Source organism: Thalia democratica, chromosome 2 (assembly GCF_965202585.1).
Source record: "Thalia democratica chromosome 2, ktThaDemo2.hap1.1, whole genome shotgun sequence".
Taxonomy (NCBI): domain Eukaryota; kingdom Metazoa; phylum Chordata; class Thaliacea; order Salpida; family Salpidae; genus Thalia; species Thalia democratica.
In genome coordinates, this window is record NC_139166.1 from 75,728,267 (window position 1) to 75,872,445 (window position 144,179).

The following is a 144,179-nucleotide window of genomic DNA, read 5'->3' on the forward strand; positions in this document are numbered from 1 at the left end:
TTTTGAACTTATTTTAATCAGTATCTTGTTAGCACTTACTAATACGACGATGTTTGTATTAAAAAAAATGTAATTTAGTAGTAACTGTTTGATTAAATTAGAAGTAAACGCTCCCTTACTTGGTTTAATTTTTTATAATTCTTTATGGATTTGAAAGCTGAATAAACTTTAAAGAAATTTTTTTTTATAAAAATAGATTTTCTTTTTAACTTATTTGAACTTAAGTACTTGTTTAATAACGAGTTATTTTATTGAAAGTTATTGTAAATCTATAAAAAAAAAACTTTAATGTGTTTAAACTATTTATAAGCTCGTTAAAATTTGTATGAGCCAATAATTTAATACAGACCGTATACTGAGTAAATTTACATAATGTATCTAAAATAGTTTAATTTTTTTTAGTACTATATACTTTTTAAATAAACATTTAGTATAATGTAACTTTATTCTGTTGAATAATGTTTTTTAGCCGATTATTTATTGTTTTTAAATCGATATTATAAAATCTACATAACATTATCTTACACAATAATATATTATGTAACAAATTGTTGTGTAAGACTAACGTTACATAACTATACCGTTTTTAGTAGTTTTATGTAGAACAATTTTTATATAATAGTATATTATATAATGTTATGTTTAAGTTATTTAACTTATTAAGCGTCTTCATTATAACATCAAAAGAAACTTGTTTAAACATTTGTGTCGTTTTGAGGATTTGTGTAAACTGCAGTTACAATTATTAATAACAAACTAACAGTGTTTGTTATTAAGAAATGTTTCACTGTTTACAGTAATATTTGAAGTATATAAAATGCATTAAGGTTAAAAATTAATATTCAAATTTTATAAACATTGAAGGCTGCCAGCAAATTAATGAAAAATGATGATAAATAAGATCTATTTAGTTTTGCTTTTACTGTTGTTCTGTCTAACTCTCATGTCTACTAGAAGATATACTCCAAGTTAGTATACGAATTTTATTTATTGTAGAAACTAACAAGCTTATTGTTTGGTGAAGTTAAAGTTTTTTGATTTTGAGTAACTTTAAATAGTACGTTTTAAGCTTAATAAACCAATTTTATGTAATAAAGCTATATTTAAATTTTTTGAGTATTAAAATTTCTTTGGTAATCCTTAATTTGAGCAAGACAGAGGTTGTGTATTGCTTGATTATTATCAAGTTACTCATAGTTATATTCCAACTAATTTAACTATTTTCTTGAAATATTATTTGCTTCTTTAAATAAATTAGAAACTACTGTTTCAGCAAATGAATCTGTTCTAAAACTGAACAATATAAATAAGAAAATAAAGCACTGTAATTTATAAATATAATTTACTTTTATAAGTTTTATAAATCACTTGACAAAGGTTCAAACAAAATAACAAAAAAAATTTTAGTGAGCAGTAAATTTTAAAACACTTAAAGAACTATCAGTTGATTAAATCTAACTAAAAATATTTAAAACAAACATTTATATTTGAACAGTTTTTATAAATAAACATAAAAATAACACAGCGTAAACAACTCTATCAGTAGCTACTTTACACAGCAACAACAACAACAACTAATAAGTCTGAATACTAATAAGTAAAAAGTAATTTAAAGTTATAGAGATTTTTTAAACCTAAAAACATTTTTACTTTATATTTACGACTGATGAAGTAACACAAACTTGTATGTTTTTTTTACATTTCACAGCGTTTGCTATTTTATCTATGTAAATAATTGACAACGATATTTTTCAGGAAGGAAAATAAAGTATTATGATTCATACAGATTAAAACGTAAATGTGGAATGTATTGTCATAAATACAATTCAAGGTACACATTTAGATGCAAAAAGTATTGGTATAGTAAAATAAATTTAACATGCAAAGATTGTCAGTTGAACTCTTGTCACCATTTGAACTGATATAAATAGTTAGACTTATAAACTTTTCTATAATCAAAAAAATAGACCTATAATTAAATTTTTAAAAAATGTTTATCCTTTTTTGCGAGATACTATATTAACAAAAAAATTTTGAAATGTGTTTTTTTTTCTTTAAAAGTATGCCGATGATATTAACTTTAAATTTTTTTTGCTGTTTTGTGCGTATTTTGACTTTTTTGTTTAAATCATTATCAAAACACAGATGTTTTCTGTTTTCGTACTGTAGTTTAAACAAGTTAGAAATAAATTGTTTAGAAGTTATGTAAATATTTATAGTGATAAATAAATAGTTTTTATATCATTTAATGAAGGATCTTTAAACTCTTGAACAACTTTACCTACTTTTTTTTGAAGTAAACTGGTATACACTCTGATGTTTTATATGTTAAATAACTAGTAAGCTAAAGAGTAATCAAGGGATGATGTACACTTAAGTAAGTTAATAACTCAAGAAATGCTATAAATTTTACTGAGTATAATGTAGTGTACTTTCATAATATAGTGTACTTTATTATTTGAATAATTAACATGTCTAGACTAAAAATAAATAGGTTATAAACTTAAAATAAGGTTACATTTGCTTAATTTTTGCTAAGTTCTTCTTAGTTATTTAAATCTCTAAATAATTTTAGTATATCTTAAAACTAAAACTAAAGCTAAATTTGTGAACAAAAAAATCTTTTATGTTGTTAAAGTTAAGTTCATAATTGAACTTATTGTTTAAGAATACTTATAATATATCAAAACCACATTCTTTTATCTTATACCAAGCTTTCTTAAGACACGTTAGTTAAACAGAGATAATTAGAAGTAATCTGTAATCTAAGAGACTTTTTTTAAGAAAACTCAATAATACAAATGCTAGACAAAAGTTTAAAAAGTAGATTCTAACCATATTAAAACAGCAGTTTTTGATATTTGCCTTTGAATTTAAGAACAACAAGTAGTAGTTGTAAAATAAAAAAACAAGTCTAATTATTAAAAAAAAAAAAAAAATATTTTATCAAAAGTTAATATGGTACTAAAAGTTGTTAGATACTAACTACTAAAAAATTCCAGAAAACTTTATGTTTTATAATTTCAACGTTTACTTTTTTATAAATACTGTTTTAATTTTAAGTTGAATACAATGAAAATTTCAGATGTTTAAAGAACTATTTTTACTATTCTATAACATTAAAAAGTTGTAACAACTTCCTAAAAAGTGGTTCATAAAAAAAAGTTATGGTAATATGATATCAATAATGTTATATACATGTAAAAAGTTATAAGCGTTACCTTTTCACGAACCTAATACTAACTTATGTTCGTGTGAAAAAATCTCATTTAGTAAAAACTAAAGTTCTAAAAGTTTAAGGAAACTCTTTATGATTTCAATGTAATTTAAACTTTTTCTATTTTGCATCTTTTAATTAGTAATCCATAACTACTAAGTGTTTTTTTGTCTGGGAATTTTTACTAAGTCGATATTGGTCTTACAATTTAGTAGCGGAGTCTTTCTTAATGTTAGTAGTTTTGTAAATCAGTTTTTTAATTCATAATTTTTATTTAGTTATTTGAAATATGAATCTAATTTTCTCGGTTAAATCACTTTTGAAGATTTTATATAATGGTTCATAATGGTTTATAATTTTTAGTTATTTTTACCATATGGAAAACACTAGTCTTTAAAAAATGTGTAAATAAATAATGATCACATAGTTATTAATAATATAACTAATGATATTCACTCTTAAAAAATATTCTATTGGATTGCATTGTAATAAGAATTCTTATAAAAAAATTACGTGTTAGAACACAAACATTTAGTTAGTTTAATTTTACACACATTAAGTTTTTAAGTGTAAACATATTATTATGTTATTTGATTGTATTGCCTAATAAATGATCATCGTCTTTAATTTCAGCTTTTCGAATTTAAATTCATTTTACCAATATTTTTAAGGAAAATAATTTTGTTTTTCTTTATTTAGATTGATTAAAATGTTTCGTATACTAAAATTTTTGTATTTAAATAAACTTCATAAAAAAAAGTGATAACATTTTTAAGTATTTTTACCTGTAAGCGGTAGAATATTTTTTTGAAGTACTTTAAAATATTGAATAGTTATCTTTGCAAATTATATTTCTTTTAAATCTCATTAGATTGTTATGCTTGAAATTTTATTTAAGAATAGTTTTAACTGTTTTAAACAGATATAGAAATAGCTAATTGAAATATAACTATCCAAAATATAAATTTAAGTGTTTGTTAACAAAAGATCCTAGTGAAACAAGTTCACTTGATATATAATAAAAGCAAATTATACAGTATCCTTTTTTTATTTTACCGACCTATGTTTCTGTGTGTTAATGGATTAACACACTACAACTGGGTTATGAACTTTCGTATTATTAACACACTATTAAATTTTCTAATTAAACAAGATAATTACTTAATTTTGTTGAATTTTAGTAATTAAGTATTTTCTGATGAAATCTAATTTTACTAACTCAACATTTATTTTAAACTAGTAGCTAACAAAAGTAGTTGATAAGAGTTAGCTAAATTATGTTTTACTTGTTTGCTCAATAAAAATATTTTTGAGTGAATCTTGTCTCAAATTTTCATTTAAAGTATGTATTATTAAAAAGTAATTGTTGTTTTATTCTTTATTGTTCTATTTTAGACTCAGGAATCAAAACCTGAGTCATTTAAAAATAACAAGCAAATGAAGCAAAATAAAATTAAAATAGATTTAAAATCAATAAAAAATAAACATAAACAAAAAATAAAATAAAGTTAAATATATAAAGAACATATTACTAAGCTATTTCTTTTAATATAAAAAGATACCTTAGATCATACAAAAAAGAAATGGTAAATGCAAATCCATAAGAAAGTAAAACCAAATAAATGACTTTCCAGAAGCGTTGTTTATAAGACATAACACATCTGTAGGAAATTAACAAAAGTAGATTGTTACTCTGGTTTTGGGGACGCGTAGGGAAATAAAATAATAAATTTTACAAGTAGAGAAATGAGAGAACTAGTAGTTAATTTAGATGAGATAAATATTATTCAAAAATTACTTTTTTGTTTTTTTACTATTTCTTTTAATGAAAAATAAATGAATTTTGCAGATATTTATATTATTTAAACTGAATCTTTTTAGTTTTAAGCGAAAATATTCCACCTTCTTACACGATACCATATTCTGAGTTATCTTGTTCCACATAGTCTTTGCTCTGTGAAAAAATGAACCTTGTCACTGACTTTTGTTAAAATTAGTGTTTATATTATTTTATATTTCCTCATAGCTGATATTTATTACGGGAAAAAAAAAAGACTGAAAAAAACTTTTTATTTGCCATTAATATTTTTTTAATGAGTAAATTAATAAAATTCCCATATTACAAAAAATAATAACTTTTTCATCTAAAATAAATTTAACAAACTAAAAGATTAATGAGAATTGTGTTTGAATATGATATTTTAAAACTTAATAGAGTGTAAGTAATTAAAATTCTAGTATAGAAAGCATATTTAACCTAACTTTTATCATTCTTTTCTTAACAAATGAAAATTTCCTTATAATAGTTTGTGAATAAAATGTAACAATACATATATCTCGTATCATATATTTTTTGTTCTTCATCAGCAACTCCAGAATATCTAGTGTAAGTTTCGAATTATGATCTTATGGCCCCCTTTGGCCTTAGTTGCTCATGGCGACCTAAATATCTGTTCTGCATATGTAGAAAATATAAGTTTAGTTAATTATTTTGTACACTTAGATTGGCTTATACCTTTAACATATTTTTTTAAACTTAACATATATTTTTATTTATTCATAAAATTTACATGATAAAATTTGTTTCAAATTTTTTTTTTAAATATTGTCGTTTCAACTTTTAATGAATTATAGACCTTGTCAAAAAAATACATACATATTTTTTTCTGTGTTATAATTTTCTAAAGTCTTTACCTTAAATCCATTTAATTACCTAAGAAGTACTAGCGGCAGGTTACTGTACATATTACATTGTTTATTTGAAGATAAAAAAGCGCTCAAAAAACTTGGTTTAAGGACCTGGTGTACGAAAAAATCTTGCGGTTATCGAGTCGTACGCCACATGCTTGGTATAATATTAATAAAATTAGTGATATTTAACTAACTTTGTACTGTTAAAAAGTTTAGCATGTCAAGTAAATATTAAAATTTGTTTCGAATTTTTTTTTCATTTCAACCAGCAATGATTTATAGACATTAATAAAAACTAGATGTGCATTTTTTTTCTAATTATTATTTTTTAATTTTACCTTTTAGATGAAATAAATTATAGTAATTTATAAAAGTTATAATATATAAATTATTAAGAGATATAAAATATTATAAAGTTTTGTTAGGAGTGCTTTCTACTTTTATTTTACAATTAGGTTCTTAAATCACTAAGGAGAAACACACTTTGGTAGCAACTCCTAAATGAATAAAACTGACTAATCCTCTCTGAGTTTAAATATTTGATAAATATTAAAAGTATTATAAGTAAGAGTTGTACCATTATGTTCTGTTATATAAAAATATTGTTTTAATGTAAAGTCAGAAAATAATACTTTAAATTTTTAAGAGTTTTAGATATTAGTTTTATGTTAATTTTAGAGTATCTCAAGTCAAATAATCTTAGAAGTGAACTAGTGTTTTACATTAGGTAATAAATTGCTTGAAACTTCTATTCTGGTTCATAAACTTTAAACATATTTTATTTATCTTAGTTATCCAAGAAATTTCTTATTTTTTTAGTAAACTTTCATTTATTTAAACGTTACCAGTACATTTTTATGTTAACTTTATAGTTTTCATAACATTTATAAGTTTTTCATGTAATAAATATAAAGTTAAATATTTAAAATGTAATTTTATTTCGATAATTTTAAGAGTTTAAAAAAAAAACCAAAAGGTTTTGATCGTAATCAAAAATTATCAAATATAACTGAAAACAAAATTTATTGCATTAATAATTATTTTCATTTTAATTTTTAGCTTTTTAGCGTTAGATGTAAAGCATTTTAATAAACATTGTTGTGAATTTAAAAATTAACTTAAAAACAAATAATCTCTACCATTTTATTTTTAGATTTATTGTATAAATGTTGCTTTTAGTCCTTTTTAATCAGTAAATCTTTTAAAGCTTAAAAGTCGAAAAAGACTGCTTGTATCATCTTGCCTATATATTATATTATGTAAAGCATCTTTAAATTGCATCTTGCCGCGTCGAAAAATTTAGCATAAAATAATTTAAGTATTGCAAAGTACTATAATAGGTACTCAAGAAGTTTGGTCTAAGAACCTGGTGTACGATAAAATCGTTCGGTTATCGTGTCGTACACCCCATGCTAGCTATAAAACTGATAAAAATATTAATACTTCACAAAATTTTTACTATTTTAAAGTTTAAGGTGTCAAGTTATTATTAAACTTTGTTTTGAAATTACTTTAAATTTTTTGTCATTTTAATTAGTAAAGATTTATATATGTTATAGAAAAAAAAAGTATTTATTTTCGTTAAACAAATGTTGTTACTTTTTTAAATTCTTTACTTTAAATAAAAAAATACATTAACTTATTGAAGTGATAACACAACATAAAGTTTATTGAGAGAAATTAAGAAGTTAATAATATTTTGTTAGGAGTTCTTCCTACTTTTAGGTTCTTAAATCACTAAAGAGAAACACACTTTGGTAGCAACTCCTAACTAATCCTCTCTGAATTTACATGTTTGATAAATATAAAAAGTATTATAAGTAACAGTTGTAACATTATGTTCTGTTATATGAAAGATAATGTTTTTTAGTAAAATTAAAAAATATTGATTTAACTTTATCAAGAGCTTTAGACATTAGTTTTATGTTAACTTTAAAGGGTCTCAAGTAAAATAAAATTAGAGATGAACTAGTAGTATACATTCAGAAATAAATTAACTAAAGCTTCTAATTAAATTTATTTGTTTTAAACATATTTTGATCTTAGTTTGCAAAATAATTTTTGATATTTTTAAAATGTTCAATTTTTCAAACCTTACTAGTACTTTTTTATGTTAATTAATTAGTTATCATAACATTACAAAGTTTTCTATGTAATAAAGTTAAAGTTATTCGATAACCCTAAGAGTTTTCATAAGTATAAGCTAAACGTTTTTTTATGGGTGCACTCTAATTGATTTCTTAATCAAAAATTATTAAATATAACTGAAAACAAAACTTCTTGCATAAATAACTATTTACACTTTTATTTATAGCTTTTGAACGTTAGATGTATTTGATAAACATTGTTGTAAATCAAAAATTTAACTTGAAATAAAATTCTTTAGTATATTGTTTTTAGAGTCATTCCATAAATGTACCTTAAAGTCATTTTCTAACAATAAAGTTTTTTTTTAAGTTAAATGTCGGAAAAGACTGCTTGTTTCCTTCCGCGTTAAAAAATTTAGCATAAAAACATTTAAATGTAGTATAGTTAAATTTTTGGGTAAGATTTTCGACAAGTAACTATTATAAACTTTTTTTCTACCTTTCTTTTAAGTGGGCTGTTTCGATTACTTTTATATTCTTACATATTTACAGTCAAACAGATATAATTTTATTTTAAAATAAAATATTTCTACCAAGAACAATAAAGAATATTAGTTTTTACAGATAGTTTTTATAAGTATTAAAAATTACAACAGAAACATGCAACGCTCTAATGGTTAGTTTCGGAACTCAATACTTATTTCAGCTCTTTTAACAATTTAAAAAATTAGATAGTTTGAAAAATATGTTTTTCTTAGTATTTTACTATAATTTTTTTTAGTAAATAAGTTCACATAAGAAACATATTTTTATAGGTGTTGTATATTTAGCAAGTATAAGTTGATATAAAAGTTATTTTTAAAGTTAGCACTAAAACTTAACTTAATAACTCGAGTAAACTTTTATAATTTTTAATTACAATTTTGAGTAGTATTTGCATATCTTATTAAAATATGTACTTTACAGATTGCAATGAAGAAACAAACCGTATTACATTCAACAGTAATGAAGTAAACGGTTCAGTTACTCGCAGAGACTTTCCTCATCTAAATGATGTTGACACATCAAGTTGTAATAGTCTGAATCAAAATCCAATTGTTGCTGATCGAGAAACACATAGTGATTTCGTTTCAGCCCAGAACAATGTTGATCCATCTATTTACAACAGTACTCAAAACCAAAATACTGCTTACATATATAAGTATAACAATCTCGTTCAAAACCAAAATGGTGCAGACCCATCCAGTTATATTTACTATTTTCAAAACAATTACAATGATGGTCATTACAACTACAACAGTTCAGTCACATACCAAGCTACTTCTTATCCAGCTCAATATAGTAATTATGTTCCAAACCAACATAATTCTGGTCCAGCGAATAATATTAATTTTGTTTCATACAAAACTCATCCACATATAAGTTATATGGTACAAAACCTGAATAATGCTGGTACATCTAATTACAGTAGTCAAGTTCCAAATCACAATGTCGTTGATTTTTCCGCGAACAATTACACTTCTCAAAATCTTAACGCTGCATATCGGTCAAACCACAAAAATTCTATTTCAAACCAAACTTTTGTTGATAGGCCTGGTGATTGTGCTTCAAAAGATGAATATAAAACCAATAGCTTTGTACAACAACAAGCAAAAGATAAGCATTCATTAATCAACGATGCAAACAGACTTCAAAACAAGACTTTACTGAAAAATGTTCCAAAAATTGATAACAGCTTATCACAAGAAGAATTGCCAGCTAAAGATTGTGGACCAGCAAATAAAAGTTTTGACGCAAGTGGAACAAGTGGATTCGTAACAGAGTTTAATACAGCTGTGCAGAACAATTATTTTACAACTGGTTTCGGAAGTTTACCCGACAACAATTTGTTGCATCAAGTTTTAAGAAGTTAGTTTTGTGACTTGTAGTTAATTATTTTTTATTAAAATGTAAACACATAATTTAAACAGCTGTATTAGTTATTTTTGTCATAGTTACTTTTAAGGTTAGGTAAGAAAAACTAAGTTAATATAATGATATACAGTAATTACGTAAAACAAATCTAATTACAATTTATACAATAGCTTATAAATACTTTGTATTTACATACTTTTGTATACTCTGATAATTGGTTATGATGAAATTTAAAACGTTTTTAGTTTTACTCTTAATAGTACCTATCAAAACAAAACAGGTAACTTTTCGAATGATAAAGCAAACAACCAAACAAACAACGACAACCCCGAAATTTTACACACACAAAACTCCACCAAATTCGTTCCGCCAAGGGAGAAAGTCAGTTACCTGGCAAGTCAGAGAGGTAACAAAATAGCAGTTTATCGCGGGAACCGTTACTACAATGTTAAACGTAAAACAAACAGCAGTGGTGTCGAACATTGGAACTGCAAGGAACTGTACTCGAAAAGTGGTCTGAAGTGCAAAGCGCAGGTTTATTTCTATAATTTATACTTTTCATATTCATAATAGTTCATTATCAACATATTCGTAATAGTTCATATTGAACAAAAACTGTTCATATTCATTAGTTGCTTAACAAAACCAAACACATAATGTTAAATGCTTACTATAGTTATTGTTTGAATTTAATTAAGTAAACGGCTTGTATTTAAAATATGTATTGATCATAACTATTTCTAGATTATTACACTGGGCAATGAAGTAATTAAAAGCACAAACGAGCACAATCATGATAGAAACCTGAATGCTACAACGACTAAAAACTACAATCGACCTGGAAAATTACAAAACTATAAAAAAAGGTATACTTATTTTTTTAATTTTTTCAATAAAAAGTAACTGGTAATAAAAACTTAAAATAAAATTTTAATGACTTATTAAACTTTTTAAAATAAACTAAAATATTTTTCATTTCTACACATTTAAAAAACAAACGCATATGTACCTAAAACAAATACCTTTAAAAGAATTACATATAGGTAAAAGTATAAACAATAAACTAAAATGAAATAGGTTGTTTAAAATAGTAGTAAAGTAAATCGAAAATTTAAATTTTTACAGTTTTAAATGTGGATTAAACAACAAAAGTCCTACTATTATTTTAAAGTATATTTTCTAAAGTAAAAAATGCATTAGTTTGAAAATTTGTTAAAGTGTTGCTTTTTTTCTAGTTTATATAGATTGTTAAAGTACTTGTAAAACAATTTTGATATGGGTAAGTATATCAAGTAACATAAAATCTGTACTAGTTTAAATGTAAAATAAAACTTGAAAAAAAAAACTATCATGTTTTTTTTATGTTTTATAAGTATGATGTGTAAACTTTCATTAAATTAATGCTTATCGATTACTAAAAAAAATTTCTATAGCAACACTGAACAGATAATCTCGTTTGGAAATTCAAGAAGATGAACTTAAAACGAAGAAAAAGTGCAGACACACAAGAAACTAGTATTTTTCATTGAGTTTTTATTTCGATAATAAATTAGATAAGTATATCAGAGTTGTGCTTTTATTTTATTTATTTATAAATTTAATATAAATTTATTAAGAATGTTATAAAGCATCAGAAGCTTTAATTTAGTCATTTGTTTATTGATTGTATAAATATTTACTATTCATTTTTTTTAAAGATTTGTATTACTTTACAATTTTTAAGTTTTTAAATGTTCAAATCAATATTTCCACCCTTTAAGTTTTTCTAAGCATAGAAATGTAATTGTTAATACGTATTTTTATTTCTAAAATATTTGTATTAAGAATCAAACTCACTAAAAAGATGATTTATTTTAAAAACGTTGTTTCTAAATCATTAGTTAAAATTTAGAACTTACGTTCTATCACTGTCTAAATAACTTTTTCCAATGTGCAAAAATATACTTTTAAACAAAAATTTGTCTGTTTTTTGTTTTAAACATAAAGTTGAAATGTGACATTAGATCTTTTCCTTGAAGTTGAAGTTCCTTGTGAAAACATATTATATAACTAAAAGTATTTTTTTATTATTACTAATAAGGCTATTTAAAAGTTTTGATGCAAGTTAAACATATAAAAGGACTTTGTTAATGGTAGTTTTAATTTAGATATCTATAAGTCGTATACAAATGAACTAATAAACAATTCAAATATTTATGAGAGGCATACTTATAAAAATAATTGGCGGGTGTCACTTTTGCACGAAGGGACACTTTTGCACGGTCGTCACTTTAGCACGAGGGGAAAACTTTTGCACGGCGTCACTTTTGCACGGTCGTTACTTTAGCACGAGGGGACACTTTTGCACGGCGACTCTTTTGCACGGAGTGTCACTTTTGCACGAGGGGACACTTTAGCACGGCGACACTTTTTCAAGATGACAATATTTTACGGCAGTATTGTTGCACAACGATACTTTTGCACGAGGAGACACTTTTGCACGGAGTTATTTTTGCACAATAATTAAAGGTTTAATATCTTAAACAGTAAAAGTTAATGTTAGAAACAAATTTACGAAAAGATAGAATTAATTCTTTATAAAAAAATTATACAACGGACAAAAATTTAATTTATTTCGAAATTAGGATAAAAAATTACTTTAAGTGTAAGTAAATTGTTTATTGTTTATGTTGAATTTTAATATACTAATCAACAACAATGCCTTTTTATTTATTTTACAATACGGTTACAAGTTTGTTGTCCTTGGCATCAAAACCTAGACCACTTAAACTAAAAGGCACATAAAAAATATAACAAAAATTGTTAACTTTTTGAAACAAAGATAAAAACATATATTGATATAAAATTTTTAGGTTTACTTAAAAAGCAAAATTTTAACCACAAACTTATACCTATTTACACTTTAATGTAGAACGATCAACATAAAATATTTAAATGCATTGACTAACAACAAAAATATAAACCTAATGATCCAAGAACATTAACAATAGACTGGCCAGATAAATATTCGTTAAATACATTGACAAATGACTCATCATTAATAGAGTTAAGTGCTGCTAATAAAATAAAACTATAAACCAAGCTAAATCTTAAAGTTAAATCAACGGTTGATAAAAATTACTCATTAATTTTACTAACAAAAATATAACTCAGATAAAACTTTTTTAATTTTAATCGAAATTCCTTAAAATTTTTGCAAGAAACTTATTCATTAGGAAGTTTGTTCCATATTTCAACTGACCAATAAAATAAAAAAAAATCTACCAAACCTCATTATTGAAATATTGCAGCGGTTGAAGACTAATATGGTATATTTTCTTTGAAGAGATTCTATATGGCTAATATCTTTTTCTTATTATGTAGAACAGATAATATTTTATATTTTAACTTAGGACGAATTTAAATGAGAAAAAACTTATAAAGGCTGTTTATATCTGAAGACTAAATGAATAAAATGTGGTAGTCTTTTAATGAAATTTTTGTAAAGTTTTTTTTTGAAGTTTTACGTAGAACAATATAATAACGTACCACAATTTATTAATTCATAATTATTATCTGAGTTTATATAAACTAAATGAATCAACATTTTTCTTATTTTTAATGAAAACAATTTTGAATACTTTAAATAAAAATAAGTTTTTCTCATTTAAACTCGTCCTAAGTTGAAATATAAAAAACTAATCTGTTCTACATCATTAAAAGTTCTAAATTAAATTTTATATCTAATTATGTTTTATCTTTGTTTTAATATAGTAACAGTTTGTGTTAATTTATTTATTTTCTTTATGTGCCTTTCAGTTTAAGTGGTCTAGGTTTTGATGCCTAATGTAACCTAGTAAACTTGTAACCGTATTGTAAAATTTATAAAAAGGCATAGTTGTTGATTAACATATTAAAATTCAAAGTAAACTATAAACAATTTACTTACACTTAAACTACTTTTTTATCCTAATTTCGAAATAAACATTTTTTTGTCTTCCTAGTATGAATCTTTTATAAATGATCTTATTTTATCTTTTCGTTAGTTTGTTTCTAACATTAACATTTACCGTTTAAGGTTTTAAACTTTTCATTTCTGCATTTAATATAGGTATGTTATAAAACTTTAGTTTTCAGTTTCTTTTTATGTTACAGACTTGGTACTCGCTAAAAAAACTTTTAGTTGGCCTGCATGCAAAATTAATGTTCCTTGCGAAATAGTCTTAGTGTCAAAATGTCGCTGTACAAAAATTTCATCGTAAAAATGTGATGTTGTGCAAAAGTATCGTTAAGCAACAATGCTGCCGTAAAAAATTATCATCGTGAAAAATGTCGCCATGAAAAAGTGTCTCCTCGTGCAAAAGTGACGCCGTGTAAAAATATCTCCTCGTGCAAAAGTGACCCTCCGTGCAAAAGTGACCCTCCGTGCAAAAGTGTCGCCGTGCAAAAGTGTCCCCTCGTGCAAAAGTGACCCTCCGTGCAAAAGAGTCGCCGTGCAAAAGTGTCACTTCGTGCAAAAGTGACCCTGCGTTCAAAAGTGACGCTCGTGCAAAAGTGACACGTTCCCAAAAATAATATTATAGTTCAAAATAGCAAAACACGAACGTTTTACAACAATCATTTGGTTTTTACATTATTCAAACAACTAAACTTTACTAAAAAATGTAACTATAGATACATTATTAAGTTAATGTTAATCTTCATTTTGAAAGTGTTATCTTTTTATTTTAAACACTGCTTAAGTTATTCACTTTATCTAAATCGATGTTTGTTTTTAAAGCCTACAAAACTTTGTGAGATAAAATAGAAATAGGAATCTAAGATACAGTTTAGTCAATTGATAATATAATCAAAATGTCAGCTTTTGCAATAAATACATTTCTTACTTTCTTTTTGTGTTTCGTTGTGGTTTAGTGTTTGAATTTTTTCTTAAACTTATGACAATGTGTATTATACTAGACCAGAAGTCTTAAGCGGCTTACGGGATAAACGCAGCCCTTAAAACCTGAATTTTTAAGTTTTTTAATTGAAAAAGTACGTTTTATAACGAAACACAAAAATTAAAATGTCCTCTCAATTTATCAAGTATTTTTCACTACTGCTCCTACACTGTTTGTATTATCTTGCTATGTTTGAAACATTTTATTAATATTGATTACTAAAATATGTTCAACATAATTGCAGCCCGCTTAGATTTTTTTATACAATGCTGCTCGTGAGCTATTTGGTCCAAGAAAAGTTGTCCTGCGACTTATAATATGCTGTCGACTCCTGTAATCGTTTCGTAAACTTCGAATAAATTCGAATTTTGTTGCTAAGTGCTAATGGTTGCTAACGTACTTGTATTTTAATTTTTTTAGAAAAAAGCTTTAATCCAGAACCAAGAGTTTTTTTAGTAGACTTTTTATTTAAAAAGCTTAAAGTATTATTTCAAGTAGTTTCAAATGCTGTCTCACGCTAATGCTTAAAAAGAAAACTATTTACAATGCTTACAAAAATAAAACTATATAAGTTTCATAAAATAGTAGGGTGATTGACATTGTAAAACATTAAATAAACATACTACGTTAGTTCGTATAAACCAAATTGAAATCACAAAATATAATATTTTGGTTTTTAAATTGTTTTAAAACTAAGTTCAAAGAAATAAAGCTTTAACTATAGGCAATGTCGATATAACTCAAAAGTATTGTCTTTTTTTCGCAAGTTATTTCATCACAGTTTCGTAAAAATTTGTTATAAAAATCATTTTTTTTTTATTTATATTTTTCAATTTGCTTAAAGTTTTTTTGATTTTTTTAAAATTAATTACTAACAGTTTCAAACCAAAACTTTTTTAGGGAAAGCTCTACATTTAAGGACTAAATATACTTATCCGGTCTAACATAATTACTTTAATACTCAAATTTGTTCTACTTTTGTTTATAGAGAAATGATTATGAGTATAAATAAGTTAAACACGTCACGTATTTCGTATAAGTTACAAAATTTTACAAAATCAACTTGAAAATATAATACGGAAATGATGATTAATGATTGTTTCTGTATAGCATTATAATTTTAGTTTATTGTGTTTTATTTCTTTTTAAGTATGTAGAATTTTTTTTTCAAAACTAATTTGTTTTTGTAAGAAGTAAAGTACTTGTTTAATTTATCTCAAAATTAAATAAATATCAGTAATGTTTTAAAGTTATTTTATTATAAAGAGTTTAGTTTTTAGTATAATTATATTTCCTTTTGAGCTATAAAGCTCTAAAAAAATTTAATCTCGTTATAATTTTATTTTAAGTAAAAAATTCGTTTAATATTGTGATTAAAGTTAACAGTCGTTTAGTATAAAAATGCTTTAACAAATTTTTATGTAGAAACTTTAACTTTGAACTATATTTCTTTTATGTTGCAAATAAATGGTTATTAAAAGCGTTTCTGAAATACATTATAAAAAGTTTAAACACTTATTTTTTATCTAAGTTTTAGATACCTTTACCTCAATTTTGAAAATTAAATGATTGCACAGCTAAACAAACTAAACACTTTATATAACTTAATTATAACTACATTTTTGTTATAGTTATGAAAATTTGTACTACTTGTATTAAACTAAACAGATATAATGAAGAAGTTTTTCTTATTAGTTTCATTCAGTTTCTTTGTTTTGGCAGAAACTATCCCAGGTATGTTATTACTTTTTTGTCTTAATAAAATATCAATACAAAAATTAAAATAGAGCTTAATAAAAAATATTCAACTTAAATCTGCAACTAAAAATTAATACTTTTTAGTTTGAAGTATTCAAATTTTCCTAAATAGAAAAATTAATAGAAAATAAAATCTTATAGTTATAAGTTTCAATAATTATAAAAAATATTTCAATAAATTTGTTTAATTTTTACTTTCATAATATTGACTATTTAATGACTATTAAAAGTTTATGAACTTTAAGCCTTTTTGTATTTGTTTTATGACTAACTTTAAAAAACTTTACAAGAAGTAGTTCAACTTCAGTATAAATTTTCATAAGTCTTTTGAGAAAAGTTTTTTATAAGGTTTAAAAAGTCTGTAAGTTTAAGTAGAGCAGAAAAAAAACAAAAACAGTTAAAACTTTTTATATTTAAAAAATTGAACTCTTTTTATATTTTAAAAACCGTTAAAAAACAAACTTTTGAAACTAAAGCAAATAAAAGAATTTAACGCCGTTTAATTTAAACTTTCAAATTCATAATTTTTATTCCAGACTGCCAAAAAGCGCCCAAGATAGAATACGGGTGGCACAAGTGCACTGATGGTAGCAGAATCAAAAGCGAGTGTGAAATTTACTGCCATCCCGGTTACCAAATAGAAGATTCGTGCGTGAAGATTAACACCTGCATTGAGGATGGGGTGGGAGGTTCGATGTGGAAGTTGATGACCCCCAAGTGTGTTGAAAGTGAGTTGTTTTTGTTATTAAAAAACTCACAATACAGTTTAGTATATTGGTATTTTTGGAACTATTGTTTGAAACATATGATAACTTTTGATTAAGATATTAAACATCTTAAAGTTTACTAAAGTTAAATCCGTTAGAAATGATTGCATTTGTTTTCTAAATTGTTTAAATCCGGAAATAAACTGTTTGAATGTAGAGTTAGACAAGTTCACTTAAAATATTTATTCCTCTTTTCATGTCAGAGTTCTGCTTAGATAAACTTTAAGAACAAAAAATTCAAAAAAGATGAAAACTTCAAACTTTTAGGTGTTAATTTTGTAACTACAGTAAACTCTTGCTTATTTACGCACATTGTGTCCACAAAAAAAATGCGTAAATATACTAGAGATCGTACCAAATATACATACTATTATTGCTGTTTTTTGATACTGCTTTTTTAACAACTTGTTAACTTTATTTAAAAATACGAAAACATAAGATAAAACTACACATATATTAAAAAAAAGGTTTTAAATTTACAAAAAAATATTTTGATCTTCCAAAACTGTAAGTGGTGCTGGTGAGCATTACGAAGAATTTAATGCAACGTGCAAAAATTTCAACGCACGCTGTGCAAAGCAAGTGTTACAGAGGAAGAACTTAAACTTAAAAACGTCAAATGAAAATTAGTGATATGTTTACTAAAAAAACGATTGAGATTTGTGTTAAGTGTAAGCTCTATATTTATCAAGTATCACTGGTACTTTTTGCTAGAAAATTTCAAAATATCTATTTTTTAGATGTTTATTCATATATAGGGCAAGCGTGCTATATTATTTATTTGTGTTTTAAACTCTCATTATTTCATTATACTTTCATTATTTAACATAGTCATATTTCTTTTTAAATTTTAATTTAGTCTCTTATTGTTAACAGAATTTATGATATATTGAGGTGTAACTAAATGTTTATTGATTAGTCAAGGAACATAAGTTTACAAATTCTAAAGATGTAAAGAGGTGATTTAGCATTTAAAAACATATTTTAAAGTAAAACTATACAATAAAACTGGTTTGTGCAATAATAAAAAAAATATATTTATATTTTTTAATTTTTTTAGCATTCTAAAATGCGTAACTAAATTAGAGTGCGTAACGTCACGAGTGCGTAAAGATGCAATAGTTTACTGCAATGTTATAAAAGTTTAATAAAATATAAAACTTTCAATTTTTGTCTATCAAACTATATTTGCACAGCTTATTAAACTGTTCATAATTTAAAAAAGATTTTTTTGATAATTTATGTAAAAGAAGTAGTTGTTGTTTAATTAGGCATTTATTTAATTTCATTTAATTCGATCAAGGGATTTATTGAGCTTTCCTTCACTTAATTATTTACAAACTAAGATTATTTGTGGTGAATTATTGTAGATTTCAATAAACTTTATAAGTGTGAATTGTGCTAAATTATTTTTTGTCCTGATTTTGTATAGCACAGATGTTTATCTTTTTATTTTTTTTCTGAATTTCCTTAACCAAATAAAAAACACTGTTGTTTAAAACTTATAACTATGTTTGAAACTATTAAACTATTATTTCCGCTTAACTATGTGATTAACAAATTTCTATTTTTTCATTTGTAAGTTTTTGTTACTACAACTTACAATAATACCAGATACATAGTCAACAACAATTGAAATCACACTAACAATACCACCAACAGTAGAATCGAAAAAACTAACTATAAAAGTTCTGACAACAAAACGATTGAAAATAACAACAACAATAATAGAACCGAAAGTAAGATCAAAAAATCAATTATAAAAGTTCTGACAACAAAAGTAAACTATGATAACCACACAAAAAAAGAAATAACAAAAGCAACAACAACAGTAGCAACTACAAACGATTAAAAAAAGTAACAAAACTTCCGATAACTCAAGTTTCAATAACATCAACAACAAAATAAAAATAAAAACAACAACTGTAAAAGTCTCCATATCGAGAGTTGCAAATAATATATAATTGAAAATTATTTTTATCGTTTATAAAGCTGTTTTTTAAGTATGGTATGTAGTATTTTCTCTTAAACATAACTTTGTATAGTAAAAGTTTTTTTTTTAGTAATGCATTTCAAAGTTAAAATTTTTTTTTGATTTTTTTATAAATTTATAGACTACCAAAAACACAATTTAAACAAAAGAAAGAACAAATAAAGTTTCAAGTCTCTGAAGTAAAACGAAAAACAAGCTTCTATGTAGCAAGAAAAAATGTTTTGTCATCTGTTTTAAAATGTTTAAACTGTTTTTCTACTTAAATTTACCTTTAAAAAAATTTGTTTGGCTGTAGTCTTGGCAGCATTTTACACATACTGCTTTTTTTCTATTATCATCTCAAAATACTTATTTTATGTGTTATTGTGTTAATTATTATTTTCAACTATCGAAAGTATCGATAGATGTATATTTTTTTAGAAATTTTTCTGATTCAAGTATTTAGTACATCCGAGTTTTTGAATAAGCATGTGTAATACTTATACAAGAAGTAGTTGTTTAACCGACTTGTTTAGAATTTTTTATGTTTTAAAGACTGTATTTGTTATTAGCTCTAATGAAAATATAATTCTAATCTAAGTTTAACTTTTTGTTTTATTTTACAGTCCTAGATGTTTTATATTATGCATGCTTAAAATTTTAGTTATTGTAGCTTAATTTTTTCCCGCTGTTATTTAACACTGAAGTTACTATGAAAATTGATGTATTTTTCGATAGAATCGAGTTATGTTTGCTATAGATAATATATAAAACATTGAAACATATAACTAACTTTAATCAGCATCAATCAATGTTTGTGTACAGAACCAAAAACAACAAAACAATCAACGACTTCTATTCCAACAACAACACCATCAACAACTGTTCCAACAACAAAACCATCAACAACTGTTCTAACAACAAAACCATCAACAACTGTTCCAACAACAAAACCATCAACAACTGTTCCAACAACAAAACCATCAACAACTGTTTCAACAACAAAACCATCAACAACTGTTCCAACAACAAAACCATCAACAGCTGTTCCAACAACAAAACCATCAACAAATGTTCCAACAACAAAACCATCAACAACTGTTCCAACAACAAAACCATCAACAACTGTTCCAACAACAAAACCATCAACAACTGTTCCAACAACAAAACCATCAACAACTGTTCCAACAACAAAACCATCAACAACTGTTCCAACAACAAAACCATCAACAACTGTTCCAACAACAAAACCATCAACAACTGTTCCAACAACAAAGCCATCAACAACTTTTCCAGCAACAAAACCATCAACAACTGTTCCAATAACAAAAGAAGCAACAACATCTATTCCTACAACAAAACAAGTCACAGCAGCTACAAGAACAAGTGTACTTACTACTACTACTACTACAACTCCTCAAATTGGTTTGTTAAAAAAAAAACTTTGTTTTATTTTGACAATAACTAGTTTTCAAATAAACTACGTTTAGTTACTAAAGTGGTTAATATGTATATAACTTTTTTAATAAAAAATAACTTTATTTCAGTTTATTTACAATACATAAAGAACTGTGACAATTGGTAATCAAAAAAACAGTTTCTAATACAAATTTGTGCTTTTATTCATCACAAACTATTTTTTTTAAAGATTAAATATATTGTAATTCTAGATTAGGCTTTGAACCTTTTTCAAAGTTTTAATTTGTAATGTAAGCTGTAATTTGCATTAAGCAATTAATCTTTCACTACAAACAAACAATGAAATACCTGAAGATGTACTTTTTCAGAACTAAGATTTAAATATAATAAATACTGAGAACTACATTTATTAAAGCTAATGAGCACAAAGTCTTATTTAACTTAAATAAACTCTAGTTAAAAACTCTAAATATTTACCAGTTTATAAACTTCCTGTAATTTAAAATGCATTATAGTAATGTTTGATATCAGTTTTGTTAAGTCAGTATTTTGTGGTCAAAAGCTAAGTTTTCTTTAAATGAGATACCTTAAATGATAAAACTTAAAAACTTATATATTTTTCGCATTTTAATTGACAATACTAAACAAATTTAAATTTAACTGTTAGAAATCAAGGCATTTAAAAACTATTGATTTAGAATTACTTTCAAAGTTTAAATACTTTTTATAAGTTTAAAACATGTTTATTTACATTAAAAAGCTAAGTATTAAATTTCCTCAGAATTCATTTTGGTGTCAGGGCTTTATCCAATGAGCTGGCCTGATGCACAAAGATTCTGCGAACGTAGACACGGTGGAAACCTAATCACTCATGGTGTTGAGACCACGGCACAAAGAGCGTTAGTTTTACACCAGGGTTTCTAAATTTGATGTTTTAAAACCCCTCTTGGCAAAATTTGAATAACAATTGCCTCCATTTATTAGATATTGCTTTTTTATAGATAACTACCGTTTTAATATTTGTTCAAAAAGCTTTAAGAAAATGATCAAATGTAAAAGTATAATTATAACATGTCAATTTATCATTTAACTTGAAAAATAAGTTTTTACTTGCAGTCAATACTAAAGACACTTTGGTTATACTTTCTACATTTTTTGAGCTTACTTTTGTATTCTCAATTATTTTTGACCTAACTTATTTTTCAAATCATTTATAAATGCGTAATACTAGGATACAATTAAATAGTTTGTTAATTTTACCAGAAAACTTAGAGATCAATACCAAATTTCAAATACATTCCTGGGTTACCGCAAAGTGTATAACACCTGGCAAAGCGTTACCACGTCATCATTCAGATTGGATTATGTATGGTTAGGGAATTACCCTCAAGTAAACAAAGATTTTATGGCCGTTGTGCTTTCCGACAACAGACAGTCAGGAAAACTTTACAATGTTGACGAGTCAGTTACTTTCAGTGATTTTATTTGTGAACAAGTTCATAACTACAGGGGCTGAGAAAAATAGTTTCTCAAGTTAATTTTTAAGTTAGATCAGTATACTTTCTCAAGTCTTACTTTACTAAAACGCTCTATTTTTTCAGTTATTTTTTACTATATGCTATTTTTTGCTTGAAATCTGAACACTATAAACTAAAAAAAAATTTTTTGATAATTTTTCTGTGATATAAACATTTTGCACCACTATCTTTTTGCTCATTTTAGATAACTTTGATAAGGCTTGTAGCTCGTACGAACAAAATCGTAATCGATTGCTTCCAGCGATCGGCTAAAAAGCTTTAATTTTCTTACCACAACTTAAAAAAAAACGAGAGTAATTTTTCGTAGTAAATATGTCTTTTGCAATTGTAATTCGTTTTGATGGGTTAAAAAGTAAACAGTATATTTCTTTTTTGCTTTCTATATGGTCAAAATTTAATATCAAATAGATATCAAACTTTTTTAAAAACTCTTTTTTTTTGTTTAAATAAGATGTTTACTTTAGCTGATAACGTATTTCATTTTTATGATATGCTCATGCATTTTTTTAGTTGTACTTCGCTTTATAATTTTAAACGGTTTCAAAGTATAAAGCTATAGTTCGTTTTTTGTGACAGTAAATATTTATTCCTAAGTTAAATGAAAAAATTCTCAACTATATTTGTAATTTTTGCTATTTTAAGTATTTACTAAAGTCGATATTTATTTTGCTACATACAAATAACGAAAATACAAGCTTTCGTAAACTCAGTTTGTAGGCAAATTAAAAATAAAAATAAACTAAGATCTTATGTATGTATTTTTAATTTTTTCTTTTTAGCAATACGTATATCTTTTTTGTATTAAAAGAAAGTGTTTAAAAGATCAAACAAATTTATACATACGTAATAAATACATTTCAATTTTTTTTACAATATTAATAATAGTATAATCGTGTAAAGTTGTTTTCTATTGACGTCACAAACAAGTTAAAAATTTTAGTATCTAAACTTGGATTCTAACTGACAAAAAATCTGAAACTAAGTTTTGATCACTAAAGCAAAAATTTTGTACATATCATACAAGTACTTCTGGTGTTACTTTATTTTATCTATTTAAATTTTTTATTACTTTTAAATTTTAAAATTGGTTTAGTTTTAAGTTAAAAGGAAAGAGAAAATCTCAAAATCGACTGTTACACTCAATCGTGAATGAAAATGATAGTACAACATATTCAATAATACTACTATACTAAAATACATCGAGTTGATTTACTCTTTTTTTTCAAAAAATCTATTTAATAAATACAACCTAAAAAGTGGTTAAATATGTTCAAAAAAAAAAGGTTATAGTTTTAATATTCGTCTGTTTACATAATATTATTTATAATTTAATGACGTTTTGACTAAGTCACGTCAAATTTTAAAGTTGTGTGTATTTTTCAGTTTAACTATAAAATTTGTTCATTTAGACAATACCTAAAGATTATACTTAGCATATAAAGTTACTAAAGTTATGCTAGACTTGAAAACTAAGACCATAAAAAAAACTAATATTTTTTATTAAAAGCTGTTAGTTTTTCAATGGAACCTCATCATACACATGGCAAAAAGTAGGAGCTTCTTGAACGTTTTTACAAAGAGTAGCGTCGGTATGTCTTGCTTCGAGGCTACGTTTCAAGGGCGTTGTTCGCGAATTTATTAGATTTTGTTCCGTTTGACGAAGTTTCATTGTCTATGTGATAGTGAGACGGAACAAAATAACTATTGTTTAACCGGAAATCGTCACATTTTGCATCCGCGGCAACAAAAGTTTTCGAATGTCGAACTTTAGTTTTACACTTCTTGATAGCTAAAAACACTGTAACTATTGAAGCGATAAAAATTATACCAACATAAGCGACTTTAGTTAACCTGGTTTTTTGTTCTATATCTACGTTAGCTCTTGTCGCTTGTTCTACTTCCAAGTCAACTTTTGTTGTTTGCTCTTGTTGCGCTGGAGCTTCGGTTGACTGTTCTCTTTTTGCAAAGTATTTACCTATTTTATGTGGGACTACGCTTAGTTTGTAGCCGCCGTAATAATATTTGTTTCTTTTAAAGTTTTTCACCACACAGGTAAAAATGCCCTCGTCTCTTTTTTGAACGTTTTTCAGCTCCAAATTTAATTTTTTCGCGTCAAACTCTTGGTTCAAGCACCAGTTTCGCATGTTGTTGCTCAGACCATTCGAAAAAAAGTTTTTTCCGTACCAGTCTTCATTTCGATCACCTGCAATGTGAAATCCGGGGTTCGTCTTTGTGTCTTGAGTTTCGTCCGGTTGGTAGTACCAGTCGATCGTGAGATGTGATATATTCGCCCCTGTCGCGTAACAACACAATGTCTTCTTTTCGTTTTCACGCGCCATAGCAGGTGTCCTTGGCACATTTTCAACTAAATCGTCTCCGTCTATTGTGTAAACAAATACTCTACCTTCGCAACAAGTTATAATGTATAATAGTAAATTAAAATTCGTAAGCATGGAATACTTTTTCATCTTTTTTATGTAGAAAATAAACAGTTAATCTGTAAGTTTTAATCGATTTACAAAAAGCTTTATTGTTTATAAGTAAGTAAATTGATATGTTTAATTTGCCTCGATTGAAAACTTTTACCACAATCAAAGTATGCATAAAATTTGCTAACCTAAGATATTTTAGCTTGGGAAACATTTCTAAGTCTTACTTATCAAATTACATTCATATAAAGTCAGTAAAAAATCAAACTTATGATGATTATTTTTGTTTTTTTTCAATTAGTGCGTTTTAAAACAATAAAACTAAATACTGTTTTTTTTTATCTTTAAATAAACGTTTTCATGCAAAAACCTAGTCTTTAGAAGTTTTAACATTTTTCAAACAAACTTTTATTTTGTCTTGGTCTATCATAAAACTATAAAAGTTAAAAATATATTATAAATTTGAAAATATTTCATTTTGATAAATAAATATAATGTTTTTTTTTTAATTTATACTAAAATTAAAAAAAAAAAACAATTTAATGTAGTTTTAAGTAGACTTTTTTGTTATTTTCCTAGTATTTTGAAACTCTAATCAAAGATAGGTTAATATTAAATTATTATATGTATCATAATTGATTGCTTTTGGACGTGCTTTATAAAAAGGATTATACATTTTTAAACTGACTATATAATAAATTCAAATATTAATAGTTTTTTTGTCTTAAAACTTTATTAAATTAAATCGAATAGACAACACTTTCAAATGAAGAAATTTATTTAATTTTTAAATTTTTGGCAGGTTTTAAACTTATAATAAGAAAAAAATGAAAATTTTATTACACACAAATTAGTAAATTTTTAACTAGCTTTTTTTAACAAAAATTGGTTGCTTACAATAACTAATTAACTTAGTTAGAAAACTAATTTTTTCAGAGGCCATAAAATTAAAATTACATACTTTCCATTTAGATTAAATGTTTAAATAAGTAAATCAAAAGTATAATTACTTTTTTATCAAGCTTTTACTTAGTATTTATAAACAAATTTAATTATTTATATCATTACTAAAATTTTTGAAGGTTCTTGTATCATAAATAAAAAATATGCGATAAAAAAAAATTCAAATTGAAAAAAATTCCTTAATCAATAAAGTCTAGCCTAATCAAATCAAATTGGATATTATTTATTTTTCTTCACTTAAACTTCACCCCGTATTGAGCTTGTAACTATAGCCAGGACTACCTTACTTTGACTTTTAGTATATTTTGCAAACTTAAATGCTGAATTTAATTTTTCTAAATAATTTTCATCCACCTAAAGATGTTAGAAAAACTGAAGGAAGTTTATGTAAAACGTATGTAATTTAGTGCTGATAGGTTTAAGGAAATACTTTTATAACGGCTCTTCTATGAAAACAAATTTAATTCGGGCTGAAATTTGGGCCTAAGTGGCAATTATTCGTTTACACAATTATCAGCTACTTTTTGTTTGTTGCTTATAAACAAAAAAAAAGAAAGATTACACTAGGAAATTAGTATAAATAGCATCGCATTTGTTTTTACAAAAACTAGTAGTTTTTGTTTGAAGCAATATTTTTAAACTAAAGTCGAAGTAAACTAAGAGGCATAAGATGTTCAGGCTTCTGCTCTGCTGGCTTTCGCCGATGTTTTTGTTGAACTAAGAGTTACTGATGTTTAATATCTTTTAGTTTTTTTTAAATTGTTTCACAACTGCTCAGAAACCGTAAACAAAGGGTAGGAGAGGGTATGCACGAATAGACACTTTTGCACGAAAACACATTTGCACGGCGTTAATTTTGCACTTTTGACTTTAATTATTTTTTTTATCATCACTATTACTTCTTATCCTTACCCTCAGTGGGTATATCTTTAAATACTTATAATTTCGTGTTTTTTTTATTAATAGTTTGTAAAAAGTTTTTTGTTTACTGTTTTTCCTAACCCTTATCCTCGGTAGGTAACTGTTTTATTTCTAAAGTTTTTTTGTTTTCTTTTTTATTATTTGTATTTAATAACTTCTTTTTGTTATTTATATTTATTATTACTGTTACCCCTAAACTTTACCCTCTGTCGATAACATTTTTTTAATTAGTTTATCTTTATATTTTCTTGTTGTTTTATTTAACTTTTTAATTTAATTTTTTTTAGTCTGATGCAAAAATGACCCTTCGTGCAAAAGTGACCATCTGAGCAAAAATATTTTCGTGCAAAAGTGTCTTCGTGCAAATATGTCGTAAAAATATGATAAAAAAGTATATATTGCATTTTTTATTGAAATTCTAGTTGATTTCAAGATTTTAAGTATTTTTCGCACACCGACTGCATATTTTAGATTATTTGTTTATACATAAACTAAAATAAATATATGCAGTCGGTGTTAGTAAAATTAGTTTAAATTATGAAATTCACTAGAATGTTAATAAAAAACATGATATATATAATTTATATATATATATATATATATATATATATAACATAGATTATAACAACAACAAAACATTGTGTTAGTATGCGATTTTTCAATAATACTATTATTGTTATTTAATTTCAGTAAACAAAATTAAAAAGTTAATAATTTCAATAAAACACTTAACAGTAATCGTTCTTTATTTTACTAACACGTGTTCTGTGTGTTAAGATGTTAACCTATTTTAACAGAGCTCTGTAAAAATAAGTATTTTATGGAAAGAATCGAAGCTAAATAGGCATATAAATATATATATATATATATATATATAATTTATTCAAATGGCGATTTTAAAAATTCTGGAACATATGTTTCACAAAGCTTTAATTTTTCATAAAGCTTTGATCATCAGCCAGTTAAATTCAAAATACAAAGCACTGTACTAAACAAAGATACAAAAGTTATGCAAAAAAACAAAAAACATTATGACGTAATATTGTACATTACAAATATTCAGTACAAAAATCGATCTACCTTCTAACTAATTAAAAATAAGATCTAAATAAGATCTACCTTCTAAGAATTTTTAAAATCGCCATTTGAATAAATTATTTAAAAGCCCTTCAAGTGGGCTCAGTTGAAAGTGTTTACGTTTAAACATTAACCTTATTTTATATATATATATATAAATTGAAACATATTAATGTGTTCATTATACTTAAGAATAAAACCTACTTTAGTTTCTATTCTTTCCTTACAGTGTTAATTTTTTACAGAAACACTTGTTAGTGTAAAAGAGTACTGTTAAATTTGTCATTATTATATATACCAGTGAACAGTTGAACTAGTTTCGCTCGGATCTCTTTATTAGCAAACGCTTTTTAAGAAATTATGTTAGTGAAAAATGAATAGTTTTGTTGTGCAAAAATATTTAAATCACTTGCTTAGAACTATATAAATTGTCAGTTAACCTACCAACTTCATTAAGAATTCTATCAAAAAAAATTTTATACAAAACAGCAAGACCAAAAGTTGTGCAACAGTAATTTATTGAAATATTAAAGAAGGTCACCAAAAAAAAGTTAACCTCCGTGAAGGGTCGAAACGAAAGTGATGACGTCACCTCGCTCTATGACGTAACAATCATTGTCGAGCAGATCCCAGTCGCAGTCGTTGACGAAAACCATGATGCCGGCTCTCAGCTCCGAGGATGTCTCCCTGAAGAACTTGTCCTCATTCTGCGCCAACATGTTGTCCTTTATGTAGGTTAACAGTGATCCGATCGTCCATTCCTCATCATTCAGGAGCAGCTCCTCTGTGAAGCTCTTCTCTTTGCCGAAGCATTGTTGTGCGCCACCGCTAAACTCGACGGTAATTTTAAAAACCATTTTATTTACTTTTACTCTCTGTGTTATGTAGGTATTAGTAGAGAAATTAAATGTAGGGTGATTGAGTGCGTGTTGAATGAAAGGTATTTACATAATTAGTTCTGGGCTAGCACAATAAAGCAATGTATTGTTTTTGTGTTTATCACATTATGTTAGAACATCTCTTAACAACAAATGTTGTAAAGAGTTACAAAGCAGTTATTGATGTATTATTGCTGGAAATTAGAATCGAATTACTGGAGAACTGAGGCTATTATAAATTGCAGTTCTCCAGTAATCTCCAGTAATCTGGAAAAAAAAATTAGTGTTCAGCAGTTATTAACTGATCTAGAAAAAGAGCTTACAAAAAAGTTTTTGTCACTTATGTTTTAGACTGCAATCTCATAGAATTATAAAAAAAAAAGATTGAATTGTCATTTAGTTTACATTCTTTTTAATTAGAGTATTTAAAACAATAAAAATATATTTCAAAAATCAATATTTTACCTTCGAAACCATTAAACAAAAAACCTCAGCAAACACTTAAGTCCGATAAAATTTCAACTTTAAAATCATTTTTAGTAATGAGAAAACCTGCTAGATTGAAAGTTTTGAATCCAGAAAGTAATTTGTTGTGTTGAATGTTAAGCAAAGCTAATTTTTGTTTTTAATGATATAAAGACATTGAAGGAATGACTTATAACACTCAAAAAAACGGTGCATGCTACTGCATAATCTAACAATAAAAAATGGAGGAACACTACACCTAACATAAAACAAACCTTTATACTAGATTTAAAATAATTATTATTTTCTGTTTTATGTTACTACAACATTAGTTTTTATGCCATCTGAACAGTTCTATAGTTATTTACTATTAAAATAGGTCATACCCTACAATAGTCAAAATGCATAGTTACATTACAAATTAAGATTTGATATCTTGAACTAGGAACTGTACAAATATCTAACTTTATAAAACACTATTCAAACTACGCTGAATGCAAATTTTATGAAACAATTATAAACCACTAAGGTTTATAATTTTTCACTCTTATGTATATTTAACAGTAAGAAGCTATTCAACATAAGGCTGATATGTTAAAATAACTTTTTTTTGTAACCGACAGTTGAAATTTTTTTTTTCTTATAATATATACATATATATAAAATATTTTATAATTACAATTGAAAATAACTCATTTATTATATTATAATAGTTCATGTTTTCAACAGAATAAAACAGCTTTTATTAAAACACATATCTACACAGTTAGCAGTGCAGTAACTTCATTATAAAGTACTTTCAGACTTTGTGGCCCTTTTAAATTTTATCTATAGATTGTCAATAGACACTGTAGTTTTAACTATTAGGTTGCCACGCGAAGTTTATTAATTTTTGCCTTACTTTTACCTCAGATACGAGTTTTAAGTACGTACTTTAAGTTAAATACACAACCAGCGTATGCATATTTTTTTAAGTATGTATTTCGAGTACGCATATCAGGGTTGTCACACGTATTATCAAAACTTTTTGAAGGTTTACAAAAATTCTTCCAGGTTTTCTGAATTTCTTCTAGGTTTTTTGTAGTAAGTTATTATTTTTTTTTAAAAACTTTCTGTTCTAAAAATATAAGTTACTTAAGAGTTACAGAAAGTATTGCAATTTATTTTGTCCTTTAACCTGAACTAAATTGGAAGGTGGATGATCAAAAGCCGTTGTGATGGTTTAAAACAAGTAGCTAAAAGTCTACTTAAATTTTTTATTAGTTCGAACGTGTTTCCTTTTACTAATTCTTGTTAAAATATATTATTAAATGACTATTTGATATTTAAAGTTGGACTTCTTGGACTTAGTTCTTGTTTAAAAAACAATAGTTTAACTAAGTCCTAGAAGTGAGTGCTACGATTGAAATAACATTTAACAAGTATGCAGAACTAAAATTAGTTTTAACTTACTATTTTTCTTTGATTTCTTCTTGCTTTAAATTGACTCTTTTCTTTTAAAAGAATTTTAAGTAAAACTTAAATTTTATCCCTAATAGATAATACAAGTACAAAGTAATGTTTTTATTTCTTTCCTAATGACTTACAGTCACTTACAATATCAACAAAAAGTTAATGTTAAAACATTATTGTTTCCATAACAATAAAGTTAGCTAAAACTACAAGTTTATAAGTCATAAAAACTACAAGTATTTTAATTTTATCTATTTTGTATAAATTGACAAAAAATCAAACTTAAAAAATTCCAGATTTTTCCAGGTTTTTTCAAGTTTTTTTTGCCTAAATTGTCAAATTCCAAGTTTTTCTAGGTTTTCAGGTAAAAAAGGCAACCCTGATATATTCTAAAAGTTATGCATTTCAGTACAAACTTCATATTCAGTACACATTTTTGAACTAAAAACAAAACTATATGAAATAAGGTATAATCATACATCTGTTGCATGTAACATTACCTTTTATTACTTCCTATGAAATTAATTTAGTAAGAATATTAAAATATATTCTCACTAATTTTACATACTTAAATAATTCAAAAAATGTACTGTAAGAATTAAATTTATTAGCATATCTTTTATATAAATTACTACCTATTACCATTTAATAAAAGAAAATTAGATTATGATTAGTTTTACAGAGTTAAGTAACTGTTAAATATTAGATAGAAAAAGAAAACTGTATATATGTTGTATAAAAAAATCCTTTTATCATCAAGTATAAAACTTTTGATTTTCAAAACTGATAACAAAGAAGTTTAATCCTGTTAATTTTAAAATCTTTAGTAGTTTTACAAAGTACTACAAATAAGTAAACTAACCATGTTCTGTCATATAAAATAAATATTTTCTCATATGATTAAAACTAAAATCTTTAAAGAAAATAAAATGCACTTTTCTACCTTTACTTACTTTACAAACTTAATAATAATTATAACAAAGTAAGCAACATATATATTTTATAAAATACTTCCTCTTGTCATTAGTTATGAAACCTGCAAATTGCAAAAAAAAAAAAGATTCTGCTTTTACTTTTTTTTAAATTAAATAAATGTAACAAATTATCTAAAAAGATAAACCATACACATAAACTTGTTACATCAAATACTAAACTAAAGTGCTTAGTTAAAATGATTTTAACAACTTATTTAAACAAAAGACAGTCTGATTTTAAAATGTCGCAAAATAGACTTTTGTGAATAAATTAAAGTTTCACTATTCAAGTGTGCTTGCCACAAGTCATTCATACTAAAAAGATTATACATACCAACTACTTATTCAAATAAGGTAATATTTTAACATGTTTCTAGGAAAATGTTGAAATTTTAGTCTGACTTTATAAAGGATTTTTTTAATTTAATTTTACCATTTGCAGGCTATGCAGTTTAACTATTTTGTAAGTAAGTTTCTTGCAAATTTTAGCAATCTTAGTCTGAATTAAAATGTTTTTTGTTAATTTTTTACCATTTTAAGGCTTTGAAAATTTAGGAATTTTGTAAATTAAAACTAACGAATTTTGCAATTTTCAACTAAAAAAACTCACTTTTTGAAATTAAAACAAAAATACTGACTTTTGGTAATTTAGACCCAAAAAAAAAAGACTTTTTCCAATTTTTCAAAAAACTGTCTTAGCTTGTTTCCCCTGGCAACCATTTTGTTTTTCTACTACTGAACACATTGTATTTTTTAAGACATTTTTCATTTTATTATCAATATTTATATAAATAAACTGTACTATTCATTAATAGCTAATGTTGTTCGAGTAAATAAAGTATTTACACTAAAAGAAATGAAAACTTACATTTTTCATAATATAACAAAAAAACTTCAATACCCAACTTTAGACTAAACTTTTATAAAATAAACTAATGTTGTTAAAACATACAAAAAACTTCTAAAACTTTTACATTAAATTTTTTTTGTACACTCACAATAATTATTTCAATTTATTTCTCATTTTTTAATTTACTTGAGCAGTATTTTGTATACATCAGTCTTACTTAAAATATTTGCCTTTATTTACACTTATTGAAAACCACTAAAATTTGATATTGTTTAATTTTAACTAAACACTAATATAAAATCTTCTATTACATAACCCATAAACACATTTAACGAATTATATTTGTACTGTATTTATATAAAAATGTCTAATATCATCAGTTTAATAAGGTGGTTATCAGACTAAAATAAATCAAATTATTTTAGTCTTTTAAAAGAGAAATACATCAAAAAATTTAATTAATCTTTTACACTAACAACAAAAATCAACGTTAATAAATGTCAAAAGTAAATTATGTTTCATGTTACATATAAAACTTATGATTTAAAATGTTTTTTGAAAATTTCTATTTCTATCACTTTCAATAATACACACTATATTATTCAAAAGTTTTGGAAGATTAGGGGTGGATTGAAAACTCGGTTTGTTTTTTGGTGATCACTTAAAACTAACTTTAAACTAACGTTTTTGAAAATAATTTTCATTATAATTTTAATACCAGGTATAAACATCTACATAAAAAGGGTGAAAGACTATTCTAATTCGGACAAATTATTATTTTTTTGATTGCCAAAACTATAGTTGTAATTTATAAGTTATAAAATGTATTAAATTTTTTAATATCTCAAAAATAGGGATCTGTTTTAAGATTTTTAATGTTACTTAATTAATGTACTTTTTTAACAAAAAAACTATTTTTCAAAATTTTTTTTTTTCCTTTTGACTACGAAATGTTGCTGAATTTGTGTTTTTAACTGTATGAGTGTTCAAAAAAAGATTTTTTTATAGTTAAAAACCATTGAAAATTAACCTTAAAAAAAATTTAACTCTTAAAAAATTCAATTTTTTCAAAATTAAGAAAAATCAAGTTCTTCAACAGAATTGGTTATAATATAATAAAATATTGTAATTAAATCAACTAAATCTCATTCAAAATCTAGCAAAAAATAAACTCTATAAAATCTGGCTGGCTCTTGTTGTTTACTCAATATATATTTTATACATATAAGTAACAATGTTATTTTTTGTAAAAAAAATGTTGACATAACATAAAAGTAAAAATATTACAGAAATAAACTTGAAGTATAGGTTACCTTGTTATTGTATTTAAATCAATTAAATACAAAAACAGAAGCAAAAAAAAAATTAGTTTGAAAAGATAGAAGCAGCTAAGGTTTGATTAAATTAGAGAAAAAAACGAGTTTTCAATTCACCCAAAAATAGACCAAAGTAGACTCGACAAAAATATGAATTTATTCTTTCAAGAATTTATTTTACAAACTGAGTTTCGGTCAAAGACCTCGTCAGTGCTTAAATAAATCTTATTCAAATAGTATAAGTTGATAAAGGTATTGTGCTCAGTAATAAAAAATCCCCGGCAGTAGAATTCATTTTTTTAATAAGAATATTTTAAATTCTACTGCTGGAGATTTTTTAGCTTTAATCACAGTGTTTTTTACCAAAACTGGACCATAGTTAAAATTAAAAATATGTAAACAACATTAAACATTTGTAAATAAGTATATATTAAACAGAATTTTAAACTAGACTTTTATGTTTAAATACTATTTTGCATTGTTAAAAAAAAATTAACTGTTCCTAAAACTTTAAAATTTTACTATGTCAGCTTAGCACTAAAAACTTAAGTTTTTTTTTTTAATCTTAATTTCATTTATGAGTGAGTAACTTAGGTCAATGATTGCTATTTGAAATGACATGGCTCCTTTTCCTTACAGTTGCTAAAATGTGTAGTGCATTATACAATTTAGTTTCTTAAATTATTTCCATTAACTTTTTTGTGAGTTGTTTTTGTTTTGTTTCTACACAAAGCTTTGAAAATTTTAACATTTATCTGCTTTTTTTAATCGAGAAGATTAATAAAATTTTTGTATTGAACATTTTTCTACTTAAAACAAAATGTTTACTAAACAAATATAAGTAATTATTTTACTAACATTATACCAGTACTCATTATACATGTACAACTTTTGAACAATTTTCATTAGACCAGTTAGCTTTCCTATAATAATACTATAATTGTTTTTATATCAAAACTACTCTTAATAAAAATCTGTAATGAAAAAAAGTTTAAAATCATAGTATGAAATCTTAATAATTTATCATTTGTCAAAAGTAATTTAGATGATTCAATAATGAGACTAGCACTAGCAAAATTTGTTAAATCTATTTAATGTCATAGATAAAACTTTTATGCTAACTGAAATCATCAAAACTACCTGATTTTTTCTAAAGAAAAAAAATTAATTAAAAAACAATATTGTTTATTTTCAGTAACTGTTATTATTACTCATATAGTCTGTAACACGAATCAACAGGGTTGCAAAAAAAACCTAAAAACCTTGAATTTAGGCTATAAGACCTTAAAAAACCTGGAATTTGAGATATTGTGAAACAACCCTGGAATTTTAAACAAAAATCACTAAAAAAGCTGGCATTCAGAACAAAGTTAAACTAAAAAATATGGCAAAACATGAAATTTGAAAATCTTTTCACATGTTAAGTAGTAAAGTATAAATTTTGCAAAAAAACATATATCATATAGATTAAACTTTTTTGTGATCATAATTTCTTTTTAACACTTTTAATAAAGGTTTAAGATATTTTTTTTCTTATTGTTATGTTATTGAAAACAGTTTGTTACCTTAAACTGATTTTTAAACTAAAAATAGACATAAAATGTGTCTTTTAAAGGAAGAAACTTTAAAAACCTTGAGAAAACTTTCCGAAAACATTTTGCCACCCTGTATCAACTACAATACTTAAATAATTTTTCATATAACAGTTTGATAATTTTTTACCAGTAGCTTATGTTGAGTAAAACATTTTTCAATTCCTCAAACAGAGGAAATAGAAGTGTTATGCCTGTAAAACATTTAACTAAATCAATATATAAAAGCTTTATTTTATTTGAACAATAAAAAAGTAAACTAAATGTATTTAATTAAAAGATGTTTTAAACCTTGTGCTTAAATGCAGTAAAAAGCTTCACTATTCCTAAACTATATACGCTCAAAATATTTGGTCCTAAGAGTTGGTGCACAAAAAACCTTTCGGTTATCGAGTCACACACCATGGATACCTTTTAACGTCTTGTTCAGGACTATATATCAAAAAAAAATTCTTATAAGATTAAAATAAATGTAATTAATTGTAATTAGGTGTATTTTTTATATACTTTAAAATTAAAAAAGTTAATTAAAGTCAATTGAATTTATAAAAAAATTAAGTTACTTAAAAAATCTCGTTACAGAAATATTTAATTTCAATAACTGATATAAGCTAAAACAACATCAAGTAGGCAGAACAAGTGTAAACAAGTATTGTTTAAAACAAAAATATCTCACTGACAAGTGAACTCCGAGTGACTTTGCGCAAAGTTTACAAAGTGTCTAGTTACTCATGTAAAACTTGGCTAAACGATTACAGGTTATTGAAGCATAAAAACAAGTTACACTCTCTCAATTTTTTACTACATAACTTTTTTTTGTTTTAAACTCACTATATATTCATAAAAATAAAAGTTACTGTTAACTTATAAAAATAACTGTTATTAAACTAAAAGGCATTAGTTCTAAAAATTAAAGAAAAAGAAATTAAAGATTTCATTAAGTTTAAAAACAAAGGAAAAATAGAAAGTAAAACTTTTTATTCATTGGTATCAACTTAAAAGTAGTTTTATTAACTAACATTTTAATTCTATATAATTTCGCATTCCCCAAACATTAAAAAGCGTCAAACTTAATTTCAATCAGTTAAAAGTTAAGAAGCTAAAAACTAATGATACTTAATTTAAATAGTTTAAAATCACTTACCATTAGTTATGCCTAATTTAAAAAAAATGTGAGAGATAACGAAAAAGTTTTATTTTATGTTTATCAAACATAAGTACTGCATAGTCGATTAATGTTACTCTTTAAAAAACTTTCATTCTAAATTTATATGTCTAAAAGACATTGAATTTTGTTTTGTTTTTATTTTTATATGTTGTAAAGTTTTAAACTTTAATCAATGAGATTTTTTGCTTTCGTTAAAAGTCATACTCAAACAGAATTAAGATCATAGGTAAACTATATTTAAAATTTTATAGTTCTTACTAAAAATTAACGAAAAAAATATCTATGTAGGCTCTAAAACATATTTATAAACATTATTTATCTAATTTGTTGTATAACTTAAATTATAGCTAGATAATATCAGCTACAACTTCAATGTTTAGAAACTATTACTTACACATAATGAAAACAACGAGTTTGACTAAAAACTTTTATTCTGATAAGATATTTTTTATGCAGTTTAACTACTAGTGGTTTTTTTAATAAAACTTAAAACCATGAAAAACATTTCTGTTACTTCAACCTTGGCTACCATAAGAAAAGCTGCGTTAGTAAATCAAACAGTGAATGATGTTGATAAAGCTGATGTTAAGAAAAAAGAAGTCCATCCAGTCCTAGCGCCTCTACTGATTTCTCTGTTCATTCTGCTTATTATTCTGGTTGTTGTCATTTTTTATAAGGGAATAAGAGAGAACTTGAAGCAGATCAAAAAGAATGAGAAAAAGCAACAAGCTTCAGAAATAAATGAGTCAAAAGTTTAATATTTAAACTTTGAAAATGTAATAGTAAAATTTAATTAATTTTACTTACAAGTAAGTTTTAAATTTAGTTTGATGTGTATGAACTTTGCAATGACTTAGCACAAAGTGTACTAATAAAAATTTTAATTTTTGATAATAAATAGATTGGCCTAAATGTGTCTTTAAAGATACAAACTAGTTCTAGTTTAAATACGTTAAATTTTTTTGCTGCTATTCTTTATTAAAAGCATTTGAAAATTTTATCCAATTGTTGAATTTTGTTTGATTTTTAGTCTTAAAAATTAATTTTAAATTAGTTTTTTATCTTTAGGTATGTAAATTAGCTTTTTCTTTTGAATGTTTGTTTTTCTAATCTTAGGTTGTTTATATTTATAATTGCAACTTCATGAAAACTTTAACATAGCAAATTGTTTTTAGACTTATGATAATGAAAAAGTAATGCTGGCTTAGATAATCTGTTTTTCTTGCAAAATGTTTAAGAACGATTCAAATTTGTTATAAATATAAATTGATAAAAGTTAAAATAAAATTTGGCTATTTTTTAAATAAAACAGTATCTGATATGTTTTAATTAAAGTTTTTTTTATATTGAATTACCTTTAAACTAAATTTTAAAAGTTACTCTGCTTTAAGTTTATTTCCCCATAATTAACTAATGAATAAAACAAGTTCAACAAGAGTGTGGTTTTTAAGATTTTGTTATATTCAATAAAGTTAGTTTAAATCAGAAGTCTCACAAAAGTATCCACTTTAAATTAAAAAAAAGATTATAAATTTATTGTCGTATAACAAAATATTTCTTTTTAAATTTTTGAAGAATATTAGATACTATTTAAGAAATTATATTTTTAAACTACAACGACTTTTACTAACCAATTGAGCAAAGTTTTAATAATTTTGATTTTACTTGTTTATGTTATACTGTAATTTTTTTACCTGTATATCTAGATTTTTTTAACCATAAAGCATACAAATATGAGCTCAAATTATCAGGGTTACCCGCAGCTAAAGTTACATACAAGAAATATTTTATGACTTTTCGAAATTAACGTTTGCTTTCAGAAATACAAAATCCTAAGATTTCCAAAAAAATACAATATACCCTACAACAAAAATTTATGCAAAGCAAAATACAGATTTGAAGAGTTATTGCATAAATTGTATCTTCATTTATCAAAAATTAACGGTTAAAAATTAAACCGTTAACGATTATCTATTAAGTAATACAATCGTTTCTTTTATTTGCAACTTACCACATTTTAGTACTTTTGTATCTAAACAGTTCTCTGATTCAGTAGATAACAATAAAACTAAACTAACACATAAAGGTCCCACATATAATATATGACTTTTTGTTTAGTTTTCCATTAACCGCCAATGCGGTGGCATTTATACCTTGCGTTAATTTTCTATTTACAAAATCAAATAACAGTAGTATTTTTTAAGAAAAAGTATTTTTACTTCCACTATCTAAATCCTTAAGTCTTTCCATAAACCAGAGATCGGTACACTGCGGCCTTCAGGCCACATACGGCCCATGAAGAGTGAAAAAGTGGCCTGTATAAGTATATTTTTATAACATTTTGAATACGCACTACAAATGGTAAAATGCAGTCCGCAAGTATGTAATTTTTTACTAACTTAAAAAACAATAAAAAAAGGTCTAAGGTAAAATTTACGAGATTTTTGAAAATTACTTTATATTTTTTTGTTTTTCATTTAAAGACAAACGGTCATAAATGTAGTTAACGGGGAAAATGAGATATTGTAGTTAAAACTACAAATGCGTCACTGGAAGAGTTTTATTTTCGAAAATTTGCCCTCAATACCTGCCGGTCCCTGCCATAAACGCATAGTTGTTATGTGAGATTAATTTGCTACTTTGTAGTTTTGTAGTTTTTTCTGTTTCATTTTTTACTCTTCTGGAAAACACATTAACTGTATCCGTAGTGTGTGACTCGATAACCGAAAGGTTTTTCTTACACCAAGCCCTTGGATTAAAGATTTCTGAGCGTATTTTTATCCTTAAACAAATAAAAATATCAAAAAAAAAGCTGTTTATGAAAATCTATAGTTCTTCTGTATAAAGTCTCATAAATTTTTCTAATATAACTTTTTTATTAATTTTGAAAGTTCAATAGATATTAATTAGTCTACAATAAATTTGAAGTAAAGAAGAATTAGCTATACTTCGGATCCACAAAATTTATATCTAACTGGTTCCAAATCTGGATCTATGTTTGAATTTAAGACCTGGCGGGGTCAGAATCCTCCTGTCACTTTCTTTTTTCTGGGATATCTAGTGCTTAATTGGAAAATTTACATAAGTTTTAGTATAAGTAAGAAAATTTTCCATAAAGTATTTAATACATTTCTTAATATAAATTCCAAGATATTCTTAATATAAATTCAAACAATTTCTTAATATTAATTCCAACAATTTTTTAATATAAATTCCAACAACTTCCTGGAACATTTATTGTAAGCTTCAAAACGTTTCGGAAATATCTAGTGTAATTTAAAAGTTCAAAAATAAAATGCCAAACTTCTTTTTTCTTCGCTCTTTATCATAAAATGCAGAATGACTTGTGTGATTTTTGTGATACATTAGTAAAAAAAAATTCACCTACCGTCTACGGAAGTTTTTCTTAGTGAAACATTGTAATGCTAATATAAATAAAAACTGATGTTAAATTCTCTTCCTGTAAGAATTAACGACTCTAGAAACTAGAGATGCACGACTACTCAGATTCAGACAATCAAACATTTTTTTTAAATAGCTTAAACTCAAACAATATTAGAACATCAGGACAAAATTACGGCAAGGTAATTTAACGACAATTTTTCTTTATACCGTTGTATGACGAATAACTGACGTTTATAACTAACTCAGGCGAAAAAGAAGAAGTTATTTAATTTAAGGTTTTTTTGATAAAAAGTGCGTACAATACTGGCAGTTCGTACCTATGAAGTACGTACCTAGTTGGCAGGTAACTGTACTAAGTTTCTATATACCTATTTAAGCAACTTCACAATAAAGAACAAAAATATGAAAAAAAACATTGCTACTTCTAATGTTTTTCATATTTTGATTTTATTTAAAAAATAATACTTACTAATAAAGTTTGTTTGTATCACTGCTCTAAACCTTTTGAATAAAAAAAAATGTTTTGAATGTTGAACTTTGCATTTTTACGCTTGAAAGACTTTGATTTAGCAACTTGTTTTTTTTTATGCAACTCAGATAACAATAAGTTTTAAATATCAATAAAAACACTAAACATATTACGACTTACTTGTTCATAGACAAATCAATTTAAGCCTATAATCCTCTAAGCCTTATAAACCTATAATCCTCTAAGCCTGTTAGAGAACAATGAAATTTAAATGTTAATAAAATAATTAAAACCAGTTAATAATACTTAGTTGGTATTGAGTGTTATTGTTTTAAATTAAAAAGTATTTTTTTAATTAAAAACTTAAATAGTGCAAATTTTATTAAACCACTCATCACTTATGATAATTTCTATTGAAAAAGAACTTCAAAATTTAATCATAATTATAAATTTTTTAAAAACTTACCTTATGTTTTAGCATTTTTATAGTTTTATATCATGTTATAACATACGAATCAAATAGTTAGAGAAAAAATTTTTGGATGCAAAAACTTAGAATAGTAACTAAAATGAATTATGTATAGTATAAATTAGAGAAAAAGTTTAAAAAAAAAAAATATCATATTTATTAGGTAAATGTTTATAATAAGTTATTTATTAAAAAGCTTAACTTGTATCATTTAAATATGTTTTAGTTGTAGCAGTAAAATCAAGATGATTTGTTTATTAATAGTTGTTTTCAGTTTTATATAGGTAGTTAGTGTTGCCATTTAACCTAAAAAAAGATATCTGAAAAACTTGAAAATAAAAAAAAGATTAAAATACCTGATGTATAAGAAATTTTTTTTTTGTGTATTCTAATGAAATTTGTATTAGACAAAACTAAACGATATATGTAACATACTTTATTGTTCAGATTTTTATTGATTTTAAAACACATTTAAAGTAGCAATAAACTTACCTTAAACTTATTTTCTAGATTTTACGATATTTTTATACTTCAACTCTACTTCTTTTTCTACCAAAAAGGAATAAAATACTGGTGACCAAGCTTGTTTGTTCTAAGCTGATTACTTAGTCGGCTTGCTAATAAATACTATGTGTATTACAGGGTAGATCTTCATAAAGGCTACTCAGAATAACTCAGGCTTGTTTGAAGCTCTTGATAAACCAAACTTTTTTTTTGGTTAAATCAGGCTATTTTTAAAACGTTTATTTTAAATTATGTATTTCTTATGCTTTTTTCTTTTTTTTGTAGTTTTGAGGTGTTTAAGCGTTGTTCTCAGTTTTTTAATACTTTTTGGCTCATACTGTTTGTATACTTTGATTTTTAATATATTCAAGTCCACTAAATTTAACTTGTGTGTATACGGCTGGTTTTGCCGCCTTCATAAGTATTGACCCTGTAAATTTGATACTTAATCTTTTTTAAAAAGAACAAAAAAGATTGGTCAAATGACTTAGTATATTGAAATACCTGTTTATCTGGTTTTTATATTTAAACCTCAATGTAAGTCGTTCCACATTTACTTTTAAAATAAACAAATAGTTACTTACCGCATACAGACTTACTTAAGTGTCTGTTTATAATCTCATAGCAGTAAAAATGATATAAAAACTATATTTTCAATATTTGCAATGATAAACAATTTTTTAAGTTTTATATAAGTTTGATATTAGTATATAGTGAAACAGATTGCAGTGATATTTAATTATTTAAATCATTCAGAAGGTCTAAGAATCTTATATTATTTAATTGAAGTACTATAATACTCCTTCTACAGTTACTTTGCTACTTTTTATATAAAACTTGATTTAAAAAAAGTATATATATAAACTAAAGCAAATGTTTTATAATTTGCAACTCTTTTTCGTCTTTCACTTACTTTCAATAAAATATTATTGTTATAAAATATAATACTTTTCTTTAACATACATTTTAATTTTATTTTTATAATTATTTGGTAAAAGTTTGCTTCAGTTTATAGTTATGTATAAATATATAGATTTTCAAATTAAACAGGTTTTATATAAACAGTGTTAAAATTTGTGCAGCATCATCATTAAAACAAGATAAGATTCATAAGCCTTCTGAGTCGCTTTAAAATATTTTATACTAATTTCAATTAATTAATATCACTACAATCTGTTTCACTACATACCAATATAAAACTACTAAAACACTGAAAAATTTATTTATCAATACAAAAGATTAAAAATAAAATATAATTTTCATGTTACTCTTTTTACTTTTGTGATATCAAACCAACACTTAAATATGTCTATCTAAGCTGTAGATGATAAGTAATTAGTTTTTTCTGATAAAAAAATGAACAGATTGTATTAAGAAATTTCTAGGCATTAATAGACTAATAAGTAAATACATTAGAAACATTTCTATTGTAACAGGACATCAAGCTGCACTTGATTACTGTTTAGATTTGGTTGGAAGTTTTGAGCTAAAAGTTCATTGAAGCGTTAAGAGAAAGCTCGCAAGGCCAAGTTTTATACTGATGCAAGTTTAATACAGTTGAGAAAAGGAGGAAATAAAGTGCAGACAAGAAATTACTGATGTAATGGTGCAAAAAGTTAGGAACGCTGCTATAAAAATCAGCTACAGAAAGCAGTGGTGGATTCTAGGCACAGCCTGCTGCAGTAAACATGATAATAAAGAATAGACATTTATATTGCTTTCTTGTGTTTTATAAAGTGTTTTTTTGTTAGTGTTATTTTTATAATTATTTCTTTTTTTAAATTCTAAGTAAATAAGTCTTATTTTGTTTTATATATTCTTAAAGTATATGCTTGCTATATTAAATCTTGTGTAAAGGTTTTGACCACATTTAAAGTGTTTTATAAATTTGATGTTCTTTATATATTTGTTAGTGTTTGCAATCGTTTTTTTTTTAAATATGTTGATTCATGTCATGCCTAGTTTTTAATGGAGTAGCCCTAAGTATTATTAAATATAAACATTTAATATAAGTTAAGTTTATGATCTAAAGGTACCTACATCCAGAGATTACACTATAACTTTATTTATATTAGTTGAAATACAGGTTGTAAATGTAACTAGTTAAAACAATTAAGATAGAATTAGATAAAATACTTATTTACTGAAAAATCCAATAAACTTAAAAACTTACTTGCAGATTGATAAATTATTTAAAATGTCAAGAAAACTATCCACATTTTTCTGTATTTTATTTTACTTTCTAGTTGTCAATGCTAGTGCTGGTAAGTGATCTTGGTATCAACAAAAGTTTTTTTTTATGTTTAATGTAAAATAAAATATACTTTAAAAACTTTTTAGATAAAACTAATTAAACAATTTTAATTCTTTAAAAATTTGTTTATAATTTTACACAGCCTTTTACTATTATTTTCAAATAATTATTAAAAACATGTTTTAGACGATACAGCTGATGCTAAGAAAGGTGACATTTTCCAATCTGGTACAAAGAGTTAGTTTATTTTGTTTTCAAAGTTTATTTGGTTTTACTTTCATGCACACATTTGCTTTATATTCTCAAAAGAAAATGTTTTAATTATAAATAAATGAAAATTAAATGATTTAAAAGTATAACTTAAAAGTAAAATAGCTATTTTACATGCTTAAAATGTTGTTTATTTTGTAATGCAATAAAGTGATTCAATATACTATAAGTTTTTTTTATTATACTTACAAATTTTTTGTAGCTTTAAAAATATAAGTTGCATCTATAATGTTTTACTAGTTCCTCGTAGTTTATAAAACAAAAAAATTTAAATAATTTAAACACAAAGATCATTAAATACACTTCTGTGATATAAAAACAACTTGAATACACAGTTATGTATGCAACAACTACTTCTAAAAATTGTTTAGAAAAAAAATTGAAAGTTTTAGTTGTTTAAAAAATAATTGTTAGTAGTGAGAACGCAACCCTTAAAATAAATTTTATTTGATATTAAACACAATATGAACTTGTTAGTCTGAGAGAAACGTTTTTGTTCTTTTGGTATTGAATATTATTTATTTAAACAGACTACAAAGCTTGTACACCCAACGAAGTTTACTCGCCCGAATATGACTGTATTCTTGTCAACCCTGTTCAAGCAAGTTAGTTGTGGAAAAATGAATTGTTAACTGTCTAGATTAAAATACTAGATATTTTTTTAGAATTAACTTTTTAAATAGCTAAATCGGTCACTACAGTTGTATCTAGTCTCACAGTATAACTAAAACACAAGTTTTATTAAATTGTTAAATCACACATAAATAATCTTGAATTTAAATACCCTGTTTTTTTTTATTAATTTAATAACTACTGATTATTTTTAAAATTAAAACTTCTATAATGCTAACTATATAAGGAAAAAACACGGAAACTTTCACTTGAAACTAGATTTATTTAAGGTTAACTGACCAAAAAGTGTACACTTTACATTTGTTTAAGGTTACTGTGACAACATCAAAGAAACAGAGTCTTGTGTGAATCTCCGCTACAAAATGCTCCACAATTACTACGCAGTGAACTACACCGCGGCTGGCACTGTGAACGGTATGTTAGCAGAAAATGTTGGAAACGAAGCTTGATTTAAATTATCAGATTTAAAAATTCAAGTCATATGTTTTTTATTGTATTAATACTTTCTAAACCAAAAATTTATGTAACTAAAACTTTTGATTACAAAATCACGACAGTTTTGAATTTTATTAAATTTCCAATTTAACGGAACTTGTATAAGCATGTAGCGTTTAGAACTAATTATGGCTATGAGTATACAGATAAATGCCATTTATTTCAAGTTTTATATTTTTTCAACGTAGCATTTTTTAGAAACCTTTACTCTTCAGACAAACTTAAACCTGACTATTAATACTCAGCTCTTTAGTTTTACAAAATAACGTATAAAAGCGAAATAAAATGTTCCAGTGCCAGAGTATTGCGGTTTTTACAAGTGTCCCGAAGACTTCAGGTGCGCAAACAACGAGGTCACGCACAATGACGTCACAATATCGTCGTTCTACTGGTGCGTCGTCGACCCGGTGCCAGCACCGAAGTGCCCGTGTGACACTATTTACAGTCAGTGCTTCACCGCGTCACAGCAGAACGAGGTGATACGCCAGGGCTGCACGTGCGCTGATTACTTGAAGACATGTTTCAATTGGATGAAAAATTAAATAGCTACTAGTATACATTTAGATGTTAATAAACTTTTTGTCATGTTTGTAGTTTTGTGTTACTCGCGTGGTTGTATTATAATTGACATAGATAATTAAAGCACCCTTAAGTTTTTGTCATTTTACCTTTATTGAATGTTCTTTTTAATTTCTTGTGTTTTTGAAATATGGTTAGGCAATCTATGGCCTCTGGATCGGTTTTTCAAGCATAAATATTTTCCATAAACCTTTTATAGTTTAACAATAACTTTAGAACAACAACTAAGTATAGTTTTTTTATAAACAATAACTCAATAAATTTAGGTTAGGTTTTTTGTAAAAAGATACTAAATTTCCAGAATGTATCATTATGCAGGTGTATATAAATGCAAGTTAAATATAAGTGGCTTTAAGCTGTTTCAAATCTGGAAGGTATGCTAGTAGATATTGTTGTAGCGACACGGGTTTAGCAAAAGTTAAAGACTTAAACATTAATTATTAAAACAGACAAAATTTATAAAGAATCCTTTCTCTGTTAAACTTAGTTAATTAGTATTTTCTAAATGAATATATTATGAATTATTTTACTAATTATTTCTGCAGTGTTTGTAACAAAATAACCCATGAAAAACTTAGGTTAACCATCAAGCATAAAAAGTTACCTGATAATTAAAGTTTCAAAATCTTTAAAACTAACTCAGAAAATGTTATTTATATAAAAAAAAAATTTTTTTGAAAGTTTATTTCATTAGTAGGACATACTTACAATTCCCATCAAATCTTTTTAAAATCCTCTTTATTTTGTTTTTGTAATTTATCTTTTTAAGTTTTTTTAATGTTTTTAATCTATCACTATAACCCAAATCCGTGGTCGGTTAGCGGTTCTCGGATATGGTCGGATGGGAATTGTGCGCGGGTGGGATATGATCGCAGGTTGGAACTTAGCGGTTGTCATTAATTAGATTATTAGGAGTAAATAAAAAACATAGTTAATAATAAAAAAACTTTAAAAACTTATTTTAGCCATACCTTATAAAATTGTTCAAATTAGTAAACTGCGCATGTAAATCTAAATGATAAAGTTATAATTAAATTAAATTTTGTTTTTTAATATTTATTAAATATTATATAAACAGGAACACATAATTAGTTGTTAAAAGGTATCCAAACGGTTTACGACTAGATAACCGAAAGGCAATTTTTTGAGCACTTATTTTCGTCGTTCAATAAACTAAACTATATAAGCTTGAAAATTAGTACACTCAAAACTGACTAAAAAGTATTCATTTTCTTAGTACGCATTTAAAACACAGTCAAAAAGCCCACATTAAACATAAAGTACATAACAAATAAGTATCAGTATACATAATAACAAACTTTTTAGAAAATTGTTCTTTCAACTTTAGACTAAATTCGATAACAATAAAAAATACTTAGTCTAACTATGAATCTAACCTTTTGCTTTCAATATAAACTAGCTAAATATCAGTCACAGTCATCAAACAAGATTTCGTTTGGAGAAAAAACCAATATGTTGCTTTTCATGTAGAAAAATTGTTAACATAATATATAAATTATATATGTTTGAAAGATTTTAACATATATAACTATAGTTCGATACTACTACGGGATTAATTTGTGCACAGTTTTTGATTGCTATTTTATTTCTAGTTATTTTTTATACTAATGTTTTATAACTATTATAAACCATAAACATAATAAACACTTACTACTTTATTCAAACAAAATGCTGTTTTTTATTATTAATATTATGAAAATAAAAACTGATAAATTTTTGACATTTAAAGTTATAGTTATTTATTGTTAGTTATAAATTTAATTTATCGCACAATAACACCATTTATCACCGTACAGCTAAAATATTAATAAAAAAAAATTTTAAGTTAAAAACTAAACTAAATTTAAACCTTAGTATTAAATGTTTTGATTTTTTGCAGTAAAAAATTAACTTCTTTACGTTTTATATATACTTCATTTTAGATTCAATTAAAAAGCTAGTTTAGATATAATTATAATTTTAGTTTCAATACAGTTTAAATTGTTTAATGTTTTGAATTCAATAACTATTTATTAAAAGTAAAAATGTATAATGTTATGGTGTATTATGTAATGTCTATACAAGTTTGCAAGGTAAAATTCGTGTTGAAAATAAGCTATAAAAAAATAGTTTTGTTATTTAAATATAACAATAAAAATTTAGTTGGACCAGTCGTTTATTTTTTTAACAATTAATTTTTGTTTAATGATCGTAACATAATAGTATACTTGACTTATAGAACAACAGATTTTGAACCTTAAAACATTCTGATTTTGTAAAAACATAGAAAACATCATTAAATTACAAATATTCACAAAAATAGTGCTTTATATTAGGTATTGTAGTTTAACTATTTTAGTTTTTTATCTAAAAAAGGCAAAGCTTAAAAATGTTATGTTCTTAAAAAATATAATAATTTTAATCTTTATTTGTTGTTAATAATTATTACTAATCAATTTTTTAACTTTTTTTTACAGAATAAAAGCATAAGTTTTACTTAGCACAGAATATAAAACGATGAAATGTTATATTTAAAGTTTGTTGTTCATTGTGATATTAAATAAATAGTAAAAGATTTAACATTATTTTCATCCAATTTTTTGACATAAAAATGTACTAGATAGCTGATGAATAGAATAATTAGTCTTTTTTTGGAACATATTTTTAAGTAGTATTTTAAAACAAAAGTAACACTAAATTTTATAAAAAAATACTTTATATTTTTTTTCCTATAGTTAATTCCTTCAGACTTAAAAAAAAAAAAATCTTTTTGGTTGATAATGGTGTTAGGTGATATGCGGTTTCGAAATGTCATCAAGTTTAACACAAATAAAAAAACGCTCTGTTTCAAAAGTCAAAATATGTTCACAAAGCTTTTTCACAAAGTCCATAACACTGTGCTCTATATCTTTCAAGACCGTTGTAGGCGAAAGAAGTTTGTGAGCAGATGTTGTCGTTCAACCGTGACGTTTTAGCGACTATAACTGCGCAGTTTTCAAAAACGTAGTTGGGCTCGCCCGGGTTCCAATCCAGAACCCAGCTTCGGCTGGTGGATCCGTCTGAAAATTTCCATCGTCGGTCAGTTTTGCTGCTTGTGATCCCAACCCAAAGATGCTTGTCGTTGTGTGCTTCGACAACCTTCATAATTTCACTGAAAAATTGCTTTTAGTATTACAGTCAGAATATTGAAAGCAATTAGAAAGTAAGGTTTTACGTAAAGAAATTATAAATTTAAAACTTTGAAAACTGAATTTGTTCAGGTGCGTAGTTTAGTGAGTATCAGTAACATAACTTGTAGTTTGTAAACCATAAGTTTATTCGAAAATTTCAAAAAAATTACTTGATTAAAAAAACTTTTTAATAAAATTTAAAATCGTTAACTAAAAACACAAGTACTAACTTTTTTAAACCCCATTTCGATTTTAAACTTTCTGAAATTAAACTTCCTCCATTCTGCTTGCACATTCTTTGAGCTTCGGTGAAGTTACTTGGATGAGACGTTATAAAGTATTTTTGTGAAGTTGAGTCTCCACTCGATTCTGCCTCACCAAAAAACGTTTCGTCATCTTTCGGTTGTAACTGATCTGTAATTGTTAAAATTTGTATATTTTTATTGAGTATCACAACTGTTTTAATTGAGAAAAACTAGGCTGAACAATTTCAAACAAATTTTAAGTAATAAATAAAATTACATAAAATTATATTACTAACTGATTCGTGAAAAACTTACTTGACAAGTGTAGTAATTAGACGCTAGTTATAATTTTAGTTTCATTATCATACAAAATACAGTACTAATGTTACGGACTAAATATAATTGAGAAAAAAATAAAATACTAAATCTAAAAAAAAACTATAATCCAGTTTGAAATTTATTAACAAGCTTGAAAGCTGCAAAAAACAACAAGCTATCAAAAACTTTTTCGAAAAAAATCACAAATCTAATAACTTTATTATTGGATTTTAACAGTAGTCTGCCACGTAGGTACGTTTTTTGAACATAGAGCAAAAGTGCGTACCATACCGGCAATGCTACCTTGAAATTCGGTCTTTAATAACCTACATTAAGCCTATTTTAAGCATGTTAAAAGCCATAAAAGTTTACAAATAACTATTACAGAATAAATGCCAAAAAAAAATGAACATAAAAACAAACATGTTTGTTGTAAGTATTTTTAAAGCAAGTATTTTCTATACATTCAAAATCTTAAAGTTTTAAATTTATTGTGTATTTCCTTGTAACTTCAAAATTAACATAGTACATATAATAATTATTAATTATAAATAAATATGGTTTTATGAAAAAATTGATTATGCATCTATTTAGTAGTGTTTGTTCAAAAAAGCTTGTTTAGGTTTAAAAATTGCAATGTCAGTTGTAATGTTTATTATTTTTGTTAATATCGCTTTTTTAACTTATGTTGCAATCATGGGTTATGTAAAGGTCAGTTGCACTGTTCATAATTTTCTTTATTATAATTTCTGTTTAGATTTTAGGACGGTTTACATTTATGATTTAATCATAGAACATGTAAATATTAATTGCACTATTCGTTATTTTTTTAATAAAATTTTCAATAACCTTATATTAATTTTTGATTTCTATGTATTAACTATGATATATAATCTAAACTCTTAGTTTCTATTCGTTAGATAAACTGTGATACGTTTGTTTAAAACATTAGATTCGATAAACAGTTTGAAAGTTTATAAGTTTGTTTGGTTTCTTTAGTTTTATATCATTTAAAGTTTACCTTATTTTAAAGTATAACACTTTGGAATTATTAATTTTGGTTTTATTTCAGAGTAAAAAATTGCAATTTGTACACAGGGTTTTTTGGCTAAAAATTACGTACCTAATAAGTTCGTACCAGGTGGCAAATTGCTGTATTATACTTAAACGTTGATATAAAACTACGTAATTGAGCTATGAATTATAAGTACGTTTTAGTTTTAACGAAATTATAAAAAGTTACGTAGGCTACATCTAACACAACAAGCTTAAGGGAATACAACAACAACAACAACAAAAATTTCATTCTAAATACAAATTGGTTTTATTTTAGATTTTACTAACTTTTAAGGTATGATCGAGGTGTTATGAAGTGATTCAAAAAATCTGACTTCATTTCCGCACCGCTTGTTTCTTCCTCATTTGTTTCATCGTCTTCTGGCTGCAATCGACCTGATTTTTTAAAGAATTAATAGTTAGTTTTTTGTTTTGTTTTTATAAATTTCAAAACTACATCTTTCTATAGATGTTATTAAAAAAAGTTTAAACTAAAAGTTTTTTTATAGAGAATTTCTTATTAATTTAGGTACTTTACAACTAAGAATGGTGATAAAACACTTTTTGTTAAAACTTTATTAAACTAAATAAAACTGTTTATTTCTTTTCTGTATAAATACTAACCTGCTAGTTTTTCTGTGTTCACAATTTGATTTAGGATAAGTTCAAGTTTTTGAAACTTTTCAATTTTTTTTTCAATGGCATGTACATCTTGTAACTTTTCATCAAATTCACTAAACTTTTCTTGAACTAAAACCCAAAAAGCAGCAATAAACAGCGAGAGTATAACAATTATTGAAACGAGCGTAAAAAGCAAATATTTAGTTTTCGTGTTTTTTTTATATTTTTGACTAGTTAAAGGAGCTTTATTATTGTTTTCAGCGATTCGATTGTACATCGATTCGTTCTTTTCCATCGTATTCTTACTCAAAGGCTGATAAATTAAGTTAAATATTTATGTATAACTTTTATAGTTGCTAGTTATTTTAATTTAATATACGAAAAACATAAAGTTTTGTACGAAAAACTAGTCTTTATAATGCACGTATAAAAATTTGAAATAACATAACATTAAAAGAATTATCAAAATAAGAAACTAATTTAAGTTTTACAATAAAATGCTTATAAAACAATTGAGATTTTTTTCTAACAGCAAATGTTTTTCTAACAGCAAGTTAAAATCATTAAAACTTTAACATACTAAACAAAATAAAATTAATCGTTAATAACTAAAGTTCAAGTAATTTTGTATCGCTAAAATGTTCTAGTATAGCATGTTTTTAATAAAATGCTCACTACCATTTACTGAAGTGACTTATATAAATACTGTTCGTTTAGAGAAAATCTTTATTAGTTTGTTTTGAAAAATTGAAAGAGAAGTTTGAATTTAAGTTGCTTGTTCGTACGTATTTGAGGTTTCCGGAAAAATTATAAGGTAATTTAGTATTTGAATATAACTAGAATTGAAAAAAATTATATCTATTTTGAGTATAAATTACACAATTAAAAAAAGATCACTTACACATGTTAAATATAGAGATATTTATTATTGATGCTTAACGACGTTATTTTTACATAAATAAACGTTTTTTATTAATTTTAAAAACATTTGTTTATAACAAATACGCGATAATATAGACTTAAAATTTTTTATAAACATATATCTGAGATAAAACTAATAATTGTACTTTTTAAGAACATTTATAAAAACAATACCGTTAAGACACAACTAATAGTTTTTGTACATTAATACAGTTTTAAATTCAGAAGCATAACTTTAAACTTACTTTAATAAAATAAGATAACTTGAATAAAACATTTTATAAATGTTACAATTAGAAAAGGTTTTAGTTCAAATAAAAACATTGTATTTTACAGAGTAAAATTATAATATAATTTTTTTGTTTATTTCAAGACTGTTTTTCCAATAAATTTTATAGACACAGCAATATATCACACTCATAAACAACCAAAAAAAAGTTTTAAAACTGAGAAAAACATAAAATAAACAAATTGTTTTTTTTATAAAGGCTAAAAAAGAGTTCAACGCACTAACAATACAGTTGCAGTTTTAAAATAATAAAGTGATAAATTACAAAGAATTGCTGTATTAAAAAAAGTATGTTAGTTTTTACAGTATTTAACAATAAGGCTTTAAAAAACTTACTTAAAAATCCTTTTGTAACAATAAGTTTATGTCATGCACTTATACTTGTAAAGCCTTAAAAAATCCTAGTATTTACACACAATACTTCAATAGTTGTATGTTTTAATAACATCATACTCTGAATGAAGGATTGTACAGACAATTATTAAGTGATAGAATACCTGCATTTTCCTTAAGTAAAAAAACAATAAAATTATTAAAAATTATTAGTTTGAAAAGTCTTCGTTGACAGTTTAAAAGTTTACTGACTTTAAACTTTTAACATGAAATTGCTTAATGTTTTTCAAGCTTATAGTTAAAATAAACTTGTGTATAAACAAAATAAAACACTGGATAAATTTTGCCATGTAAACTTTTATTTTTAAAGCATAGATTTTTATTCTTGATACAAACTTTACGGGTCAAGAACTGTCATTTAGCAAAAAAAAAAACAACAAGTATAAGTTTTACAGAAAAATATTCGCAACAAAGTGCTATGCGTGTAACTGGAACAACAATTCGAGTTTCACAAACAGACAAAAAAGGCAGGAGCTTTACGAACACCCGTTCAAGATTGGAAGGTTTCTTGTTCATGTTCTGCAAGAAACGAAATGGGCCGAATACGTGGTAGCTTGGCATTAGTTATTTTCATAAATAGTTAAATATCTCGGTTATAAAATTAATATAAACTCTTGAAAAATAAGTTACAAGTAGCTGAATGACACATTTATCATATGAATTGTGTTCTGTTTAAAGATATAAAAGTATAGTCTTTTTAATTAACTGAAAACTTTGCTTTTACAGGTCTGTGAAAACAACAATAAAAATTAAAAAACAACTTTGCATTGCTTTAAAATATGGCTAAGTTTGTGCATAAATTTAAAATAAACAATTGACAGCAAAATTTGATAAATGTTTCTTATTAAGTGAAATTGATAATAAGTGTAAAGAAACTTGCAATAAATAGTACAACACACTTTGGTATCTTGACCGAAAAAAATTATTTTTATACTTTTCTTATAACTTTTATTTTTACACTTTTCTTAGTCTCTAGTTTCAAATACAAACTTTACGTGATAGCTATGTTTTAGACTAGTAACAATGTGTATGTTCTTAGTAATAAAAAAATATTTAGTTTTATATTTTATTTGGTACATAAGCTTAACGAAGACCATAGACATCTCTTTTTTTTTTGTTACGAAAAGTATTTTTCTCAGTGTTATACATATTTCACAAGGTCTTATTTTTAAAAACTTTAAATATAATTTTTTTTTTCTTATGCTAAACAGAACGACCACTTTTTAATTTTCATACGTTTTATTATTCTCATCAGCAGAGCGTTACATCCCTTAAACTTTAAAAAACAATTACGCAGTACATTGCCAGCAGCAGCAGGTAAACTCCCACGCAAAAGGTCCTGACGCTCTGAGAAGCTGTGTCCAGTTCAAATGGCGAACCGGGCGGCTTCGGCGTCCTGTCGCCCAGGTTCTTGTCCGAGTCCTCCTTCCTGCGCCACTTCTCGTCTATACCGTTGCACCAGCTCTCGTCGCAGCACTTGGTCGACTCCTTGAGGACGCCCCCCTTCGCCGCGCCCTTCTCCTCGAAGAACTTCGCGGTGCAGCCCCTGCTGTACGAGTTGCACCCGCCCAAGTACCACCCGGTTATGGTCACTGCCGACCAGCATCTGCCCAATCCGCACCTCTCCGAGGAGTGGACGCCGTAGTCGAGGCTGTTGAACACGTGGCATTGCTTCCTTGAGTCCAGGCTCCAGCCACTGACTTGTAGGGAACGCAAAGCGATGATCAGCAGGAGTATTGTTGTTGTGAGACGCATCTTTGGATATTGACGAACGGAAATTTATTGAAAAATGAAGAATTTGTTAATACAAACATTTAAGTTGCATGACGTAATAAAGAGTTTTGTTTTTGTAGAAAAAATATGCTGATATAAATGTCTAATTTTACAATTAAAGTTTTCAATCACTGACAAACGCGCTAAAATGTTTTATCTTAAATTCTTTATAATGAGCACTTAAATAAAAGCACGTTAAATAAATTAAAAACTAATATATGTTTTGTTTGAAGTACTCTAAATACTCTAATATAATTAAACATTTATAGAGTGTTATAGTACTAAATACAATTTGTTTTTTAACGTGCATAAATTAAGTTTGTTTGTAGCATTTAAATATATTGGTACTTTCTTTAAAAATTAACCTAGAATAATTGTAAGTTCAAACTAAAAAAAAAACTCTGAGAGTTTTTGACTTTTTTGTTGTGATAATTTTGTTATTTTGAAATTAATAAGTAAGAGAAGGAATGATCTAGAAAATAGTTATCAACAAATGCTTTTTAACTATCTGATAATATACTTACAACTTTGCAAATTAAAATATACAGGTTTTAATTAGAACAAGAGAATTTCTTATTTTTTATAATTGTTCACTCATTTTTAACTTATGACTTTTTAAACATTTTCTAAAGGTTTGAACATTCAGAATTTGAACAGTCGTACACCTACACTTAAATACCTACTTTAGCAGTTTACCAATAAGATAAATGTTTGTACATAGATCAAACCGTAAAACAGGAAAACATTTTTCTTTCAATTATCACAACTATAAGTATAAATCAATCAAGTTGTCTTTCAGGTAACAAATAATTTTTTTTTTGCATAAGTTTAGATGGTAGATTATAGATGAGAAACAAAATAGCTCACTTAAAAACTCCATTTTTCATGAGATTTTAGGTATTTATGACTTTCTTTTAAAAAGTTAAGATTTAAAAAAAAAGTCGTTAACAATACTTACAAGAAATTATTTAAAACATGCAGTTAAATTTGTTAAGGTTGAAAATTTCAAAGAAGCCTAATTTAAAACGAAACCAGTAACTGATTGAAAATATTGTGATAAAAGAAGTTATTTTAATTTCTAGCTATTTTACACAATTTTTAAATTAAGAAAATTATTTAACGACTTCAATGAACAAACAAAGTTTATTTTGCATTTTTAACCCTGCTAAAGGTGCACCATCTGATTTACTACAACAAAAGATGAACCTCAAAACTAAAAAGCTAAAAGGTAAAAGATATTAAATAATAAAAAAACTTATATGTTTTTTTTAGTTAAGTAAAGTTATCCACTTTTTTTCTAATTTCCTCTTTAAAATTTTTGTGAACAGACTTAAATTAAAATACTTTTAAAATTTAAGTATGTTTTTAATAATAGTTACTATACGAAAACCTTGATCTAAAACATATAAAACTGCATGTCAATCAATTTAATTTGTTTTTAGATTACTGGTACATATAGTACATAACTAACAAAAAACAAATGTAATATTAGCATTTTTACATGGTTAAAATAAAAGTTAAATTTTTTATTTATTTTACTAGTTGTGAAAATGATTCAAAAAAGAAGTTTAACCAATACCGACTATTAGAAAACAAAAAAGAACGTTTATTGAATTTAATAAAACAAGTGATAGAAATAACAAAAAATACTTAAATAAAAATTAAATTTTTAGGTTTGAAAAATGATACAGCAAAATTAAAGTAATAATAAAGTTGTTAAAGCTATTTAGGTATTATAAGCTACTATACAGCATGATATTTTCATAAAAAAAGATTCTTATAATATTTATTTAACATATATCTTTAATAATCTGACAGATCAGAATTGTCTTTTGAAAAAGAATAGTTTTTGATTCCAGTTTTAAGTCTGTTGATTTTTCTTGATTTCTCACCAACAGAGATAGTAGCGTATTCACATTCGTGTTCGGAGTTCTCGTTTTTTTCCTGATTGTTGGTAGTTTCAACCAGTTGAAAAGCAGCAAGTTTATTTTTTCCACAACGAGCTGTGGTTTTTACCACTTTCAAATTAGAACTGTCTACTTGGTCCTGGATGTTTGCATCTTTTTCAACGTTGCCAGCAGACACCCAGCCGCCTGTCCGAGAGTTCGTTGCTTCACCACCTTTTAGGGACCCGTCAACAGTTTGAACCCCTCTGGGAAGCTCTTCTTTCCTGCCACCGTCCCCCGTGCGCCTTCCCAACGCGCCAACAACATTTTCTTCATCCGCTCTGCATCCTACACGGCATTTCGGATCGCATTGGCACCCGCTGTCGAGCATCGTGCTGGTGTCTTGGTTTTTGCACCACAAGTGAAATATACCAGTGACGATTATTATTACGGCAAGTATGGATGCTAAGATTATTCCGGCAACCGCTCCGGTGCTCAGTCCGCTTTTTCCTGTTGGCGTTTGAACTAAAAATGTGTTTTTGGTAAAGATGCCGGGTTTTAATCAGTTCATAAACGTATAAAGCATAAACGTAAAAAAGTAAAAATGTAGTTTGTTTGTGGTAGTTAATTATATAAATTATACTCTACCTGTTGTTACAAATGAATTATCGGTTGCAGTTGTGCCCAATTGACTCTCTGTATTTTTTGTGGGGAAATGCTGCTCTATTTTAGATTAAAATAATATGTTTTTTGGTTTCAATTTTGAGTTTTTTTGTGTAACTTTGAACATTTTAAGTCCGAAAAGAACTTAATTGTCTAACTTAGTAGGGCTATAGTTGATTTGTCCATTAAAATTATTCGAAAAAATAACTTAATCTAATTTGCTTGTTTTGATTGCGGACCAGTAAAAAATATGAAAATAAGTAAAAAGTGTTTCTTATTTATGCTAAAAAACATTAAAAATTATAAATTGTGTTAATTGATGTATCTAATTACAAATAACATAATAACATATAACAGATTTCAATTTAAATTTATATGTTGTTTAACTAAAAGAAATGACTTGTAACTTAGAAAGTTGTCCTTGTAAAATAAGCAACAATGTTTTAAGAAACTCTCATGATATAGAAAATTGTTTGAATTCTTATTTGCAATTATTTGTATGTGTTTTGTAAAATTTAAAGTCAGCAAAAACTGTTTTGTAAAGAAATAAGCAAATAGATACATCACAGGTACAGTTAGAAAAAACATATACATAATTGTACTATATTTAAAAGTTCTACAAAACGATGATTTGTGTTTCAAAACTCGTAAAGAAATAGAAAAATAGAACAGATGCACTTATTTAAAATAGTTTAATAACTAAAACATCTAAATTTTAAACCTTCAGACCATATAATCGATATGTAAAGTTAATGTCCAAAATTTCTAAAATACTTTATTAAACCATATTTTAATTTATTGTTAAAGAAATTCCTCAGGCATTATTTTATGTTAATCTAAATTTACTTTGTTAGTGTTGCACGTCCAAGTGTTTTTATTTTGTATATTCTATTAAAAATTTCATTAAGTTTAAATGTAACACGACTGAAAATACTTTTAGAATGTTTTAGTTTTATCAAACGAAATTTAAACAATTATTTTGTATCACTTGCAACCCAAAAGTATACTCATATAGTTTAAGTATAAAAACAATTCTTTTAAAAAAATATAGTCAAGCTCATTAAAAATTGTGAAAACAAGATTTAAAAGAACGTGTTTGAAAACATTGAATAAAATAAAATATTATATACTATAAATAAGTATATAAGATTATAAAAAGCATGACAAGCAGTTCTAATTTTTAGGCTATTTTAAGTTTTACTGTATATATATATTTACTGTATTACTTTATACAATTCTTTTAACAAGTTAAATCTAGCTGTGTTGCAATGAACGTGACATTATTTGAAAGATAAAAAAATATTGCATACTTTGTTCTACATGTTTCACTATAAGTTTGCAAAGACTGTAAACTACTAACCTTGATAATAAATTCTTGACAGTGAACAATTTTGTTTATCATAAAAAAACTTGACATCCACATATTTCGCTGTAAAATTTTCGTTAAAGTACAAATCGAAAACCACTTTGCCGTCATTTTGTCCTTTTGTGCCAACATAAACCGAAGAAGTTCCTGCGTGCCCGTTTACAATTGAACATTCATAACGTTCGCAATATACATCAAACTTGAAAACTTCTTCCTTTTCGCCTGAGTTACTGATAAACATCAGGTATTCGTCAGGGAACGGTATGAAGTGAGTTACTTGAGCGAATATGTCGCTAGGTCTACCGTAGAAATATAACTTGCTGTTTGAACCTTCGGCCACATTGAAAAGTTTGTATCTGCATGTTTCTGTAAAAGGTGATAATATGAAATATAAAAAGAAGCATGCGACTAAAAGAGATGAAAATAATTGTATTTAACCTGAACTTAGTGTTGAAAGTGCAGATAAGAGTAGTGTAAGAAGTTGAAGTGATTTATTTCCATTCATGTTTTTAAAATTTACAAAAAAATGCTATACAAATAATAACACTAAAAGTTAGAGTGTTAGTTTTATTATAGTGAAACTATATCTAAAAGTAACAAACTTATACCTATATATTTTACTTTTTACTATTAAAATGATCGTTATTCATTATTAACACAACCAAAAAATGTATAGTTTTTTTTTACAAAAACGCTAGTTTTTGAAATTTTAAATCACTTAAATAAAGTATACATGCTTCAAAATTTTTGAAATAATTTTTTAGTTAAAACTTAACTTTCTCCCATTTTGCTAAAAATTGAAACTTAAAATTTAGGCTATTATAAACTTATCACTTATATTACACAGAAATATCCTTGCAATTGCTTAAAGTTTACAACAAAAACTCCTAAATAGTTCAACTACAAGATCAACAATTTATATATTTTATACATTTAAGTAGTAATCACACTAGTATATTTAAAAATATGATCACCTTAAAATGTTTAAACAAAAAAAATAGTTTTTTTAGTTGCTCTCTCAAAATGTTTAAAGTTTTTTTGTCAGTGTTTTTGTTGCATTTTAAATATTTACTCTTTGTATAAAAAATATTATAGTTTTAACCTTTTAGTTATTACATAAATATAAACATTGTCTTACACATGTATTCAAAATATAATAGAACAGTTTTATTTTGTCATAAATCAGCATAAAGTTCAATATAAAGTTTAATTTGATTTTCAATTGGTAAAATATTGCTTTTGCAAAATGTTTTCGAAAAACATCATGTTTATAATATACAAAGCATAAAAAAATTTTAACTATCAATTTTATACTAAAAAAAACTTAGTATAACAATAACTTATATTACTGAAAATAACTATACATCTGCTAGCTCTTTAAAAATTTATACACACAAACTAAATAAGCACTATATGTATCTATAAGTTTTAATTATATGCACTAAACAATTATCTTAACTTTGTAATAGTTTTATGTACTTCAAGTTATAAACAACAACTAATTAGACAGAATTTAAATTTGTAACAATAGTTTTGTTGTTTAAAGATTAAGTTAATTACAACAAGTTAAACTAGCTAAAGAATCAATTATTACTATGAATTACTTAATTTTTTGCTGAATTACTGTAAAACGATACAAGCAAATTTAATTGCACAAGAAAAAACAAAAAACAAAAAATACAAGTAAATAATATGTAATAAAAATAACAATTGATAGTTTAAACAAGTATGGTAAACTAAAAAATTATAAAGCATTGTTAAAAGTTTTAATTTTATTGAAGACTATACATACATTATAGAACTAACATTTACTTGAGAAAAAATGTTGGTTTTTTCTTAGTCATACCATTGTATAAGTTTAAACTAATTTATAAAAAGATAAATTATGCTCGTAAAAATTGAAAAAAATAAAATTGTTGTTCAACCTTCCTTTTCCTTGACAAAAAAAAAAACAAATTAAAAACCGATATTTTACAGTTTTCATATCAAAAGTTTAAGTTTAATACTATTTAACATACTTATACTATATAACAAAACATTTAATAAACATATATATTAAATTAGATAACTACTTTGTAAGCGTTTAATAGCTTAAGTGTTTAAAAGCTTGAAAGCAGTTTGTGCGATAACAAAAGAAGTTTTTTTTTTACAAAAAAGCTTTGTAATTTCAATTAATCTGCTTTTCAGTACACAGTAGCGCGCATGCTAAGTTTGGTAAGAGGTCCTGAAAGTTCTTCATTGTCCAAAATCTCCCATTAGCTTAAAATAATCTAAATTTAAGAATTATTTTTAATACGAGAAATCACATGTGTTTGCTTAAAAGTAAATATATTAAAAAAGAAACCTGTAATACTAATTAATACTTAAACATCACCCTTTCAGAACAATCAAGACCATTTAAAATACAAAAACTACGTCAGTCAGCGATAGTTCGTCCCCAACTTCAAAACAAAGAAAGCTAACTGCAATGAAGTATAGAGAGTTATCGCCCTGTTTAACAATAGAAAACTAAACGATGAAAAGCAATCAAAATTCATAAAAAAAAATATGAACATGATTGCCAGCACAACCAACCATTTTCAATTACTGTCGATAAATGTTCCATAGACCTGTTAGCTGCTGTAGAGCCAGGTTATTTGATTCCGAGCATAAAGTACTGGTACAATGCTTACTTAGACTTATGAAAGTTTGAAGATAAAAATAGTTACCAGAAGCTTCGTTTTGTCATTTACAAGTGACATATTAGCAAACTTGAAGACAAAGACATCATACCTTTCTTTAACAGCGCATTTGTTAAATAAAAGCTTTGAGTACAAACACCGAGCTTTGCACTGAAGGAAGTAGAAGATTCTCAAACTGGCTTTAATATTTGTGAAAGCATAAAAGGGGTGCTTGAACTAGTGGGGTAAAATTATAAATCACATCCATATTTTCTGCGCGAATATGCATTTAGTAAGAATGTTGGTATGTTTACTTATATTTACTCACAACAGCAGTAAAATCTATTACGTTTCTAAACTTTTTCAAGAATTTACTATTAACGTTACTTATGGTTATTATTTTTGTTTTCGTTTTTGCTTGTAATGGTTTCTATAACTAACATTAGCAGACAAAAAGTGTTTTTTTAAAACATTTCATATAAATAAATTACTTACTACAAAGGGGTCTCCAGAGATTTCTCAAACAAAAGGTCGTAAGGCTACTAAACAAGTAAAAGATCATAGTTGTCGTGAGACTGGTCAAAGTGGTCAACTTCCTCTATACTGCCTAATAAACCTAAAGCTCAAAAACCTTTAAATAATATTACAAAAATAATTTTGTTGTTCTATTCTACATTTAAATCGGAAAGAAGTGCAAACATTTAAGAAAGTGAGCAACAAGATTCAGTTAAACAGGAGATTGAGATAGAAATTAAGGCTTTTTCGGCGGAAGAAGTAAAAGAAGTTTAAGTCTTGTCTTTGCAGAACTCAAACAATAAAATATACAAACACCTTGCAATGTCTGCAATACGTTATCTTTCGGCACCACCATCTTACGTATATTCTAAAAAGTTATTTTTAGAAGCTAGTAACTTGTACGAACAAAAGCGGAATCGATTGCTTCCTAAAACCGGCGAAAATATTTTATTTTTTTATCAAAACTTAAAAATAACAAGAATAGGTTTCTTTGTAGCTTAATGGCGTTGATATGAGTAATGTTATTTACTCAAATACTTAATGTTGTTTATGTATACAGTTGCTAATGAGTTATGGTAAGTAAAAGTCTAATGCAAAGCCTATCATTAAAAAAAATTCGTTGTTTTTTTAAAGCATTGTAACATTTAATTTAATTTTATTTTGCGTCATACAAGTACAAAAATCAAAATCACTCGTATAATTAGCTTGAAATTTAACATTTTAACTGAGATTTTCTATAGGTAGATTTTTGTTTTTTTATAATGTTCTTTTTCCTAGTGTTCAAACAAAACATTTAGGCAATATCATCGTTTTTGTTAACGAGATTTTTGTATCAAATAAATTTTACTGATTAATGGTATTATATTGATCAAATTTAATAGGTTTGTACTCTACTGACACTACATAAAACTTAAAACATTTAGGATCAGGAACCGCAAAGACCGGATCTTAAATTGAAAATAGATCCGGAACCTGATCCGACCTGATCTTAAATTTAAAAAAGGATCCGGAACCGGCCGGATCTTAAATAGTGGATCCTTTAGATCGTTAGTTCTAACATAGTTAAAAATAGGTTTAAAAAAAAATTAATTTTAAAGGTTTTATCACTTTAGACTTCAAAAAGTACATGGTAAGTCTAATTAAAAAACAAAACATAAAGTTTATTTTAAGTTATTGTTTTCTATGTATTATTTTTATAGTTAAGTGACTGTGAGTCATGTTTTTTTTAAATGAAATTATCAAGCAAAAAAAACAGTTAGTCCTTGTATAAAAAAATTAGTTTACCTAAAAAGTAAAAACATCTTTATTTAAGCTTTTTGAATAAATACAACATCTCACAGCAGCCCTGCAACAGGAAGTACAACATATATATGCTACATTGAAATCACATGTGCTCACAGTTGCAATTTACAATAAAAAATCAATTTACAACTACGATATCGCGAACTAGTTCATGCTTTATGCCAAAAATCTAATATTTTTTCATATACAATATTAACTCTGAAATTATCTAAAAAATGCTAAAATTGTTTTAAAAAATACAAAGTGAAACATAAAAGTTCAAAGAATTGTTAATTTTATTCGAACCTACTTCTGCCTACAATGACCATGGTAATCATAGTCTTATGGGTACTTCATAATTTCCTCACTTTTGTTTTGATTTTTACAATCATTTGCCGCAGGGTTGTTACTCGTTCAAGCAAAAAGGCCGGCCTAATTTTTCAGGAAACTTAAAAAAAACTATACAGGTCAAAACATAAATAAAAATTACTGTCAATCAATTTACCAACGGAAACCAAACTATAAATAAAAGTAAAGATAAAAAGAATATATTTATGGTTAAGTAAGATTTTAAATCATAGCAAACTTGCCTTAAATTCAGGAAAAAATCAAAACTAGCCTAGGTCGGCCTTGGTTAAAAAAAAAAAGTAAGTTAGCTTGAGTTGGCCTAAGTTTGCCTGTCACAAATTGAGTTTAGCACAAAGTCTAACCAGAGTATATCATCTATCCTGAGCATGTATCCTGAGCAGCCAGAGTATGTGGCAACCCTTTTGTTAGATCCAAATCCAAATGTATAAAATCTCTCCTAGGAAGTCAACTTAAAAGAGTTATCTTAAACTAAGATATCAGATGAAGAAATTAACAAAAAATATTGTTTTGGCATAAAACTCATACTTTTACATTTATGTACAAATACTATTTTCTTTTTTCTAGTTTTAATTCTGGATATTATTTTTTATAAGTGTTTCTTCATTTTGAAAATGTTTTAAGTTTTGCGGAATTTCACTTAGCTATTACGGATAAATCAACTGTTTTATTTAAACAAATGTAACGCTGTTTCTAAAAAAACCGTTATATGTTTATTAAGGTATTTAAATATCCGTTTTTAGGGTAATGGTATGCTTTTATTTTTACTTTTAATTGATTTTTTTTTCTTACATACATGTTAAAAAATACGTAACACTAAAGCTATGAAACACTACTCAATATTTCTAAATGTCTAATAAACATTAATAGTTGTCGTAAACAAAAAAGACTGAGTTTTAATTAAGATTGCTGCAATAACAAACTAAATCTTAAACTTAACTTTTTTTCATCAAAGTACATCATCCTCTGGTTTAATACAAAATATTTAAGTTTTTTATACCAAGTACTTAGATACTTGCCATCTATTTCAATTAATATATATATATATATATATATACATATTGGTTTAGCTCAATATGTAGCGCTTTGAAGTGAGAGATAGTTTAAATTGAAACACACCAGAGGTTAAAAGTAAGATTTTTCCTGAAACAAAAATTAAAAGTTTAAAAGAGTATAACTGTTTGTTATTAATTAAAGTAACTAATGTTATTTTAGAAGCAGGGTTGTAAATATTTTGACGATTTAAACGTTAAACTTACCGTAATGGAATATTTTCATAACAAGACTTAATGTAATAAGAACATAAAAATTTAAAAAAGACATCGACAAATAAATACATTCGAAAATCAAATATGTTTATTATTCAATAGTAAACAGACATAAAAACGAAACAAAATTCAAAAAAACTTGCTGAAACAGTATTAAATTTTTTATTATTAGCACAACATAATATATGTTGTAATTCATTTAATATAGTATAATAGAATTTAGTGTTGGTAAACATGCTTGTATTTATACTTGTCAAATCTTTTTTTTACGTAAATAAAGCAATTGTAAACGTTATACGTTTCTAGTTCAATCGTCAAACTTCTAGTCTTGATAAATCATGGTCAAAAAGTAGTAGTCTTACTACACCTAAAATATTTTTACATTGGCATTGCTTTCAAAAAAGGATTAAGGAAAAACACTAAAACGAATTAAATTAGTTTGTAGACGTTTTGGTTCAAAAACCGCTAGTCTTAAGCATACTTGCTAAACGAATAGCTTTAGATACCTGGGCGTAAAATTTTAATTTAAAACAGATACAAGTTTATACGCTTTAGTACTCAGTTAGCATAACAACCACTAACATTTTGACAATTAAGATCTAAAGGCAGAGAAAAAAAAAAAGATTATTTTTAAAATTACGAAATTACTAACATAAATATAAATATTTTAGGTATGTTTTGTTATTTTATGTAACAATTTAATAGAAAACTTTTATTAAATTAGAAAATAGTACAACCAATTACCTAGCTATTTTAGAAAAATACTGATTGAATTTTATAAATGAAATAAATGCAATTTTATCTAAAACAAAAAATACCTGATTCTTATTGTCTTACTGAATTTAAAAGTGACTGGGAAGGGTTTTCAGAAGCTAATGAGTTGCTATTCCAACTGTAAGTGCAATATGAGCAATAGTTTTATTAACATTTGAATGTCATGCACGATGTATTTTCGTTTGATTTAAGATGGTATTCCTGCTTAAATGTATTACTGTTAATAAATTATATACGTCTGTCTTTTTGCAAGCTAACCGATTCTACCGTACCGCACAATGTCACATATTTTTCATAAACACTGTTTTTTAAATATACTTGAATTAAATCGATTTTACTAATTTAGGACAATAATTATTAAAGGAGCGAAAGGAAGGGGGGGGGGGCAGTTTTATAATTAATAAATAACTAAATTATATTTCAATTTAAACATAACTAACACACAAATATTTCTTTTAGTAACTTTAATTATTAAAAAAAAAAACGGGTACGGGTATAAATTGCACGAAGACAAAATTGACGAGGGGACTAAATTGCACGAGTGCACAAAATCGCACGAAGCCGAATTTGCAAGAGGGCACAAATTTGCACGAGGGAAAAAAATTACACGATGACGATTTTGCACCAAGTATCAATTTTGTACGTGTTAAATTTTTGCACGAGAGTAAAACAATACAAAAAAAAATAAAAAATAAACTTAAAAACTAAAAAGAAATTTAATAAAAATAAAAAGCTACCGACCGAGGGTAAGGATTAGGGGTAACAGTGATAGTTAATAAAAAAATCTAAAGTAAAAAAATAAATTAGAATTAATACAGAAATTAAAAAAAAATCAAGCAAAAACGTATTCGTGCTAAATTGTCTGCTCGTGCAAAATTTTCTGCTAATGTAAAAGTGTCTTCGTGCAAAAGTGACCCTTTGTGCAAAAGTATCTTTCTGCAACTGTACCCTCGTGCAAATTATTCTTCGTAAAAAAGTTATCTTCGTGCAATTTTGTCCCCTCGGGCAATTTTTAACATTCGTGCAAATTAGACAACTACCTATAATTTTATCCTTTAATTTAAGACCTGTGTGAACACAAATCGTGGTTTAAAAAAAAATGGGACAATTAAGTTTCGACTAAAATAGTATTAATATTTTTTTTAGAACATAAACATAAGCTTTTTTTATTTGTCTTAAAATATTTACTAAAGAAAATTGGCATAGTTTATAACACAACTATTTAAACAACTATACACGTCATAGTTTCTACGTATCAATTCGGCTAAAATCGTACAGCGTTAATATACTTGTAGTATATCTAAAAGTTAAATAAATTTTTAAAATCAAAAAGAGTTTACTGGTTTATTTATAACTTTAAATCTTATAATCAGTGGTCGGAATGTATTATTTTAAATCCAACATTTAGAGTCTAAACTATGTACAGCAAGCAAAAAGACTGAAGATTTAATGGGGATTTTAATGTTGAGTATCTCTAACCCAGAATAAAAAATAACAGTATGAATTTGCGTCTTTTTTACATGTATACAGAGGTAGTTGCCGTTTATTTCTTAACTTTAAATTCTTTAAAATGTTTTAAAAATAGACAGATCTTGTAACAAAAGATTAGTGGTCAATTAAAAGTCATACTTTAATTTCAGATTAAAAGTGGTATACGTATATTATATTTGATTTTTATTTAAAATGATTAAACTGAGCTTAATTTTTAATAAAAAAAAAATAAATAAACTATTTGATTGAAATAGTCAGCAAAATTCAATTGAGGAAAATATTTTGCGATAATTGCAAATTCAAATGAGTTTAACTTATTTGTTCTACTTGATTGTTTTTTTAATTCAGTGTAGTACCATTATACATTTTCAGTTAAAAAAAAATTATTTGTTTGTGTACGTAAAAAGCAATTCAAAACCGTTCGTTTAATTATTTAAAAAGAATGATACAGTTTACATGAAACTATAAATGCAATTGTTAAAAATAAAACTGTGTTATACGTTTCTAAGAGAACTTATACTAAATTTTACAATGAGTATATTGAAACATTTCAAAAGGTTCTCGATGTTTAAAGTATGTATAACATTGGGTGAAAGGGTTTTCAATCATTTCACAATTAATTTTTTTTGTACTGGATAAAGCTTTTCAAGAAGTTTTATTCTTTACGATAAAAGTTAACAACTGTCCTTAACAAAACCTACACTTCATTCAAAAAACTTAACTAACCAATAAAATATGTTAGAAATAAGGTTAATCCAGTTATGAAAAATAATACAGAACACTCGTGTTAGATAGCACCTTACATACGTTTGTAACGAAGTTTAAGCTTGTAGGTGGCGTTTTGTCACGCGTTTTATTTTAGAAAAAACTTTTAAATCGATCTTCATAAACTTAATACTTGCAAACGTGTTTGTAAACTTTATATAGTATGTTTAAAAAAGAATTTTAAGCATTATATTTTATCAGATTGTTGTTTTTTGCTGCTTTGCGTTAGAAAGAAGTCACTGAAGCAAAACGAAACAATTCAAGAGGCAGTTGTTAGTACGATTTTAACAAATGCTTTTTTTTTGGAGTAGTTTAGTGTTTATGTAAGCTTAGAGTTTAAGCACTCAGAATAAAGCTCAGCTTTAATGCATACTGTTAAGCAACAAGTTAGCTACTTAATAATACATTAAACTTTTTTAGCTAAAATACTGATAATGAAAAAATTTTATTTATTTCAAGATATAAGGATTTTAAAAGATACTTTCAGGTCATATATACTTATAAGACAATAATAATATTGCCAACAAATTTAACTGAAACTAGTTAGTAGTGTATAGTTTTTAAAGGTTGAAGTAAATAAACATAAAGCCTTAATAACTTTTAATCATACAAACACTAATTTTGTATTAACAGCATTTATTTACTTTAAATCTATAAATCCTCTAGTTAATGCCTCAGTTTAAAGCTTTTAAACTTTATTAGTAGAAGTTTCAAATATTTATATCATATAGGCAATGTGTTTTTATTTTAATTCTACTAGAAACCTTATAGCAGCTTCAGATTTTTCTCACGATATATAAAATGTACAAGTTCAAAATTTCTTAAAGTTTGAACCTTTATTTTGTAAAAATACAACAAAATATCTTAGATTACAGAAAATTTTTACTAAAATTTAGAATCTAACTGACAGCGTAAGATACAATACGTTTTTTTGTTAGAACTTAAAAAAGTAGTGTTTAATAGAGACTGTTTTTTGATAAATTGAAAAGCGTTTAAGTTTCTCTTGATTATTTACTTATTATATTTAAACGCAAAGAAAATGAAGAACACTGATATTTTTTTAATTTATTAAAAGAACGAATTTTAAAACGTACATTGTCTAGTAATAATTATACAAGGTATTTGAATAAAATGATTAATTTCAAACTAGAGTTATTACGTAAGACACATTTTCTAAAGTGAAAAATATGGCAAAATGTTAAAAATGAAACTGAAACGCTCTAGTAAAAAATTTCATAAAACACTAAAACGTGTAAAAAAGTTTGATAAAGTTATACAGTGGAAACTAATAACGCATATAGCTTCATAATAAAACCAAAAAAAAGGAATAAAAGCACCAAACTTAAAATATACTTACACACTTTACGCTTGTAAAACGCAAATATGTTAGAAAAGAAAAAAGAACTAGCTCATGTATTTTTGGCTTTGAGTACACTGATAAAAATCTTTCGATTTTGGTAAGTTATAATTTTACTATTAATCTACATAGTGAAAATAAACACTGTACTAAGTACGGCTAGTATTTACTCCAAAATAACAAAAGGAAATGAAAATAGCTGTAATGGTATAATAAAAATTTTAGAGTTTTCATTTAAATTTAAGAACAGTTATACAAACGCTATTACAAAACTAATTTAGAAAAAAGCTACTGTAATTTTTTAAAGAAACGACGTTAGGCCTGAATAATAGAATAGATGATTTAGATTTTTAAAAGGAATCTAAATGCCTAGCATTTTTAATACGTATTTATAACTATAAATAACCTTTACCACATTCAAGCCCTTTGTATAAAGCACTTTGAAAGCCTTAAAGGCTGCTCAAGAACTCTTATTACAAAGCTTGATAATTCTTTTTCAACAAACCAGACTAAAACAATTAAAAAGCGTAAGCACAAGAAAAAAAAATCAATTCGTATAAAAAACTGTTAAAGGAAAACTGTTAATTGGAATTTTCGTTAAAGAAGTTGTCAATTTGACAAACCAATCCGAGCAGTCTGCGGGAGAAGCGTGAAAAAAAAAACGCTGGCTGACAACCTGCTCTCATACAGGCAGGCCAAACTGAACCTTTTAATGTGTCGGCTCGCATCAAGCGTAAGACCATATTTCGAACAAGCAGCCGGCGGAGTGCATCCTGAAGAAGATGCTCAGCGGCCGGCATATCATCAGTATAGTGGTCCACACCTGCGTTCCGAAGAACACCGACTGGTAGGTGTGCAGGGTGAAGGCGGTGCCCTCCAGCGACTGCACGATCCACAGGCACACGTTGGTCAGTATGAGGAACATCAGCACGTTTCGCAGCTGCAGGCGCGGCTCGTCGGGGGTGGCGACGGTGGCCTCGGACATTATGGAGGAGGTCTCGGTCGAGTTGCGCTTCCTGGCTTCCCGCTTGCTGTACGGGTACAGGTTGGTGGATATGTGCCTGATCCTGCGCAGGACTCTCGTGCCGATCTTCATCTTCTCCTTTCCCCCGCTGTTGACTTCCCCTTCGAACAAAACGTTGTCCGCTCCTCCAGCCCCTCCGGCGGCCACCGACGAGACCGAGTTCTTGGCGCTGTCAAAGTTTACATTTTTTATTTCGTTGGAAGTACCTTCTTCTACGGAGGTAATTTCTCCCTGTGCCGCCCCTCCCTCCGCTGAAGACTCCGACGAAAGCCGTTGCGACGTCACACTTCGTCGGATGGTCGAAGTTTGAGAGCGGCAGTATTGGATGCTGGTTGTTTATTTAAATTTTCATGAAAAAAGTCGTTTGTTTTACACTTGTTGGAAACGATTGTTAATCTTTTAAAACTAGCATGCTAAAATTTTAAATTAAGAAACAGCTGATAATTTTTAATTCAAAAAATAGGCAGTTTAGTAAATACGACGACATTACCTGCTCTCCCTTGAAATCTTTCTCCTCTTCTTAGGTTTGTAATGGGGATGATGACCCAGGTTTATAACTGGTTCACGTTCCAAACCAAATATTATCATGGCAAGCTAAAATATAAAGCTATTTAAAATTGAATTTATAAAACCACATAAAAAGAAAAGCTTTCAAAATTCCCTTTAGTCGTTTTACTTGACCTTTAGTCCACCAAGTTATTTATTAAAAAAATTTGAGAAGTAAAATCAACATGCTTTGCTGTAAATTAATGGTATTTATAAAACTTCATAGCCTTAGTTTTGCTTATTCTAATAACTTTAGATCTTGTACATACATTTGCTTTCTCTTAACTGAACAAAAGACACTTTATAGTTGCACAACTCAGTGTAGCAAAAACTTTTGAAACTGTTAAACAGACAATTTCAAAACGACAACCACCTGAATGCAGCACTGGATGATGTCAACCAGAGGCTGTATGACGGTGACCGGCCGCGCGTACCCCTGATCGTCGTTTCCCGCGAAAACCGCCAGCAGCGTGAAGCAGTTGAGTATGAAGGGGCCTATGATGCAGATGAACAGGAGGACCTGTTTTTTTAAGTTTTGAACAAACCCATGTTTTAAACCTTCAGTGTCTGAGCTCAACTATTTTACAAACTTATTAGAGAGTTTCAAAGTTAAGATAAAAACTTTGTTCGCCTATGTAAAACATAGACAAAACAACAAGTAAGCCAAATAACTAACCACGTCCAAAGCCAAAGGATCCTCTGTGGGTCTTCGGATCATGGCGAAGTAGTAGAAGGCCATCACGCAAGCCATTATCATCACCAGTTCCAATCCCACCTGATTGAAAATGTTATTTAAAATTCATACCAATGGTGAATAGTGGTGAGGAACAAGTTGATATTTTCTTAAGAAAAAAACTAAACATGTAAAACTAGCTATTCAAAAGTAAGAGTATAGCTTCGATAGATAGGTTTTACACAGGTAAAGTCCAATACAGTTTAGTTCGGCTTTTTAGAAAGCGTAATTATTTTAGGACGAAAATTGATACTTTGTGCTAACTTCCTTCTTTGTAATTAAGTTTTATTTTAACGTAAAAACATCACCTAAAGTCTTATCATGTACATAATACACAAACAACAACTAACAAAATAACCCTGATGAACAGATACGAAGTTCATGTTCATCTGATCAGTGTAATTCACATTATCCAAATTGTATTCGGTTGGGGGCGTCCCCAAAACAATTATCACAATTACTGTAGCAATCAGCGCGAAACCTCCGATGCCGGCTCCTGTGTTGATACACATAGTGTTAATTTTTTGTTTCTTATAATATAATAAGTTGTAAGTTAGTGGACTAAGGTTTTTAACGTTATAAATTTTATAGAACAGTAAATGTTTAGTAATCTATACAATTCATTTTATATTATTCTCAAATAGCACTTAATAAACAATCAACAGCTTTAAAAGATATGCAAAATATTTGTTTTAAAATTTATTTTTTGTGAAGGTTTATGTTTTGCATAATATGTAAATATCATAGACTTAAGTTTAAATAAATGGAAATAAACTGTCATATTTATTCCAAACCATACCCACACACAGCCTCAAAAACAAGCGCTTTAGCTCATCAATCACAGAACCAACCTGTGTAACTGTTATAAAACTTTTCACAAAACCAGCCTGTGTAGTTGTTGTAAAACTTTTCACAAAACCAACCCGTGTAGTTGTTGTAAAACTTTTCACAAAACCAACCCGTGTAGTTGTTGTAAAACTTGTAGCTGGGCTTCACCACGCTCTCGGCCGGCGGGGCCTTCTTGCCGGCGTTGTTCCACGTGATGAAGAGCAGTATGGAGGCCACCAGCGAGAACTCGATCATGAACGGGAAGAGGAACTTCTCGGCGACGTGAGTGGCCTTGCAGAACTCGGTTGAGCAGTAACAAGCGTCCTTCTTCGCTTCTGGGGTAAAATAGATTAATAAAATGTTTATTTGACTGTTTTGTTTTTTATCTTAAGCTTTTGACTCTTAAAATTTGTTAAGTGTTTTATTTTTTATTATGTTAAAAGAATTAACCAGTAAAATAAGTTATAGAAATGTTTGTTTATGTTATTTCTTCCATATCTGTTATTATTATTTGATAGCAAGTGTCCTTTTTAATATTTGTGAATTAATATAAAACAAAAGTTATGTCATAATGAAAGATAAAGGTGAGCATATACATAAAACTTAGTTGTAATAACAAAAAAAATCTATTTAAATATGAATATACTCTAATTTCATTTAAATAAAGTTTAGAAGTTTTTAAAATGGAAATTTTCAATAAACTATCTCATGCAAAATAAACCGTGCATCATTTCAACAAAATAATGATTTATGACAGCGCACGTGCAAATTTGTGTTTAAGTTTTAACTCATTAATTATAATGCTCATAGTAAGTCAAAAATGCAAAGTTTAATGTTTTTACTTGAAGGTGAAAGTGTTTAAATGAGGTTGTTTAACCTTATAGCTTTTGTTTGGAATTAAAAAAAATTCTAACTAAGTAAATTAACTAATTATTCTTAATAAAACTTTGTGTGGTTCTTGATGTATCAAATCAGATTAGACATTTGAAGCTTTTATAAAAAAATGCTTTTGTTAACAAAGAGTATTTTTTGAGTATTATTAAGCATGACCACGATTAAAATGATGCAATTTTCAACTTATCATGAAAATTTCATATGTAAAGCTTTTGTAATAAAACCTTTCATGCTGTTTTCGAAATCATCGTCATCATCAAAATCGCCATCTTCATCGTTTATTTGTGCTACTAAAAAGTGCATTTGAAAAAATAAAGTTAGTAACAGCAATCACATGTTGTTATTCACTACTGTGTAAAACTAAAAGAGGAACTAAAACAATGAAAAATTTAAAAAATAATAAAGCAAAGTCTGCTTAACAACCTGTTTTATAACGAGGTATTCCAGTTTCTTTAATAAAAAAACAAATGTTTATACAGTTAAAATTAGTTATGCAATAGTATAAAAAAAAATAAAAACTTAGTTTTAGCAATTACTATCGTTAGTTTCAGTTCTTTTTTGCAGCAAACGTACCAAAGCAATCAAAACAAGCTTTTATAGAAGTGAAGTTACTTTTGCTTTGTTTATAAGTCATTGTAACATAAAAATAAAGGCTGTTAAATTTTTATTTAATCTACAGCTTAAAATCTAAATTATATGTATTTAGTTAAAAATTTTATACCACAAAAACTGTAAATACACGGTAAGTACATTTCATTTTGTGTAACTTGGCTTTTTTAAACTGCTTTGAAGCTATTGTTCAAAAAAAACTTGACAATAAAACTAACTTCCGTGTGAATAGCTTCTTTCTTCTAACGCAATCAGAGTTTCGTCTACAATTGCAGCTAACCAGCTTGAAATGTTTGTTGCTATCACTATCATTAATCCCATCCTGAAACATTGTTACTATTAAAGTCAGTTAATGAGTTCACGCAATTTATGGTGGTTAAATGATTAACACAACCAAGCTGCAATTCTCAGAAATATTTAACGTTTACTGATTAGTTAAGTTCAAAATTTTTAGCTTCTTTTTTATTACCGGTACAACTTACAAACATGCAAGAAGTAGCTGCTTATCAAGTTTAAAAAACGACATATTTTGGTTGTTCGACAGCTTTTACCCAAAGAAAAGCTAACCCTTACTAACAATGTGTTGAAAGTACACAGAGTTCAGTTCCAACTTTGTAAAGATAAAAAAATATTTAATTTTATGTTTTGTTTCTACTCAGAATTTTGTATAAAACCTGTATAGTTGATTTTTCTCATCTTGAAGTGCGTTTGAGTCTTGTTAATGTACTTATTTTTAATGCACAACTTCGTATAAATGTTTCAAAAACCTGATAAAGCGATTGTCTTACAAGCAGTTTGTTTAATTTTTTATCATTTTTTTATTCGTTTATATTTTGTTACAGCTAATGTTTAAATTAAACTATTTTTACCTTAACTTACGTCATACGATTAATTCAAATAGTTAAGATTAAGGGAAGAGACAATTTTTCTAATCGGCTAGCCATATTCAAAAATTTTGAACTTAACTAATCAGTAAACGTTAAATATTTCTGAGAATTGCAGCCTGGATGTGAAGTTTACACAAAATTTCTATTTATATTTCACTTAAACGCATAATTTTTTTTCGAGTTAAAAATGCATCGCGAGTCAGAGATCTTTGTTGGCTGGTACTTTGCCCACCGCCCCTAATTAAGATGCTCCATAAACAAAAACAAAAAATATTTTTAAAGTGTTACAAACTAAAGTATAATTAAAACCGATCACTAACAATATTATTTAGTTAATTAGTAAAAGTTTATTTTTATAGTTATTGCTTTTTTTATACCGATATGATCATATACATGATACAACTAAATACACAAGCAAAATAAAATGTAATAGTTAAGCTGTGTATTAATTGAATAGTTTTAATTGATAAAAAAATTTAAACCAGTATACGTAATTAAAACTTTACTATAACATTCCCAATACTTAATACAACGTAATGTATCAAAGTACTTAAAAATTACATTTAACATATCAACAAAACAGGTTGAAGCTACAGGTTTGAGTTACAAAAAATGTACTCAAACGAATTCAAAATCTGAATTTTTTGAGTACAAACAGTAAATACCTGGTGCCCCCGGAGCAGTGGGTGATGAAAACTTTGGCGTACTTGAACAAGTACATGACCTGCAGCATGACGAAAGTGCCGTGGAAGAAGTACTTGGCCGCCTTGATCTGCTGCCCCCCACACTCGTCGAGGTCTATGTAGAACTGCGCGATGAACAATAACGTGTCCTTCAGCACTATCGCCATCGCGAACAACGCTATGAGCCCTGAAAGTAAGTAACAATGTGGTATGTTTTAAAATAAGGTTGGTATCACAATCGTAATTGTTAGGAATACAAATCTTAAACCATGTGTTTAGTTACTTCATCTTTGTAATCTAAACACAACTTATAAAAGGTTTTTTAAAACCAATACAACATACTTGAACTTTTTAAAAGTATTAATTTAAAATTAAAGGAAGTATGTAAAAAAACTGACTATACAAATCAAGTATTTTAAGTTATACATTTTTATCATTACTACTATTATGTTAGATCATTTAGTTTTTTTATCTCAAAATACTGGAGCACAACGATATTTCTAAATTTATACAATCTTACCTTTAATCCATCGGTTACTACTGCGAGTGGATCTGGAATGAGTGAGCATTTCTTTTTTGAAGTAATGCCCGTACAAGTAGCTACCAATAATGAACAGGTCGCTCACAACGTACAAGATCAATATGAACACGTCTTCTACCGTTTTGTTCAACTGTATTCAATTGTTTCAGTTAAAAGTTTTGTTTACTTTTTTATTGAAAATAAAACACACCAAAGCATTAAAATAGCTTTTTATAATCAACTGTGTATTTTTCAAAAGCGTAGGTAGAAATTTTAATTAGTACAAAGCTGCAAGTTTCATTAAATATTCAGTATCAGTAGTTGAGCTTTAGAAATTAGCTTAAATACTTTGTTGAAACAATTTATGACTGACTTTTTAAGGTACGATTTCAATTTTATAATATTCTGAAATAACACTTGTCGCATTTATGTATATCATAACTATGTTATTTCATCATTTAGCGATTAGTAGCTTACTGAAATAATATGTAGAATTGAAGCATAGTTTAAACATTTATGTCTGTTCAAGTACATTTTAAGCTATAAATTTGTTCTGATATATATTTTTATCTTTTTTTTTCAATACTTATTTTATAAACATATACAAGCTAATAAACTAATAAACAATAAATAGTGTTACTTTTTGTAAACATTTGCTTCATTAAATTAAAAAAAGTCATAGTAAACAAATTCTAAACGTATTAATTCATTTGAAAAGTTTTAAATCAACATATAGCAGATTTACGTAAGAAAACTTATTTTACAGTATTGAGAAAGGCAGTATTTACAATCAAGCTTTAATTTGAAACAATTTTCAACGTCAATTAAACAATTTTTATTCGTTATTGTCGTATGTGAAACAATGTGACCAAATAAACTTGTTTTTCTACTGTGGTTAATGAGCTTCTTAATCATGTGTTACATATTAAATACTAATTGAAATAACTTTAGCATGATTGTTTCTAGCAAAAAATTTACAATACTTTTTTAAATAAATGATTTAAACCATTTGCCTGGAAAAATTTAACTTAAAACAATACTTTATCAACAGAATTAAAAACTTTTAAGAGTATTTACTTTGTAAAATACAATTTTGAGTTATTTAATTAGCGTGAAGTATGTGAAGGCCTTAGGGGTTTTCAAAACCATTCTGTTCGTTTTACAATTTGAAGTTTTTTTTTTGTATTGTATGAGTCTTTGCAACATTTGCAAATGTTTAGTTTTGTTTAGCAAAATTATAACTTTTTGAAATTTTTTTTACACTAACTAACTTTTTTGTAGGATCACAAAACTTGCCCATTAAATGCAAATAAACACGAAAAGTTAATGAAGCTTTAGTAATTCCAGTTTAAACGCCCTCTACACGCCTCTGTGCTGTTTCTCATTTTTTATACGATGTTTTATTATTTCAAGTTGCAGGTGCATTTATTTTATTGCTCGAAATCGTCGCAATATTAATGTTATTTAAAACAAAACTTTCAAATACATATTTACAAGTAATCACGCGTACAATTAAACTAAGCTCTGACTTTTTACGTTTCAAACATTCACATGCAGTTTTTTTTTAGTTTAAGACTTATTGGTAACTTTTACTTGAAAATAAAAGTTTTAGCAAAATATTTAGAATAATTTTTGCCTCAAGTTTTTAAGATTTTTTGAAATGAAGTTTGGTAAAATATTTAAAATAAATTGAAAGTTTACGTTTTAATAATTTAACTAAATTAATGCTTAAATAGTGTTTTTACAATTAAACATTTACGAGGAAAATTATTTATGTTAGTTTACAAAGTACAAACACTTTGCAGTGTCTTACAACTTTACAATTTATTTCTTAACTTTAAGCTTTTAGTCCTTTGAAACAAGCCCGAATCATAACTAAACTTTAATTTAATTAGTTATATCAGTTACAATATAAAAACATCTCACCTTGTCACTGAGTGCGGATGACAGTTTGATGACGACCGTCATCACTATGACCACCATGGCAACGAGACCTGAGGACAGCCGAATGGCCCCGTGTATTTTGGTGGTGTGGACCAGTTGGTCAGACTTGTGTTTCGGTTTGTTTACGAGTGTCAGTATGTCCTCGTTTGCAGGCTGCTGATCTATTTTGCGCATAGAAACTTTATTTTTTAACTTTTAATAGTTTCATTTGATTTGGTATAAAAACCAAAGTTTTTTTAAAGATAAGTGCAACACACAAGGTTCTTTTGTTATATAAAACAGTAGTCTAAAATTTGAGTTTTAAACTTATAAACTACTATAACACCGACACTTTATCTAATGTGCCCTGTTCAGTGTTAAAAATCAAACAAGTGAATGTATCATGTTAAGTACATTTTGGTTAAGTTTTGAATTAATATTTATAAAACAGTTGTAACAGCACAACTGTGATTTATGATCACGTAAAAAAGCCTACGTCAGCTCACTTTGCAACATTAAGAATGTTAATAATCTTACGCGTGTATTTTGACGAAAATAAACTAGTTTTAAGTGTCAATGTTTAGTTATTTTAAATATACATCGGTTTTTAAGTTTTTTCGAAGCAAAACTTAAATGGCAATGTCTCGAAAATTTTAATTTCAAAATAATTCTAAAGTTCTGTAAAAAATTAATGATTTAAATCACTTGATAGCAGTTCTAAAATCGAGTTTAGCATAAAAATTTTAAACCTATGAATGAATATATGAAACAAGTCCTTTCTAATTTTAAACTTAGACATATTTAAATATGTTTGTACACTTATCGTACAATACTTTGTTCTTCATGTTAATTAATTTGAGTTTGTCAAAAATAAAGCCAGTGTTAAATTAATTCTAATCCTAATTTAAATAAACGCTTTGCTTGTTTTTATTTTTTGAGTATAATTTTTACAAACTTTTAAAACGGTATAACGTTTAGTATTTCGAAAAAATTAGGTAAGAAATAATAAAACGTATTTTGTTTCTAATTGGAATACAGTCTTTATTAAAACAAAGTATTATGCATTTCTGTCAAAAATTTTTTACGGGTATTATACAAACCATATCAACCATATAACATTTAGTACCTATCTCTGATTTCATGCTGACTAAAAATTGTCAGAAAAAGTCAGATGAGGTTTTGTAATCTTAAGTTTCACAATCAGACTTTTGACTTAAGTTTAGGTTTTATTAAACATAGTTTGCACCAGTCAACATAAAATCAAATGCTACGATTTGTGCTTTGGAATATTTTAGTGCTTATGTTGAACTAAATACATTTCTAAATATAATTAAAAAACTTGAAACTTAAAATACTTGAACTTTGAAATTAAAAATGTATTTTTGTTGTAGCAACCTAAATTGCAACAGAACTCTTTCATACGTTCTTTATTTTAGTTAAGAATCACTAATAAGTATAAATATTCTTGGTCGAAGTTTAAACACAATTAATTATATAAAAAAAAAAGACCAACCACTTTTAATTTTGCGGAGGTTGATGAGTTCAATTTCGGTGAAGGGGTTTTTACCTTCTTCCAAACTCACTGGAGTAGGGTCGATTCCAGGTGCTCCATTTCCTGCGATTGTCTCTGCACCGTCCATGTTAATGTACATTTATCTTGTGTTTGCTGTAAAGTGTATAATTTGTTGATTGTATGAAGGAAGTATAAAGAATTAACTCTGCGATTAGACCAGATATTTTAAACACACATTATCTCGGCTGTAAGTGTTTACACTGTACTGGTACACTACAGTTGTTTTTAGTTTTATTGTTATTTATCTAAGTTGATAATAAAATATGCATCTTTAGACTTTTGTTAAGTCTGTATGTGATCTTTAAAAATAAAAAATCAAGTTTTTTTAGTACAAAATAACTTTAATTAAATTTCGTTATACGATCAAAATTTGTAAATAGCTTCCGATAAAAGCTTTTCGATAACTATTAAAACAAATATTAAGTTATTTAAAATTTTATCTTCAGTTTTCTTAATTTTTTGTTTTTTGAGCTCGCTTAATATTTAAAATTTTTAAGACACATTACTTGATAGTTTAAAAAATGACAAATTTGAGCAATAATGAAGTAAGATGATAAAAAACAAAACAAAGAGCAAAAATAACTTTTGTTTTTATTGAAAAAGTTCCTTTAAGACAAATTATTAAAACTAACGTGTAAACTAAATATGTAAAAAAATTGAAGTAGGTTGGTTTATACTAAAGAAGAAGAAATGTTTAAGTGGAAAAAGTGTTTAATTTTTTTTATTCTATTACATTTATAGAAATTAGTTTGATTTTAATTGGATATTTGAAAATAATTAAACTACTTAATTTTTCAGACAACTTTGATATTTGTTGTTTAATTTGTTAGCTCACAAAAAATAACTAGACGAAAAACATTCAGACCAAAAGTTTAGTTGTTTTATTGTTTTAAGTTTTAAAAGTTCTATCATTATTAAAAAAAGTTTGTTTTAAATAATCAACAGTCTTTTCTAATTAATAACCGATATATCACATACTTGTCTACGAAATTATTTCAAAAACTTATATATATATTTTTATACATGACATATTTTTGATCATTTAATAAAACTAATAAACAAAATTAGTTATATAGAAGACATTGAAAACTACGTTTACAACTTTCATGTTTAATTGTACATTTGTTCATGAACTGTTTTAAATTATATCAAAATTATTACCATACTTTATTTTTAAAACATACCTTCGACCGAAAATCTAAAAGAACTTTTGCTAATCAGTATGTATTAAAGCTGAACTTTATTCTTAGTGTCTGAATTCAAAGCTTATATAAATACTAAGCTGCTCTCAACAAAAAAATAATAATAATGAACTTTTCTTTTTGCTAAAACGAGACATACATGTGCCTTTGGAATTTTCTCGTTTTGCTTCAGTGATTTTTTCCTCATGCAAAGCTACATATTCAACAAGCTATAAAAATAGCTTATACACTAATTAAAGTCTTCAAAATTTTTTTGTTGTTATAAAGCCTTATTGTTTATGTTCATTGCACATGAATACTGTAATATACATACAATAAAACAACGATTTATTTCTATTTTGTTAAAAAGTAACAATAGCAAGTTAAGCTAACCAGTTTAAGCGAAAAACAGTTGCATATTAACGGAAACATTTTTTAAGCAAAGACCTCAATTTTAAGCTACGAAAACACAACAATACAGTTTTTTTTCAACATCAAAAATCTGAAATACAATAATCTGTAAAAAAAACATCAACAAAACTTGTGAATAAATCTGAATGAAACACAATTTTTTTTATTTCTCAAGCACATGTCGACATAATGATGTAACTTCAAACTTTCTCGCTCAAACGTAACACCCTAAGGGCTTTTTTGAAAATTGTTTCTCTTACGCTTATCGGAAGTAGTGAAAGCTGCTGTTAAACTTTATATTAAATGATACAAGTCATACAAGTAAACGAGCTGAGTCTCGTATGACCTTTAACATCGATAAGTGTTTACGTTAACACCCTTTTTGTAATTCATACCACTGTAACGTATTTGTATAAGTAGATTGACATTTTGTCATATCGTTTGCAGTTGGCTGTTTTATTATGAAACTAAAACTTAAGCAAGATTATAATTACTTATAAGAGTATTGTAAAGTTTAATAACAGCCACCAGCTAACAGTTAAGCTTTGAAGTAAATTATGCAGTGTAAATATAAGAATTTAGACGAACAATACATGTAAAATAAATAAAAAATTAAACCTTATGGCCGTTAAAGTAATCTTTAAACTAGTCAAACGATTATAAACGATAGTTACAAAGTACAAAAACTTTTAGTGGTAATAAATGATAAACATAAATGTCTATGAAATTCTACAAGTTTCATATTTTCAATAAAATTTATTTAACAGTTACATTGGTTAAAACTTGAAACGTTTTTCTTGCTACTTGCAGGAAATACTAAGCAGCTGGGCGAAAATCATTAAATTTTTGTAACTCAAAGATGTGACGTCCGGTACAGTAGTAAAGTGAGGTTACGTAATAAAAAACTTATTACGTATTGCGTTACATTTAAAAGTCGTTATAGTGGTTAACAAAGAGTTAAAACAAGACCATGTTAATGAAAACTAAGCATTATTTATAGTTATAGTTAATATTTAAATTTTGTAATTCTTAAAAACAAAATACTATAATTAACTTTTTATTTTTTAAATTATACTGATAAAAAATTACATCAACAAAAGTATGTTTATACTACTTTGTTGTATTTTTTTATCGAAACCATGTTCAAACATGTTTTAAAATTATTTGTATTTTGCTTACTAAAAAAAATTAAATACTTTAAAATTTCATTATTGAACAAGTAAAATAAAACAAAAATTCAAGTTTAGTTAGACATTGATAATCAAGTTATATTCAAACCTTTAAAATCAAATGAATGACAAAATTATTTCAAGCAAGTAAATCTGTAGTACAAGTAACAACACGATTTTTTGAGAAATTTCGAAAGTTGCAATAAGCAAATGTACGTAACTGAACTTATGTCAACAAGTCAAAGTCAAAACACTTTCTCAAAACAATTTTAGTTCTGTTACTAAACATTGTTTCCGTATTGTTCTGAATACGCATCATCTTAATTTTTGTTTATGTTTTCATGCATGAATAAGTTTTTAGATGTTTTTATACAAACAACATTGTGTAAATACAGTGTTTTAATTTGCTAATTGTTCTATAATGTCATATTTTTTTACTGAAACTGGTCATAAATAAAATACTTAAAAATAATCTTATTATTATCTGTACATTGTTTTCAATACTTGGAAATTTTTAGTTTTTATTTGTTTTGAGGTTATAATATTCAAAACTAAAATTTTCAGATAGAATGTTCTCTAAAGTTTTGTAATAAAGTTTTTTAAAGTCAACTATATACAACTTTAGTGGCAAAGCTCGTACAATTTTGTTCAACCGACGACAAAATAAACATTTAAAAAATTGGTCTAACGACGAGTGGTTGTCGAGCCATGCATCATGGATACTAATGCCTTGTCCATGACAAAGTACAGGACAAGTGTACACTTGTACCTAAGAAATAAGATCTAATGTGAAATAAGAAATAAGATATCATTGCTAACTTTGCTTAATTTCGACAACAGTAACATTATCAGATGTATTTTAAATTTTTACTTGAATTATGAGATATGATTTTATTTTATTAGTCAGACTAACCAAAAATTTATATCATAGCAAACAAAGTTGTGGCGAAAATTTCATAGTAAGTAAAACTAATGTCTTACATGTAAAGAAAAAAAAAAGAACTTTTGAAAAGTAGATCAAATACAGACACTAAAAGCTTGCATGTTTATACAACAGTTCCAATCAGCACAGCGTTTGGCGAGTTAAAACTTTTTCGCTTAGTTAAAACAAAAAAGTTTAAAGCTTTCAGTTTTTTTTAGTTTAATGACCTGAATTAGTCCTGGCAAACTTTATACAAATTAAAGTACACACTCTTTAAACATTACATTAAACACCGAAGTTTACTGCAAAGAACATTTTTACAAAAAAATCCGCTAAACCATTTATTAACAAGATTGAAGAAAAGCTACAAATAGCAGGAAATGAAATAATTCCTGGTATTTCGGTTAAAATACATGTTTAATCAAGTTAGTTCCAAATAACCACTACAGACTTTGACCAAATTCAATACGCAAAAAAATGACTGACAGGATTATTTCTGCAACAATGAGTAATTAAATTCCGTAAAATTAAATTGCAGATATATCTAAAAACCGGTTTTGACAGGTTTCTGTCTATATTAAAGTTAGAGGTTGAGGGTAGGGCTAGGTTTTGTGGATTTTGAGAATGTGCTTTAAGCTTAGTTGTCAGTGGTCACCGTTAAAAAAGTAAGATTTTTGCAAGTGTGGTTCAAGTGCAAAACATGTTGTTGGTAAGGTTCAAAAGTGAAGCCTACAAGTACTGGGTAATAAAAATATAACAAAGTTAAAAACATTTAAAATTCCTTTTTTTTAGCTTGTTTTAATATTCGTGTACAATTTTCTTAAAAGATATAAATGAAAGTTTTATATAGAAAAAATTTGATAATTAGTAGCAATCGATAGCTATAACTATAATAAACGCCAACAAGTTTCAATAAAATTACAAGGTTCTCTGTTTTCCAAGTTGTTAGTTTAGTGATTATTTTTTTACAACTTATTTTTTAAATTTGACATCTAAGTTTTTTTTACATTTAGCGTCGATTTCATTTGTAGGACTGATTCATTAACGTTTGGTTTTATACTACGTTTGAGTGAGTTTTTGGTAAAAGATAGTTCATTGAACGACAAAAGACGCTCAAAATATTTGGTCCTAGGACCTGCTGCACGAAGAACCTTTAAGTTATCGAGTCGCACCCCACGGATACCTTAAGTTAGGGTAAAGGTTAGGGTTACAATAATCGTTTGGATAATAATTAAAATTGCAGCGTATAAAAAAGTTTAAAACAATTAAACAAACACACTTAAGCGTATTGGCACGTACATGAAGCAGTCCAACAAATTCGAGCAGACTAAATTTACGAAAATAAGACAGCATGCAACAAACAAGCTTCTGAGTTCACTCTCATGTTGTAAGTCGTACAAAATAACAGATAAGTTAAATGAAATAACCTAGCCTTCACTCAGTCCAAAGTTGTTTAAAAATAAACCTTCATAAAGCCAATAAACACTTCAAACTTCTTATTTATAGCATAGAGACGAAAAAAAAATACTTGTGTTCGAAAACTTTTATAGCTTTCAAAAGAATTTCTGCTACAATATATAAAGTATTTGATTTAAACTCAAGAGAGTATTGCAAAATACTTTAATTATAAATGAAATAATCCATTTCGTTCCGTTGGTTTCTTGATTGAAAAATAAGCTTAGCTTGGTTTAATCATGTTAATTACAAAATAAACACATTAAATGTTGGTAATTTCCAATCTTAAAACCAAAGTACAAGTTTTGACTGACAATTTACCTTCAGAAAAAACAACTATCTAAATTTAAAATGTTTCCTATTAATTCAAATGGATGCATAAAAATTCAATTTCCAAAAGTTATAATATTTTTTGATTGTTTTTAAGTTCATACCTTAATATATTCATTTTGAAGTAGAATAGTACTTATTAATAGTATTTTTCTATCATAATCTTACTAGTTAGACCTACAAAAGTATTTTTTTATGTATATATACTTTTTGAGTTAGGCCTATTACTATGTTTTTTAAAGAATTTTAATTGTCCGAATTGGAATTGTGCTACTATCATTTCAAATATATTTAGCAATCATCTTTACACTAAAAAGAAACTATCATACTAGTTAAAGAGTTTAAAATAAAAAGTTATAGTGCTAAAAGATTTTAAATCGGAACTAACCTTTGAAAATTGGCAACTTAAAAACTTTAACTTGGGTTCAAGAGAACGCAAAATATTATGAAATTTTAAGCAAATACATGTACAGTACACTATACATAGTCTAAAATTGATAAAAATTTAGCTTCGATAGAAATTTTCACAATTTGAAAAGAAAACAAAAAAAGTATTTCAATTAAAGTTTCAAAAGTAGCATTTAAAGTCAAACAAAAACTTAATAATTACTGCCTGATTTTAAAGTAATGTTAGTCTTAACTTTTTGTCGTCATGACAGTTTAAAACTAACTCATTATACTTTATAAAAAACTTTTATTCTATTAATAAAATAGTTCTTGAAATTTCAGTTTAGTGAAACTAAATTAGTACACCTTTTCAATATATTTGCATCTAGATAGTTTGTATCTTATAGAAATTAAAAAAAAAACATTATAAAATTAGCTAATTCTATAGTTCAGAGTGCACTTGTGTATCTTAAATAGTTCTGCACAAAACAAATATTTATTATTAAAATAGTCAAAAAGGGTTAGTCTTATAGCAATGAATTTTAATCTATAAAAGAACTGAACTAATAAATAACAAAAACTACTGTTTTATAATCAACGATCTTTCATGATAAATGTAAGGGAATGTTTAAAACATATATCGGTAAACTACAAAAATAAGCAAAATATACATTTTTGATTTTTTTATTCGAAAACGATTTGAAAAATAAACAAAAAAAGCTTCATTTGTTTTACCATTAACATTTATTACAAACTGTTTTGATAAGCCGATATTTGAACGTAAAGTCGGATTGTTTGGTGTCGAAATAAAAAATAAAGGTACGGCAGCCAGTAAAAATGTTACTCGAAAATTTCTCACCCTTGTTCACAGTATATAACTGTTTGGTAGACTGGGAAAAATGAATTTATATTGCAAGTTTTAAATTAGAACTACATCCACACTTTAAAAAAATAGAACTACTTGAAACCAAATTCAACTAAATTTTTGAAACAAGTTAACTTAAACTCGATTGAATTTTTAAAATTTTTCCAAAAAATCTTCAAATAGAATAGTGCACAACTTTTATGGCATTTTGTTCAAATAAAATGCCCGTTTTAATCATATTATTTTACAATACGCACGCAAACCTTTAACCACTTTAAACCTGAAAACCGAAATGTAAAATTGACTGAAAGCTTAGTTTTCGGAATTACAGACCTGCGTTATGAGTGTTCAAATTTTAAATCGGTTCGCCAAAAGCAAAAATAATTAAAGACCTATAGGCATTAAATAATTTCCTGTTAAGCAAAATACACATTTCTGATTTTTTTTTAAATTATTTGGAAAGTATACATAACAAGCTGGATCTTTTTTACAAATAACGGTTATGACTAACTGTTTTGTTAAGCAGATAATTAAACGTAAAACCAGATTTTTTTAGTCATGAAATGCAAAGTATGGTAGCCTGTAAAAATAATTATTAAGATTTTTCACTTTTGTTCAAAGAATAAAAATATATAATTTTATCCGGTAAAAATGAGTTTAAAAATTATAAAAACTTCAAATTAAAACAGCAAACAACAGTTTCCAAAAGAATCACCGTAAATTCAATAAAATTAAGTGTTGAAACAAGTTAAATAAAACTCAATTGAGGTTTTCTAAATTTTCCATAAGCCAAAAATTTTTGCAAACAAAATTTTGCACACTTTTTTATGGCATTTTGATTGAAAGACAGGCCTGTTTTAATCAAGTTAGAATACACACGGAGGAAGAAAACAAATTCGCACCTGCAAACTGAAGAAAACTTTTGACTGACAGTAAGGTCTCTGCAAATATCGATTTGCGTGTTCAGGTGATAAAAATGTTTCGCCAAAAATAAACTGCACACAAAGGTATGAAAATTTTTAAGAATAGCTTTTGTTTAGTAATCATTTGTACCTCCTTTTGGACCAAAAAGAATGTATGTAGTTAATAAAAATCAAACAAAAAAGTTAGAAAATATAAACTAAACTTCTAAAGTTGAACGTTCTATAACGTGTTGGCGTTATAAAAAAAAGTACAATATGTTTTTTAGGGACGAAAACTTTTTAAAAACCATTTTACTGAAAGATTTTCTGCTGCACAGCAATTTCATTTTCTTTATCAGTTAGTCTTTATAAACAGAAAGTAAAATATTTATCTTAAAAAAACGAATAAAAGTAAATACAAATTTTTAATATTACAACTACACGTTATATAAGTCATAACAAAACACACTGCTACAAAAAAGATAAACACTTTTCTCTTCATTGTGATTTATTTTTAATTTCAGAAACACTGTTTCATTTTAATTTTATTTCAACGACTTTTTTAGCAACAGTTTATGCACATATTACAGTCATTTCAAAGTTTAAAGAAAGCTTATCGACTAATAGAGAACGTTTTAAGTAACTTATGCAGCCATATTTTTAGAATTTCTTTTTATTAATTTAAAAAACTTTTATTCAATACAAACAAAACTATTCAGGTTACTATAGTAACCCGTGAAATAGATTGTGTAAGTACAATAAACGAGTATAAAACGTAATTGACACAACACAAAAATAATACGACTATAAAGGTTTTAATAGTTGCTATAAAATTTTTACTTATAGTTTAAATATGTAATAAAGCAATCTTTATCGTCAGTACTTCATACTGTTAAGTTTCTTCGCCAACTACAGGAAACATTGAACAGGTGCAAAAATATCAGATAATAAATCTTTGTAACAAACGTAAGCGTATAGTAAATTATTAAAGCAACGTTGCATCATAAAAAATACATCTAAATTGTGTTATGTTCATAATTTAAGCATCGAAAAATGTTTCATGTAAAGTTAAATTTACATGACTTTAATAAATGTATAATTATATATAATAGTTTTAAATTCTGATGAGTTGCATAAAAATTGAAACAAAAACTATAGATAACTATTACATATCTAAGCTTTAATACTTACGTAAAACATATAAATAAAAAAATGATAAATTGAATAAATTTAAGCCAATGTTTTTAACAAAATAACTTTCTTGTACTAAATGTTGTCAAAAACTATTACAAAAATGAAAAAGTTTTTACATACTTAAACAAATAAAATAATGTGTTGTTATTAATAATTTAAACATAAAAACTAACCAAGTGTAATTTGATAAAAACTTAGATTACAGTTATTAAAAAATATCAATTAACTATAACTCTGTTTTTAACAAACTATTTAAAAGAGTAAGTTTGTAATGCAAGTCAGAACACAAGTTTATGAGAAATTAATGGCTATCAAAGTTGTAATAAGCAAAAGCACCTAACTGATATTAAAAAAACAGGTCAAAGTCAAAATACTTTCTCAAAACAACAGTAGTTTTGTTCTGAAACAATGTTTCCGATGTTTTAACAATTTTATTTTCATTAGCTGTGAGGTCAAAAGATAAAAAAACTACTGTTTTCAAATAAACTTTAGATTAAAAGCTTGTAATAAAATTTCTACAAGTTAACAATATATGTATAAGTTGTAAAGCTCTTTTAGAAAAATTGAAGTGTTGAACTAGAATATATCTTTGATAATTCTTCCTTATTAGGATAAAAGATACAATAAAAAAAAAATGTTATACTTGTCAATTGCTAACAAGAATCAAAGTGATTTTTTGTCAGTCAAACCTAAAAACTGTACAATATAAACGCAATTATGACGAAAGTATTTTATTTATCAAACATTTTCTCTTTTATGTAAGAATTTTAAATTTCAACTTTGAAAATAAAGCAAGTACAGATACTAAAAATTGATATGTTAGTTTGATTTTAAACGAGCATAACATTAAGAATTTAACTTCTTCTTCGCTTAGTTATAACATTAAAACAAATAACCTTTTGAATTTTTCAAGACATTTTTTAACCTTGCATATTATATACAAAAAAATACATTGTTTAAAACATTACATCAAACAGCGAAGTTTACTGCAATCAAGGATGTTACAAAATTTACCATAAAATTAATATAACTAGGACTTAAAAAAAATTTCTCAAACTTAAATGAAAGTATAAAAAATATTTTAGACAGATAGAGAAATGTTTCTTGGTGTTTTTGAATATAATACAAGTTTCAATCTCAATTTAGTCAATTTACTTTAAAATAATCACTGTAGACCGAACTTAATGACCGAATTCAATACACACAAAATGTCTGAAAAGTTTTTTTTTGCAATAATGAATAATCAAACTCCACGAAACTAAACTTAAGTAACACATTTTTCTAAATGCACCAAGGAAAAAAAAACATATTTCTGTTCATAATAAAGTTGAAGGGAACGGATTTTTATTTTAGTTGTCAGTAATGACCGTTAAAACGTAACATTTTTGCAAGTGGGCTTCGAGTGCAAAACAAATTGTTGGTAAGAAACAAAAGTAAAACCTACAAACTTTTGGGTAGAAAAAATGTCGCAAAGTTTTAGAACATTTGGTGTACATTTTAAAATTATGGAAATTTTTCAAAAAAAATAACATTTTTTTAAACTAAGAACAACAAATGATTACAATAAGGATGTCTTAAAAAAAGATATAAACAACCTGTTGGCAATTTTGTTAGTTTAATGGCTATTTTATTACGTTTTTCGTCAAAGTTAACACATAACAACCTGTTTAACCTTAGGGGTGATTTTAATTTGTAGTGCTGCTTAGTTTATTTGCAGCTTTACATCGATACACTTAATTGAGTTTTTAGTAAACTGTTAGGGTTAACGATAAAAGCGCGGGTTCGACAAACTATGGCGAATGAGAAAATCCGGTATAGCATACGTTTCTGAATTTCTTTTTCATATGAAAATTACTTGCAAAGTAAACATAAAAACTTGATACATTGAAAAAAAACATTTATTACAAGCTGTTTTGATTAGCTGATATTTGAACGTAAAACTAGATTGTTTAGTTTATACTTATAAAACTAAAACTATGGCAGCCAGTGAAAATTCTAATAAAATATTTCTCACCCTAGTTCACAGTATGAAAATACTGATTTTAGCTGGTAAAAATTAATTGTAAGTTCTGTAAATATTGAATTAAAACTAAAATCCCCACCTTTTTAAAGAACTACCGTAAAATCAAATTAAACTAAGAGTTAAAATTAGTTAAGTCAAACTCAATTGAGGAATTTAATTTTTTTCCTTAAGCCGAAAATTCTTAAAATAAAGTACTGCACCATTTTTCGCGGCGTTTTGATAAGGAAACATGCCTGTTTTAATCAAGTTAGTTCAGAATGCACACGTAGGAATATGACCAACTTCCACCCGCAAACCGAAAAAAAACTTTCATCATTTTAAAACTAAAAAACAAAAAAAGTGTTTGACTGACAGCTTTGTTTCTGCAAATGCAGAAAAGTTCAATTGTTAACAACTCGCCAAAAAAATTGCAGACATGGGCGTAACAAGGTTTTGTGTTTTTGATTTAAAAGATTTTTTAAAGATTTTACAAGTTTGTTTTAAGTGCAAAATATTTCGTTGGTAGAGTGCAAAAAAGAAACCTACAAGCTCATGGTAGTAAAAATATAACAAAATTTTAGAACACTTGAAATAAATTTCACTTTATTAGTCTAAAGTAACTTTTCAAAATAATGTTTACAACAGTTATTAGACAAATATTTTCTTTTATTGCAAACTGTTTTTTATAAAACATAATAATCAACAACTACTGCTTAGTTAAACACTATTTAAAACAAATTAAGTTTTACAAGACTGTGTTTACAAAATATACCTTTTGTTTATTTTGAATAAGCAATGTTGCTAAAATTTACAAAGTAATTTTGTAAACATGCTTCTTAAACCTGGCCGGTTGTTTAGAAAATCAACATGGAACAACAGATAAGCTAATTATATAGTTAGTAAAATATTTCTAAGTCCTAAATTATGGCATAGAAAAAACATGTTAGTAATTTAAAACTTTAATAGTTTTTAGAACAATTATCGCTAAATAATATGAAATAATTAATTTAACCTCAATTAAAGCTGCAAAAAATTTAATGTTTAACGAGTTGAGACAGTTCGTTTCGTGGCTGTATTGATTGAAAAACGAGCTTAGTTTAGACGTGTTAATTACAAAATAAACATTTTAAATATTGACCGCTTTCAATCGTAAAACGAATACATTATTTTGACTGACAAAGCACCTTTTGTAAATTTTAAAGGTTTTTCCAAAAATTTAAAGCATGGAAATGATTAGCAAAAACCTCTGCGTGCAGCTAAATAAAAAAATAAAAAGTATGAAAAAATTATAACTGGTAAAAGAAGTTATAGATAAAATACATAGTATATAGTTTTTGGTCGGAGATAGATTTTAAATCAGGGTTTTCGAAACTAATTTTCATATTCGTCTGTAGGTCAGAAACTTAAAACGTAACCGCCTCAGTTTATTCGATAATTATTCTCTATTGGTTAATTGCATATTCACTGTTTCAAATTGCGATCAATAACTGACTGAACTTTCAAGCTAGTTATACAGCCTTGTTTTATATACAAGTTTCGAAAAAAAAAATCTTGTCATTCTTTCTTTTGAAAAAATTACTTTTTAGTTTGTTCTAAGCATGTCTAATAAAACAAACTAAATTTGTTAAACTATCTGTAAAGTATTACAAATAACAGCTAAAACTAAATTCTTTTAATAAGTTAGTGATTACTATAGTATAAGTAAGTATTCAAACATAAACTTAGATTATTTTATTTTGTAATACAAACTTAAAATTTCGGCCCGCAAAGTTTTACTCAAGAATTTCTGACCGTTGGCTACAGGACTGGAAATTAAAATTCAAGCTTGTAAAAGTAAACTGTAAAATGAAAGTGTTAAGCTCAAAATACAATCAACCTTTTTTTTAGAAGAGCAACCATAAAATCAATTAAAATAAAAAACTAAAAAGCATATTTGAACTCAATTGAAAGCTGTAAAAGTTTTCCAGAAGAGAAAAAAATTATTAAAAAAGTATTGCTCAATTTTTAATGGCTTTTTGAATGAATTAATTTAACTCAGTTAACTTCCAATAAACAAGTACTTTTTAGACCGTTTTAAACCTGCAAACTAAAACAAAAATGATTGACAATTTAATTTCTGTAATAATAGGCATGAGTACACAAGTGTTGAAAACAGTTCGCTTGAGTTAAGCTGTTAAAATAGACATTATCAATTTATTAGCTTCTAATATTTGTTAGATTAATAAAAAGGTACAACTGATATCAAGTAAAACTTTTAAACAAATGTGGAAATTTTTGTCTAGGCGGAGTTCTTAAGTTAAACGTATTATAATGTGATAGCTAGTGCAATAAAATATAATATTACTGTTAAATGTATAATATTACTGTTAAATTACTGTTAAATGTTAATAATGTTAAAAAATGCTTATTTAAAATAATATAACCATATTGCTACGTAAAAGGTAATTTTTTTTTAGTTTATGTGCCATTTTAAACTTTCAAAGACAACTTGTTTTTTTTATTGTCGTGTGAAACGTTATAAATAGTCTTTTTAAATTGTTATCCGATGCTTATTCGGTTAGAATTAGGTTAAATTAGGTTTGAACAATATTGAAAAATAACATCAAACAATCTTTTTCTTTATGTGTTATTTTATAATTATAATGACTAAACTTAATGCTGCGTGCATAAATGAACCTGAAGTAGTAAATATTTCCAAATGACTTAACTTGAGGTGTGAACTGATTAAAATGCTTTTCATTATTATTAATTATTAACTGCTTAAAAATGCTAATTAAAAGCATGTAACCACATATGGTTACATTTACATCATTTGTGGTTTGTAGTAGTGTATTCTGTATGCTTTTGTTAATTGAAGCTGCCTACATAATTCAATTGTGGAGCTTTTCTAAGCTTAATTAGATTAAAAGTGTATCAGACTTGATTAAGTTCTATTTGAGTTTAAATTTCTGACTACCGACATAACTGTAAAGTAAAAACTTGCAAATATTCTGTCAACTCAAAGGTTGCAAGATAAAGCATGTGATGCAGAAGTATTACAACGTTTTTTGCAAAATATTATTTGCTGAAAGTATTTTTGATTACAGATGTTTTCACATTTGCTAATGATTGTATTGGTTCTATAACTCTAAGTAATTTCACTACGGTTAATATTGTTCAAAGCTAGATGACAAAAAAAATAACAAAAAAATGTATGCAGGTCAATAGTACTTCTCAAATGTATAGAGTTTATAATGCTATAGAATCCAACAGATAAATTAAACATTGTAAAAACAAACACTATTAAAAAGTATAACGAGTTCTTTAAAAGCTTTTCTGCATTGTGGTTGCTTAGAAGAACCTCTAATAAAAATTTTTAACTTGATACTCAGTATTTATAAAAATATTTAAAAAAAAATTGTTATATTTTTTTACTAGCTTTATTCAAGAATAAAAAGTTACCTGTAAGCTTCGTCCTGTTAATAAAAATATAAAATCTAAATGCATACAGTACTAAAAACTAAAAACATGTTTGACAACCAAATTAATTAAATTAAAGCTCATTAAAATGAACAAAACAAAACACTTTGTTTTAACAGCTGCTCAAACTAGAATAATTTTCCCACTAAACTTGAAATCACGTGAATTTTGTCACGATTTCATATTTCCGCGTTCAATGCAGTTTTATGACATCATTTCATTAAATGACGTAGGTGGTTTTTTCAATGAGTTTCATTGCTTATTTAAAATGTTTGGTGTGTTATGCAGAAATTTTATTAAAAAATATATACAAAAAAGTATTTACACTAACTGAAAATTTTAAGTTGGTATGTAGTTACTAACGAATATAACATACTAAAAGTGTTGAGTCAAGTATTTCTATAAAACAAAAATCTCTCAATTAAGTTTTTGTTCTATTGAGCTGTTTAACTAGGTAGTCTAAACTAAGTATTCTTTACTAAAAAGTATAAGTATTACTTACCATTTCTGACAACTAGTTTAAAATTTTTTAAATGTCATATGTTAAAACTTAGAAAAATAGGCTCTTTTAAGGATAATACAATTTGGTCTTATAACTCAAAAGCAGAAATATTATAGAGTACTTTGTACAGTCGAAAATGGTTACTTTTTGAAAATAAAAATCACGTTTTTTTGCTCTTAAAAATGTTAAAAGTCTTTTTAAACTTTTCTGCAGAAGATTTTGTTTAAACCTACAAAACGTTCTGATTGTTTAACTGATTTGTGTTGCATGAAAAAGTATATGCTGCAGTCTCTAAACTATCAGTTTTCTACATTTAACTTTTTAAAGTTTAACGGTAGGCTTTTAAAAAACTCGATTGACAAGTTTTACTTAATTATCACAACTACGTTATTTAAATAAAGATGAATAACATTTTCTGTTTTATACTAATTTGCATATAGTTTTATCTATACTTTGTATTACTATGTCTTAAAAGGTATTGTGATTTATATAGAATAACAATTCTCTGTATAAATTATATCTGCATCATATAATTTTTTACTTTTAGACATATAAGTGGAGTATGAATAAAACTAGTTAAAGTAGTAAAATATATCTTCAAGTTAGAACCTAGTAAGTAATGCTTTGCCTTAAAAGCTTCATTTAGAATTTTGATGTAACTAGTGTTATTAGTTCTAGTATATAAGTATAACTTACAACACAATTTAAAAAATTAAATATAAAATAATTAAAGACAAGTTTATTAATTTTAAAGCAGTGAATTACTAATAGTTTTAGTTCTCTAAGTAGATACTAAAAACTAAAAAGTCAGTTGCAACTGACTGACGATTTAAGTAAGAAAAAAAATTGGTCTCCATTGAAACTTGTGGTTTGATGATCGAATCGGTATTTTCAAGCCTTCATGTCAACTTGAGCTTGTCATAAAGCATATGTAAGTCAAGGCCATGGCTTGATAAACTTTTACCGATGTTTTGTTTGAGTAAGTATTTTAACTTAAATAGCTTGCGAATTCTTTATTACTTTTATTAGTCTGTTGCTAATTAAACCTCATGTTTAATATCTTTTTACTGATTTAAATGCAAAAATAATATTTGATTAAGTCTTTAAATGTTAAAATCAACACTTTTAAAAAACATACTTTATAATTAACACTTTAAAGTTTTTTATTTGTAGCCGAAGAATAGCTGAAATTTTGTTCTTAACTTTTATTATGTAGTTGGTATAAATCTAAGTTAAAAACTTTTTCTGTCAAAATAGTAAGAGCTTTTGCTTGTTGAATTGAAGATCTTTGTTGCTTAAGGCGGCAGCCTAAAATTACAGAACTTTAAAGTATATTCATTTAGCTTAACATTATTGAGTTTGTAATTTATTTATGTTGAAATTAATGTTTTAAAATTTTCACCAATCTTAGCTATTTTTTCTTTATTTCAAATTGTTCTTCATATTTTTGCTTTTATTTAATTAAAAAACAATTTGCTTTAAGTTCTTATAAATTTTACTACAATGTCTTTCAAAATTGTAGGTATGATTGTCTAGATTTTTAAAAAGAGAACCTCTAATGTGAGACAACAATTTTTGTATCCTTTAATCACCAGTCCAAAAATAATGGTATTACAACAGGTTAAAAAATATCTACAAAATTTATAAATACTAACGGTTTTTTATAAAAAAAAAACTTTGCATGCCAAGAAGTTTATTTACAAAAACGAAGGAATGAAGAACACAAACTTTGTCATCTAAAGTATCTTCCGTAAACTATTAAGAACAGTTTAATAGACGTTAGTGGAGATGTTTATCGTATCAAAAAGTCTTTCGAATTGTGCGGCTAAAGAACCAAACATAGAACCCCAATCTAGACTGCAGTCTGTTCGAATCGTCGCGAAAATACGACGAAAAGTTCTTTGAAATATTCTATTAAAAAAGTTTACTTTAGTTATACATTTAAATAGTATACTTTTAGATTAAATATTATTTTTGACATAGGTTTTTGCTATTTTCGATTTTAAAATAGCATACTAAAAAATAAAAGTTTCTTTTCGTATCCAATTTTTTTACACACAAAAATAAATATTCGTTTTAATTTTTTTATAAAGTGTTAAAAATATAATCCTAAAAAAATCTAAAGACTCATCTCACAAGTGAGTCTCGTTTTGTTTTGGCGCCCAAACTTTCTTCCGGTATCCGTCGGCAAAACTCGCCAACACCACATCGTAAGTCGTATTCTTGCAGTATGACGTCATAATCCTTGCCGAATCGTAACCCATCATGGCGGGAAAGCGGAGGCCGAGTGGCGCGTGATGGCAGAAGACGTCGAGCTCCGTGTTTGTTCCGTTCCCGCTGAGACTGCCGATCCCGGGAAACGATTGAAATATGTCCTCCTTTATTTACGTTTATCTTCTTAAGTTATCACACATAAAGTTATAAGTTTGCTGAACGACATTAGAAGCGCTCAAAAGCTTCGATTTAAGGATCTGGTGCGCGAAAAAATTTTCAGGTATCGAGCTAAACACCAGGACAGTCAAATGTTTTTTTAATTTTACTGCATTACTACAAGCATTTATAAGTTTTAAAATAAATTATGGTAACTCACTGCGGTAATATTTTGTACATTAATTCTTATATTGTCCGGTAAAACAAAATTCATTTCTTTGTAACCACATTCAACCAACTTCTGAAAGTCAGATCTACAAATAATTAGTTTCGACTTCGGTAGTTAAACTAGAAATGCATTAAATAAACCAACGTAAGTAAAAACACGAATCTTCAAAATTGAAATAAAATTTAAATAAGTTGTGTATAAATCTACAGTTAAATAAATATATTTAATTAAAAAAATCAATAAAACTTCTACGAATTACATAAGCTAATATAAACATAATTACTAAAGCTACTATTAACAGACTTAAATTTTTCAGTTTGCAATACAAGTGAAGTTTTTAATAATATTAAAACAACTTATAACTATTAAGTTTGTACTTAATCTTCACATTCTATTAAAAAGTTTAAAAATAAGTTGCTGTTTTTACTTTTTAACAATATTAGTTGTTAGTACTAAACATTTATAACTTTTATAAAAAACATAAAACATAAGCTCTATTAAAAATATATAACTACTAGTATAAAAAGTTTACATGTCTGTTTTAATAAAAGTATTTAATTATATTACCATTCAGAGTTTAATTAAATGAAAAAATATATGTTTATTATCACATAAAATAATATTTTAGAATCGTTTTAACTCATAGTTATCATCAAATTTTCAAATATAGACTATAAATAATTCAATTTAATTTTATACTATTGCTAAACATACTTTGTTGTACAACTATTTTTTCTTTTAAAGTTTATTGAAATTATTCTTTTTTACCACAAATTGTCTTTGCAACTTAATTCCAATCCTTAATTCAAAACTTAAAAAAATAACTAACAGACATTGGTTCGCTCCTTCAAATTTTTTCAGTTTTAGAAACTCGTCAACCATGCATGTATTCCAAAACTTATCAACAAAGTTGCTCAAAATAGCTGTTTGATAATGGTTATCACCTTTGAAAGTGTTTTAGAATTTTTATTTTCATTAATACTTTTAATATTAGTTTATTTTAGAATTTTTATAAAATTTTAGACAAGTATTTTGTTTAACAAGTAGACCTAGGTAATAACACATTATTAATTATATAAAGTTTATATAGAGTTTATATAAAGTACATATTACTTCTTTTTTCATGTTATCTCCAATATTGTCTGTATGATTTTCTAAAATTTTATAAAATTTTAGTCAAGTATTTGTTTAACAACTTTTTCTGACATAGGTAATAAAACACTATTTCAAAGAAGAACTTACATAAAGTACACATTACATCTACTTCAGTGTTATCTCTATTATTTTCCGTTTGATTTTCTAAAAATTTGTATAACTAATATTACGAAAGAAAATAAAGTTAAAGTTAGTAACAAGTTCTTCGAGAACTAATTTTACTTTAAATATTAGTTTAGTATGCTTTAAAATAGAAGCTTGAAATAAACTTACAATAATAATATTTAAAAATGATAGTTCTAAATTGTATACCTATACTGATACTGAATATAATATTTCCTCTGCTAGTAGAAACATGATATAAATTCCAAGAATAAAAAATACTACATTTAGAAATCATATATTAAATTAGTGTAACATGAATGGAAAAATAGCTGCTGGTTTAAATATATATTAGATTTTATTAAATTTATAAATATTATTTTCCAGCTTCCGTTACTTTATTTAAAAGAATATTTTTTAATTAAAAAAAGGTAGTTATCGTGTCAATTTTTGAAATTTACATTGAAAATAAAATGCACTTATGTTAATAATTAAGGAATTTTTTTTTCTACAAACAAGGTTTGAAGTTTTAAAGTAATAAAGTTTTGTTTATGAACGAATAAAAGTTATGCTGAAAGTGCTTAAAATGCTTAAAAGAAGATCATATTCTAAGTTTTTTATTTTGATATATTGTCTTGTTAAAATACAAAACCCACTAAAAAATGCTGTTTGAGTAAAATATCCAAGAAAAACTTCTTGTTTAAAGCAAGTTATAAGTTTTCTTTGTTTTATTTGTTCGTCATCTAGCTTAATATGTAGCGATAGTGTGTTCACAAACACTTATGAACTTTTAAAATGATACGAACTATCGAAATGTTTAACTTCAAATTAAAACCACTTTACCTTCCATTGGTAACTTCTTAAATGTGAGTTCGTATCCCTTGTACGTATTAGAAAAATCAGAATGGAACTCAACTCTGATGGTGCTTCTGCTTACAAATTCTCTGAATGTGTATCTGTATTCCTCCCGGTCAAAATTTTTGTAACCAGAACTGAAATGTATCTGTTTTATGAAAAAGTTGGTTTAGTATGTTCTCTTTAAATGATTAAAAAAATCATAAAATGATTAAAAATTCTTGAATTAACACTTGTTGTTAATAACCCTTACTTTTTGAAATTATTGTTAAAAATAATCAGTTGTTTACAAAACAAAACTAATAAAACTATCTCTAAATAAACAAACAAACAAAAAACCCGAAAGTAGTCGAAGTTGGGTTCGGATCTGCCAGAAAGTTCGAACTCAATGTGAGCATCTTCTGTCACTTCTATGTACCAGTTGCAACGAGCGTTGTTCGGGTACTTTTCAGGAAAGTTTGGCGTGTAGATGCGTTGCTTTTCACTTGTGACTGTCGTGTTGTATCCGCAGCTTGTATCTGGTTTTTAGATAAATTAAAAGCTAAAGATCACTTTTGAAGAATGCGTTCACTGAATAACTAAAGTTAAAGTTTAATTATAAAGTAAAACTCATTATGATTTTTTTTTCCTTTTTTTTACTAGTTACATTAATATAAGCTCTATGTGATTCTGATAAACATATTCTAGTTTATAAAATCAAACTTGTGAAATTCGAAATTTGAATTGGTACATGAGTAGTTGCTTCTTGTTGCGCTGTTTGTTCAACAACTGAAAAATGTTACATTATCCACGACAACATACTAACTATAGTTTTTTAAATCATTATTAGATCATAAAATGTATCAAACCAAGGTTAAAATTTTGTAACATAGCAACAACTTATGCATATTACAATATGTATTTGATCGCGTTTTTATATTTAACCAAGTTTAGTTATCAATTGATACTAAGATTTTGTTGTCATGAAGTGAATATGTATTAAGTTAAAAATGTTCAACTAAACTATTTCAAGATTAACTTGTAAGCTGTATCGACAGCAGCCTAAACATCTATTATATATTTTACCTGCAGTTCTAAATGCAAATAAGTTTACAATCAGTTACAATGGATGTTTTATAAACACTTGTAATATATTACAACACAAAAATATTCATCAAAACATAAAATCAGAGCATAACTAATTAGAATATGTACTTATTATTTTAAAACTCTTAATCTACTAAAAACCTTTTGTTCGTTTAATGTAACAAATCAAGAGTTTTGTTTTTTTACAAACATATTATGAACATTCTACGTAAAACAATATTTTTGTAAGATTATAAAACTTATCAAGTCTTGCGAAAATTCTAGACATATTTTCAAACATTTACAAAACAAAAATTAAAACGCTTTATCATGTTTTTACTTTTTTATAGTTAAACAGTTTTTAATAAACTTAATCAAAAAATAGCTAATTAAGTATGCAGTGAAAACCCTTATGCTAATTTTTTAAAACTTATTATTGTATAAACTTAAACCTGTAGTATTCATATAGATTGGTCTGACTGTTCCACTCTGACTTGTTATATTTCTTGGTACTTGTGCTCCAATATTAGTTTCACCTCCTAAAAATGAAGTGTTTGCTAATCTTTTCAGGTCAAATTCATTTTCAGTGTCTAATTACTTCCAAAAAGGGTTGTTTTTTAATTAAAAAACAGATAAAGGTCTTGTTACCTTTTGAACGCTACATTGAAAATAAAATGCCATTATATTAATAATTAAGCAACTTTTTTCTCTACAAACAAGTTTTGAAGTTTAAAAGTAATAAAGTTTTGTTTATGAACGAACTAAAAGCTATGCTGAAAGTGCTTAAAATGCTGAAAAGAAGATCACAGTCTAAATTTTTCTTTTTTATAAATTGTCTTTTTAAAGTAAAATTTACACTGAAGAAATGTTGTTTAAGTAAAAAGTACTAATCAAAAAATTCTAATTTAAAGCAAATTATTAGTTTTCTATGTTTTATTTATTAATTATCTAGTTTAATAGGTAGTAGCGATAGTGTGCTTAAACACACTTATGAAATTTAATAATGATACGAACTATTAAAAGCTTTAGTTTTTTATTAACAATCATTTTACCTCTCCATGGTAATTTTCTAAATGTGAGTTCGTATCCTGTGAAACTTACAGAACGATCAGAGTAGAACTCAACTCTGATGGTGCTTTTGCTTACAAATTCCGTGAATGTGTGTCTATTTTTTTCCCGGTCAAAATGTTTGTAACCAGAATTGAAATGTATCTGTAATAAAAAAAAAATCGTTAAGTTTGTTCTTTTTAAATGATTGAAAAGGTCATAGAATGATTTAAAAATTCTTGAATTAACACTTGTTGTAAATAACCTCTTCTTTTTAAAATAAGTTTAAAAATAATCAGTGGTTTACAAAACAAAACTAATAAAACTACCTCTAAATGAAGAAACAAACAAAAAACCCGAAAGTAGTCGAAGTTGGGTTCGGATCTGCCAGAAAGTTCGAACTCAATGTGAGCATCTTCTGTCACTTCTATGTACCAGTTGCAACGAGCGTTGTTCGGGTACTTTTCAGGAAAGTTTGGCGTGTAGATGCGTTGCTTTTCACTTGTGACTGTCGTGTTGTATCCACAGCTTGTATCTGGTTTTTAGATAAATTAAAAGCTAAAGATCACTTTTGAAGCATGCGTTCACTGAATAACTAAAGTTAAAGTTTAGTTAAAAAGTAAAACTTATAATGATTTTTTTTTTAACTATTCAAAATAAAAAAAACATTATGTGATTCTGATAAGCATATTGTAATTTATGAAATCAAACTTGTGAAACTCGAGATTTGAATTGGTGAAGGAGAAGTTTCTACTTGTATCGCTGTTTGTTGAACCACTGAAAAATATTACATTAATCACTACAACATACTAAATATAGTATTTTGAATTATTATTAGGTAAGAAAGACTTTCAAACAAATGTTGGAGTTTTTAAAAGTAGATAAATTTTATGTTTGTTACAATCAGTGTCTAATTGAGTGTTTACATACAACCAAATTTGGTTTTATAAATTATACTAAGTTTTTGCCTACTGTTATAGAGGAAAACAGTTTTTTATATACACTGTTTCAAATGAACTATATAAAGTTTAACTGGTATTGACTAAAAATCAGTTGTATATTTTACCCGCAGTTTTTAACGTAAATAAGTTTGCGATTAATTACAATATTTAACCAAATTAGCACTTTTGGTACATAAAAAAATATTAAGTAGTACATAATTACAGCATAAATGAGAAAAAACTATTGCGATTTTGAGTATATTATACGTAATATTATAAAAGTATTTCACCAGCTAGATAAGATACTTTTTTTAAAACATTTTATTCACGAACTAATAAAAGCTTGTTGTTCGTTCAATAAATCGAGATTTTTTTTTACAAGTAAGTTATGAACACACTTCATAAAAAAATATTTTATTAGCATATAAAGTCTATATAAACTTGCAAAAGTTTATATAGACTTATAATATAGACTTTATGTCTAGCATTTACAATACAAAACTTTATCATATCTTTACTTCATTATAATTCAACAGTTTTTTCTTAAGCTAAACTCACGTAGCTGTCCTGAAATACCAAACTAAATACCGTTTGTAATCAACAATTTTTCCGTTTTTTTAACCATTTATGTTTTGAAAATTATACTTCAAAAATTGAATTAATAAAATTTAACGTGCTACAATTTAAATTTTTTTTAAACTTTAAAACATAAATGGTTAAAAAATCGAAAAAGTATTGTTTATTACAAACAACTTTTAGTTTGGTATTTCAAGATAGCCACGTGAGTTTAATAAATGGTGTTAAGATTATTTAAAGCAAATATTGTTTAAATAAAACTGCTTTAGTATTAACTTGCTTCAATTTTGTTTTATTAAATGTTTTTTTAGCTTTTTAAGTTTATCAACAGTCTTTTAGACATCAGCAAAGTTATTTGAATTTTTTTCTATTAATATAAAATCTTAGTCATGAAACATTCAAAAAAATTTTTTTCATAAAAACAGACGAAGATTTTTGAAATATAAAAAATAATTAAACGAATTAGCTAAAAAGTGCAAAATAGTTAAACTAAACTTTTAAAACGCAAACTAGTAAAAAATTATAGCGATTTCGATAAAAATACATAAAATTATAATGTTTAATTCACCTTTAAGGTGTGGTTTTTGTACATTATTTTTTTTGTTTGAAAAATGTATCAGTTTTAAATAAAATGGTTTCAATTATAAAAATTTAACCTAAGCTTTATAGCTAATATTTTGTTTCATTATAACTTAATAGTATTTTAATAATAATTAACTACTTTACTCAAGTTTTTATAAAAAAACGAACTCACAAATCTGGCTGTTTGATAAATGGAATGCAGCATTTTTATTGAAACATGTAAGGAATATTACAAAAAGAACTTGATTTGCAATAGCTCGTTTTTTATGTTTCATAACTGGAGTTTAAACTTATATTTCTACTTGAAATCTACAAAAAATGTTAGTTTAATTTAGCTTCACTACAAGTTTTTAAATAGTTTCAATAAGTTCTGAAGTAAACCGAAACAAATAAATATAACTCTCAGAAACTGCAAAAAGAAAACAATTTTATATTAGTACCGTCTTGTACCCGTTTTTTATAAACTGAACAGCATTGTAAGTATTTTTTATTTATGATTAATAAAAGTTTATTACATACAAAGCAATTTTTTTTTATTTTAAGTGGTCTTAGTTTTTAAATTTTGTGTAAATAAACTAAATTTTTATTTGTTAGTATAAAAAAGGTATAACAATAGCTATACTTATTGTTATCGAAAAAGATGCACATAAAATATCTGTAGTAATATTTTAATAATGTACATAAATCTATAAACATCAATTTTTTGATACTTTCTTTCTGATTTAAATTAAAACTAAACTCAATGTAAGGTTTATATTAATTTTAAATTTTATTAAGTGCAAAGAGGTAATTATATTTTAAAGATAATTTCTTATGACTTAAACTTTAACTTTTTATCGCTATTTTTGTATATTTTTCAAATGTATACTTACAGCATACCTTCTTAAAATTTTTTTACCTCTATAAAGATGACTGTTTAAATTTTTTATATTGTTTACCGGGTTAAAGTATCTATAAAAGCGTGAATTAAAGTAAATAGCCTAAATCTGTAAGTAAACGAAGTTCATCTAACTATATTTTAGAAGACAAAATGATATGTCTAATCAAACATTTTCTAATGTTTAAAAACGTATAAATCGACCGAATTAGTCTTTTGCATATTATTTACAAAATAACTTTGAAAACAGTTTTATACTGTAATTGATTACCTAATGTGCGAAAAACTAACTACAAACTAAATTTAAAATGATAAGGTTCATATAAATTTTAGTTTACAAAATTTAAAATATTACTTGAACATTTTAAAAGTACAGTAAAGTACAGCGCTTATTGTCGATAAAAATCGTAGTACAATACACTTTCTTAAAATAAAAAAGATATAAAAATAATTAAATAACTAAACATTACTGATAATTAAAAACGTTCGAAAAAATGAAATTTGAACTTTAAAATTCTACTTGCTTTGGTGAAAAATAGTTTTACTCCTAGCGTAAAACTTGTCGCTCTCTCAAAATTGATCTAACTCTTACAGAAAATAATTCATGATGATTTAAAACTTGAAAACTTATTTTGATTCTAAAAAAAAAACTTTTTTTTTTAGTTTAAAAAAATAAAAATGAAATTTTGTTATTATATGATAGATACTTTTTATTAAGAAAATTAGTACAACATATGAACTTTTCGCTGAACTTTATAATTATGCTTTCTGAATGGTTTCACTTGCAGCTTGAAGAAACTGACAGTTTAAAAATTAATTCATGTAAACATGTCTTTTAACAATAAAGTAAAAGTAAAATAAAAATATGAAAACGTTTTTTTTTCTCGTTCAACGTCTTAAAGCGCAATTTGCAAAGTAAAACAGATTTCAACACTGATACGACATTTTTAACATACATAATTTATGAAAAAAATTTGTTTTACTTTGTTTTCCGAACTTAAAAACTTTATCTTAAATACTGTTTTAAATAGAAGTGCGGCTGGTGCTACTTTTTTTTTAATTAAAGAAACAATTTGATTTTAGTAAACACAATTTTAATTATAACATATCTTTTTTATGTATATAAAATATTTTAATTAAAATTGTTTTACTTTTATTCGTAACGCTTACTGTTACTTTTAAACTAAAGTATCATTCTTATAAACGAAATATTATATAACTTATGTAAAGTTTATTCATAATCGAGCCATAATTTTTCGTTTAGAAAACTGATGTAGAAGTGTTATAATCATAAATTTTATGAGAAAACAACAAAAAATCTTACAGGTATTTAATTGTTTCAAGTAATCATTGACTAAGTTATTGATCTTGAGCAAAACTTTTTTCTTTGACTCAAGTTTTTTTAAGCGTTTAAGTTATTCACTTTACTATAAAAGCAAACCTTTTAAATATCTAATAAAGGTTATTGAACATGCTAATTCTAAAATCCTAGTAGATTCATTTATTTGTTTACATTTAAACACTGTGTTAATAACTAAACATTTAATTTCCTCTAGTTCTGCTACCAATCTTATATTTTTAGCAACGTAATTGTTTAAGAGTAGTGTACGACTATATAAAAGCTTTTATTTAAAGTTCATGTTAGTAATAAATTTCAGTCTCTCTTAACTAATTTTAGCTTAATAATGTTTTTATGACCATTAAAAAAAAAGAAAAATAGTAATTTATTTCAAAAGATACAGAAACTTATTGTTTTATTAAAAAATCTCATTTAGTATTGATTTTAATTTTTTAGTTAAACAATTGAAAAATGTAATTAGTGTTAGTTTACAATTATTAAAATTGCTTTAAAACAAAATATAATTTCAATTAAACCTAAAAGCAGTATGTATCTTTTATATAGATGTTTGTTGATTTATAATTTAAAACTGTTTTAATTCATTGTTTACAGTAAAACCTAAATGTCCTTTAAATCAACCAAGTTTTTATTTTAAACTAGCATTAAATCAATTAGTTTTTTTTAATATCCAGTAATTAATTTGCTGCTTTGAATGTTTCAAAACAGATATTGTGAGAATATTATAACAAAATAAGTGTTTATATGGTTTTTACTCAAGCTTGATAACAAAAAACTTTTTATAAAAGTAACTCACTAATAGAAATATTTTACACGTAATATAAATTGTATAACTGTGTGTACAATCAAAATATGCGAACTAAGCTGGAAAGCGCAAACTATAAACATAAAAATTTAAAATGTTAGCATTATCTAAGTTTCAAGAAATATTTTGAAACCGACAATAACAAAAAGAGTCTGCTAAACTTAAAAGATATCATACGTTATTAAAACCTTATTTTGTAAATGTCAACTAATTTGTTCATAATGTATGTTAGATTAAAACTAGCTCATAGAAAAAGAAGTTGTTCTGTTAAAATTTTTATTGAACAGTAGTAATAATTTTACAATGTTACTATAAAATATAATTTAATTCGTAATAATGTATGTTTTATAATAAAACTTAAAAATTACTCATATTTAAAACAGACTTTAGATTTACAAAAAAGTACTTTATACTTATTTAAAATTTTAATATAAGGTTGCAAAACAAAAGGATAAACTAAATTCGAATGCATTAACTATTAATTAATCGTATTTATAAAAATGAGTTTCAAGCTCCTTAAAATAATAAACGGTAATCAATATTCACTTGAAATTTAGCTTACAACTGCCAACAAAAATCAACCTGAAAAGTATAAACAAGAAAAAAGAAAGAAAATATCCATTTTTTTACATCACTTTAAAAGGCAAAAGCTTCAAAAATTTAATATACGTTTTTAGAAAGCAATACAATTTGTTTCTTTAATTTAATAAGAACAAAAAGTTCACAAATTAATTGGTATTAGGATCTGATGTACCAATAAACCATTCGGTTATCGAGTCTAACAAAACAAAGGATACACTTTAACATTTTGTAATGACCATTAATCTACAAGTCTACAAAAATAGTTTATAAGAAAAAATAAAACTTTCCCATTTTAAATTCGACTTATTGTTTAATATAAATATTATATATATCTTTCTCTTTTTAGTTATTTAGCTTTGCTCTTAGTCTTTATCAAATTAGTTTGCAACTTATAAACTTTAATAAGTACTGAATTATTTTAAAATAGACTAAAAATGGTAAATATAAATTTTAATATGTACTGGTTTCCAAAATTTTTATTTATCCAATTGTATATCATTTGAATATGACTGCTTTATTGAATTGAACAATCGATAACAATAATATAATTTTAACGTAAAACTATTAGCGCCCCAATTTGTGTAGTGTTTATGCATTCCAAAAACAAAAAATTGTTCGTTATGTATAATGAAGAACAACCGTAAAAAAAAATATCTAAAATGTAAAGTCACTTTGAATTTTAATTATTTCTAGTAAATTTCTTAAATTTTTTTTCTTGTTATCAGTACGGTTCGTATCCGCATATGTTTCTGAAAGTGCAGTTTCCATCAAATAGCTCGCAATTCACCAATTTTCTTTCTACTAGTCGGCGCCTTCCACTCGAATCAACGCATGCATTGCCTCCATTTTGTATTCTGTAAGTATTAAACACTAAAATTTTTTTTTAGAATTTTAGGAATTTATGATATCTTATTTTGTTGAATACACCTATAAAAATAAGGAGGTCAGTTTTTTCGGATAACTTAGCGATGAAAAATAAATAAATTAGTATATTTTGTTTTAATAAAAGATTTATAAATATAATTATAAACTCACATAAAACTCACAACACATAAGAACCTTTAGATTTCAAAACATAAGTTAAACCTTAAAATTTCAAAACATAAAGTTTATGGTGCCTCAAGTCATAAGTAAAAACTTACGCTTTTACAAAACAAAAACATATGACGTCACTAACACCGGGTTGGCGCAAACCCTCACGTAAGCCCTCTCGTAACTGAAGAAGTTGCGCTTCATGCACTTCAGCTTGCCGACCTCCAGGCTGCGGCACGTTTGTTCGAAGCAGTCCGAGACCGGCAGCCACTTCGTCCACCCTCCGTTGACCGCGTGGTTGGTGACGCGTTGCCTTGACAACGTTCTTGTTACGTGCCTCATCAGGTAGTAGTGCTCATCCGTTGTGACGTACCCGTAATCCTTTAATATTGAAAATATTATACATATATATTTGTGATAGCTATAAAGAGAAATAAATTAAGTATGTATAAAACTTGTTTAAATAGTAAAACAAATTTTTCAGTTAGAACCTAGTAAGTAATCTTTGATTTACAAGCTTCATTTAGATTTCTGATGTAACTAGTATCATTATTTGTTTGTTAGAAATTTATACTCCTATTATAATTTACTAACTCTGTAAAAAAAGAACCTTATTATTAAAACAAGTAGTAAATTTTGTTTTTGAATGTATAATAATTATTTTTTTTAAAGTTATTAAACACCATTCACCAGCTGTTTATTGAAAGCGTAGTTGATGAGCTCTTTCATGACGAAAATCGGCGATCTCCCGCCAGGGTACCTTCTAAGATGGGAAAGTCCCTTCGAGAATGTTTGCAGGAACCTGATGGCTTGCATGTCTCTATTAGTAATTGCCTGATTGAATGCGAAACAACCGAATATAAGCAGACAAAGTAACGATTTCATTGTTGAATTTTAATTACCTTTAACTGAACTGTTGTTGAAAAGTTAAATTTAAATTTAAACAAAATAGTAAACATTTTCTAATGTCTGTTTATGTTAAGAACTTTTTTACTGATTTTAAAGGTACAACTTACATTAAACTAAATAAAATTTTTGCTACAAATAAAAAACAGCCGTACCAAAATTTAAACACGTAATTTTTAAAAACTTTGTTAAAAAAAACGAAGTATGATTTATAATTACACTAAATCTAAATAAAATTAATGCAGAAGTTTTTTTTTCTCAAACATAAGCTTGTTTAAACTTTATGTTCTGTATGTTAGTTAGAATTAATTTTAATTTATACTTTTATCTTGTCTTTTTGAAAACTAAACTATAAGTTGTTAAAACCAAGAAAAAGCTCTTAAAACTTTAGAAATAGTTAAAACAAGCTTAAATATAGTCACTGTATAAGTATCTAAAACTAGTGTTTATAAAAGTGTATTAGTTTTTATATTATAACTAGCGATGTTCATAGTAGAAATTTTTAGTAAGTCACAAAAGAATACACTACTTAGAAAAAAGACTTTTAACACATTTATAAAAAGTATAGCCATGACGTATTTTTAACAAAACATCACGGACAGCACCGATGGTTAATTATTTTTTGTAGTTTTAATATAAACTTTACAAAATTTTTATAATGAAATCAATTAAACACTGATTAACGATCATATTAACGATTTATTGTATACTTTGTTCACATTGCAATTGTATTATCATAAGCATGACTTTATTCATAAAGAAAGGTAAATAAATAATTTAAATGCATTGAAGTTCGTTGTGAGCTAAATACATAGAGTGAAAGGCTGAAAGACAATAGTAAAAATTAAGCAAATAAATGTTATTATACTACATCTACATACAATAACTAATGAGTTTAACGCAAACTAAACAAAGCTGAAAGATTTTAAAATTTTATAAGTTATCCCAATAAAAATAATTTTATTGAAGACTTGATTGTGTTTATGTTTTTTTTCGGACTTTAGTATATTTAGCTTTAAAGTTTTTATTTTAATGTTTGATAATTTCATTGTTTGTCGTTTATTAAAAAAAAATGCTATAAAACCATATAAATAATACAAATAAATAAATATTTTAACAGCTGTTCTTGTTAAATAAAAAAAAAAATAACGATTAAATGTTTTGAATTTTTGATGCCATAGTGTTTTATAACTTTAAATTTACGTTTTAAAGTTATTTTGACTAACATTTATACTTATACTTATTGAAGAGTATATTTATTTTTTACTGTAGTTAGAATTTTACAACTGTTATAATATCTTTAAACAAGCTAATAAACATATCTTTTACAAAACCCGGGACTTTAACAAGTTCTCAAGTTTTAGTTATCGAGTTATCATATGACTTAAGTATGACAACTTTGTACTATTTTCATTAAAAGATGTATACTTATTAACGTATATGTATAAATTTTATACAATTCTGTAACATGTTGACTAAAATTCAAACACAATTTTGATTTTCTAGTCATAATAATTAGTCATTTTTAATTTTTAAATTGGTAAAACAATTAAATATAGGTATTTAAACTTTAAGTTTTTTATTAAAGCACAAAAAGTTACATCAATACTAATTATTTTATTATATATATATTAATTATACTAATTATTATATTTATACCATACTATATAAAATATTAGGGTCTCTAAACCTCTATTATTATTTTTTTAATTTAAAAAATTGAGATTTACTTTAGTTTGTAACAACAGTAAAGTTTTAAGCATTAAAGTTTTAATGCATCTAATTATCAATATTTTAGTAAAAAAAGTTAAATCAAGCCTTTTATACAAACTTCTAAATGATATGTTAAAATCAAGTTTTGCTTGTTTATATACAGTTTACTAACCACAAAACAAACCAATTGTTAAGAAAAGGATATTTTCAACACAAAAGTCTACAAAACAATTAAAACAAGGAAATCAATCCAACAAAAGCTACGGAGGAGAAATTACTGTTAAAAATCTATCATAGTAGACTTAAAACTTTTTTGCTATGAAAACTTATGTTTGAAAAAGGTATTAATTTACTTTTTTCTCCTTTGTAATAAAAATATCGAGCCGTAGTAAACATTAACTTCCTGTTCTTTTCTTCAGTTTTTTAAGTCGTAAAAATTGTAATTTATTTCCGTTAACATAAAAAGTGGCTCAAATAAAATTTTACCAAACAAAAAGTAATCGGAAAATATATGAGCTAGAATGTTTATTCGGAAATTTAATTTGATTTAATTAGACAATTTAGTTTTTTAAATCTTGTTCTTAAAATTTTAGTTTTTAATAAAAATAATAAAAATCAAATATTTTCTTTTCTATAACAAAAAATTACAACTAAAACTCTAAAACAACGACAAAAGCTATTGTAGAGTATAATATATTATTTTGTATAACTTCAGACAAATGTACTTGAATTTCTAAAATAAAAATGTTTTCTGAATGCTTTAAAAATAGTATAACTTAATTTAAAAATTAATAAGTTTAAATTTAATGCACAATATATAGTACAAAATAAAACCGTTTAAAAAAAAAATATAGTTTTAAGTATTTGTCTCCTTAAAAAACAAAAAACCTAAAACTTTTTTAAAGGAGAAAAAATTGGTATAAATATGCACCAAACTACTTTTTGTACATAAATGTTTTATTTGTATAACACAAAAAAGAAGTTTTTGTCGTATATTAATGTAACAATTTTGGCAAACTGTTTGTTTTATTCCTATTATTATTTAAGTTAACTCCAACTAAATGAGATCATATAAAAACTTGCTTTTAATTCTTTAATTATTGAGTAGTCCACCACTTATATACAAAACAAGTTTTAATAGTATTGAAAACTTTTGGTATAATAGTTATTTCAGATAATTTTTTTATAGCCTAATAGCTAAAAATTGAAAATAAACATTATTTGTATGTATTTAAAAAAAATAATTTTCCAAAAATTTACAGTTCCATTTAAAATATCAGATTAAATATACATTTAAGATAGTTTCGTTTAGTTGTTTTAAGTTTTGAAAGACATTTGACATAAATTCAAAACTTATAAAAAGACTTCTTAGATCTAAAATCAACAAAATTTTTATATCTATAAATCATTAATCTGCTACTTTTTGACTAAATAAAATAGAATCTTTTGAAAGCTCCTAAGCTTAATTATACTGGACTTATAAGTTTTTTTATACGGTGCAAACTTTTATAAATCACTAAAAACCCTTGTTTTGAAATCTAGAAATTATAAGCAAATTTTTTTAAAGTTTTCGTTATTTGTTTTATACTTACTGGGTTGTCGATAAATACTTGATGCAGAATAAATAGTATAATTTATCATTATCTATTATATTATTATCTATTATATTTTATTAAATGCCCTTAAATCTTTGATAAAACTTGATATTTCTATTCACTTTTAATTTAGATTTTATTATTGTTTTACTACTATAATAAAATTAGAAATTTTGATATTACAGTTTAATTTAAGTATTCGAGTTAATTAAAACAAAATATATTATAAAATATAAGTAAAAACAAAATATCTGCTTAAACTGTTTAGCTCTTAAACTTAATAGTCTAGCTAAAGTTTAAGAAAGCTATTAAGAAAAATCAACTGGTTTTTAAGATTCCACTTATCTTTTAATAGCTATAATCAATTAAAATAAAATTTGTTTTGTTATGACAAATTAATAAACTGATCAACATAAGAACTAAAAGCAATTTTTTAACGCTAGATACCACTGTAAAGCAATTTATATAATGGTAAACAATTGCAAACAATAAAGTTTTACATTACTTATATAAACAATTTATAAAAAAAATAAATAAAATATTGTACCACAAACTTAACTTAACCTTCAGAATAAGTTTAACTTTTTTTTTTGAGTGTTATTCATTTCAAATACAGATTTTAAATTTGAGAACTTAACCGTTTGGCGTTTTTCAAGATACACTTCTAAATTTATGCTTTCTTTATATTAAAAAAATGTTATTATTACGTAGAAACACCATCATATTTAGAATATTAAAACTTTATAATATATAGTACAATAACCTAAAAGTTTATACTTTTTTATTTAGTATCTTTAGTTTCTTATTATCTTAGGCAAAATACACTTTTTAACTCATATTGAGAAGCAAATGGAAGATTGAATATATTAAGCATTAGACTAGTTGTTTTTAAAATTAAACTCAGATAGTACTTAATTAAGTCTGATACACTTTTAATCTAATTATGCTTAAAAAAGCTCCACAATTGAATTATTTAGGCAGCTTCAATTAACAACAGCATACAGATATACTACTGCAAACCACAAATGATTTATGTGGTCACATGCTTTTAATTAGTATTCTTAATCAGTTAATAATTAAAAATACTAATGAAAAACTTTTTGGTCAGTTCATACCTCAATTTAAGTCATTGGGAAATATTTAATACTTCGAGTTCTGTTATGCACGCAGTAGTAAATTTATTCTCGCATTAAGCTTATAAATATAACACATAAAAAAAAAGATTGTTTGATATTATTTTTCAATATTTTTAAAACTCTATTTGAAAATTTAGTTATTTTCAATAAGCAACGGACAAGTCTTATACTGTTGCTTAAAGTGTATTAGAACAAAATAAAAATGAAACTGTGTCTCTGAAATAAAAATAAATCACAATAACATTTTTTTATTCTTTTTATTGTAGCAGTATGTTTTGTTATGACTTATAAACCGTGTAGTTGTATTCAGGGGCATCGCGTGGGGTGGAACGCTGGAGCTTAAGTTCAAACTAAAAAAATTAAAATTATACTTTTTTTTTTTTGATTTTAGAGTTTAAGCCTTTAAACACTGCTTTAAATGAGCCCCTGCTTCAGCTGTATAACCCCAAATTACGTCAAAGTAACTTAATCTTAAAGCTGAGGAGTTGAATTTGAAAAAAAAATTATATTAGCTAAAAAAATACAGCCTAATGTGTACATGAACGTCGATAAATTCCCTGCAACATTTGTTTTTTTCAAGTTTTTATGTTTGATGTTCCAAATGTTCACAAAAAGCTACAAGCTCAATCTATGTCTGCTACATCTTAAATTTAATGTTTATAAGTTTTTAATATAAAAAATGTTAAAAAGTTGAATTCTTGAGCTGCATGAACATTCAGCACCATGTGAATTAAGTCATAATCGTTGTTGAAAATGTACTACAACGCCAGAACAATAAGACAAGTTGAACTCGAGCAGAAAAAACTCGAGAAGGGAATTCTCAAGCAGAGGCAACTCGAGCAGGAGCAATTCAAGCAGAAAAAACTTGAGCAGGGGCAACTCGAGCAGGAAAAACTCGAGCAGGAGCGACTCAAACAGCAACAACTCGAGTAGAGAAAGCTTGAGAAGTATCAATTTAAGCAAAGAAAACTCGAGCATGAGCAGCTTTTTTTATTGCATTTTTTTTTTGTTTATTTTTTTACTTCTTAGACAATTCATAAAATTGTCTAAGAATTAACTTGTCTAGAAATTGTGCAATTTCGGAAACTTACTTGGACATAGGTAAAAATGAAAGTAGCTATAGTTGTTAAGAAAGGGTGATGATATACATGGGTACGAGTTGTAAGTCTTTTTATTATTTATATATATATATTATTACTTAATTAAATAAATATGTTCAGAACTTTCTTCTTTTGAAATATTTGCTATTTCTTCATATTACCTTTATGATTTTAATCTAAATTTTTAAGCTAGGGGATTTTTAAATTTAACCATGTCAATCTGCAGAATCCCCTAAAAAACGACCACGCGACGCCACTGGTTGTACTACTAAAAAGTTGTTTTTAAATTTATTTGTTTTTCCGAGATGAATGTTTCAATTACAGTTCATAAAGACTAACTGATAAAGAAAATGAAACTGTTATGTTAGTAAAATTGTTTTAAGTAAGGTGTTAAAAGTATTAGATTGGAAACTAGAAAAAGATTTTGAAATTCGTTCCAAAAAAATCCAACACGTGCTAATTTTATTAACCGCCAACACATTATAAAACTCTTAACTTTAGAAACTTAGTTTAACTTCTCAATATTTTTTTAATTTTTATTAATTACATACCTTTATTTATTCCAAAAGGAGGTACAAAAAATTACTAAACAAAAGCAACTCTTAAAAATTTTCATACATTTGTTTTCAATTTATTTTTGGCGAACCATTTTTATCACCTAAACACGCAAATCGATATTTGCAGAAACCTAACTGTCAGTAAAAATTTATCTTCAGCTTGCAGGTGCAAATTTGTTTTGTTCCTCCGTGTTTATTCTGATTTGATTAAAACAGGCATGTTTTTTGTTTTGTTTTGTGCAAAATTTTGTTTGCAAACTATTTGGCTAATGGAAAATTTAGAAAACCTCAATTGAGATTTAGTTAACTTGTTTCAACACTTAATTTTATTGAATTTACGGTGTTTCTTTTAAAAACTTTTGTTTGTCATTCAAATTTAAAACTTTTAGAACTTTAAAGATTATTTTGCGCATTATATATTTCACAAAGAATTATTTTTGAGTAAAAGAAAGTGAAATGTTATAAACAAAATAGATTGCTAGCTTATTTAATGTAAGTTAGCTATTAATGTTCAAAAATTAAATCTGAATTATAACAAAGTTACAGCAAGATGAACTTAGATTATTGCGTATTTTTAAATTTTAATTAGAAACAAACCAAAAGTTGTCAAAAAATAAACATATTAAATGACATATTTAAAACACACGAGACAATACATAGTGAAAAACTGTTTTAAGGCAAGTTTGAAACTTAATGAAAGTAAAACTAAATATCTTAAGAACAAGAAAAAGGCATAAAAAAATTCATTTTAATGATTTAATAAAATACAAAACTTTTATAATTAAAAAATTATTCTATTGCAAGTAACTTGAAAAACAATACCAAAGTTATTAATATTTGAAAGCGAACTTTTTTTTATATAAAGTAGCTAAATATTTTTAAATATAATAATAATATAAAAGTTAACTTTAGTCAGACAAAGCATAGAATTTTAAAACAAACTACAGGTGGTAGTATCTAATAACAAGAAATTTATATCTCAAACATGTCATATTTATCAAAAGCTAAAGTACTTACAAAGAAAAACCCAAGTTTGTCCTAAAAAAATTTAAAAACTTTATTTTTTACCATTGTAACGGAAACGCATCCTTCTCTCTTTTTTCTTTGTAAATGGATTTTAGTTCTTTCAGAAGTTTTTCATAAACTTTTAAAAACTAATTTCGCCTAAGCATTCTCACCTCCAAACAATATTCTAGGAAAAAAAAAGAGCTACAGTTACTTCGCATGAACACGGCTGCTTGTTCTTTGTGTAATATTCCTTGTTGAATTTGTCATGAATTTTTTACCTTTTTTAACTCTTTAACATTAAATAAATACTATAGAAACCATAGTAAGTAAAAAGCTGTAAGGTTTCTATTCCTTAAAACAAAACAAAAAAAAACTTAGCTGAGTGACCAAAAACAGCTTTGAGTCTTTCCTATTTATGTATTTACTCTTTGAAATATTTATTGCACTATAATAAATTATTCAAAATTAAGAAAAATTGTTATAAAACATTATAATCTTAAACTAGAACAACTGAATGTCATTCAAGATCTAGAAAAAAAAAACCAGCTTATGTCTAAAATAAAGTCTTAAAAATAGTTTAGTCTTATATAATATAACTAAACTGGTCTATGTCATTCTGAGTTAATTTAAAAGTTTTGAGCTAGCCTGATCCCTGAGATTTGCAAAAAATTCAAACTGTTCTGAGTTTTCCTGGGTGTGTGACAACCTTGATATACTATTAAAAATTACTTCTCACTTCAATTTCTGACAACTAAAAATCTTTTATAGTTTTTAAGGAGTTAAACTTCTAAAAACTCATTAAATTTAAAAATATACAAAACACTTATTTAAGTCTAAAAAGTTCATAATACAATGTTTTTTGTATTATGAAAATACCATATTCTGTTATATTGCATAGGTTGCTTAAAAATGAAGAAAACTGATTTTTAGTAACCTTTTTTATTTTCTGCGAAAACTAACAATTATATTTCTTTCAATAAAGTTATTTTTAAAATACACATTTTAAACAAATATGTCAACACCTATTTATGTTAAAGATAAAAAGTAAATAAAAGTCTTTATGACTCAAACAACACCTAGTTATATCTATAAAGTTTATGAAGTACAATTAACTCACAATTTTTTTAAATAAAAAGTATGTAAATTAAACTACAAATAAATAGTCAACTTAAGTATAACAATTGATACCTCTAAACATTTTTTTCTATGCAATTTTTAGATAATGTTAAATATCTATTTTATATCAATAAGAAAGTACTGTATTCAACCCAAAATAACTTATATTTTAGTATGTTGCAGCTTTTAATATACTATTTTTATCTTTTTTACAAAAATGTAAAATCCTAAGTATTAAAATTGAAAGTTTAATTTTTTTTAGAATAATTCTAAAAAGCTTTGTTTTTTTAAATTAAAAATTTCAGCTATATTCCAATATTAAACTGTAAAAATAAATTTTAACAAATAAAGAAAATCTGAAATATAAACAAAATTAAGAATAAAAATTTTATACCACTTGAAATGCATTCTTGAGTAATAGCAATATCCGGTGTTGGTCTGCTGTTTTTCAATTTCAGATAATTTTCTAATCTGAATTTTTTTGATTTGCAACGTTCCAAACAACATTAATTTGCATATGTGTTTTAGTAACAATCTAAAAGTTGATCAAAACATGATTTTACTTTTTTTTTTATCATTATAATACATATTTAGAAAAAAATCAACTAGCTTTGAAGATAACAGGATTGCCTTGTCACTCTTTCAAATTAAAAAAAAAAAACTTTTTTTAGTCATCTTCAGCTGTTTAAATTCCTTTAAAGTATTTGTTTTTAATTTTTTTAAACTAATAAAAGCTGAGCTCTTTTACAAAATTGTTTAGAAAACAACGTAAAATGCAACTAAATTGAGTAGATCTCATTTATAATCTATAAAAGAAATTCCTGAAAGCTTTTAAATACATTAAAACTATCGTGAAGTTAAAAAAAAAAGAAAGCTGAGTCAGCCTGAGTTAGTATTAACTTAAAATGTTCTGAGTTGTCCTAAAGTTTTTAAAAACTTTAAAAATCTGGAGTTATCGTGTGAGTGCAATAACTTTACTAAAAATTTCTGATACAAGATAAAATGTTTTGAAGATAAGTTTTAAAAAGTCAACCTTTTCCAAGTTTTCAAACATTAAGATAAAAGTATAACTTTTTCTATATCTTAATACAATTTATCTAAAATATTTAGGGGATGTACTTTTTAAATGTTACAAACAGTTTGTAGAAATCAGACTTTTAAGAATACCATATTTATATATAAAGTTAATTAATTTTGGGTTTTAGATTAAGAATAATTTGAAAAAGATCAATTTCTACAAGTTGTTTTAAACTTATTCATGATTGACAGAAATTTTTTTTAAATATTTTGTCAAAAAAAATATTAATTTTCTAACTCTATGGTTAACATAATAACAATCTTTGATATGTTAATTACCTAAGTAAAAGAGAAACTACTTATAGTAAAAAAAGTAATTTTACTGAAATTTAAATAAATCTTTTTGTTTAGTGAGATTAACACTGTAACCACAGTATGAATTGTTAATTATTTATTTTTTTGTTTTTAAAAATTTTGTTTGCGTTATATTATTTATTTTATTAAATTATGCTGTTAATATTATTTACTATTTTTTATTAGTAGTTATTTATTGCTATTTTTATTACAGTTGGTTTGTTTAATAATCATTATTACCATAAGATAGGTCTGACTTGATAATTTGTTTACAAAGTTTTAGCATTTTCCTTATAGAAAAATCAATCATAACTGACATACTACTGCGGTGCACTACAGTTGCTGTGTTCTATTTGAGTCTAGATATTTATGAAGTTTATCTATTTAAAATTATTTTTATGGACATTTTTATCAAAGCCGGTACACAATGATGTTTACGCACCAAATCAGTACTTTTGTTTCAAAACTTCATTTAACTTTTTAATATTGCAAAAATATAATTGAGAAAATAACAAATTAAGCAAAACAAATACTTAAGGATAAAGATAATACATTCAATCTTTTTACAAATCTTTTTTTTAGGTGGCACGCACCCGCCAGTATCCTTCCCCACGCTACGTCCCTGGTATGAAATATTACTAAAAGGGTTGTAAAGTCTGTTGCGTAAATACTTATCCGTGATAAAGTTCATACGTGATATAGTTCGTTTAGCATTTCAGAGTCTATTTTTGTTTTCTTTAAAACTGTTATTCGTTAACCAAAAGCATCTTTTATTATTACATTTTAGTACAAACCGCGCGTATGCCTAATATTATTTAATATAAAGGAAGCTTAACAGCAGCATTTAATACTTTCGATAAGCGTAAGAGGAAATTTTTTAAAAATAGGCCTTAGGGTGTTTCGTTCGAGCGAGAAAGTTTGAAGTTACATCATTATGTCGACATGTGGTTGAGAAACAAAAAAAAATGTGTTTCATTCAGATTTATTCACAAGTTTTGTTGATGATTTTTTACAAATTAATGTATTTCAGATTTTTGATGTCGAAAAAGAACTGTATTTTTGTTTTTTTATACTTTAAAATTGAGGTTTTTGCTTAAGAAAGTTTTCCGTTAATATGCAAGTGTAAAGTGCTTGAATTGGTTAGCTTTACTTGTTATTGTTTTTTTTTTAACAAAACAGAAATAAATCGTTGGTTTATTGAATCTACTTAAGAGTTTTTTTGCTCAATGAACATAAACAATAAGGCTTTATAACAACAAAAAAATGTTAAAGACTTTAATTAGTGTACAAGCTAGTTTTTTATCTTTTGAATATTGTAGCTTTGCATGAGGAACAAATCACTGAAGCAAAACGAGAAAATTCCAAAGACACACCTATGTCTCGTTTATACAAATAGAAAAGTTCTCTATTATGATTTTTTTGTTGAGAGCAGCTTAGAAATATAAGCTTTGATTTCAGACATTAATAATAAAGTTAAGCTTTAATGGATACTGATTAGCAAAAGTTCTTTTATATTTTCGGTCGAAGGTATGTTTTAAATATAAAGTATAGTAATAATTTTGACAAAATTTAAAATAGTTTATGAATAAATGTACAATTAAACATTAAAGTTGTAAATATAGTTTTTAACGTCTTCTATATAACTAATTTTGTTTATACAAACGATCAAAAGTATTATATGTACTAAAATATATCTAAACTTTTAAAAAATTTTTGTATATAAGTAGGTGATATAATGGTAACTAACTAAAGAATACTATTGATTACTAAAAGATTAAAACAATATCACAAAAATAAGTATAGAAAAATTTTTTTTGTTTAAAAGTAGGGTAGAACTTTTCGAACTTTAAACAGCAAAAAAGTAAAAATTTTGGTCGGATCGTTTTTTGCTTGTCAATTATTTTTTGTAAGTTTACTTCACTCAACAAATTAAACAAAAAATATCGAAGTTGTCTTTAAAAATTCTGTAGTTTAGTTTTTTTTTTAATTATCCAATTGAAATCAAGCTAATTTAAAAGAATGAAATAGAATTAAAACAAGTAAAAAAATCCTTTGCTTTGTTAGACTCAATAACCGAACAAATTATAAACAAAATAATTGCTATTTACAAAATTAGGTTCAATAATATATGATATCTTATATGTTTAGCAAACTCTTTTTGTTACTATCAGTTTTTAAGTTTTTGTTTGAAACATAAGTAATGCGAGTTTAAAATTTTACAATCTTTTCTTATAATTTGCAATTTCCAGCTTCGTTTGCATATTTTGATTGTGCAAACAGTTATTTAACATATATTACGTGTAAAATATTTCTATTAGTTAGTTACTTTAATACAAAGGTTTTTGTTATTAAGCTTGAGTAAAAACCATATAAACACTTATTTTGTTTTAATTATCTCATAATATTAGTATTTAAACATTCAAAGCAGCCAATTAATTACTGAACATAAAAAAAAAATTCCATTGATATAATGCTAGTTTAAAATCAAAACTTGACTGATGATAAAGGACATATAGGTTTTGCTATAAAAAATGGATTATAGTAGTTTTAAATCTTAAAATAACACAATCTATACAAGGATACATACTTCTTTTAGGTTAAAATGAAATTATATTTTATTTTAAAATAGTTTTAATAATTGTAATTAAAAACTAATTACATTTTTCAATTGTATAACTGCAAAATAATATTCAATTCTAAATGAGATTGTTTAATTAAAAAAAAAGATTTCTGTATATTACAAGATAAACTTTTTTTGTTTTATGGTCACTAAAACATTATAAAGCTGTAATTAGTTTAGAAAGACTGAAAGCTACTACTAATATAAAAGCTATAGATTATTAAAATAATACTTTAAGTTAAAAGTAACAGTAAGCGTTACAGATAAAAACAAAACAAGGCTAGATAAAGTTTAGTAAATACATGAAAAAGGCATGTTATAATTACAAATGTATTAACTATAATCAACTTGTTTTTTAAACTCTAAAAAAATTTGAGCACATGCCACACTTCTACTTAAAATAGTAATTAAAAATAACTTCTTTAGTTACAAACCAAAGTAAAACGAAATTTGTTCATAATATATGTAGGTTAAAAATTTTGTATCAGTTTTCAAACAATTGTACTAAAATTCACATTTAATATAAGAAGTAATATTAATTAGTTAATTATTTTTTATTTCTTTTTCATTTTAAGAAATTGTATTGTAATACGAACTAAATACACAAAAAGTGCTATACTTAATTTTGCTTTAAAACTATACAAGTAATATTTTTTTTGTAAACTAAAATTTACATAAAGCTCTTAGTTAATTTAAAGTTAGTTTGTAGTTTTTTGTAGATTAGTTTAAAAACACAAAAACAAAATTGAGTAAGTACTGCACAAAAGAATAGTTTAGTCGATTTATATGTTTTTAAGCAGTTGAGAGTTTTTGGTTATATTTACAACTTTATCTAAAAAGTATAGTTAGGTGCTCTTTGTTAACTAACACATTTAGACTGTTTAGTTTCAATTCACGGATACTTTAATCTGAATAAGGCAATTAAAAATTTAAACAGTAATCTTTTTAGAGGCAATAATTTAAAAAAAAAGGTTCAGTTTATATTTGAAAAATGAAATGAAAATAGCTGTAAAAAATTAAAGTTTTAGTTATACGAAATAATTTTTAAAACCTTATTCCTTTTGTGCATTAGAAAAAAAAATATTATATTTTTTTTAGCAAAGTTTTATTTAAAATCAGAGAATAACATACCCAAAATTTGATGTTTATAGATTTAGTTTTATTCTTTAAACACTACTGCTGACTTTTTTATACACTTTTTTAGATAGTGGTAAATATTAATTATTTTAATACCTTTTATATACAAACAAATGAATGTTTAGTTTATGCTTGAACGTTTGAAAAACTGAGGTAAATTAAAGTTAAAATTAAAACATGTATTATGTATATTAATGCAGCTGTTACACGCTTATTTAATTATTGAAATAAGTACTTTCGATACTGTTAGTTTATGAAATTAAAACGGATACAAGACAATAATATAATAAAAATGTTTTTTTTTGCAGTTTCTTTGAATTTATATATGTTTTCAATCATAAATAATATTTGTTTCTGTTTACTTTAAAGTTTCTTGATTTTTTCTTAAAACTTGTAGTTAAGCTAATTTAAAAAATAATTTTACGTAGATTTCAAGTAGCTGTTTGAAAATATAAGTTTAAACTCCAGTTATGAAGCACAAAAAACGAGCTATTGCAATTCAAGTTCTTTTTGTAATATTCCTTACATGCTTTAATCAAAATGCTGCATTCCACTTATCAAACAGTGAGCTTTGTGAGTTCGTTTTTTTATAAAAACTTGAGTAAATTAGTTAATTATTATTAAAACACTATTAAGTTATAATGAAACAAAATATTAGCTATAAAACTAAGGTTAAATTTTTATAATTAAAACCATGTTATTAAAAACTGATACATTTTTCAAACTAAAAAAATAATGTCCAAAAACAATACCTTAAAGGTGAATTCAACATTATAATTTCATGTATTTCAATCGAAATCGCTATAATTTTTTACTAGTTTGCGTATTAAAAGTATAAAAACTTGGTACTTTATTCTAAATTTTGACACTGTTACTATAAATTTGAGTAAAGTAGTTTTTTATTTCTAAATTACAATTAAGTTATAATGAAACAAAATATAAATAAAAAAGCCAAGGTTAGACTTAGTAAATTAAAACCATGTTACTGAAAACTAACATATTTTTCAAACTAAAATAAAATTTTCAAAAAACAAGACTTTTAACAGGTAAATTCAACATTATAATTTCACGTATTTAAATCAAAATCAATATGATTTTTTACTAGTTTACGTATTACAAGTTTTGTTAAACTATTTTGCGCTTTTTAGCTAATTCATTTCACTATTTTTAAATATTTCAAAAATCTTCGTTTAATAAAAAAAAAAAAAACTAAAAATGTATAATAACTAAGATTTTATATATATATAAATTAATTAAAATCTTTTTTTGATGTCTATAGGACTATTGATAAACTTAAAAAGAAAAAGCGAAAAAAAAATTATTTAATAAAACTAAATTGAATGAAGTTAATATTTAAGCAGCTTTTTTAAAAACATATAATTGCCCTAAAAAATCTTAACATCATTTATTAAACCCACGTGGCTGTCTTGAAATACCAAACTAAATGTTGTTTGTAATAAACAATATTTTTCCGATTTTTTAACCATTTATGTTTTAAAGTTTTAAAAAACGATTTAAAATGTAGCACGTTAAATTTTACTCTATAATTACACCTTAAACTTTAGTTGTTCAAATCAACGCATGCTTTAAAAGTGACCTTTAGTTTTTGATCCTCTATACCAACCAGATAAAAGCTGTGGATACAACACGACAGTCACAAGTGAAAAGCAACGCATCTACACGCCAAACTTTCCTGGAAAGTACCCGAACAACGCTCGTTGCAACTGGTACATTGAAGTGACAGAAGATGCTCACATTGAGTTCGAACTTTCTGGCAGATCCGAACCCAACTTCGACTACTTACGGGTTTTTGTTAATTTGCTTATTTAGAGATAGTTTTATTAGTTTTATTTTGTAAACAACTGATAATTTTTAACACTAATTTTAAAAAGAAAGGGTTATTTACAATAAGCGTTAATTCAGGAATTTTAAAATCATTCTATGACTTTTTCAATCATTTAAAAAGAACAAACTATTTTTTTTTTTTTGAAACAGATACATTTAAGTTCTGGTTACAAACATTTTGACCGGGAGGAATACAGACAAACTTTCACAGAATTGGTAAACAAAAGCACCATCAGAGTTGAGTTCCATTCTGATTCTTCTTATACGTACAAAGGATAGAACTCACATTTAGAAAATTACCACGGAGAGATAAAATAATTTTTAATTTAAAGCTAAACCTTTTAAGAGTTCGTATCATTACAAAAATTCATAAGTGTGTATAAATACACTAACGCTACCGTCTATTAAGCTAGATGACTCTTAAATAAAACATAGAAAACTAACAATTTTTTTTAATAATAATTTCTAATTATTACTTTTTATATAGACAACATTTCTTTAGTGTACATTTTACTTCAAAAAGACACTATATCGAAAAGAATATTTTAGAATGTAAACTACTTTTCAGAATGTTGAGGACTTTCAGCTTGGCTTTTACATAACATAAATACATTTATTTTATATCTAGCGTTCAAAAGGCAACATTGTAACAGACCGAGCCTGGTTAGGGTTGTTACCTTTAAAAGTAAAAGATTTGCTTCTTTTTTAGCCACAGGTTTTGAGCGTTTAACTCTGAAATTACTATCTGATTCACTCATTACAATTATTATCATAAATAATTAATAGTTTTATGCTGAAAAAAATATATATCAAATTCTAACAATAATTGTAATCAAGTGTTTTGTTAAACAAAATCAAAAATACATAAACCAACCAAGTTTTAAACAACTGATAACACAAATCAATAATCAAACAGAAACACACTTTTGCGCTAAATTACAAATAGTGTGGTAAAAATCAAACTCTAAAACAAAAAAGGACAATTTGTTACAACAAGACCTTTATCTTTTTTTTTTTAAATATAACCCTTTTAAAAAAGTAATTATAAACTGAAAACAATTAGCAAACATTTCAATTTCAGGAGATGAATAGTACTGAAGCACAAGTACCAAGAAGTATAACAAGTCAAAACGGAACAGTTAGATCAATCTTTATGAATACTACAGGTTTAAATTTATAAGTTTTTATTTAATTTTTGTAAATGTGTAATCTTTTCAAGTCTATGCATAGGTTTTTATATGAGGATTTATTTCGTTTTGTTCTATGTGCATACTAAGTTATTATTTATCGTACAGGACTATTTGTTTGTTATTTATTTTATTTTTTTTTTACTCTGTTGTTTTTAGATTTTAATTTTCATTGAATGTAATTTGTTTGTTTCTTTTTTTCGTGTGTATTGTTAAGCGGCTCGGGTTTTAATGCCCTAGTCCATCTTTGCACAATAAACTCTAATAATATTAAGAATAATAAAATAATAAGTTTTAAAAGATTAGCATAAGGGTTTTTACTGCATAATTATAAGCAATTTTTTGATACAGTTAATTTAAAACAGTTTAATTATAAAAAACTGAAAACATGATAAAACGTTTTAAGTTTTAACTTATAAATGTTTAACAATAATATCAGAAGTTTAGCGAGATTTCATAGGTTTTATACACTCAAAAAAATTTATTTTACTTCGAACGTTCATGACATGTTTGTAATAAAAACAAACTCTCGATTTGTTACATTAAACGAACAAAATATTGTTGTAAGAGTGAAAAATCATATAACTTTAGTTGTTCAAATCAAAAAATGCTTCAAAGTTGAAAATTTTTTAGTCTTAGGTCGTTTACTATAAACTAACAGATTTTTCAGTAAAAGTAAAAGTAACTAAAAACAATTGTATCAGTTGAGATAACACTTATGACTGATGGAATTTTTCGGAGCTATAAAAAAAACTTTCATAAAAATAAATTAAAAAGTAATAACAGAAAGTTTTATGAAAAAACGTTCTTTAAAAACGTGTTAATAAAAAAGTGTTTAAATGTAAAAAAAGTAAAAACATGAGAAAGCGGTTTTAGTTTTATTTTGTAAATATTTAACAAAATTGTCTACATTTATTGCAAAACTTCATAAGTTATATACTCTCACAAAAATATTATTTTACGTAGTATGTTTATAACATGTTTGTAAAAAAGTATCAAACTCTCGAATTGTTACATTAAACGAAAAAAAAGTTTGTATAAGAGAAAGAAATTTAAAATCTTTAGTACGTATTTTAATTAGTTATGCTCTAATTATATGTTTTGGTGAATACTTTTTATATACTACAAGTGTTTATAAATTAACCTTTATAATTATTTGTAAACTTTTATTTATTAACAACTACGGATAAAATATAAAACAGATGTTTAGCTACCGCCAATATAGCTCAAAAGTTAAACTGAAAATATTAAAATAGTTCAATTGAAACGTTTTACTTAGTACAACTGTTTTTCATTTAACGCCAAAAAAATGTTAGTAGCAATTGATATTTAAATTTGGTTGGAAAGAAACACGTAATCGAATGTATACTGTAAAATGTGTAAGTTGTAGGTATGTTTATAAAATATTAACCTTAGTTTTAATTTTTTTTGTTCTTTTCTAATAATGATTTAAAAAACTATAGTTAGTATATTATCGTGGATAATGTAATATTTTTCAGTGGTTCAACAAACAGCGCAACAAGAAGCAACTACTCATGTACCAATTCAAATTTCGAATTTCACAAGTTTGATTTTCTAAATAAGAATATTTTTATCTAACAAGTAAACAAAAATTATCACGGTAAATTTTACTTTTTAATTAAAATCTATAACTTTAATTATTCAAATCAACAAATGCTTCGAAATTGAAAAATATTTTAGTCTTAGGTCGTTTACTGTTAACAACTAGATTTCTTAGTAAAAAGTAATTAAAAACATTTGTATCAGTTGAGATAACACTTCTGACTGATGGAATATTTTGGAGAATGATAAAAACACTTTTATAAAAATAAATTAAAAAGTAATAACAGAATCAATTACGAAAAAACGTTTTTTTTTTATTTGTTATAAAAAAACAGTTTAATTATATAAAATTTAAAACATAATAAAGCGTTTTAGTTTTATTTTATAACTGATAAACAAAAATGTCTTCAATTTTTGCAAGACTTCATAAGATTTATATCTCACAAAAATATTATTTTACGTAGAATGTTCATCACATGTTAATGAAAAAAAAAACAAAACTCTTGATTTGTTACATTTAACGAACAAAATGTTTTTATTAGAATAAGAATTATTTCAACGTATATTTATTAGTTGTGCTCTGATTTTATGTTTTGATGAATAATTTTGTGTTTAAATATAGTATAAGTGTTTTTAAATTAACCATTGTAATTGATTGTAAAGTTATTTTCATTAAAAACTACGGGTAAAATATATAATTTATGTTAAGGCAACTGTCTATATAGCTTAAAAGTTAAACATAAAATAGGTTGGTAGTTCTGTAAAAACTTTTTACTTAAAATATTTTTTTGTCATTTCATGCCAATAAAATCTTAATATCATTTGATAACTAAATTTGTTTGTATATGAACAAGTAATCAAATACATATTGTAATATGTATAAGTTGTAGTTATATTACAAAGTTTTAACCTCTGTTTTATTTTTCTTACATAATAATAATTCAAAAAACTATAGTTAGTATGTTGTCGTGGTTAATGTAATACTTTGCAGTGGTTCAACAAACAGCGCAACAAGAAGCAACTACTCGTGTACCAATTCAAAGCTCGAATTTCACAAGTTTGAAATTTATAAATAAGAATATTTTTATCTAACAAGTAAGAATTATAAGTAAAAAACTATCATGGTTAATTTTACTTTACAATGATAACCTATAACTTTAGTTATTCTAATCAACAAATGCTTTGAAATTGAAAATGTTTTATTCTTAGGTCGTTCAGTGTTAACAGCCAGATTCCTCGGTAAAACTAAAAGTAACTAAAAATATTTCTATTAATAAAGATAATACTTCTCACTTATTCAATTTCGGAGAATGAAAAATAAAACTTTAATAAAAATTTATTAAAAAGTATTAATAGAAACAATAAAAAAAAAAACTCTTTTTTATAACAAGTTGATATAAAAATATTTAATTTAAAAAGATTAAAAACAGAATAATGCAGTTTTAGTTTTGTTTTGTAAATGTTTAACAAAAATGTCTACAATTTTTGCAATACTTCATAAGATTTATATCCCAACAAAAATAACATTTACATAAAATGTTCATAACATATTTGTAAAATAACAAAAACTCTCGATTTGTTACGTTAAACGAACAAAATGTTTTTATTAGAATAAGAAATTTAAAATATTAAGTACATATTTTAATTAGTTATGCTGTGATTTTATGTTTTGATGAATACTTTTTATAGACTACAAGTGTTTATAAACTAACCTCTATAACTTATTTAAACTTATTTCTATTAAAAATTACGGGTAAAACATAAAAATAAAGTTTAGGCTACTATTAATAAAGCTTAAAAGTTAAATTTAAAATAGGTTAGTTGATCAATTGAAACTTTTTACTTACAGCAATAGTTTTTTCATTTAATGCCAATAAAACTTAGTATCATTTGATAACTAAACTTGGTTGTATATAAACACGTAATCAAATACATATTGTAATATGTATAAAATGTAGGTATATTTCAAAATATTTATTTTTGTTTGAAACATTTTCTGTTCGTATAATGATTCAAAAAGCTATAGTTAGTATGTTTTAGTGATTAATGTAATATTTTCAGTAGTTCAACAAACAGCGCAACAAGAAGCAACTCCTCCTTCACCAACTCAAGGTTCGAATTTTACAAATTTAAATTTATAATTTACAATATGCTTATCAGATTCACGTAGAGATTTCATTTATTTAACTAGTAAAAAAAAAGTAAAAAAATACCATGGTAAACTTTACTCTATAGTTAAAACTTCAACCAAATTAATTCAAATGAACGCATGCTATAAAAGTGATCTTTAGTTTTGTTCCTCTCTGAAAACCAGATTCCTCGGCAACCTGTGGATACAACACGACAGTCACAAATGAAAAGCGACGCATTTACACGCCAAACTTTCCTGGAAAGTACCCGAACAACGCTCGTTGCAACTGGTACATAGAAGTGACAGAAGATGCTCAAATTGAGTTCGAACTTTCTGGCAGATCCGAACCCAACTTAGACTACTTACGGGTTTTTTGTTTGTTTGTTTATTTAGAGATAGTTTTCTTAACATAATTTAGTAAACAACAGATTATTTTAAAAACTAATTTTAAAATTAAGGGTTATTCACAATAAGCGTTAATTCGGGAATTTTAAAATCATTCTATGACTTTTTCAATCATTTAAAAAGAACAAACTAAAAAATTTTATTTTGAAACAGATACATTTAAGTTCTGGTTACAAACATTTTGACCGGGAGGAATACAGACAAACTTTCACAGAATTGGTAAACAAAAGCACCATCAGAGTTGAGTTCCATTCTGATTCTTCTTATACGTACAAAGGATACGAACTCACATTTAGAAAATTACCACGGAGAGGAAAAATAATTTTTAATTTAAAGCTAATTCTTTTAAGAGTTTGTATCATTATAAAATTCAATATGTGTGTATAAACATTTTAACGCTACCATCTACTAAGCAAGATGACTATTAAATAAAACAGAAAAAAACTAATAGTTAGTTTGTTACGCTATTCAAAATTTCACTTGAAAACTGTTTTGTTTTTAAAAGAAAATTAAGAGTTATTAAGAGCACTTTCAGTTCTTGCCCGGGCAAAGTCTGATGTAAAAAAGATAAGATGATAGAAAGAGAATAAAGAGAATGAGAGCGCACTTATCTTTTATGATGTAAAAAGAACAAAGAGAATGAGAGCGCATTTTACTGTTATGAAACTGACTGACGAAATTTTTCATTTAATGTTTTGAGTCACAAGCTGACAGTCCAGACTGAGCTGTGTGTTGTCAGAACCGCAGGGAGCTGCAGTGTTTACAAGAAAGACACTTGAATATTAGTATTAAGTTGTTTTTTAAAGTTTTAGTATATATAATTATATTTTTCTTTGTTAGATTCAAAGATTGTTATTTAAAGTAAGTTTAGTTATTCTCTTACTGTACATTTTTATAGTTTTTTGATTTTCAACAAGTGATTTACTTAAAACATTTTTTACAGTTTATAATATAAAGCATTTTTACATAAGTGACATACTTTTATAGTTCTTGAAGTTTTTAACACTTGATTTTGCATTAAATTTTAAGTATTTCTTAAATTATTATTGAGTTTTTTATAGTGGTTAATATACAGTATTTTCTCACACAATTTACATAATAAATAGTTCTTCTAATTTTAACATTTTATTTTGTATCTTTTGAATTTCGTTTAATAGAGAAACCCACTCAATTGTTGTGCCTGGTTATTTATAGTAGTATTGATACCTAGTAATATTAAGTCTAGAGTAAACTAATAATTATGTCCAAACCCAATAGTAAAGTAAGTGAACCTTTGGATGTTGGGTCACCAACACCCCCTGGTTTCAATTTAATCAGAATGTTTTGTTATATAAACAACATTTCTTTAGTGTACATTTTACTTCAACAAGACATTACGTCGAAAAAAATTTGTTAAAATTTAAACTATTTTTCAGAATATTCAGCACTTTAAGCATAGTTTTTACTTCGTTCAAAAGCAAAAATTTATATTTTATAAACTTCAAACATTGTTTGTAGAGAAAAAAGTTTTTTAATTATTAACATAAGTGCATTTTATTTTACAACTAGCGTTCAAAAGGTAAAATTGTAACATACATAGCCTGGTTAGGGTTGTTACTTTAGAAGTAAGAGCTTTGTTTCTTTTTTTAGCCACACGTTTTGAGCATTTAACTCTAAAAACACTATGTGAGTCACTCATTACAATTATTATCATAAATTATTAATAGTTGTTTGCTGCAAAACATATATATCAAATTCTAACAATAATTGTAATCAAGTGTTTTGTTAAACAAAAGCAAAAAGACATAAACTAACTAAGTTTTTAAACAACTGATAACACAAATCAATAATCATACATAAATACACTTCAGCGCCAAATTACAAGTAGTGTGTTAAAAATCAATATCTAAAATAAAAAAGGACAATTTGTTACAACAAGACCTGTTTCTTTTTTTTATTAAAATATAACCCTTTTTAAAAAGTAAATAGAAACTGAAAACAATTAGCAAACACTTCATTTTTAGGAGGTGAAACTAGTATTGGAGCACAAGTACCAAGAAATATAACAAGTCAAAGTGGAACAGTCAGACCATTCAATATGAATACTACAGGTTTAAGTTTATAAAATAATAAGTTTTAAAAGATTAGCATAAGGATTTTCACTGCATACTTAATAAGCTTTTTTTTGATTAAGTTTATAAAAAACTGTTTAACTATAAAAAAGTAAAAACATGATAAAGCGTTTTTAGTTTTAATTTGTAAATGTTTAACAACAATGTCAGAATTTTAGCGAGTATTCATAGGTTTTATACTCTCACAAAAATTTGTTTTACTTCGAGTGTTCAAAACACGTTTGTAATAAAACTAAACTCTCGATTTGTTACATTAAACGAACAAAGGATTTTTGTAAGAGCGAAAAATCAAAAATCATTAGTAGTTATTTCTAATTAGTGGTAATCTGATTTTATGTTTGGTGAATACTTTATTTCTATTGTACTACAGGTGTTTATAAATTTACCCTGTAATAGATTTTTAAGTTTTTTTCATTAAAAACTACGGGTAAAACATATAACAGATGATTAGGCTACTGTCGATTTTGCTTACAAGTCATACTAAAAATAGTTCATTTGAAATTTTTTACTTAGAAATTTTTTTCATTTTGTGCAAATAAAATCTTAGTATCATTTGATAACTAAATTTTGTTGGATATGAACAAGTAATCAAATACATATTTTAATGTGCATAAGTTGTAGTTTTATTACAAAATTTTAACCTCTGTTTTTTTCTGTTGTAATAATTATTCAAAAAAGTTGTAGTTAGTATGTTGTCGTGAAAAATGTAATATATTTCAGTGGTTCAACAAACAGTGCAACATGAATCAACTACCCATATACCAATTCAAATATCGAGTTTCACAAGTTTGAATTTTTAAATTACAGTATGCTTATATAACAAATGTATAAAATAGTAAAAATTTATCACAGTAAATTTGACTTTTTAACTATAACCTATAACTTTAGTTGTTCAAATCAACAAATGCTTCGAAGTTAAAAATTGTTTAGTCTTAGTTCGTTTACTGTAAACAAACAGATTTTTCAATAAAAGTAAAACTAAATAAAGATATTTTCATCAGTTGAGATAACACTTTTGATTGATGGAATTTTTAAGAGCTATAAAAAAAACTCTAATAAAAATAAATTAAAAAGTAATAACAGAAAGGATTACGAAAAAACGTTCTTTAAAAACGTGTTAATAAAAAATTGTTTAAATATAAAAAAGTAAAAACATGATACAGCGGTTTGAGTTTTGTTTTGTAAATATCTAACTTAAATTTCTTCAACTTTTGCAAGACTTCTTAAGTTTTACACTCTCAAAAAAATATTATTTTACGTATAATGTTATATAGAGCGATTTTAATTTTATTTTGTAAATATTTAACAAAAATTTATACAAATTTTGCAAGACTTCTTAAGTTTTACACTCTCAAAAAAATTATTTTACGTATAATGTTCATAACATGTTTGTAAAAAAAAACAAACTCTCGATTTGTTACATTAAACGAAAAAAATTCTTTTATTAGAGAAAAAAATTTAAAATAATTAGTACGTATTTTAATTAGTTAAGCTCTGTTTTATGTTTTGGTGAATACTTTTTTTTATACTCAAGTGTTTATAAATTATCCATTGTAGTTAATTGTAAACTTATTTTTAATAAAATACGGGTAAAATATGAAACAGGTGTTTAGCTTATTGTCAATATAGCTCAAAAAATAAACTTAAAATAGGTTGGTAGTTCAATTGAAACTTTTTACTTAGAACATTTGATTTTCATTTAACGCCAAGAAAATCTTAGTAGCATTTAATAACTAAATTTTGTTGGATATAAACACGTAATAAAATACATATTGTTATATGCATAAGTTGTAAATATATTTCAAAATTTTAACCTTGGTTTGAAAAATTTTCTGTTCTAATAATGATTCAAAATACTATAGTTAGTATGTTGTCGTGATTAATGTAATATTTTTCAGTTGCTGAACAAACAGCGCTACAAGAAGAAAATCTTTCTTTACCAATTCAAATCTCGAATTACACAAGTTTGAATTTTAAATTTACAATATGCTCATAAAATAAATGAATAAAATAGTAAAAATTTATCACAGTATATTTTACTTTTTAACTAAAACATATAACTTTAGTTGTTCAAATCAATACATGCTTCGAAGTTAAAAATTTTTTAGTTTTAGGTCGTTTCTTACAACTACATTTTTTAGTAAAAGTGAAAGTAACTAAAAATATTTGTATCAGCTTAGATAACACTTCTGACTGATGGAATTTTTAAGAGCTATAATAAAAACTTTAATAAAATAAATTAAAAAGTAATAACAGAAAGGATTACGAAAAAACTTTCTTCAGAAACGTGTTAATAAAAAATGTTTAAACATAAAAAAGTAAAAACATGATAAAGCGGTTATTTTTCATTTTGTAAATGCTTAAAAAAATGTTTACATTTTTTGCAAGACTTCATAAGTTATATACTCTCACAAAAATTTTAATTTACTTCGAATGTTCAAAACACGTTTGTAATAAAACCAAACTCTCGATTTGTTACATTAAACGATCAAAATATTTTTGTAAGAGCGAAAACTTTTAAAATCATTAGTACGTATTTTAATTAATTATGCTCTGACTTTATATTTTGATAAATGCTTATGTTTTTTAATGTATTAAAAGTGTTTATAAGTTAAATATTCTAATTTAATGTAAACTTATTTTCATTATTAACTACAGATGAAATATACAAAAGTGATTATGCTACTGTTAATATAGCTTACAATTTAAACTTGAAATAGTTCAGTGGAAACTTTTTACTTAGAACAATTGTATTTCATTTCATGTTAATATAACATTATTACTATATGTTAACTAAATTCGGTTGTATTTAAACACACAATCGAATACATATCGTAATATGCATAAGTTATAGCAATATTTTAAAATGTTAGTCTTTGTTTGAATTTTTTTCTGTTCTTATAATGATTCAAAAAACTATAGTTAGTATGTTGTCGTGGTTAATGTAATATTTTCGTGCTATATTATATCATGTTATTATGTTTTGTTTCTACTAATAAAGTAAATATTATATTCAGTATAAATATCCCATTTAGAACTATTATTTTTAATGACTATTGTTGAAAGTTTATTTCAAACTTCAATTACTAAAGAAATAATATAAAGTAAAATTAAACTTTAAAAAAAACTTGTAGATCATTTTTTTTTTTTGATTTATATTAGTAGTTATACAAATTTTCAGAAAATAAAGAACAGAGAATATTAGAGATAACATTGAAGTAGAAGTAGTGTGTACTTTATGTTAATTCCTCTTTGAAATAAAAATAATAATGTTTTATTACCTATGTCAGAATAAGTTGTTAAACTAGTACTTGTCTAACATTTTATAAAACTTCTTAAATAACCTAATATTAAAAGTATCAATAAAATAAAAATTCTAAAATAAACTAATATTAAAAGTATCTATGAAAATAATAACTCTAAAACATTTTCAAAGGTGATAACCCTTATCAAACAGCTATTTTGAGCAACTTTGTTGATAAGTTTTGGAATAAATGCATGGTTGACGAGTTTCTGAAACTGAAAAAATTTGAAGGAGCGAACCAATGTCTGTTAGTTATTTTTTTAAGTTTTGAATTAAGGATTGGAGTTAAGCAGCAAAGACAATTTGTGGTAATAAATGCATAATTTTAATAAACTTTAAAAGAAAATAAATGTTTGTACAACAAAGTATTTTTAACAATAGTATAAAGTTACATTAGAGTATATTTAGACTATACTTAATTATTTCAAATTTATTATTACTTTAAACGAGTTATAATATTATTTTATGTCACAATAATCATATAAAATCTTTTTTAATTAAACTCTGCCTGGTAATTAAAATTAAATACATTTATCAAACAGACACGTAGATATTTACTTTAATAATTATATACTTTTAATACAATTTATGTTTTATTTTTTTCATAAAAGTTGTAAAAATTTAGTACTAAAAACTAATATTGTTAAAAAGTAAAAGTAGCAACTTATTTTTAAACTTTTTAGTAGAATGTGTAGATTTAGTACAAATTTAATAATTATAAGTTGTTTTGTTCGTAAACTTAACTTTTATTGCAAGCTGAAAAATTTAAATCGTTTCTTCATAGTAGCTTTAGTAATTTCCTTTATATTAGCTTATGTAATATTATTCATAGAAGCTTTAGTAATTTTTTTAGTCATTTATATTTATTTAACTGAAGTTTTATACACAACTTATTTAAATTTTTATTTAATTCTGAAAGTTGGTGTTATTACTTGCTTTAGTTTATTTATTGTTTTTCTAGTTAAACTTTCATAGTTGAAAATTATATATTTGTAGGTCTGACTTTCAGAAATTGGTTGAATGTGGTTCCGAAGAAATGAAGTATGCTTTACTGGACAGTATAAGAATTAATGTACCCAAAATTTCATTAGTAAGTTACCATAAATTATTTTAAAAATTATAAATACTTGTAGTGATGCAGTACATTTTAAAAAAACCTTTGACTGTCCTGTTGTTTAGCTCAATACGTGGAAAATTTTTCGCGCACCAGGTCCTTAAATCGAAGCTTTTGAGACTTTTGTCGTTCAGCAAACTTATAACTTGAAGTGTGAAAACTTAAAAAGATAAACGTAAATAAAGGAGGACATATTTCAATCGTTTCCTGGGATCGGCAATCTCAGCGGGAACGGAACAAACACGGAGCTCGACGTCTTCTGCCATCACGCGCCACTCGGCCTCCGCTTTCCCGCCATGGTGGGTTACGATTCGGCAAGGATTATGACGTCATACTGCAAGAATACGACTTACGATGTGGTGTTGGCGAGTTTTGCCGACGGATATCGGAAGAAAGTTTGGGCACGCCAACAAAACGAAACTCCCTTGTGAGATAAGACTTTAGATTTTTTAAAGGATTATATTCTAACACTTTTAATTAATTAAAACGAATATTTTTTTCTGTGTGTAACCAAATTTGATATAATAAAAATATTTTTAGTATGCTTTTTTAAAATCGAAAATAGCAAAAACCCCTGTAAAAAAAATATGTTAAGTTAAATTTATAGTTACTAGTTAAATGTATAACAAAGCTAAACTTTTTAATAGGATATTTCAAAGAATGCTTCGTCGTATTTTCGCGACGATTCGAACAGACTGCAGTCTAAATGGAGGTTCTATATTCGTTTCTTTAGCCGCACAGTTCGAAAGACTTTTTGATACGATAAACATCTCTATTAACGGCTATAAAACTTTTACTTGATAGTTTACGGAAAATACTTAAGATGACCACGTTTGTGTTCTTCATTCCTTTTCTTTTGTAAATAAACTTCTTAGCATGCAAAGTTTTTGTTTTTATTTAATAAATAACCGTTAATCTGTATAACTTTTGTAGAATGTTTTTTAACCGGCTTTAAAACAATTGTTTTTATCTTGTGATTAGAGGAAACAAAACTTATTAGCTTTTATAAGTGGTTTTCCCATTTAATCATCTAAACCAGTGGTCGACACATTAATCAAAAGCTGTGTACACTAAAATTAAAAAATAAAATTGGTGCACCTCAAGATCATATCTTTTTATTACCAAAATAGATCATGAGAGTAAAATGACCGATAAACTAAAGGCTAAATTAAACACCAGGGCTAGATTAACTTAAATATTTAACTATGTCGCTTAAACTAAAAAAATGTAATAATAAGACAAAAAAAATTGTGTAATCTGAAAATTTCGTGCATCCCTTAATGACTTTAGTGTACCATAAAAGTTTCGTGCACCCCAAATAAAGTTTCGTGTGCACCTGTGTACACCGTGCCGACCGCTTGTCTAAACAATCATACTTATAATTTTGAAAGAAATTTTAGTAAAGTTTATAAAAATGTAAAGCAAACAGTTTTAAATATAAATGCAAAGAATATGAAGAACTTCTTAAAAAAAAAAGTTTAGCTCAGATTGGTGAAAGTTTTAAACATTAATTTCAACAAAAATTAATTACTCATTTAATAATGTTAAGCTAAAATTAGTATACTTCAAAATTCTTTAATTTTCTGCTGCTTTAACCAACAAAGATCTTCAATTGAACAACCAAAAGATCTTAATAGTTTGATAGAAAAATTTGTTACACTGAGATTTATATTAAGTACATAATACATATTAAGAATAAAATCTCAGTGATTCTTTGGCTATAATTAAACACTTTTAAGTATTAATTATAATGTTTGTTTTTAAAATGTATTGATAAAAAGTTTGGATTAAATATGTTTAAGTATGTATTATTTGCATAGCTAAATAAAAATAAAAATTTGTAATTAAACGTTTGATTTACTACCATGTTTCGGTGGCAAAAAAAAAAACTTTTCAAGTATAATAAAATAGTAATCATTACATGAAAATGTAGTCCATAATGATATTTAAAGACTTATACATGCATGAAAATCTTAAGAAAAAACTAACATTTTACATGTTCGAGATTTCAAGCTTTAAAAGATATAATTGGATAAAATTCTAAAACGAATTGCTACCTTATTTACTTTTTGTTAAAAAATAGAAAATTATACTTGTAAGCAACATAAAATTTCACATTCTAATCTGCATTCAATCCCGGAGTGCTTTGCATTGAATATTATTGATCTTACCATTTGAGTACCGTAACAATAGGAAATATTAATTATAAAACGCTTTTAATGATAGTATAATTTGATAACAGAAAGGTTTTTCGCGCAACAAGCCTTATGACTACATATTTTAATCACTTTTTTTGTCGTTTTATACACTATTAAACTAAAGCAAATATTTTTTTAAAATTTAAAGTTTTTTCTATATGCAACTTCTAATTTATGTCAGGAATATTTTTTTTGTGTGAACAATTTAATCTTAAATAAACTAAAATATTGTTATACAAAATGACATTTTAATAAATAACTATCCTCAATATGTTTCTGGCTTAACATTTAATATGTTTATTTTCAATAGGTTTAAAGGTAAGGCTGTATCTTGTTGTAATTTGTATAAAGCTTAACCAAGTAAATTATTTGTAATTGTTAGATTTCTATATTATTTGTATACATATTATAACTGTTTAATTTAAGCTAAGCATCTGAGGAGAATTTTATTAAGTAGTATTTTTTATTTATTAAACTAAAAACTACTGACTACATATACTTTAGAAAAATATAAGCTAAAAACAAAATAAAATATGTTTTTTTTTTGTTTTATTATTTTTCAAATAGATGTCTTAACAAAAATATAATACAAAAGTTTTAAATCTATTTTAAAATAAAAACACATAGTTTATCGTTTATTCTCGTTCTAGGTCAAGCTAAATTTTATTAATATAATGTAGTTTTATTATATTAGTTTGTTATACAATCAGGTACTCCAGGTGCAATCAAAGTATTTTAGTAAAAAAAGCTAAAAGTAATTATGATTGTAAAAATAAAATAGACAACTGTATAAGTACACCTTAAATTATAATTTTAGTAGAAATATTTGCTAAAGTGTTTTGTGAAAAAAAAACTTACTACTTGAAAAAATTCTTTAACTCGTACAAGAAGAATGAATTTAATTTGAATTAAATTAGAAAAGCTAAACCCTAATAAAAATAATTAAAAATCCTTTACAATTTTCTATTTCGACTGTGAACAAACCAATAATAATTAAAATCGAAAATATTACTTCATCAATTTCTTATCAGCGCTTAGTTTTGATTAAGTACAAATAACTTAACTAAACATAATTAACAGTTTTATTTAAAAAATATTCTAGAAACTTGTATTAACAATTGACTATTTAAACTTATTTGATTATCTTCTACTTACACTGGTTAACTTTAAAGCTTACTTGAAAATTGGTTGAAATTCGTGAATACCAAAATTATACAGACAATCCACATGTAACTCTAAAGCCATTACAGAAAAAGAAATTGTATTATGTCTTTACATTATACAAAAAATAGCTTGAAGTTTTGTTTAAAAAATTATGCTACACAAAAATTAATAACTTACATTATTGATATACCTTGATTAAGTTCTTTCATGGATTTCATAAACTTTAAAGTAAGTTTTAAAGTTAACCAATGTTACAATAAGGTAATCAGTTAAATTTTTTAGTTGATTTATTTAGTTTTAATTCTTTAAATTGTAAGTGTTAAACATAAAATTGTGATTTTTAAATAGTGTTGTTAATATAAAGTTAAAGTAAGTCAAACATTAAATTATGCTTATACAAACTTGTAACAATAAATTTTGTTAATACAAACTTACTGCATTTGTTTTTCTTTACCTTTTTATAGAAAGATCCAGTGTTAATTAACAAACAAAAGGTATAAATAAGATTTGTAATTTTTAGAAAGACAATTATAAAGACCCAATATTTTAAGTTAATCTGTTGCCAACAATTTATTTAAAAAGTTTATTTGGCTGTGTTGCAAACATATAAGAGTTTTTAGTTCTGCAAAAGTTACAAATACTTTAATAAGAACAGTAGGGTTTTGTATCTATTTGAAAAAAATTGTACTAATTATACTAGAATGTTTACTTAAAACTAATATTAATAAAACAAGGGAATTAGATCTGAATTACAGAATTTGTTGACAAATTAAAATTAGTATAAAATAAGTTTGTGTGATTAAAACATAAATATTATAATAAATCTGTATTACCACATACATATATAGCATAATGCAAAATTTCCAATCAATTTTTGCTAATAGATATGAGAGTAATAGCATAGGATGCGAAGTTAAAACAGTTTTATACAAACTAAGTACAAATAAAGTTTCGTTATAAGTTTTACATATTGTATGAAACATGAGTCTGCAACTGTGTTAGGATAAATTAAGTGAAATTACTGCTATATTAGTTGATATTTTTATTTAATTATTTAGTATAACAATTTTTTTGTCTAATCGCAGTTTAGACTAGATTTATGGCTGCAAGACAAGAGCTATTTTGTATCAATTTAAATTACGTACTTAATTTAATTAAACCAATTGATAAAAAAAATACGTTTATTAATAGTTTTTTTTAACCCCTAAAACCCTAAAAAACTAATAAGATATGCTGTTTCATTGTTATCTTAAGTGTTGCCTATCACTGCTATTTTGATTACTTTTTGTACTAAAAATATTTCCTGAATAACTTATTGTTATGTACGTTTGACAACATGATAAAATAAATAAATAATTTTTATAACAATTTTCATACAATTCATACGTATTTTAGTCAATAAAGATTTAGTTTGACAAAAATATAAAATAATACTTTTTTTTTCACTTTTTTCTGTTTAAACTCTTAACATTTAGAAAATAAAAAGGGTAACAACATAGTTTTGTAGAAATTTATTCATAGTCACTAGATGTAAAGTAAAAATATTTAGCGGCTGAATAACTAGTGACTTAGTATTTCTTAAGTTACAATTTGTTAAAGTTAAATATATTTTTCAAGTATTAGGAATATCTGTGTTGATTTTAATTTCAGTATTAATTTTTTTAGTAAAAAAAAAGTATAAATGTCTCACGATTCTGATTCAGATGATTCATTCGTTCAAATGAGTGATTCCGACCCAAACTACAGCGACAGTGAAAGTGAAGGTGGAACGAAAGTTGTCAAGGATGAGTCCAAAGATTCAGTATTCGAAGAGCTTTCACAAAGTGCCATTTTGAAAAGCGCAAAATCTGAAGTTCAGCACTTCATTTCCAATGCAGATGGTGTTAGTGAACCGGAGGCCAGACGTTTGCTTCAAAACAACGGTTGGGATGTTAATAAAGCACTTGATGCCCTGAAAGAGAGACAAAGAAGTAGAATAAGTAGAAGTAATAGAAATAATACGGCTTCACTTAAACGCAAATCTGTTAAAACTAGCTCTTCCACTATGGAGTGTGAAGTTTGTATAGGTGATTTCGTCAAGATGACAGAGCAAACCTTGCATGCAGCCATGTGTTTTGTAAAGGGTACTTAAAAATTCAATCCTAGGAAACATAAATAACTGGATTGTTGATATCAAATGTCCTGGAGAGGATTGCAAGCAGCTGCTAAGTTTCGATGATATTTTGAACGACATATCAGATGAACAACTCAAGGAGAAATTCTTGCGGTTTTTTGTTCAGTCTTATGTGGACAACAACAAAAACCTAGTTTGGTGTCCCGGAACCGACTGCGAAATAGCATTCAGGTGTAAAGAGTTTCACAACAACTACAACGTGGAATGTTCTAAGGGACACAAAAGCTGCTTCAATTGCCAATGGAATTGGCACGACCCATTGGATTGCGACATGCTTAAAAAGTGGATCTAAAAGTTCAATAATGACAGCGAAACGGCGAACTGGATTGGCGCCAACACCAAAGAGTGCCCGAATTGTCACATTCAGATCGAAAAGAACGGGGGATGTAACCACATGACTTGTTTCAAGTGTAAACACGAGATGTGTTGGTTGTGCATGAATAAATGGGCAGGTACTGAACATAACTGCAAGCAAGTTGAAGAACATGTTAGCGTTCTGAAAGCAGAAGAGCGCTTAATCGTTACGTGGGATATCATAGTTTTTATGCCGGACACAAAGAAAGTCTTGAAATTGAAAGTAAAATTACAATTGAGAGTGTCTACGAACGATATAAAAAACCACAACAAGTTGAAAAGGATGATAATAACGAAGAAGAAACTGATAAGGGTAATGACGAACCTGCAACCTAGTACCAGAGACTATTCATTAAGAAAGCGAGTGAGGGGTTAAAGGAATGCCGCAACACTCACATGTACTCTTATGTGTTAAGGAAGGCTCCAAAACCTAAAATATCCTTGTGAAAATCAGGGACAATTACAATCTAAAGTAGAAAGTTTGAGTGCGTTTTCGGAAAGGGAAGTTCACAAGCTGAATAATAACTCCACTTGGACAAAATTGCAGGCTACAGTGGAATTTTGCGAGAACCTTTCGAAGCAGTTGGTTGATTACGTCAAGGAGCAGCTAGTTAAAAACACGTGGTAGTTTACAAACAGTTAATTGTTTTAGCTTATGCCTGGGAAATAGCTTAACGAGTCTACAGCCTTTAAGATTTCTTTTAAACTGTATGTAAGGTTTAAATAATTTTGCTGTTTTTTTTATATAAAAAGCAATAAGAAGTCTAATTTACTATTTTAAAGAAACTGAAGCGTTGCTAGACCTGTTTAAGGTGCGTCCCCCTTTTGAGATTTTTAATAACTTCAATGACTTGATGTCAGGCTGTCGTAGTTATATTACAAATCTATTTTTTTAATTAGAAACTTATAATGTGCTCCTCGCTTTCTGATTCATAAATTCCTACAGTTTAACGTTACATTGTTTTGTTTTCTTTTATTGGTGTGGAGGTAATTCATTTACAAAAGTAAACATATTTGTATTGAAAAACAATTAAGTAAAGTTAATACAATTGTTATTTCATTGTTTACAGTTCGTAAATTATAACAACTTCGTTGTTTTGCTGTTTTAAAACTTTAATTGATCTCAAGTAACATAGAACAAAACTCCATAAAAAAGTTAACTATCTTTAGTTAGTTATTTTAAGATTATTAATCACTTGTTTAGATCTATAAATGCGTAGAAGTAGTGACCTAGTAAGTATTGTCTTTTTCATTACTATCTAAGTATTGCCAGATCCAATTTTCGTAAGACTTTAGATCCCTAGTTTTGACATATGTTTACACAAGTTAAAATGAAATTCAAACACTTAAAAACAAGCAGTAGTTAGTTTTGTTCAAAATTATACTTAAAAAAGTCTGTCAATAATAATAAAACTTTAAAATTTATCTTTAGTGTAGGGTTTTAAATATTTGTAACTTCCGGTTCCGTTTCCGGTGTTACGAGTAGTTGGTTGCTCTGACTCCGTCGTGATAGTTGACGTCGAAGGGTCGAATCTGAGCACGTTCTCTTGGTCTTGGTCGTTGAATCGTGATCGTGCGAATAGTGAAATAAAATTTAATTGACACAAAGAAATAATTACAAAACAAAAATGACACTATGTAGAGTGTTGGGTTGCTAAACAAAGACTTAATCAAAAAATTACCACTAGTAATGGTTTCGTTAGGAATTAATATACCAAATGACATAGCTATACGATATAAATCTAAGGTCACGTTACAAACTAAAGTCGAGTTCGATGCCCCGATACTTGTAAATTATAAAATTAATGACACGCAAACCTTAATTCGAGATATGCGCTTCGTCGACGTAACTAAGTTAAATCACTCAAAAACGCTGTGAGTGATTAATTTAAAGTGCTTTTGCGGTCACACTTACTAATTGTGACGTAATAAGGTTCAGACAAAAAATTGAAAACCCTCGACTGACGTTGTAATTTCAAATTGGCGACTGTCGCTTTGGACTGGAAACTCGCGTAGTGATGCTTCTTGTTAACGTCGAAATCCAAATATTCTGCTTTTTTTCTCTCGGCTATTTATATACGTCTTTCTTATATAACAACTCCGCCTGGTCAAGGCATGGTTGCATGATGGTAACATGCTGATTAAATCATGAAACCCAGCGTGATCGGTAGTTGATTCTATGTTGCGTTTAACACGATTCGTAAACTAGCGGTTGTTAAATATTTTTAATCAAAGCGATATTTATAGAAATGAATTTTATGATCCAACAAAACAACAAAAGTTTTTTTTTAATATCCTTAAATGAGTTCAACTTAAGCTATTCGACATGAAAGTAATAAGACCTTCATGATTATTTCCAACAAAGCAGGGTGGGTGTCAGAATGACACAGCGACAAAATGACACGGTGCGTCACTTTGGCACGGTGCGTCACTTTGACACGGAGGGTCACTTTGGCACGGCGACAAAATGACACGGTGCGTCACTTTGGCACAGCGACAAAATGACACGGTGGGTCACTCTGGCACGGTGCGTCACTTTGGCACAGCGACAAAATGACACGGTGCGTCACCTTGGCACGGTGAGTCACTTTGGCACGGAGGGTCACTTTGGCACGGCGACAAAATGACACGGTGCGTCACTTTGGCACAGCGACAGAATGACACGGTGCGTAACTTTGGCACAGAGGGTCACTTTGACACAGCGACAAAACGACACGGTGCGTCACTTTGGCACGGAGGGTCACTTTGGCATAGCGACAAAACGACACGGTGCGTCACTCTGGCACGGTTAGTCACTTTGGCACATCGACAAAACGACACGGTGCGTCACTTTGGCACGGAGGGTCACTTTGGCACAGCGAATAAACGACACGGTGCGTCACTTTGGCACAGAGGGTCACTTTGGCATAGCGACAAAACGACACGGTGCGTCACTTTGGCACGGAGGGTCACTTTGGCACAGTGGCAAAATGACACGGTGCGTCACCCTGGCACAGCGACAAAATGACACGATACGTCACTTTGACACAGCGAAAAAATGACACGGTGCGTCACTATAGCATGGATAAACAAACTTATAAGCAAAACTAAACTTTTTCAGTAATATAACTTTTAACTGTAAAACTTTGATAGTAATTAGTTAAAAAAAAAATTTAATATATTTTTTCCAAACT

The 144,179-nt window shown here is 25.8% G+C and overlaps 5 protein-coding genes across 11 annotated transcripts; 2 read left to right on the forward strand and 3 right to left on the reverse strand.

The window, feature by feature from the left end:
• Positions 1-16,463: 16,463 nt before the first annotated feature.
• On the forward strand, positions 16,464-22,467 carry LOC145828951 (uncharacterized). The gene is made up of 5 exons (XM_082936695.1): positions 16,464-16,562; positions 17,123-17,314; positions 20,151-20,750; positions 21,526-21,643; positions 22,008-22,467. The coding sequence occupies exons 1-5, from the start codon at positions 16,502-16,504 to the stop codon at positions 22,258-22,260; spliced, it is 1,224 nt and encodes a 407-aa protein (XP_082792821.1). The 5' UTR covers positions 16,464-16,501; the 3' UTR covers positions 22,261-22,467.
• Positions 22,468-48,180: 25,713 nt separating this feature from the next.
• On the reverse strand, positions 48,181-51,164 carry LOC145829853 (uncharacterized). The gene is made up of 4 exons (XM_082937728.1): positions 50,859-51,164; positions 50,523-50,630; positions 48,846-49,029; positions 48,181-48,596 (listed from the first exon to the last, which is right to left on the reverse strand). The coding sequence occupies exons 1-4, from the start codon at positions 51,148-51,150 to the stop codon at positions 48,311-48,313; spliced, it is 870 nt and encodes a 289-aa protein (XP_082793854.1). The 5' UTR covers positions 51,151-51,164; the 3' UTR covers positions 48,181-48,310.
• Positions 51,165-68,329: 17,165 nt separating this feature from the next.
• LOC145849692 (proton channel OTOP2-like) lies at positions 68,330-80,132 on the reverse strand. Of its 4 annotated transcripts, none has more exons than XM_082954714.1 (13): positions 80,029-80,132; positions 78,785-78,937; positions 77,275-77,453; positions 75,349-75,499; positions 74,811-75,015; positions 73,477-73,580; positions 72,874-72,939; positions 71,887-72,090; positions 71,278-71,423; positions 70,871-70,969; positions 70,568-70,714; positions 70,139-70,242; positions 68,330-69,817 (listed from the first exon to the last, which is right to left on the reverse strand). In XM_082954714.1, the coding sequence occupies exons 2-13, from the start codon at positions 78,921-78,923 to the stop codon at positions 69,352-69,354; spliced, it is 2,010 nt and encodes a 669-aa protein (XP_082810840.1). In that variant the 5' UTR covers positions 78,924-78,937; positions 80,029-80,132; the 3' UTR covers positions 68,330-69,351. The 4 variants fall into 4 exon arrangements, with proteins under 4 accessions (XP_082810840.1, XP_082810837.1, XP_082810838.1 ...); XM_082954711.1 differs by having other exon boundaries at positions 68,330-69,976; XM_082954712.1 differs by lacking the exon at positions 72,874-72,939 and adding an exon at positions 73,073-73,099 and having other exon boundaries at positions 68,330-69,976.
• Positions 80,133-95,308: 15,176 nt separating this feature from the next.
• On the reverse strand, positions 95,309-102,856 carry LOC145829488 (uncharacterized). Of its 2 annotated transcripts, none has more exons than XM_082937298.1 (13): positions 102,718-102,856; positions 101,158-101,223; positions 100,803-100,981; positions 100,452-100,611; positions 99,852-99,938; positions 99,037-99,102; positions 98,674-98,852; positions 98,323-98,482; positions 97,465-97,521; positions 97,052-97,145; positions 96,214-96,307; positions 95,760-96,001; positions 95,309-95,534 (listed from the first exon to the last, which is right to left on the reverse strand). In XM_082937298.1, the coding sequence occupies exons 1-13, from the start codon at positions 102,818-102,820 to the stop codon at positions 95,393-95,395; spliced, it is 1,629 nt and encodes a 542-aa protein (XP_082793424.1). In that variant the 5' UTR covers positions 102,821-102,856; the 3' UTR covers positions 95,309-95,392. The 2 variants fall into 2 exon arrangements, with proteins under 2 accessions (XP_082793424.1, XP_082793423.1); XM_082937297.1 differs by having other exon boundaries at positions 97,052-97,166.
• Positions 102,857-119,135: 16,279 nt separating this feature from the next.
• On the forward strand, positions 119,136-135,989 carry LOC145849705 (uncharacterized). 3 transcript variants are annotated; one of them, XM_082954733.1, is made up of 17 exons: positions 119,136-119,227; positions 121,886-122,030; positions 123,085-123,263; positions 123,453-123,539; positions 124,384-124,468; positions 125,989-126,054; positions 127,044-127,109; positions 128,114-128,164; positions 128,367-128,551; positions 128,742-128,899; positions 130,590-130,678; positions 131,420-131,485; positions 132,598-132,663; positions 134,136-134,250; positions 135,000-135,093; positions 135,303-135,544; positions 135,765-135,989. In XM_082954733.1, exons 2-17 carry the CDS (start codon positions 121,928-121,930, stop codon positions 135,916-135,918), a joined length of 1,806 nt encoding a protein of 601 aa, XP_082810859.1. In that variant the 5' UTR covers positions 119,136-119,227; positions 121,886-121,927; the 3' UTR covers positions 135,919-135,989. The 3 variants fall into 3 exon arrangements, with proteins under 3 accessions (XP_082810859.1, XP_082810861.1, XP_082810860.1); XM_082954734.1 differs by lacking the exon at positions 119,136-119,227 and adding an exon at positions 121,524-121,610; XM_082954735.1 differs by lacking the exon at positions 127,044-127,109.
• Positions 135,990-144,179: the final 8,190 nt, after the last annotated feature.

Bases quoted from the DNA above. Each gene is read 5' to 3' on its own strand.
- LOC145828951 (XM_082936695.1), top strand. From the start codon at position 16,502: ATGAAGAAGTTTTTCTTATTAGTTTCATTCAGTTTCTTTGTTTTGGCA. The intron at 16,563-17,122 runs GTATGTTATTAC...TTTTTATTCCAG, and splicing joins TTTGGCAGAAACTATCCCAG to ACTGCCAAAAAGCGCCCAAG. The intron at 21,644-22,007 runs GTTAGTTTTACA...TAATTTTACCAG, and splicing joins GAGACCACGGCACAAAGAGC to AAAACTTAGAGATCAATACC.
- LOC145829853 (XM_082937728.1), bottom strand. From the start codon at position 51,150: ATGGAAAAGAACGAATCGATGTACAATCGAATCGCTGAAAACAATAAT. The intron at 50,631-50,858 runs GTTAGTATTTAT...TTAAAAAATCAG, and splicing joins GAACACAGAAAAACTAGCAG to GTCGATTGCAGCCAGAAGAC. The intron at 49,030-50,522 runs GTTAGTAAAATC...TAACAATTACAG, and splicing joins ACCTCGATCATACCTTAAAA to ATCAGTTACAACCGAAAGAT.
- LOC145849692 (XM_082954711.1), bottom strand. From the start codon at position 78,923: ATGTACATTAACATGGACGGTGCAGAGACAATCGCAGGAAATGGAGCA. The intron at 72,940-73,476 runs GTTAGTTTTATT...TGCACTTTTTAG, and splicing joins AAGAAGCTATTCACACGGAA to TAGCACAAATAAACGATGAA. The intron at 70,715-70,870 runs GTTAGTTATTTG...TTAAAAAAACAG, and splicing joins ATCCTTTGGCTTTGGACGTG to GTCCTCCTGTTCATCTGCAT.
- LOC145829488 (XM_082937297.1), bottom strand. From the start codon at position 102,820: ATGAAACATAAAAAACGAGCTATTGCAAATCAAGTTCTTTTTGTAATA. The intron at 98,853-99,036 runs GTTTGATTTTAT...TCTAAAAACCAG, and splicing joins TCAAATTTCGAATTTCACAA to ATACAAGCTGCGGATACAAC. The intron at 98,483-98,673 runs GTTTTTTGTTTG...TTCATAAAACAG, and splicing joins CCAACTTCGACTACTTTCGG to ATACATTTCAGTTCTGGTTA.
- LOC145849705 (XM_082954733.1), top strand. From the start codon at position 121,928: ATGAAGCACAAAAAACGAGCTATTGCAATTCAAGTTCTTTTTGTAATA. The intron at 122,031-123,084 runs GTGAGTTCGTTT...TATACCAACCAG, and splicing joins CTTATCAAACAGTGAGCTTT to ATAAAAGCTGTGGATACAAC. The intron at 124,469-125,988 runs GTTTAAATTTAT...AATATTTTTCAG, and splicing joins AATCTTTATGAATACTACAG to TGGTTCAACAAACAGCGCAA.